Below are 144,179 nucleotides of genomic sequence, written 5' to 3'. Positions count from 1 at the left end.
AATAATTTAAAAATAAAAATGTGTGGATTAAGTTTATCTTTTAAATGTAATTCATATCATATCAAAATTTAAATTTGTATCATAGAGTTTATTTCTAGGATACATAATTTTTTTGTATTTACTTTTGCATCAATTTAATTTTTTTAGAAAGGTTTGTTTGTATAAATGAGTAAAGGGTTGCTCAATTTATCTTCTAGCTTTTTTTTTTTTTTTTTGATAGTAGAATCAAGGACAATTTTTCTTCTAATTAAGACAATAAAATTATGATGAAAAATTTGACATGTTCATTACAATTAGTAGTATGAATATTTACCCATGTGAATTAGGACATGGGATTTTATTTTTTTATTTTTTATTTTTTATTTTTTTGAGACAGACGATCTCATTCTCCAACAAAAGATATACAGAAGTCCAGTAGCTATGAATGTTCGTGACCCATGTGAAGGCAAAAATTGATTGACACCCAATTATAGGAGAGTCCATTTTGGGAATAAATTTTTTTTTGAAAAGTCATGTATGCTTTACCTCTCCTCTATATTTTATCTTTTCATATCTGTTCATATTTTTTTTGTGAGTTCTAATCCAAGTATACATAGGTGATTCGAACTGTATGGGAGAGAAATATTCGCCTCGCTCCGCACCTCTTTACTACCAAGCTCGTCTCACTCTGTTAGGACCTATCGTATACTGTGAACAAGACAAATGCGAGCTACCTGGCGGGTGAGTTTGTCGAAAAAACCCCTTCGACGGTTAAGTTAGCTTTTTGGAGAAGAGGGAAGGCAGAGCACTGTAAAGAAAGAGAGAGTTCGAAATTGCTTACCTCCAACGTATGCATGCTCCTCATTTTTAAGGCTGGCCATGCAATCTTAGGAATTGTGAACGTACTACCTCTGCTGTCTTTCCTTGGACAAGCGGCTATGCTCCCCTCTACATTTATTTTATGTGTAGAGACCAAAACCACCAAACATTGTTTGTCGCACCACCAAACGGTGTTGACGCATACCAGGAGTGGATTCCTCTCTTCTTGTTATTGGTCCACATAGAATACTTGACCGAACCATTAGTTGGCGATAAACAGTGCCAACTCCGACCTCCCTGATGCTGAGCTAAATTAGATCGACTGTTCCTTCAGCGTCAAGGCCGAATTTTGTCAAATCTGATCTCCCTTATGTCGGGTTAGATGCGGATGACTAGTAGCTTGGTCATCAAGTAGTTCCCATCCCTTTAGGTTGGTCGACTGAGGGCGTATTGTCCACCCTCCCAGTTAAGATGATCACTTCGGCCAAGCGATGAATTTGGCCCAAAAGGTATGCCGTTCTGTATTTGCTCGGCCCAACACCATTCCCTTGTCGATCCAAGCCCAATGGACGACATAATCTTTCTGTACCTAGACCGGCTCGATGCCCAGCCCCAATGCTTGGCGTAAATCCCCCTCTCACGAACCATCTGCTTTGTAGACCTCATAATAAAGGTCATTCATGTAAAAAAATTAGCTACATTGAATAACTATGAATACATAAATAAATTACATTTTATTTTATAAAATTGATAATTTAAGTTTACAATCATATTTTTCGTTTATTTTATAAAATAAAAATGTGATTTGTTCATGTATTTATATATGTCCGATGAAATTATTTTTTTGCATGAATAACCTTTATTACGGGGTCTACAACGAGTTAGACGATTCGAATAATCAGTATAGGCCCAAATTAGTGCCCACAAAAGAAATATGAAGAGGTACAAAAAGATAAAAGTATAGAAAGGAGCTCATCTCAGTTAGTTACTTTGAAAAAAAAACAGTAAAAATAAAATATATAGTGCATATTTAAATTTGGAGTGAATTTCCAATGCTAAACTTCAATTGGAAATTCTCGTTGACTTTATTGGAAATGGAATTAGATCGTGTCTGTTTAGTATTAACTTTTTTTTTATTATAATTTTTATAATTTTTTTTAGTTAATGCATTTAAGAAGTTATTAAAAAAAAATTATTTGTCATGAGAGAAAAAAAATAATGTGACATTTACCGTTTTTTAACATTTTAATGTTTTGACTTTTCTAAGAGCAGCTGACTTTTTTGAGTGTGTGCGTTGCCAAACTAGAGGATCAAACCTCTCTTGATTGGAAAAATTGAAATACATCAGAATAAATTTGACTTAAATATATTATTTTTTAGGATAATTTTTGTGCGGTAGTGCTACGTGCACCAATTAGTATACACTTGTATATCAATTATTATTATAATATCATTAATGACTCTATTTATTATATAAGTTACAAATATCAAAAACTTCTAAAATTACGCTAGTATGTAATATTAAAATGTTTTAAACTTCCATAATGGTTCTTAATTGAGTCTATTAATTAATTGCACGGTTTCATTAACCCTAAAAATAGATATATATATATATATATATATATATATATATTGAAGTCATAAAAGGTGAAGGTTGATTCTAACGTACCTCTCACTAGAGTAATGTTACGTACACAAAATTGAACACAGAAAAATTCTCAGAATATTTAATGTAAGATTGAAATTCTTGGTCACTCCATACTTATATATACATTAAAAAATAAATATACAAGCATTCATATTTATACACGTGTATACTGTTTAATTCACGTTGTTTATAATTCTGCTTCTTTTTTTTTTCTTTTTTTTTATTTATATTTTTTAAAGTATTTGAAACATGTGTGATGCCATGTTGTTGGTTTGGTTATACATGAATGATTAATGAAGGTGGATTCATACAATGAAGAAGAAGGAATCAAGAAGAATATTGGTGATCTTGTGTATATTTTTCTTCATTCTAATTTTCATATATCAGATTGAGTTCTCTTCAATCTCTCAGCTGAGTACTGCAAATTCAACAAGGAGTCATCAAGGTATATATATATTTTTTTCTCTCCATCTTTTCATGCTTGATTATACATATAATTTAAATTATATCCTCCCTTCATCCCAAATTATTTATGAATTTTCAACATTCATGCCTTTAATCGGGTTAGTAAATAATATATTTTCACAAACCAAAAAAAAAAAAAAACATTTTTTTTCTTCTACAAATTAAAATATCTCAATAAATAAAATTTTCAAAAATCATTGAGAAATTAATAAATATTAAAAAGTGTAAACGATTGTTTTAGATCTTTGAAATAGTGAAAATGGACAAATAATTTGAGACGAAAGAAGTATATATATACATATCAAGTTCATTTTGAGCAATTCACAACAAGTTTAAATTTACATCGCATATTTAGCATTACGTCTTCTTCTTTTCTTTTCTTTTCTTTTTTTGGGTGCAAATTTTATTAGTCTCTTCTTTTTGTTAAGCACTTATACACACTTGTTTTTGGTTAAATTAAAGCATGAAAATTCTCTATTAATTTATTCATAATTTTTTATTTTATTATTAGATTTGCTTCAATAACTATTAATCTATACACTTACTATGAGACCCACATTCTTCAGCAATTCACACTCCATTGCCAAGCCCAATCAAGTGCAACAGGTCCTATTCTAACTATCGTATCTGCTCACTCAGCAGCCCAACTGTGCTGGATCCAAAACTGGCCACTTTTTATGCTGTGGGCCCAACAAACTTGCTGGAAAAAGACGAGCCTTACTCTAAAAAATGGGCGAATTTCACAGTGGCCCAAATCAAAGATGTCACTCTCACATCCGGCCCACAAAGCCCACCATGCATGATCCAACACAATGCCCCAGCCCTAGCATTCAGTGCAGGTGGGTGCACCGGAAGCTTCTTCCATGAGTTCAATGATCGGTTCATCCCACTCTTCATCACCGTCAATTCAGTATTCTCTAATGATGAGGATCCTATCCTTGTAATCTCCAAATCATGCAATTGGTGGCTTCGAAAGTTTGCAAGTTTGCTTCGGAGTTTCAGCAAGCACCAGATTATAAACCTCGATAATGATACTACCACTCACTGTTTCCCTTCTGTCACGATAGGCCTCTTGTCACATGGTTTCATGACTATTGACCCAAAATTAATACCAAATCAAAAAACCTTGTTGCATTTCCATGCAATGCTAGAGAAAACCTATGGTGGCCAAAACCATCCTTTCATTTCCAACCTCTCTCTCAAATCCCGGCCGCGCCTTGTGCTGATGAGCCGTAGCGGTAGCATTGGCCGTGTGATCTTGAATAGGGTCGATGTGAAAAGGGCAGCAGAGAAGGAAGGTTTCCACGTCATCGAATTCGAACCGAAATTTGAGACTCCATTGGATGAAGTGTACACTATGATAAGTTCAAGCCATGCAATTGTAGGGGTGCATGGTGCGGCACTCACTAACTTCTTGTTTCTTCGGCCTGGGGCGGTGGTAGTGCAAGTGGTGGCGATTGGATTGGAGTGGATAGCAGAGGAATGCTTCGGGAAGTCGGCTCGGGAATTAGGGTTGGAATACATGGAGTATAAGATTGGAGTGGAGGAGAGTAGCCTAGGAGAGAAGTATGGGAAGGATGATGTGCTGATAAAGGATCCAATGTCCTTACAAAAGAAGGGTTGGTCCAGAGAAATTATGGACATTTACTTAGAGCAACAAAATGTGAAATTGGATTTGGTTAGGTTTAGGAAATATTTGAAGAAAGCATATGAAAAGGCAATTATCTCCATGGAAAAAAATGGTGAGCATGTGTCATGATGAAAGAGTCATATTACTCTACCTGTGTGTGATTGATTTTGTGTTTTAAACTCATTGGTCTGTAAATATTAATGGTGATTGAGTATCATGTTAAAATTCAAATATATTCCAATAATCCAAGATATTTAAAGCATCATTATTATATAATTTTTACCCCCATAATTTTCCACAAATCACCTTAAAGTCCAACCTAGAATAAAAAAAAATGAAACCTTCATGGCCTTAAAAACAAAATGCCTCTTGATTAAACAGAGATATAATTAAGATCATAGATTATTTGAGATAAGAACCACAAATCTAAAGCCCAAAAAATAAAAGATTTCATTTTGATTAATATTTTTTAACATATCTAATTATTTTTCTTGTAAATGAATAAACAAAGTCACAAGTGCTGTTTCATATAGATTTAGCTATTATATATGAAGTAACTTACAGTAGTAATGAATTCTGACAATTAATTTAATAAGACTCCTTAAATTTGACATATATGAGGTATGAAATCTAACAATTTTTTTCTTAAACTCAGCATTGAATGAGCATACTAAATCTTTCATCTTCAATATAAAAAAAAAAAACAAAACAAAACAAAACAAAACAAAACAAAAAACAAAAGAAAAGAAAAAGTGAACATAGATTGAAAAAAGAAAAAAAAAAAATCAAGGTGCACCAACTACAATTCAAACATTTTACCCTTGTGTGTTATTTCAAATGAGTATAGGAATACAGATAGATACAGAAAAATACATATACATTGGGACATGGATGTTTTTCAGAAGTAGGTTCTATCAATAAATCTTGTAAAATTTTAACCAGCCATGTATTTTTGGTGCTCAATTCTATTTGTAATGTATGTGTTCTTAGAATTACTAGTGTTACTTTTACAGTGTGATTGCAACATAAAAATTAAAGATTTATGACACAAACCATATGGACTAATCTATAAATACGAAATTTTATTAGTTCATAGTAATTTCAATAAAACAGAGAATTAAATGCATAGAAAAGAGAAATTGGAAAAAATACCTAAAAAGGTTAATTTGATACATTCCTCTTGAAAATTGATGGCCACATACTATTTAAATCTCAACAATTACAAACAACCTTTTTTTTTTCTTTTTTTTTTTAAAATAACTATTTCTGTCAAGTTGAATTATGAAGTGATTTAAACAAACTTTTACTCCATGCCCTGTATGGCTCAATATAATTTGGCATGAACTCTTATGGTTTATGAAAATAATCCTAAATAGCATATTTGGAAGAACATTATATAAGAAAGTCACAGGAATATGAGACCAAACAAGGGATGAACCCAACTAAACTCTACCAGACAATGTCGAGCATTACAAATTTTAAAATCTTTTAATTTTATTTATTTATTATTACTTGCTCAAGATAGAGCCCTATAATGTAAATCCCAGCTACTGACATTCACCAGCGAACCCATAATTCCTAAGGCATAAAAACAAACACACTTCAAATTGATCTTATAATCAAAACACAAAACAAACAATTGTTTGGTGTTGTAAACAAAGTAATAATAACAGCTATTTATTTTTCGGTCCAGCTTGTCTTCAGTTGGTGATCAAGACTGGACTGTCCAGTCCGGCCCTTTTTCGATAATTTGAACCGTTAAATGTGTAGAACTCGTCGAGTACTATATTCTTGTAAAAAATCACATTGATCAGATATCAATAACTATTTGATCATATCAGTATTAAACGGTTTAAATTAACGAAACGGAACAAAAACATGGACCCACGGGCCAAACTAGACGGTCCAGTCTTGATCTCCAATTAGAGACAAGCTGGACCCTTTATTTTTTAAATAGTCAATGGGATTCGAACCGAAGCATCTACTACACAATAACTATCACAGTGATGTTACATGCACCAATTAGTGTATTAATTAATATACCAACACTAGTTATGACATTATTATTGACCTCACCCATTATACAAATTACAAATACCAAAAATATCTTAAATTATGCAACATCATCAATTGGTACACTATTTAGTATATTAATTGATACATATAGCATTATTCTAACTATCATATTACCACTAAACCCAAGACACCAGTTCATAATAACCACTACTTACATATATGATGTATAATTCAAAGTAACTTGGTAATAAATCCAGGCTATTTAATGAGACTACTTAAATTTGAAGCTTGGGGAAGTAAATTTAACATAACTTAATTAAACCTAGCCATTCAATGAATTTGCTAAAACTTTCAGCATATTGAAACTGCAAAGGTCACAAAAACAAAAATTCAGTGGGCGTCAAGCATTATTGCATATCCTTGTGGGGTACTACTATTTTCAAGTAATCCATTCCGGTTAGCACTTCCCTCTTCATGTTATCTCAATACCATTCAGAGTAATTTCTATTTTCTTGGTTTTCTTTCTTTGTTGTTTTCATATGCAAAAGTAATATGGTTACTTTTTAGGTTCAAGTAATATATACGACAGTTTTAGGCTTTGTTTGAATGTTGGATTTGTAAATGGATTTATGAAGGGAAAAGAAAAAGAAATGTGAATGAATTATAAGCTAATTTCTTTTCACTTTGCTCTTTCCTTTTCCTTCACAATTTTTTCTTCACAAATCCAAGATTCAAAAACAACATTAAGGCACAACTCCTACAAGATTGCCTAGTCATCAAGAGATCAAACAACCATAATAATCTGAAGAAAAAAAGTGTTTATCAATGCAATTTTTGTAGAAATGCTTACTAAGAACAACAATTCACATGACAGACAAGTGAATTTTAGAAGTGGGGTTTTAATCAGTTGAATTAGTGTTTTAGGTTGTCATGTATATCAAAATGTAATGAGTGTACACTGCTTAATTTGTTCATATAGATTTCTTATGACATATTAATAGAAGATCTTTTTCTTTTTCTTTTTTCTTTTTTCTTTTGGTTAGATAAATCAAAAAGTATCCAAAAAGTAGGTGTTCCTTTCACTTATTACAGCCTTTATTAATTGTTAATATAGTAGCATCTCTTTTTCTTCTTTTCCTTTCTTTAAATTTGCAAAATATAGACATATACACATAGAACAAAACACTGGGAGAGTCCAGAGACCACTTGATCAAACACAAGTCATATAGCAATAGAGATATTACATCTAAATCCAATTCCTAGATTTGCTTATCAACTAAGCAAGGAAGATAAAATATGTGTCACACATACAAATACGCACATGCATACACACGCTGAGAGGAGAGATAAAGATGGGAACCAAACTTTTCCACAAAACCATTTCAACCTACGGAAGCATTTGACAAATTAGTTTCACCTAAGTTCCAATATATCTAAAATTATTTTTATCTGATGAAAACAAAAAGTCCATGCATATTCCACATGTCAAATGTATAAAATGAAAAAATATCAAATAAATCCCACCTATATTTACTGAGACTGTTTTAAACTGCATATTGGATTGTAAATTAAACTGCATTAGTAATTAATACCCTAGCCATTGAATGAGGTGGTTTAAAGTATTTTGCTTTAATGAAACCTAAATAGCCAAGAAATTGCAAGGTGCATATCTACTGCAGTCACTCTGCATTACCCACAGCTAACAGGGGAGTATGCTTATGTAAAACCAATCAGGTTGGTTTTCATATCACTGAAATTTCCATTTTCGCATCTTTTTCTATTTTGTTTGGTTCATGGGTCAACTATATTAAGAGATTCCATAGCAATATATATATATATATATATATCAATGAAAATATTGAACTGCCTTGTATGATTCCATAACCAAGCCATTATGTTGACATTGCAAGTGATTTTTGTGATTAGATGCTCTCCCTGCTTCTTTGTTATATAAGCATATTGTTTGCTGTAGTTTAGAAAATTTATGCATTAAATTGCAAATTTAGAACAACAGTGATTGCTTTCTCTAGGATTTTATAGGTATCATATCAATTTTCTCCAATCCAGTTTGGTGAATACCTATCTTGTTTGGCCAATCTAAACATAATTTATGGTTTTTTGTATCACGGGTTTTGTTGCCAAAAAAAAAAAAAAAAAAAAAACTCTACTTTTGTTGATTTTATTGCCAGGTTGGTCAATATATAACCCATTTAATGCGGAAAACTTCATAAGAACGTATTGCCTTTACACTGTTATATGAATAGCTAATGAATGTCATATATATATATATATATATGTATGATTTTAAAATAGATCATTTATTTATTTAAAGATGAATCTGATAAAATTATAAGAATATAATTATCGAAACAATCTATTTTTTACGGCCGATGATCCACAAAAGAGGTGATCACCAAAGTGGGACCCACTCCACAGATTCAACTAAACTTTCCAACCAGACCAGACTACACTTCTCTTCAACTCAGTCCCAACATAAAATCGTCTTTGATAATGTTGAGTTTTTATGATTATTTCTTCTGTTTTCTAACAGAAAAGGAATGCCTAGTGGTATGGTTGCTGAAACACTATGAGCAAGATTTGAATTGAAAGTTTGAAGTTCCACAGATTTCATCCACATAACCTTCAACAATTATGCCTGAAGCTCCACATTTGCGAGTGTCCAAGAAATCAAAAGTTTCAGCGACTGTTGCTGTGTGTTCAGCACTTGTGGTTTTTCTCTATCTCTTTGCCATCACTAACACATTGTCCAGAATAACTACAAGTTCAACAAGGATTCAAGGTATGTTTTCACATCTCCAATTCATGCCGATTTGTGGAGAAAAGGGAAAAGGAAAAACATGGGAAAAGAAAATAAAGCAAAAGAATCTAAATATTTTTCTATTGTTTGGATAGATTTTTAGGGAAAATGAGAAGAATATGTTTAATATATATAGATAAAAATAAAATAAAAATACAGTGCAAAAGGTTGTAGCATTTTTTTTCAATAAAAATACTAACCATTATCTTCTTTGTCTATGTATAGAACAGAAATGGAGTTGGGAGAGCCCAGAGTCCACACGGGCAATCAGCTGTGACCGTACTCATTTTGAATATGACATGTGCTATCTCAAGCATCCAACCATCATGGATCCAACGTCTGCAATTTTTTTCACAGAGGACCCCACTAACTCGACCCCACAATTGATGGAGAAGATCCGTCCTTTTCCTCGTAACTTTAAACACACACCGATTAATGTCGTGAGGCAGCTCACTCTCACCACAGCCCCACCCAATGTTTCTTGTGCGGTCACACACACTAGTCCAGCCCTAGTATTCAATGCAGGAGGTGACTGGACCACAAATTACTACCATAGCTTCAACGAAATCTTCATTCCGCTCTTCATCACCGTTGATACATTCTTCCCCGATCATGATTTCGTCATTGGGATCTTCAACTGTAGTCATGGGTGGGTCCACCACTACAACGACATATTATCAACCTACACCCGCCACCAGATCATCGACTTCAACCAAGAAACAGCTACCCATTGCTTCCCATCAGCAATCGTAGGACTCATATCGCACGGTGCCTCAACCGTGGACCCCACATTACAACGTAGACCCCATCCCAAGTCTCTGCTTGATTTTCGTGCCTTTTTGACAGCTAAATACTCCCAAAGCCACCATGCACCACCACCACCCTGGACCTCGAAAGGAAAACCCAGGCTTGTGTTTCTGAACCGCAATGGCACCCGCGGGATCCTCAACGTGGACAACATCAGGCGGGCTGCGGAGGACACGGGGTTCGAGGTGTTTATTTTCGAGCCCAGCAGAGAGTCCTCAATGCATGAAGCTTTTAGGGTCATCGATAGTAGCCATGCAATGATAGCAGTGCATGGCGCCGGACTAACCAACATGGTGTTCCAGCGGCCTGGTTCGGTGTTGATGCAGATGGTGCCAGCGGAGTGCTACTGGTTGGCGAGCCTATGCTACGGAAAAATGGCAGTTCGGTTTGGATTAGAGTATATAGTTTACAACATTGACCAGGATGAGACTGTATCTGAATGGGACAAAACTAGAGGTGTTGTTCCTCTGGAGAACTGGATAAATAACAAGGAAGGCTTACAATTCAAGTTAGACTTAGTTAAGGTTAAGAGGCATCTAAAGAGAGTTTATGAGAGAGCTAAGAAATTCATGCACAAAGAAAGTTTAAGTAGTAGTTATAAAATAAAGCTAAGCTGGGGACAAAAGTAAGAAGAAAATAAAGAATACAAAATAATCTATAAGTTATATTGGGGAAATTCAAAATCTTAATCCTGTTCTTTGCACTCTCTGTATGATCATGAAATGAAACCTGCCTCAGTTGTACTTTCAGTTTCTTGTACTAAGTATTTATGATATTAATGAAGTTCTTATTGGGCAAAAATAATTTAAAGTATATCTTTTCACGTCTTTATTTTAATTATTAAAATGTGTTTTCGATGAGATTTTCAATCAACTAAGCAAAACAAAGCAATGAACATTAGTATCAATTTCACAAAGCTTGGTCTCACGGCTAACATATAAGAGTTATGCTATAAAAAGTGTCAACGATTATCCATTGAGAATTGATATACTTGCCACAATACATGTCTAGTCACAAATCCTAGAGAAAATTTGTACCAAGAACAGCTTAAGTAAAACCCCCCAATCAACAGTGGGATTACACTAAACTTACTTAGAAAGTATTATCTTGGGAACTTGTATTTGAAATATTGCAAGGCCGGGGGACCCTATTGATTGTGTCACATGTATCAATTGTTTTTCTCACCTTGTTGAGAATCGGGCAATGTTCAGTTGAATCATTGAGAGAAAGAGAGGAGGAGAAAGCTATAGATTACATGATTTTTTTTGGGTAAATTATCAATATCCTCTGAGGTTTGCTTAAAATACATATTGTCCCTTGTGGTTTGAAAAATTACAAATACCCTCTTATTAGAATTTTTATTTAACAAAATTAACTAAAAAAATAAAATTCATAATTGTTCTCCTATATAATAATAAAATTACCTAAATTATTAATTGAAACATATTTTTAATATTATTAAAAACTGTTAACTGACTTGATGATTTATTAATAAAATGAATGATTTGTTATGAAATTAGAAATCTCAGAGAGGGGTGAAATATAATTTTCAAAATCACAGAGAGCGATTCGTATTTTAATCAAATTTCAAGGGATGTCTTTTTTTTTATCGACAAGATTGATTGATTTGACATTCTAAATTTCTAATCACTATATTAGTCAAATTTGATTCCTGAAACCACACAAATAAAATGTATCATCTTGATTACCATACGACATTATTATTTCTTAAAAATGTTTCGATCTTATCACCACAAATGTGTAATTGCTCTAAATTTCTTCATAGACAACACAAACTCTGCTGGATAATACATTTTTCTATTTTAAAAAAAAGATTGGAAATAAAATAAATAAATAAAAATTGATCCTAAAACTAACTTATAGAAAACAACCGACACAAAGAGGCTCTACCAGAAAACTTTAAGCATAAAAGACTACACCTAGGTGCTTTTTGAATTAAAGACCACACATCCCCACCCCAAGGGAATCCTTCCCAACATCATTAGCAAGTTTAATTTTGCTTCAAAACTAACCATACCAAACCAAACAAAGCATTGTGTCCCAATATCAAGTGCAATCCGCCATATGAATCGTTTTTCGCCATTTAACTTTATCAAGGTTATATGCTCAATTAAATTAAATTAATTTATATATTTTTTCACTACTGCATCCCAAGTCAACTTAGGTCAGCTTAGGTCTCTCCCTAGCATCTCCATTTATAGTGATCCTATTAGTTTCCCTTACTGTCGCATTCACAAATAGTGTTCTACATGACCAAATCATAACTTGTTCTGTGACGATCCCACCACGTATAATAATTAGCATTTAATTAATTAATGAGATTTGAATTTTTAATTGCCTATTATTCTCATTTAATTTGGGATTTATGAAAATTATGGAAACTGATTCGTATATAATTTTATTAAGGATTTATTTTGGAATTAGAAATTAAAAGCTTAAGTGACTCAAGAATGTGAAATTGACGAATTGAATTATTTTAATTTTGGGTATCGGACCATATGGGGGTTTAATTAAATATTCAATTCAGTTTAGTAAAATTGAGATTCGATTAATAAGGTCCAAATTGGAGTTAATTAAATTATGAGAATTGAGAATTGTAATTACTATGAATTAAATTTATTCATGCGGTGTCCAATTTAAATATATAATTTATTAACGGAAATTTGAGTCTAATTAGAAATTGAAGGAAGGCCTAAATGGTTTGGAAAATCAAAATTGATGATGACAATAAGTTTAATTTAATATTTGAAACCGAAGTCTGATTAAAAATCTGATTCAGAATGGTAAAAATTAAATATAATTAATTGGGCCTTAATTGAAGCCAAATAGACTAATTAAATTATATGGGATTTGTGATTTGACTAATCAAGATTAATTAAGATTAAATGGTGTTCAATTAAATTAAAATGTAATTGATTTATTTTTTTTATAAAATTATAATGCAAAAGGGGATGTTGGTGTGTTTTGGAAAGTACAAGGCAACAATGCTTTATGCATATATATACATCATCAAGTCATAGTTAGGGATGGCAATTTGAAACTGACTTGACGGGGACCCGATCCCCCGACCCTGATTTGAACGATTTTTTTTTCAAAAAATACCCCCGACGGGACGGAGATAGTATTAAAAAATCAATCCTCGATTAATTTCGGGTCAGGGACGGTGATAAGTGTCCCGGCCCCGGTTGTCCCCGAAGTGGTATATAGATATATATATTTTGATTCAGCAAAGAAATTTTTTATTAATGATGAAGCCATACATAACATATGGGAGTTCAAAAATACGGATGAGAAAGAAAAAAGAAGAAAAAAGGATAATCAAGCATAGTGTTGGTGAGAAACCAACACTAGCTCACAGGACCACAAACATTCCTAGCAGTGAGCAGATCAGCAGCAGAGCAGATCAGCAACCAGAAAACCACAATCCAGAACATTGACAGCAGAAGAATAGCAGATTCACCTAGAACAAAATCTGACCAAGAGCAACACTCCATACACAAGACCAATATAACAGTGACACAACACCAAAAAGGCCAGCAAAAGGCCACATAGTGACACAACAAAAGGCCAGCAGATTCACCAAAAAGGCCAACAGATTCACCTCAACAACCAGCAAAAGGCCACACAGTGACACAACACCAAAGGCACACAGCAAAGTTACCAGTTCTAGCAGATACACAACCTCCACAAAATATAACCAAAGCCAGAACATTGACAGCAGAAGAATAGCAACCACTAACACATTGGCATCAGCCTCACAAATATATCAGCAGCCTCAATGTAATGCAGATTCACCTGGAACAAAATCTAACCCAGAGGCATACAGTAGAGCTACTAGTTCTAGCAGATACACAGCATACTAGTAAACCAACAACCAGTAAAAGGAACAGTACAACCTAGATACACAGCACAACCAGTAAACCAACAACCTAGCAGACACTAAAATCCCAGATAGATACAGCACTGAGACAGATAGATACACAGTCAACAGACAGATACCCAGCCAGGATTAAAACAGGTGTTACCCAAACCAGTAATCCACCAAACCAACAGATAACAAACTGCCACCCAAAACACCACAAACAGTAACAAGCAAATTACAGACCAGCTCATAACACATAGTGGCAGACCAACAGGTGTTACCCAAACCAGCACAGCCTGGGGTGAAACAGTTGTTCACCAAACCAGCAAATCAGCAGACCAACAAAATCCAAAATTCAAAAAGCCCCCAAAACACCCAAACAGCAGCCAGCATATGACAGAACAAATCTCAGCTGCAATCCTTAATCTGTTCTAGATTGTTGATTATGTCCATGACAGAGTACATGATCCCATTTGATGAAGTTTTAACCCAAAGAGCAAATCTAACCTTAATAGTTTCACATAACTCAAACCCACTAGGCTAGACTCTATTAAATACACAATCATTTCTTACCTTCCAAATGGACCAGAGAACAATAGAAGGTAATGCCCTCCATAACCTCCTAACCAATTTCTTATGATTCCAGCCTAGCCACTGCTAGAATAAGCAATTAATAGACTTTGGCATTACCCACAAACACCCCCACTAATGCATCAAATCAGACCAAACTTTCCATGAAAATAGACAGTGTAGCAGAATATATATAGCAGATTCATTTTCACTTTTGCAAAAAGCACATAAAACAGAAGCACTACTATTAAGGGCACCAACATGTAAAAAAACCCTTGTTTTAACTCAATTCCTCCAAGCCAACCAACTAAAAAATTGAACTTTTGGAGGAATACCATTGTTCCAAATAAACTTACAAATTTTGATATGAGGGCCCAAAAGGAAATCACTGAACCTATAGATATCAGATACCTTAAAGTTACCTCCAATAGAACCATTCCAAATAGGACAGTCTTCAACATCAGGACTTAGAGAAGGGGTCTCCCTCAATGCTGCCACTAACCTATTGACCTCTGCTTTCTCTCAATCATATAACACCCTTCTGAAGGCAAAGCTCCACTCCACGAAGCTAGATTTCCTCTCTGAAAAATAAGACAGTGTGCCCTCCTTGTCATTTGACAAACTAAAGAGTCTAGGAAACTCATCTTTAAGGTACCTATTTCCAACCCACTTATCAAACCAAAACTTAATTCTATGCCCATTCCCAACCTTTATCTGATACTGCCCCAAAGAACTCCACTAGAGGTTGATTATGACCTACAATTGAAAGAACATCTCTCCAAATTCTAGATTGTCTAGATGATGAGTGCACATGTGGTATCCAACTAGCCTCCTCAATCATGTGCTTACTGCGCACCAATTTTCTCCATAGAGCATTTACTTCACTTCCAAATTTCCACCACCATTTAATAAGTAAAGTTACATTGACATCCTTAATTCTCCTAATCCCTAGTCCTCCTTGATTCATATTTTTGGATACTTCCACCCAATTCACCAGATGAACCTTCATCTTTAACCCATTCCCATCCCATAGGAAAAAAGCTTCAAGCCTTTCAATTTCTATAACCACTCCACTAGGCATTTTGAACAAAGTTAGATAATAAATAGGAAGGCTAGACAGTACAAACTTAATCAAATTTAATCTACTTACAAAGGAGAGGAGCCTTCTCTTCCACCCAGCCAACCGAGATTTTACCTTATCCAAAACTGGCTGCCAGGTTGATTTCCTCCCTGGATTAGCACCTAAGGGAAGACCCAAAAATTTGAGTGGCAGGCCATGAACCTTGCAGTTTAGAATATCAGCGAAAGAAACCAAAGGTTCCTCATCCACAACCACACCACACACTACACTCTTGTGGAAATTTAGGGGTTGTTTGGGGTGTCCTAAATAAGTGCACTTTTTGTATTTTTGAACTAAAAAGTTGAGGAAAAAAATATGAATGTTTGGGTTAACTTTTTTACTTTTTATGAAAAGATGTGTAATAAAAAATTGTATAAATAAAGTGTATAGTGGAAGAAAGGTAATGGACCGTACGACTCTCCTGCGGCTGCCCAGGATGTCTCCATAGAAATAATAGCCTCCTTCGGGGCAAATAACTTTTGGACAATGACGGTCGGTCCGTGGGGCCGCTAAGGGTTCCATTTTGATAATCTGAACCGTTCAATATGTACAACTCGTCCAGTATTATATGCTTCTAAAAAATCACTTTGATCGGATATCGATAACTATATGATCGGATTAGTTTTTTTCGATAGTTAACAATCACACCATCCATTTTGTTTATATAAAACTGATTTGATCATGTAGTTAACGATATCCGATTAGTGTGATTTTTTACAGACATATATTACTCGACGAGTTCTACACAATGAACGGTTTGGATTATCAAAAAGTAATCCTTAGTGGACCCCCAAGGGCCCAATATTACCACAAATTTTATAACTTTACCTATGGAATTATTTTTTTGCCCCAATACAAGTGCTTAATGGCCTGGTTTGACAAGGACGGCTATCACGTCCACCGTTCAATTTGTATTATAAATATATAATATAAAATATTTTTTATTTATGAATAGTAATACTTTTTTTACTTTTTATGTAACTTTTTGACTTTTTGTTTTTTTTGAAAGTTGCCAAACTTGGCCTTATTCTCATTCCAGACAATATTTCAAAACTTCTTAAGATCCTCTTTGTGTGCACTATTTGATCCATATTTGCCTCACAAAATATAATGGAATCATCAGCAAATTGGAGATGGGATATCACTACCTCTTTTACCCCCTTAGTAATGTCTTTCTCGTAAGCTCTGTTCATTGAGATATTCAGACCTTCAGCCACTATGTTGAATAGAAAAGAAGAAAGAGAATCACCTTGTTTGAGACCTTTCTGTGGAGAAAACTCCTCTGTTGGTAAGCCATTCACTAAAACAGACAACCTTGCTGTAACGCCCTCAAAAATATAACATTAAACCCATCAATATAAACATACATTTATATACAAAAGATCCACATTCTTCAATTCATCAGAGTACTTCATTACTAAAGTATTACATGTTAACAACAAAAGCAAATGCCCTACGGGCTTACAACTTTCCAAGTTAACACTTGGTTACAAAAGAGAGTACTAACTCAATTACACATTAAGCCCTTAGCTTGAATTTACATGTAATACATCAAAAGGAAATAAGACAACAAAAGTCTGTCCGTCTCTAGCCTCCCAAGCTATGTCCTTGGAGGTGGCATGCTACCTGTACCTGAAAATGATGTTCCCATATAGGGTGAGCCACAGCCCAGCAGAGATATATTAAACCAACTATGAACAATGACTAAAAGATTAGCAATTGATAGATGGCCAATACTGATACATCCACATATATCACATCACAATTTCATAACATACAAGTCTATGTCACTTTTCATTCTCTACCTTTATTTAATAGGTAAGCATATTAGCTATATCAATACATCAACAGATAAGCATATAAGCTGTATCCACACTTCACTAGACAAACATATGAGCTGTATCCACACTTCTCAAAGATAAGCCTATGAGCTGTATCTTTACTTCTCTAGATAAGCATATGAGCTGTATCTACGGAGTTCATCCCACATCTCCTCCCAACACTATCCGGTTTAGAGGTTCATCCTCCATCTTCCCCTAAACCGCGGAGTACATCCCCCATCTCCTCCTCTACACACAATGCATATAAACACAAAGGTTCTACACACAATCAATCAATACATAAAATTAATGTATTCTATCCACCGTCATACTCTATGACGCATTCAATCGATTTGTTTTAGTTTGCCTAATCATCATGCATTGTCTACAACAATCAAGACTATCCTCCACCGATAGCCCAAAGTAGTTATTTCTAAACAGAAAATAAATGCACAAAATGGATATTAAATCAACGTTTCAATTTGGTGAGCGATAAATGATCCAACTACACCCTCTAATCCCTTCCCTTTCCAATTTCCACAATCTCAATTCAACCCCTCATTTCCAACAATTAATTATACAAATTAATCAATCAATGTAATTAGGGCATTTTCCATAACTAACATTTCAACCCCCACGGTTTCATTTTCATCAATGTTTCAACATTAATTTCATTCCTTCATGCCAAACATGCATTTAGGTTTTACATAATTAAAAACCCCAACTTTTGTAAAATTACACAAAGGCCCAAACTCTCTCAAAATTACCCAACAACCCCCAACATATCAAAATGCTAAAATTTAAAGACAAAGCTCATAAAGAGGAGTAGGATATCCCTACCTCGAAGTTAGAGCTCGGATGGGGAAGAGACCAAAACCAAAGTGTTCCAAAAGCCAAGATTTTCGGATCAAAACGACGCCCTCAACGATCAACACAACTTTTACAAAGGCCGAAGAGAAGGAGGACACTCTAACTAGATCAAACCCTAGAGAGAAGGGAGTTTCTAGAGAGAGGGGCTCTCAAAATGGGTTTTAGAAAAAGTAGGAGAGAGAAAGAAAAGTGAAAAGTGATTTAAAATCACCCAGCGGATAACTCATATACGCATGACCCGCTCGAGCGTAGAATAGAGCGCTCGAGCGTAAAGCACAAACATCTGGTCCCGCTCGAGCGCATAGATAACCGCTCAAGCGCCAAGAAACAAAAGCAAAACACATCCGCTCAAGCATGAAAACCAGTCCGCTCGAGCACAGATTTTCATCTCCCAGAACTTTACAGGAAAAGGACTTCCCGCTCGAGCGCCAACAATCCCGCTCGAGCGCGACCCGCTCGAGCGCAAGAAACCCGCTCGAGCGTAGAAAACACACCTGCAGAAGTTTTGCAGGGCCACGAAATACAGGAAGTGTGTAAACCCCACTCGAGCGCAAAAAGACCCGCTCGAGCGGACAACCAAAAACCAAACTCCGCTCGAGCGCAGAAGGACCCGCTCGAGCGTAACGCCAAAAACCTGGACAACTAGATTTGAGACTAAGGTTCAACCAACCTGCACTCCACCTGCCCAAAACATCCTAAAACTCACACTGGTGGAATCAAAGGATAACAACAAGGTATACAACCACCAATTTCACGGAACCGAGTCCAGAATACAACAGAACAGTGGAGGGACAACCGGGATCGCTATAACCTCCCCCCCTTAAAGAATTTCGTCCCCGAAATTAAACACAAGTTTTTCAAAAACAGGCTTTCTCTATTCTCAACAGTATTACAACATAATATTAAACAACCCGACCCATTACCGGTCAATCCCATCTCATTTCAAGAGGCATTTCACATTACACGTAACAACCTGCATTATCAACATGCATTCCTTTGAAATCTACCAATTTCAACCTGTTTTTCACAATTTCTTAACACATGCAACATTAATATTATGCTTGCATTTCCACAGGATACTCAACATACGCAATGTTAAAACAAACTTCCATTAACCAAAACATTCACAATGTTTTACAACTTAAGACATATACATTGTCCTTAAAGTTCATTAAAATTTCACAATCTTAATATATAATTAAACATCAACAAACAAATCCGGATATTTCTCGCGGACTTCCAACTCACGTTCCCAAGTGGCTTCCTCCACTCCGTGATGTTTCCACAAAACCTTCACCAAAGGAATGGTCTTGCCACGCAGAACTTGATCCCGCCTATCCAAGACCCGAACCGGTCTCTCCTCGTACGAGGCATCCTCATCTACCTCTAAGTCAGTTCAATCTAAGACGTGGGACGGATCCGGCTCATACTTCCGAAGCATTCTCACATGAAACACGTCATGCACTCCGGACAACTGCGGCGGCAAGGCTAAACGATAGGCAACCTCGCCAGTCCTCACATGGATCTCAAAAGGACCAATAAACCGAGGGGATAACTTCCCACTCTTCCCAAACCTCATCAACCCCCGCCTAGGTGATATCTTTAGAAAGACATGATCACCTACCTCGAACACTAAAGGTCTCCTCCTACGGTCGGCATAAGATTTCTGACGACTCTGGGCTGTAACCAGCCTCCTACGGATAAGTTCAACTTTCTCCGTCGTTTCCCTCACCAATTCCGGACCCAACAAAGGTGCATCACCCACCTCGGCCCAACAAACTGGAGACCTACACGGTCAGCCGTACAAGGCCTCAAACGGTGCCATACCGATACTAGACTGAAAGCTGTTGTTGTAGGCAAACTCTACCAATGGCAAGTGCCTCTCCCACGTCCCACTGAAGTCTAGGACACAACCTCGAAGCATATCCTCAAGGATCTGAATAGTATGCTCGGACTGCCCGTCAGTCTGAGGATGATAGGCCGTATTAAAGGTCAACTTAGTTCCCAAGGCACTCTGCAAACTCTGCCACAACCTAGCAGTAAAACGAGGATCTCTATCTGAGACGATCGTCACTGGGACCCCGTTCAATCTCACTATATCCCGAATATACAAGTCGGCGAAATGATCCACCGAATCTCTCGCGCGCATAGGAATGAAGTGCGCCGACTTAGTTAACCGGTCTACGACTACCAAAATGGCATCACTACCCCGCTGAGTCCTCGGAAGACCTACAACGAAGTCCATAGTGACATGCTCCCACTTCCACTCGGCAATATGCAAGGGTTGCAACAAACCCGCTGGCCTCTGATGCTCGGCCTTCACTTGCTGGCAAGTAAGGCACTTAGACACGAAAACAGCCACATCTCTCTTCATACCCCGCCACCAAAACTGGCGACCAAAATCCAGATACATCTTAGTGCCTCCCGGATGCACCGCAAGGCGTGAATGATGGAACTCTCGGAGTACTTCCTCTCGGCAAGACTCCGGCATAAACAAACAGTCTCGGTATCTCACACTCTGGTCGGGATACGCCGTCAAACCCTTCTCAACTTTCCCACTGGAGATCTTCTCTCGGGAGGACTCTACCTCAAGGTCACCTCTCTGTGCCTCTAACACTCGAGTCACAAGTGTAGGCTGCGCAACAACAAAAAACAAGGCCGCAGCCTCAACAGATTTGCCCAGATGCAAATCAAACTCGCCAAGTGCACCTAACATCTCCCATTCCTGGATGGCAATATAGGCTACATCACCAATGGATTTCCTACTAAGGGCATCGACCACCACATTGGCCTTTCCTAGGTGATAGTGCAACTCAAAATCATAGTCCTCAATGAACTCCATCCATCTCCTCTGCCTCAAATTCAAGTCTCTCTGTGTAAACAGATACTTCAAACTCTTGTGGTCCGAGAACACCTCGAACCTCTCACCATAAAGGTAGTGCCTCCAAATTTTCAAGGCAAAGATCACTGCTGCTAACTCTAGGTCGTGTTTAGGGTAATTCTTCTCATGAATTTTCAATTGACGTGAGCTATAAGCTACCACTTTCCCCTCTTGTATCAACACACAACCCAAACCCTCTCGTGAGGCATCACAATAAACTGCGTAACCCGACCCTCTCTTCGGAATAATCAAAACCAGAGCGGTGGTCAATCTAACCTTCAACTCTTGGAACGACTTTTCACAAGTCTCACTCCATACAAACTTGACCCCTTTCTGCGTCAATCTAGTCAACGGCGAAGCTAGCCTAGAGAAATCTTTCACAAACCGACAGTAATACCCAGCTAATCCCAGAAAACTGCGGATTTCAAACACACTCTTAGGTTGTGCCCAATCTTGCACTGCCTCTACCTTGGATGTATCAACAGACACCCCTTCCCCGGATACCACATGGCCTAAGAATTTCACCTCTTCTAGCCAGAACTCACACTTCCCAAACTTGGCATACAACCTATGGGCTCTAAGCAACTCAAGTACCACTCTCAAGTGTTCCTCGTGCTCCTCCTCTGAAGGTGAGTAAATCAAGATGTCGTCCACGAAAATGACTACAAAACGGTCTAAGAATTCCCGGAAGATCAGGTTCATCAAGTCCATAAAGACTGCCAGTGCATTGGTAAGCCCGAATGGCATCACCAGAAACTCATAATGGCCATACCGCGTACGGAATGCCGTTTTCGGAATATCTTCCTCCCTGACCCTCAACTGGTGGTAACCCGATCTCAAGTCTATCTTAGAGAAACAACGGGAACCCTTCAACTGGTCAAACAGATCATCTATACGGGGCATAGGGTACTTATTCTTGACCGTAGCCCGATTCAACTTCCGGTAGTCTATACACAATCTCAAGGCACCATCTTTCTTTTTAGCAAAGAAGACCGGTGCTCCCCACGGCGAAACACTAGGGCGAACAAAACCTTTATCTAGCAATTCCTGGAGCTGAACTTTCAACTCAACCAACTCTGCTGGAGCAAAACGATAGGGTGCCATAGAAATCGGCGCCGTGCCGGGCACTAGATCAATAGAGAACTCGATCTCTCGGTGGGGTGGCAAACTAACGAGATCCTCGGGAAAGACATCCGAATACTCACAAACCACCCTCGGCAATAGAATCTGGGTCTCATCACACTCACTATTGATAAAGCTAGCAAGTAGACCACTAAGCTCTCCCCGCCCTCGCGGATCATACACCGGTGGCAACACACTACCAACCCGGTCCCCCAAGAAATGGAAACACTCCCCGCTCAAGGTACATACGGTGACCCTCTGGCGGTAGCAATCAATAACAGCTCGGTATGACGATAGCCAGTCCATACCCAAAATAACATCAAAACCCTTCATAGGCATGACAACAAAAGGAAAAGAAAGCCTATGGTTGGCGACCTCTATATCACAACCCCTAACACCTTGTTTCAAGATCAACTCACCACAAACAGGCGACACTACACATATAGGAGATGCCAATAGTGCTAACTCCAACTCCAACACAGATGCAAATGCAGCAGATATAAAAGAATGAGACGCACCCGTATCAATCAACACAGTAGCAACCGAGTTGCAAAACAGAAAAGTACCTCTCACTACTGATGGAGCCGGTACTAGATCCTGCGCGGTAACAGCATACACGCGCCCTGTAGGCCCCTGATCCAGCTGCTCACCTCTAGGAGCAAAAGACTGCTGCACAGACTGGGATGACGAAGCTCCCGGGTTGGCCCTCGGGGCCTGCGCAGACTGAGCTGGCTGAAAACTCTGTGTCTGCCTACAACCAGACGCTCCCGAAGTGGCACTCAACTGCGGGCAAAACCTCTTCAAGTGCCCGGGCTGACCACACTGATTGCAAAACAAGGACTGGCCCCTGCCCTGACTCTGGCCCTGAGGTTTAGCTGATAAAGAAGCAGCTCGCTGACCCCCTCCCTTCTGCGGGCAAACAAAAACCTTGTGACCCAGCTGGCCACACTTGTAACAGGTGAAATCCCCCTAATTACCTCTCTCGGAGCCTGTAATCGGCACTGGAAAGGTCGACCTAGCCAAACCACCCTGAGATTGCTGAGGGTTAGGACCCCTCTGTCTCCTGCCGTCACCCTAACCATCTTGGCTCCTCTTGGAGCCTCTCTGCCCCTCATCCTCCTCCTGCATCATGAGCTCCATATGAGCTGCAGCATCCACCAGACGTCTATACTCTTAGATGAAAGATCCACCAACCCTCAACTTGAGGCCTCGCCTCAACTTCCGCTCAAACTCAAAGCAACGGCGTTCCTCGGACGCCACCAGTTCAGGTGCAAACCTGGACAGACTGGTAAAAGTAGCCTCAAACTCGGCCACTGACAAGCCCTGCTGTTTAAGCTGGCAAAACTGTTCCCTCAGCTTCTCCCTTGTAGCTGAAGATAAAAACTTCTCTTGGAAAGCATTCACAAACGCCTCCCATGCACCACCAACACTGCCCTTCTCGTATTTCCACCATTGACCCGCATCTCCCTTCAGCTGGAAGGATGCCAGGGTCACCTTCAAAGTCCCGTCCTCGATGCCAAGCATCTCGAACGTCTTCTCCATCTGTTCCAACCACTCGTCAGCCTTAAGTGGCTCATTCGAATCCCCAACAAACTCGTCCGGGTTAGACCGGAAGAATTCCCTCTTCAAGAAAGAAGGCCCTGCCTCAGCAACTTGATTCTCAGCTCTGAGAATACCCAAAGCTCTCGCTATCTCTCGGGCCAAGGCACCCATAGCCTGCTGACCCGCTGGTTCGGCCACGTTGGCCTGACCAACTCCCTCCTGCACTGCCGGAACGTCATCCGGCAGAGGTACCTCCTGCCTACCATGCCTGCCACGCCTACCATGCCCTCGTCATGACATCCTAATAAAGGTAACCAAGACTATTAGCACATTCACAAATGTGCCGAAGCTATAACACTCGCGTCCTAATGCATGGACAACTGTAATTCATTCCACGTAAGCACATAAACACATAAGCACTTACGAATTTCATTTCCGGATAATGATAGTCCCGAGGCGTTACTAGAGTTCCGGTTAGAAACAGTATTGATCAAGTGCCTTTCCAACAAGACTCACAGAAACCCAAGGATCCAATCAACATCCTAGAAACTAAATCCCATACCCACATAGTCACATAAGCATGTTATCAATTAAACACATAGCATATGACACTACATCTAAGTCTCTATCAAGCGAGACAAACCCATTGTGATCCTAATCACTTCCCACGTACCCAAAGTATTCGAACCCGGTACGCTCTGATACCAAGTTGTAACACCCTCAAAAATATAACATTAAACCCATCAATATAAACATACATTTATATACAAAAGATCTACATTCTTCAATTCATCAGAGTACTTCATTACTAAAGTATTACATGTTAACAACAAAAGCAAATGCCCTACGGGCTTACAGCTTTCCAAGTTAACACTTGGTTACAAAAGAGAGTACTAACTCAATTACACATTAAGCCCTTGGCTTGAATTTACATGTAATACATTAAAAGGAAATAAGACAACAAAAGTCTGTCCGCCTCTAGCCTCCCAAGCTATGTCCTTGGAGGTGGCATGCTACTTGTACCTGAAAATGATGTTCCCATATAGGGTGAACCACAGCCTAGCAGAGATATACTAAACCAACTATGAACAATGACTAAAAGATTAGCAATTGATAGATGGCCAATACTGATACATCCACATATATCGCATCACAATTTCATAACATACAAGTCTATGTCACTTTTCATTCTCTACCTTTATTTAATAGGTAAGCATATTAGCTATATCAACACATCAACAGATAAGCATATAAGCTGTATCCACACTTCACTAGACAAGCATATGAGCTGTATCCACACTTCTCAAAGATAAGCCTATGAGTTGTATCTTCACTTCTCTAGACAAGCATATGAGCTGTATCTACGGAGTTCATCCCACATCTCCTCCCAACACTATCCGGTTTAGAGGTTCATCCCCCATCTTCCCCTAAACCGCGGAGTACATCCCCCATCTCCTCCTCTACACACAATGCATATAAACACAAAGGTTCTACACACAATCAATCAATACATAAAATTAATGTATTCTATCCACCGTCATACTCTATGACGCATTCAATCGATTAGTTTTAGTTTGCCTAATCATCATGCATTGTCTACAACAATCAAGACTATCCTCCACCGATAGCCCAAAGTAGTTATTTCTAAACAGAAAATAAATGCACAAAATGGATATTAAATCAACGTTTCAATTTGGTGAGTGATAAATGATCCAACTACACCCTCTAATCCCTTCCCTTTCCAATTTCCACAATCTCAATTCAACCCCTCATTTCCAACAATTAATTATACAAATTAATCAATCAATGTAATTAGGGCATTTTCCATAACTAACATTTCAACCCCCACGGTTTCATTTTCATCAATGTTTCAACATTAATTTCATTCCTTCATGCCAAACATGCATTTAGGTTTTACATAATTAAAAACCCCAACTTTTGTAAAATTACACAAAGGCCCAAACTCTCTCAAAATTACCCAACAACCCCCAACATATCAAAATGCTAAAATTTAAAGACAAAGCTCATAAAGAGGAGTAGGATATCCCTACCTCGAAGTTAGAGCTCGGATGGGGAAGAGACCAAAACCAAAGTGTTCCAAAAGCCAAGATTTTCGGATCAAAACGACGCCCTCAACGATCAACACAACTTTTACAAAGGCCAAAGAGAATGAGGACTCTCTAACTAGATCAAACCCTAGAGAGAAGGGAGTTTCTAGAGAGAGGGGCTCTCAAAATGGGTTTTAGAAAAAGTAGGAGAGAGAAAGAAAAGTGAAAAGTGATTTAAAATCACCCAGCGAATAACTCATATACGCATGACCCGCTCGAGCGTAGAATAGAGCGCTCGAGCGTAAAGCACAAACATCTGGTCCCGCTCGAGCGCATAGATAACCGCTCGAGCGCCAAGAAACAAAAGCAAAACACATCCGTTCAAGCGTGAAAACCAGTCTGCTCGAGCGCAGATTTTCATCTCCCAGAACTTTACAGGAAAAGGACTTCCCGCTCGAGCGCCAACAATCCCGCTCGAGCGCGACCCGCTCGAGCGTAGAAAACACACCTGCAGAAGTTTTGCAGGGCCACGAAATACATGAAGTGTGTAAACCCCGCTCGAGCGCAAAAAGACCCGCTCGAGCGGACAACCAAAAACCAAATCCGCTCGAGCGTAACACCAAAAACCTGGACAACTAGATTTAAGACTAAGGTTCAACCAACCTGCACTCCACCTGCCCAAAACATCCTAAAACTCACATTGGTGGAATCAAAGGATAACAACAAGGTATACAACCACCAATTTCACGGAACCGAGTCCGGAATACAACAGAATAGTGGAGGGACAATCGGGATCGCTATACTTGCTGTAGAAATACATTCCCACATCTAGGATATCCACTTAGTTCTAAAACCAAAATTAGATAACATAGAAAATAGGAATTCGCAATTGCTTGAATCATAAGCTTTCTCAAAGTCTAGTTTGATAATAACACATTTTCTTCTAGATTTTTTCCATTCATCAACTATTTCATTAGCAATAAACAACCCATCCAATATACTTCTCCCCTCCCAAGAAAGCAGATTGTGTTTCCCCAATAACTACAAGAAGAACTTTCTTGAGTCTATGAGCCAGAACTTTAGAGAAAATTTTGTACAAACTACCCACCAAACTAATAGGTCTGTAATCAGATAGACCACAGGGATTATCATTCTTAGGAATAAGGGTGATAAATGAACTGTTAATCCCATAGGGAAGCTTGCTAAAAGCATGAAATTCTCTCAAGAAATGCATAACCTTATGTTGAATTGACGCCCAGAATTTCTGAAAAAAGAGGAGATTAAACCCATCCGGGCTTGGAGCCTTATCACCATTACACTCTTTAACAGCTGCCCTTACTTCCTCTTCAGTGAACACTACTTCAAGATCATGAAATACAAAACTTGCTTGCACTGACTTAAACAATCCTCCTAGAATTGGTCTTCTTACCCAGCTTTCAATGAACTATCTCTTGAAATATTGTAAGACTTCATACTTTACCTTCGCTGGCTCCTCAAAGACCTCACATTCAACTATGATGGAATTAATTGAATTTTTACTCCTTCTGCTGCTAGCCATAATATAAAAAAAAACTTAGTGTTTTTATCCCCATTGATGGTCCAATTTACTCTAAACTTCTATTGTCACAGCCATTCCACCATTCTACTAAGCTTCCAAACTTCACCTCTCACTTTTCTTCTTCTAAACCTTTCAACCTCCTCTAGAGGTCTACCTTAAGCTAGAATGTCCAGTTCAACCAACTCCTTCTCTGCCTTCTTGAGTTTTGTTGATAGATTTCCAAAAACTTCACAATTCTATTTTTTTAGCTTCAACTTCAGAATTTTCAGTTTCTGAAACAAAACATACCCTGCTCTCCCAATAATTCTAGATACATGCCAAACTTTGTCCACAAATGAGGGAAAACTTGGATGAAGAGTCCAGGCATTAATGAACCTAAAAGGCATAGGTTCCTAATCCCTCTCATCATCCATTAGCAAAATAGAACAATGATAAAAAATAGCCTAGGAAGACCCCATAATTTGAAGTTAAACTTCAGCATCCACTTCGGATTAAGCATAATTCTATCTATCCTACTCCATTTCTCCCTATCTTGAGTATTGCACCATGTGAACTTCCTGCCGAACAATGGTAAATCATTTAACTCACGGCTCTTAATGAAGGAATTTAGATTCAACATCCCCTTATCTCTTCTGGAACAACCCACCCTCTCACTAATATTCCTAATCTCATTTAAGTCACCCCTCAAGCACCATGGTTTTGGGAACTCAGATTTTAACTTCAGCCAGGATTCCCAAAATTTACATCTACTACTCACCTCATTTGGTGCATACACATTCAAAATAGTACAATCAAATGTATTCAGCAAGGTACCAAAGAGGAGAATAAATCTCCTACTGCTACAACAATTGTCACGACCCAAACCCGCCCCTATGGGTTTAGCACCGTAACCGGCCAGTAATCCAAGATTACCGAAGGCCTACTTAACAGTAATACAATAAAACAGAGTACAGGGGCATGGCGGAAGCCGAAACAATAAATAAACAATGTCCAATGAGCTGTGACAGTCTGTATGCCAAAAAGACTTTTCATACACATATACATGAATAGTACAGAACAGTATGTACATATATACAATCATTCAGTTCAGGGACCTAATCCCTATTAAGCAGTATAGTAACAATCTATAATACAAGCAGATACAGAGACAGACGGGGAAATTAAAACACCCCTAAGCCATAACTTGACGGGCTCGGAACCTCGCAGTGAGGCACAGTGGTTGGCTTGACAAAACTGGAGCTTACCCTGACGCTTCTAACCATGGTCTGGTGCCTGTACACCTACATATATATATGAACAGTGAGCTAAAGCCCAGTGAATAACGTAATGCGTAAAGAGGTTAAGAATGAATGTCCTTACAGTAATGAAAACAGTTCATTAATTCAGTATATCAGTAATTCAGTCATATGTGGTACATCCATTAGCATAACAGTACAGTAAACAGTAGGTCTTAGAAGACCGAACAGTAAATGATGGCCATCAATCAATAACAGTAGTGGTTCCAACAAGGGAACCGACAGAGATCTCTGTAATAGTAACAGTAAACAGTAGTTGCTAAGGATGCCACAATACAATTCAAAATATAGGACATACATTCATTCAATTAACAGTATCAGTTCAGAAAGCAGTACAGTTCAATTGTTCAGAAGATAATCATTTTGAACATATCTTTACACAGTTGTTACTCACAGAGTTCTGGGCTACAGTTAAGCTAGAGCGCGTCCCCAGTCGCCAACCCTACACAGTTACAGATTGAACACACACTAAGCTACACAGTTGGGAAAGATAATAACTTAATCCCTAATTTGCTTCGGTGTGTTCTACATCTATATCCTCATTAAGATGTCTTAAACTAGGCCTAAGAATGCCTAGGATGGGATGAGGATGCAAAGATGCACTTCAAAAGCATTTTCAAAATTTTCAGAAAATGGGGTTCACGCTCGAGCGTAGATTACTCCGCTCAAGCGAACATGCAGACAAAGGTTTTCGTTCGAGCGTAGACTTACCCGCTCGAGCGTTCTGCAAAACAGTCAAAAGTGCTGGATAGGTGAAAATCACGCTCGATTAGGCGCTCGACACCCGCTCGAGCATGAGACACAATGTCCCGCTCGAGCGTCAATTATTCCGCTCGAGCAGACTTCAAAACAGTGCAAAGTACTGGGAGGACGAATTTCACGCTCGAGCACCAGTCACCCCGCTCGAGCGTGAGTTCAAAATCTGGAATTCCCAGATTTGAACCTCAAGCTCAACTCCAAGTTTCAAAACATAAATTTCGATCCTCTTGGGCCAATTTTCCAGAAAACATCCCAAAACTCATAGTTTAACATGATTCCAAAGCTCAATTGTAAAATCAAAGCCCAAGGGTGTTTGAAACAACTCAATTTCAAACCAATTTTCAAGAATATAATTCAAACATAACATGCATGAATTTAAACTATTTCAAAGCTTCAATTTCATGCTCTAATGAGCCAATTCTTCCAAGGACAAGATGAAATCATGGACTTAAACACAATATGAACATGCATATAACATTTTACCATGAAATCAACTCACAACTCAACAATTCAAACATGCATGCATGGAATGAGCTCCAATTCAACATTATTAGACTAAGACATGACTTGGCTCCTCAATTAGACATGAACCATGCAAGAATCAACTTAAACACAACAATGAGAGGTTGAATTTCCTTACCTAAGTCTTTAATCACAAGACTAGAAGCTTAATTAGACAATTGTCCTTCAATTCTTTAAGTTCTCTAAGCCAACTCTCAAGAACACTCACTTCTCTCCCTCTCTCCCTCTTGGTCGGCAAGTCTAAGAAAGAATGGGCTGATGAAGTGTTGTAATGTTAGCATTAGAGATCAACTAAGAGGCTCATGAAAGTCCACTAGGTGGCAAAATGGCAATTAAGTCCACCTCTTGTAATTTAACTCATTTTAATCCAATTTAATCATACCAAATCACATTTTAACTGAATATGCCATAAAATCACATTAATTCTAAGGATCACAAATCATCAATCAATTTCAGATTCGGCTGCCGATGAGGCTTTCAATTCGTAATTTAAACACAAAGGCATGAACAGATAATCAAACAGTCAACAGATAGACATACAATTAAACAGATACACTTAATCAATTAAGTTCCAGATTTCAGTCAGTCAGTTCAGTACTTCAATCAATTTAGTTACCAATCATAATCAATCTCAGTTTAGCAGTAATCAGTGGTTAATCGGTAAACAGTGACGAGGGTTGTTACAACAATCCACCAATTGAAAAAAATCTGGGTTCCATATACAAAGTAGACCCCCAGTAGTCCCATCAGAATCCATAGCCATAAAATCCATGTTTCTTTTTCCCCACAATACTCTGACATCATTCTCAAAAATTGAAACTTTCTTGGTCTTCTGAAAAAGCACAAAATCAACCTTACTTTCATATATGAGCTTTCTAATTCTTCCCCTCTTTTCTAACTTCCCCAACCCTCTAACATTCCAAGACATCAACTTCATATATAAACTGCTGTAGCACCGAAATTTCCATAAAGAGACTCAAAACTCGTATTCTTTCCTCTTCCCCTTCCTCCTTTCTCTATCAACTAATTCCAGAGCAGCTATCCTTTCGAAAGCTTCAGACTCTCTGTCTTTATAATTGGTGCCCAAGATTTTCCCCAGCTGAATATTTGTTTGTGCCTCACTAAGGATGTGACTTCTACTACAAGAGTTATATATATATATATACTTTTTGATTAGTTTTTCTCTCTCCCATTCATTTCATTTTTTCATTTCATATATTTTCTCTCTCTCCTCTCTCTACTCTCTCTCTCTCTTCCTCACTTTTGAATAAGAGGCTCTGATCTCTCTCTCTCACTTCCTCACCTCTGATCTCTTTCTTTTCCTTATCGTCTCTCATCTCTCTCTCTCTCTCTCTTTCTCTCTCTCTCTCACACACACACACACACACACACACACACACACACACCCACTCAAAGAGAAAGAGAGCGCCGAATCATATCCACCGCGATGCCACGATGCTTGAGCACCAAATCGATCTCTCTGTGCTGCAATGCCAAAGTCAATCTGAGCAGTTCTCTTTCTCTCTACTTACATCTGAGCAAATCGATCTCGCTCTCTCTCTACTCAGATCTCTCTCTCTCTATGTGATGTTGATGATGTTGTTGTTGTTGATGATGTTTTTATTTTTTTTGATCGGATGTTGATGATGTTTGTTGTTGATGATGTTGAGGATGTTGAATTTGTTGCTACTCTGTTTGGGTTTTTTTGGGGGGGGTCTAGGGAATTTTCGGGGTCGGGGAAACCCGATCCCCATTAGGGGGCGGGGACGGGGATGGTGATAGGTTCCCCGTCGGGATCAAGGCCGGGGACGGGGAAATGTTTACCATCGGGGATCAGGGACGGGAAATGTTTACTAGCCATAGTGTGCTGGGACAAAACAGAGCCGAGAGGGAGAAAAGGAGAAACAGAAAGAGAGAGAGAGAGAGCGAACTCAAACTCTTGTCATGGAGAGTTCAAGTAAAGGAAATGGAATACAAGAAGAGAAGTAATGTGAGAAAGGAGCTCAAGAATTCATCAATTGTACACCAAATTGAAGATTAAAGGTAAGGATTTCAAGCTTGAATTTTGTAGAATCCTTGTATTACACTTGAATTAAAGATGAGCTTGGGTTCAAATTCATGTAACTTGGAAGAAATTAGAAAACAAAGAGGAAGAAATTAAGGTAGGTTCATGATTATGGAAATTAATTATTTTGGGTTTGATGTTGTAATCTTGTATGAAATTAAGCCTCATTGTTACATGCATGAGTAAATTCTACAAGTTTAATACTCTAATTATACATGCATCTTGGATTTTGAAGAATTTGGACTAATTCAATCTCATATTTTGAAGAAAAAAAGGAAAAGTTTTAAAATTTAGAAATTTGTTTGATTTTGATCTTTAACCCATGCATGTAATTTAATTTAAAAGTTTCATTCAATTTAGACGCATTTTGGAATATCTATGATCATAAATTAAGTTTTGGTTACAAATTAACTTAAGTTGAAACTCTAAGAAATTGATTTTGTAATTCATTAGTTAAGTTTGATTTTTGTTATTAATAATGAAATTGGGTTCTATTTTTACGTACATCATGAAATTTTCAAGAGTTTGGAAAACTTAATTCATATTTTAAAATTTGTGGGTTTGATATAAAGGAAATAAATTAAATCTAAATTTGGACAAATTTGGACATAAATTATAATTTATATTTGAGAATCAAAATTAGTTTGATTTTGATTTAAATTTCTTACATGTAAATATTTTTGAAAGGGCTTTATAGCTTTAATTTATGTTTTATAAAGCAAAGAAAGAAGAATGTTGGAATTATTATATTCATGCAATTATTGGTTTTAATCGTAAAGATCAAAGAGATTTTTGTATTAGAAATTGGAAAATTAGTCGTGGGTTCATCTTTATTAATAAAATTACGTGTTTAAATTGGTTCATGCAAAGAAGACAAACTATAAGGGTCAAAAACCTCTCTCTCTCTAAAAAAACAGAACCTCTCTCTCTCTAAAAACCTCCACCCAAGGGCCTCACTTTTGGCCGGCCGATTGCCGCCTTTGGCTATGGCGGTTGGCTGGCCGAGCTCTCTCTTGTGTTTGTGTGCTGGCTTTTGCTTTTAATAAACTTGATTCCCACAATGTCTTCCCACTTAGTTGTGTTTTGTGTGCTGTTGATCTTAAATTTTTTGGTGTTTGTTGTCCGTTTTTTTTGGTTGATGCATTGGGGTTGTATGTTTTGTTTCAACAGGGGGTGCTTGGTATAAGGGTCAAAACAGAGTAGAAGGAGGTCGATTTTGGACCGAAATAGAGGATGTTCAGATCTGGTTTGGATCTTTATTCAAGCGTTCCTTTGCGAGTGGGAGTTTGAGGGATGAGCTTTGGTTCAGATTTATGGAGTTGCTTCGGTGCTTTGTTTGGGGGGAAACATGGGTGTTGAAGTCGATCTAGATCTATCTAAGATTTCATTCGAGCGCTCCTATACGAGTGGGAGTTTGAGGGATGAACTTCATCTAGATGTATGGAGGTGTTTCGGCGGTTGTTCGATGTTTTGGGTTGTCAACATCAGAGTTTCTGCAGTGGGTGTGTTCGAAGTTTGGATCGGAAAAAATGTGTCCGACCATGGAAGTGGAGATGGCAGTGGGTCTTGTTCGGCCGTGGTCGGGAGTTTTGATCGTCCTTGGGTGTGCTCGCTTGCAATGAGTGCTCGGAGTTTTGAATCAAAAAAGAAGTGTTCCGACCATGGAAGTGGAGCTGGGTGTGGAGTTTTTTCCATCCATGGAGCTGTTGGCTATGGAGTTTTCCGGCCATGGAACGGTCTCAGTCGGATCAGTGGAGCGTGTGTGAAGACGCCCCCGCGTGGGGCCCTCGCTACTACAGTTCGGACTCGATTTGTGTCGCGGTTCTTAATCTTGAACCAAAGAGTCCAAATCTGGCAAATCGTTTTGAGAAAACAGATTTTAGGAAAGAAGTGCCAAACATGGACTGCTTTGCTAGATACAGAGTCGCCACCTAAATATTTTTTTATGGGGGAATTTAGGAAACCTTGACTCGGTGCCGAAGGCCACATGTCCATCATCATCGGAGTTGTCTCGGCTCGGGAGCTTGGGTACGATCGGGGAAGGTCAGCTATGAGCACCCCCTTTCGCCCGGTCCGAAGACCGGCCTCTACTAACCATGATATCCGATTTTGAAAATGTTATGTGTTCTTATTCCAATTATTTAGCCTAGCGTTACTATGTTATGCGCACAGCAAACAAGTATAGACTAGATTGTCTAATTTGGAAATAAGCATTGCATATCCGTTTGTTTTGAAAAGTGCTTTGGAATTTGCTACTCGCTAGTAGGCTAAAATACTGATTTCAACGAGTTTTTCCAACTCAAACAATCCAACCTCCACCCACGGGCATTCAAACAGTTTATCTCATATAAGCACTTAGCCACATGGTAAGCATACTGTCATGATAGCATTCACACGCATGCGATGATGCTAAAGCGTAGTGTAACAAGCCCGCGGGGGACCTCGCTACAGCTCGGACTCGACTTTCGTAGTCACGGTTCTAAATCTGAACCAAAGAGTCCAAATCCGGCAAATTGTTTTAGGAAAACTGATTTTTTTTTTAAAGAAGTGCCAAACATGGACTGCTTTGCCAGATACAGAGTCGCCACCTAAATATTTTATTTTGGGAAATTTAGGAAACCCTGACTCGGTGCCAAAAGGCCACGTGTCGGTCATCGCCAAAGTTGCCTCAGCTCGGGAACTTGGGTACGATTGGGGAAGGTCACTTCGTGAGCACCCCCGCTCGCCCGGTCATAGACCGGCCTCTACTAACCATGATATCAATTTTTGAAAACATTGCGAGTTCTTATTCCGGTTATTAGCCTAGGTTACTATGTGATGCGCACAGCATACAAGTATAGACTAGATCGCCTGAATTGGAACAAAAACATTTCATGTTCGCTTTTTGAAAATGGTTTGCTACCCGCAGGTAGGCTTGAAACATTTGATGATTTATTCCAATCCAGATAACCCAACCTTCACCCACAGGCATTCAAGGCAGTTATATCAGATAAGCACATAGCCTCATGGTAAGCATGCTATTCATGGCAGCACTCACACGTATGCAAGGATGCTAAAGCATAAAAAAACTTACTGAGTACTCCAAGCCAAGATAGACACTTATTAGAAATCATGCATGAATCCTAAGTATACAGAAATGTCTAATGCAACACATGCGAAATGCAACTATAGCAGGCCCGGCTATTCTAAGATGGTATATGAAATGCTACAACTATCAGGTATTCAACTTGGAATTGAAAGTACGGTGCAGTTAGTATGGTGCGCCGAGCCCGGTGCATGCAAAACAGATGAATGATGCAAACATGCTGTCATACTGTATGCTAATTTAAACATGCCCTAATCTAACCATCATAAGCGGATAAATAAAAGGGAGAAAGACGTGGGGTTGGAAGACATACATCACACTCACGCACACTTATTACAGTTGTGCCCTCACTCGGAGGGTCCGAATAAATATACAGTCCAAATATTACAGTCCCGAATGAAAGAATATTACAGTCCAAGATATTACAAAATTCTAATTAATTAACAAATTAATTAAGAAAATAAATAAAACTGGCGTGCAAGCCAGGGACCGCCTTGCTTTTGATGGATGATGCATGTCCGGGTTGTCTTGCGCGGAAATCCACCGGAATGCCCCGATTAGCCTCTGTTTACACCTGTTCTTGAAATGCGTGCCAATCCCCAAAAGGTTGTTGATTCTTTGTTTTGCTGCAACAGAGAGCAGGAAAGGGGCATAGCAATGTATTTGCACAGATATATGCATGTCTCGACCCTCGTGCCACCAATCACGTATACCGAGGCATGATGGCCGAGGAATCGAAATGCACAACTCAATATAGGATGAATGCATATGAAACTATAGCTAAAACCTAACTCCATCATGGATGATCCGGAGTGTCGGTGACTGGGGAATTAAGACACATTCCGTCACTCGGAGTACGAAATGTACCTCGTTTCCCGTGCCCGGGCTAACTCCTATTCCGGACACGATGCAATATGCATGATATGCATGAAATACAACTAAGATATAATCCTAACATATACAATGCTATGGAATGATATGCCTCGAAGTGCGTGCACACGGGCACGCAAACCGAGAAAATGACAGAATGCAATGAAAATGAGATGTCTTGAAATGCGTGCACACGGGCACGCAAACCGAGGAGATGACAGAATGTAATGAAAATGAGATGCCTCGAAGTGCGTGCACACGGGCACGCAAACCGAGGCGATGACATAAACAATCTAAGATACAACCTAGTATGCACAATGCTATGAAAATGAGGTGCCTCGAAATGCGTGCACACGGGCACGCAAACCGAGGTGATGGCATACGCAATGCAAATGACATGAAAACATGATATGGGCTTATACCAACATGAGTGAGCCTCAGCCACACGCACATCGGATGCCGGTGGATAAAAATGTAGTGCCTCGAAATGCGTGCACACGGGCACGCAAACCGAGGCAATGGCAGAATGCGATGAAATGACATGGAAACATGATATGGACTTATACCAACATGAGTGAGCCTCAGCCACACTCACATAGGATGCCAGCGGATAAAAATGAAGTGCCTCGAAATGCGTGCACACGGGCACGCAAACCGAGGCGATGATAAAATGCGATGAAATGGCATAGAAATGACAAATGGGCTTATACCAACATGAGTGAGCCTCAGCCACACTCACATAGGATGCCGACGGATAAAAATGGGGTGCCTCGAAATGAGCGCCCACGGGCACGCAAACCGAGGCGATGATAGAATGCGATGGAATGACATGAAAATGACAAATGAGCTTATACCAACATGAGTGAGCCTCAGCCACACTCACATAGGATGTCGTTGGCAGAAAATGAGGTGCCTCGAAATGCGTGCACACGGGCACGCAAACCGAGGCAATGCATACGCAATGCAAATGACATGAAAACATGATATGGGCTTATACCAACATGAGTGAGCCTCAGCCGCACTCACATAGGATGCCGACGGATAAAAATGTAGTGCCTCGAAATGCGTGCACACGGGCACGCAAACCGAAGCGATGATAGAATGCGATGGAATGGCATGGAAATGACATGCAAGCATTCTAATGGAATTTCAGCAGTAAAATATGGGGGAAAACAGTCTCGAAATGAGTCGAAATGATATGAAATGCATGGAATTGTCCCGAAATGCGAATTTAGGCACCCGAAATGGCCTATAGCTATGCCAAACATGCACAATACGGACATGCAATACAAAGACAGAAGCTAGGCAGTCCCAAAAAAGGCACTTTCACAATTATAAACATGGCCAAACAGCAAGCATAGGTATGGAAAAAATGGCATGCAAGAATAGGGGCCAAGAGAGGGGTAATGAAGCAAGTGATATAAGTAAAATCCAAACTGAAAAATTTCCTTCTACAACACTGAAAAGGGACCAAAAATATGGATATTTACAGTATATGGAAGCCTCAAAGTCAGTATACAAACATGCAAAAAATGTGATGCAAAATGAGGCTCAAAAGGTGCTATAACATGAAGTATACAAAATAATCACCAAACAGAAAAAAAGTGTTAATGAAACATGAAGTATAGGCCAAAATAAGGCCACTTTCAGTTCGGACCAAGGTCCAAAAGCAGAAGCAAAGGGGGTTGCCAATTTATGCAAAAATGGGGCCAAATAAGGGATATAACTACAAGTGACACATGGAGGCACCAAATGGTGAGGGGCCCTTCAACAATGTTGAAGAGGGGCCCAAAATAAGCACATTCACAGATTACATCATGCTCAAAAACAGATTAATCATGGGCCAAAAATAGCATGCAAGATTATGACATATAAGAGGATCAATGAAGCAAGTGCATCATGGAGGGCTCAAACAGGGTTGAGCCCTTAATGAAAAGTGAAAATGAGCTCAAAAGAGGGCCACTTTCAGTTAGGGCCGGAGCTCAAATTAATAAGCATGTATGGCTTAGAGATGGTGCAAAAATGAGCTAGAAAAGAGGGAAATTGGACTTACCTTTGAAGACCAACACTTTTGTTGCTTCTTGGACCAGATTTGGTGACTCTAAGCTGCTGGAATTCTTTCCCTTGCTGCTGGAATGGAAGGGTGGTGGTAGAGCTTGAAGATGATGAAGAAATGGAACCCAAAACTTGAAGGAAATGGGGTGCTATGTATGTATCTCCTCCAAGCAAGCCTTGTAACCCCTTTTCTTGAGTTGGGAGGCCAGCAAAATTCAAGAGAGAGAGAGAAGAGCCTCTTCCAAAGTGGAGAGAAAAATGAGCCTTTTTCTTCTTTCAAAAGGGTCCCCGGATGTAGATATTTTTTGGGGGAAAACCAAGGCACAGCTGGAATGCACTCAACCTGAAGAAGCAGGCCGGCCAGGTACTTTTGCTGCAGGTGGCCGGCCGGCCACTTAACATAGCCGGCCGTCTAGGTCAAAGAAAAAAACGGCCGGCTGGCCAGAAAAAGTGGCCGGCCACCCCCTAGGATGAAGCCCCAGAAGTTAGCTTTCCAATGGCGCAAACCTTGCATTAAAATTCCTCCTGTAGAAAAAGTTATGCCCTTTTCCGTGAAGCCGCGCAGATTCAGTCCAAGCGGACTTCAACCAACCACATCTCTCCCCCCCGGACTTGGACTTGGGAGATTCTTGAGTGCAAAATGAAGCCCCGGAAGTAAGCTTTCCAATGGTGGTGGCCTCATATCTTAATTCCTCTTGTACAAAGAGTTACGCCCGTTTCGGTGAAGCCGCGCAGCTTTTTCTCCTTCCCGGATTCATGCTGAACTACTTTTGACCAAAAAGAAGTTGGCTTTTCGGCAAAATTACTAGCCTCCCACCAACTTTTGGTGTCCTCTCATGTGTGTAGATCACATATATGTGGTTGAAAGTTGGCAATACAGGCTCCAGGGTGTTCAACATTGCATGTGAAGAGAGGGGTAAAAAAGTAATTTTACAATTACTGGCCGGCCATGGGTTTTTAGGGGCCTCCCAGGTGTGTAGATCACAGATATGTGGTCGAAAGTTGGCGACACTAACTCCAAGGTGTTCAACATTGGCCCGGAAGATGAGGGGCAAAAATGGAAAGAAAAATTAATGGCCGGCCATAAACTTTTAGGAGCCTCCCAAGTGTGTAGATCACAGATATGTGGTCGAAAGTTGGCAACACTAACTCCAAGGTGTTCAACATTGGCCCGGAAGTTGGAAAAACGGGCGCCGGGGGGCTCCGAAGGAGAGATAACTGGTTGCTGCAACAATTACTAGCCTCCCACCCTTCAGTGACCTTCCTGGTGATAAAACAGAGGTACCTGCCAAAAATGAGCAAAAACCGATGCAAAACGAATGCTCGGGGGCCAAAACACGCAGTTCGAAGTCCCGAAAATGGGCTGTTAAGCACCGAAAATGGCAATCGGCCACGAAGTGGGTTTCTCAGACCCCAGTGTCCCTCAAAAGGGAGCAAATAAGAAGTATGCCAAAAATCAGAGCAAACGGAGGTGGTTAGGCGGTCTCGAACCGAGGCACACGGCCTGACGGCTCCGAAAACCGAGAACCGGGCTCCGAAATGGGCAAAATGGCCTACGGCCACCAAATGTAGCTCACGGCCACTGAGAGATGGTCTACGGGACCTCTCCCTCCCCTCAGGAAAAGAAACAGAGAAAACCGAGTCTGGTTCGCAAACCGAGGCAAAGCACAGAAGAGGGTTCGGAAGCCCGGAGGCAGGGCTCGTAGCCGCGACTCTAAGACTTCTGAACAAGCACAACATGCAATATCACCGAGTGCTCAACTGGTGATGTCTGAGTCTTAAGGTCGGTCAAAAATGGGGTGTCTACACGTAGATACTTACATCGTACTCCAAGCCAAAACAAAGAACTGGTTAGCAGACATGCATGATCCAAGTTCATGTTAAGTGCCTAATGCATCGCATACAACATGTTACTAGAATAGGCTCGGCTAACCTACACATGGCATGTGAAATGCAACCAATTGATGCACATATTCAATTTGGAATTGAAGTACAAATGCAGTTAGCATAATGTACCGAGCCCGGTGCATGCAATACTGATGAATGATGCACGTATGCATAGCACAAGGTATGCTAAATTAAACGTGCCCTAATCTACCATCAAAGCAGGTAAATAAAAGGGAAGAAAGAAGTGGGGATTGGAAGACATACACACACTCACCCACACTTATTACAGATTTGCCCTCGCGCGGAGGGACCAAATAAATATTACAAATTAATTAACTACGCAAGCTAATTAAATATTACAAATTGCCTAATTAATTAATAAACTAATTAAACTAGGAAAAGCAGTAAACCGCCTCGGGAGGAGGGCCAGATGCAGCGCGTGCTCGGGTCTTGCTCGGAAGTGCACCGCCATGCATAGTCTGCCTCTGTTTTCCCTGCTCTGCCTCTCTGAAGACTGCCAAAGTCTCAGGGATGTTTCTCTGGATACTGGAAGACATCACCGGCTGAGTGGGATTACCACCGGCAGTGATATATAGCTACCGGCCATTGGTGAAGCTATCGGCAGAGATAGGAGTGCCGGTCGGCATTTGGCACTGCCGGTCGGCAGAGTGTTCCTGCAGAACCTGCAACTCACAGCAGCAGAGGACAGAACTTGCATGGCAATACAATTCAAGGCATATATGCACCAATCATGTCCCTTATCATATTTGTAACTCAAAGGAGCATGTGCCTCGATTCTCGGACCACCAATTACGCATTTCCATGCATGATGGTCCAAAGGACCAAGTGTGCAACTTTCATGTCAAATGAAATGCAAACCAAACAAACAAACCAAGGCCCAATTCCTATCACCAAGTCAAGGAACAAGGCATGCATGCAAGATGCAATGCAACCTAGGCATGCAAGCTAAGGATGCAACATGGCATGGCAAGACACTTATGCAAGCATACAAGCAAACATGAGGCAATGCAAATTGATGAAAAGGTGGACTTATACATGATTTAGGCAACTCTAAATAGGCCTAAAACAATGGCCAAAATGACCAAAATAAGGGACCAAACACATACACACATGCACATGTTGAAGGGCCAATGCTTAGGCACAAATTGAACAACTCTCAAGCACACTTGAAAGAGGTATAACATGGACTAATGGCATGCAAGGTAAGCATTGAAAATCATGTTAAGATGGTGTCAAACCAAGCAACAAGATAGGCTAAACATTAGCATGCAAATGGTCCAAGTACTTGAAGCAAGTCAAAGGGGCTTAAACCATAGCTAAGCCAACCAAGCCTCACAAGGCTAAGAGGACTTAAAATAGGTTCAAGACAGACCTAGACCATGCAAAATGGACTCTTAGATGGCATCTAAGTGGCTCAAATTCAAAGGCATGTGCAATGGCCAAAACATGGAGCATACTACACAAGCTTCCAAAGCATTAAAGATGCGTCCAAGGTAAACATATAGGCATGCAAATGGGACTGAAATGACATGGTGGATGGTTCCAAATCACCAAATCAATGCAAAAATGTCATGCTATACATTCGCATACTTAAGGCCAACAAGCCGGAATGCAAAGGGGCTATACTAAGCATGCCAAATCCCACCCAAACAACCTAGGACAGACCTTAAACATGGCAAAATGAGCACAAAAACTTCACAAAACTAAGCCTAAAACATGCTCTAACGAAGGCTAACAACCTAAGGCATATTAAGGCAATAACATGGCATTACATGGTAGGTATGCTAAGCATGCATGGTGTACCAAAACCAACATACAACAAGGTCATATCATGGCATAATAAGCATGGAAAACAGCCAAGATATGATCAATACACACTCTAACATGATGCTCTCTCAAGAGGCCAAAAAGGGTCCATTTCAAGGACAACAAGGAGAGGGGGTGGCCCTCCCCTTTTGGAGGCTTCAAGGCACCATCTCCACCACTGAAATCCCTCAAGATTTCAGTGGTGAAGAGGCCCAAACACCAAAGTCTCGAAACTTGCACAAAATAGCACAAAATGGGGCCTTTCAAGGCCTAAGAGGGGTCAAACACCTCCAAACCAAAAAACACTCTTAATAAACAATCAAGAGGGCTAAAAAATAGAACTTTTTTGTATTATACACCAAGCTCAAAACGAATTTAAGACAGGTAAAAATACAATGCAAGATTGGGGAATAAAGGGGCTAGTTTCTTACCTTTGAAGACCCCTTCACAAATGGTGCTCCTACAGCTCCTTCTAGGTTGAAAACAGCTCCAAAACTTCAAAAACAGCCCCTTAGAACTTTAGTAGCCAAAGGAAGGTGAAACACTAGGTGTTTGTGTGCAATAGTATGGGCTAAAACACCTAGAACACAAAGAGAGTAAAAGAGAGATAGAGTGTGTATCTAACCCTAACCCTAAAACCAGAGCTTCTCTCTGTGTTCTCTCTCTCTAAATGTCTAAAAATGTCTAACCCTTGCAACAAGAGAGAAGACCTCTCTTTATAGAGGCTTTTTGTCTTGTAAAGCTTACAAGACAAGCTTCTAAAGAGGGAGATCCCTCCATACACGTGTATGTAGAGGAGCCAAAAGCAAGACAGCTGTCTTAAAATATCTGCAAAAGCAGATGCACAGTAGTCGGCCGGCCAAAGATGCCATTTTGGCAAAAAAGAGTGCCGACCGGCACTAAATAGTGCCGACCGGCAATATACATTGCTGGTGGCAGCAAAAACCAGCCGGTGGTGTGTGGGGATGCCTCACAAAGCATTCCCTGCCCCTCCAAGGTAAAACACAAGTGTTTGGTGCAAAACCAGACACTAAACAGTCAAGTTCGGAGATCCTGAGGCAAGGCGCACGAGCCGAGACCTCCGGGAACTCCAAACGAACACAAACATGGATGATCACCGAGTGTTCAAACGGTGACGTCCAAGTCTTGAGGACGGTCAAAAATGGGGTGTCTACAGTGTGGAATGCTTTTGATGCTATGGTTGAGTGTTGTCAGGCGTAGGTCTCGGCTTTGGTGGCGTGGGTCTTGGCTTTGGTGGGCTGTTGAAAAGATTTTAGTTTGGGTGGTATGGGCATTGGGAGTGCAGCAGCTTGGGTGAATAAAATATTCAGGTTGAATAATAATGTGTGGTTTGTTGATAAGAGGAGTGCAGTTGTTGGGTGTTGAAAAAGCAAATTTTAGTTTGTTGAAAAGAGGAATGTAGGAGCAGCTTGGGTGTTTTGGTGTTGGTTTTTGGTTTTTGGGTGTGTGGGTTGATTTTGTGGGGATTCATGTATTTTATTTTCTAGTTAAGTCCTTCTTAACTTTTTTGTTTAAAAAAAAAAAAAAATTCGTGAGGCCAAGGGGCTGGTTGTATGGGTGCGAGTAGCAGTAGTAGGGGTAACTTGTACTTTTCAAATCTCTCTCGATGCATGTCATCGTCCTGTACCTTTAATTTCATGCTGTTAATGAAATTTTTCTTTGTTGATCAAAAAAAAAAATTTGGTTCATGCAAGAGTTTAAGTTTTGAAAATGTGTTTGGAAATTATTTTGTTGGTTTTGAAAGCACAAAAAATTTGTTGGCCGCTCGAGCGGTAAAGTCACCGCTCGAGCAAACATTAAGGCCAACTAGTATTTTTACAGAGCTTTGCAGACCGCTTAAGTGATCAAAGGTGCGCTCGAGCGAAAGTCTTATTTTCAGTAATTTTTAACTAACTCTTTTAAATGCATAATTGCATCCTCATGACATTCTAAGTATTCTTAGGCACCAGTTGGACTCACATAGTCATGGAATAAGCTAGAAACACATAAAGAGAGTTGAATTAAAACGGTCTCGTTTGGCAAGTGGGTTTTTTAGCCAAAAAGTCAAAAAGTCACTAAAAAAATCAAAAAACCAACAACTCATACCAAAAAGTCAAAGATTTCATTTTCTCTCTACTTTTTGCACATCTTTTAGTATAAAGTCAAAAATTCATCCCAAATATACTATTTTTTTTTACATCACATTTTAGCCCAAAAAAGTTTGTTCCCAAACGAGGCTGGTGCTTCTATTGTGTTTTTGTTATGTAATTTGTATAGGTGCACGTCCGGGCCGTTATATCGACTTAACTCACTGTGAGTAGTAACCTTATAAAGATATGTTCAAATTATATTTATTTTCGAAATGATTACTGTTTCCGAAATTGTTATGTGTTTGATTAATTGGTTGATTAAAATGCTGCTTCCATCGATGAATGAAGTTCACTTATGAAACTGTATTGTGGCATCCATTGATTATAAGCCCTTGCCTGGGGGTAACAATACCATGGTTATTGGATTATTGGTTTGACCCTTCGTGATCCATTGGTTTGACCTTTCGTGGTCCATTGTATGACCCTTGTTGTCCATTGTTATTGAAATCTTGTTACTCTATTGGATATACCATGTGAATTGTCATTGAATGATTATTGCTATTGGGATAACATGGATCATTGAAAATTGAATTGAAATCGGAATTGTATTGAAAATGCTATCGAATAATTGTTTTTATTATTGCAAGGGATTGATATGATGGCTAATCGAATTGATTTGCCCATTGAAATGGATTGTCTCGAAAAAAGGAAATATATGTTTTGATAAGAGATTTGATATGAAAAATGTTTTGTTATAAATTTGATATAATATGGCAAATGCCTTATTTCGAAAATGATTTAAGATTCGTTTCGAAATTGTAAGACAGGTTTTTGTATTATCGTCGAACTTCATTCATTTAACCTCTTTATATTGTCATTATTCGCTGGGCTTTAGCTCACTATTTATATGTATATGTAGGTGAGCAAACTGAGCTACAAGGATAGAGAAAGTCTTGGAGTCTACCCGTGTCGGCCTTTTGAAGAGCTTCCGGAATGAAGCAAGTTAGGCTCAAATAGAGCCAAGAAATCAGTCCCTTAGCTTTGTCAGAGTTTTGTGTTTTTGTATTTTGCTGAGTCTTAAATGTATATGTATGTGAGATATATAAGATTTGTATATGTTTATAATTTATTATTGTATCATGTAGGTACAAGCTCAATAGACATTTTTATTTTTGTTTTACTTCTGCCTTAAGCCCCGATATGATATTAAATATTTTGAAATTTTGTCTTTGAGGCCAAAGGTAATCTAGGATTACTGGCCAGTCATGACTCTAAACCCATAGGGGTGGGTTTGAGTCGTGACATGTTCTCTCTCAACTTATCTTCAATAGATGGCATTCCTACCATTTTATGAATATATTCATTTCTAATTCTATCTTTTATAAGCTTATTACACATCTATCTAAACATTCTCATCTCAACTATACTCATTTTATACATGTGTTGTTTATTAGTTACCTAACACTCTATCTGTAAAGTGTCCTTATAGCTACTCTATAAAAATTTTCCTTTCCAATTTTGTTGGTATGATCAAAACTAACAAATGAAATAAATTTTTCGTTTTTAATAGTCATAAGTTGTATTTTGACAAACTAGAGATATAACGTGAAGTAACCTACTAATAAATGCTAGCCATTTAATGTGATTGATTAAATTCGACACATTAATTTTATAAGCTGAATAACTTAGTAGTTACTAAACCTGGCCATTTAATAGGGCTGTCAAAACTTTCACCTGCAATGAAATTGGAAAGGTCAAACAAAAATTTCAAGTTGCATCAACGAAAGCTAAAGCATTATTACATTTGGGGCTTGTGAATCCAGTCAGGTTAGTATCCCTCTATTTGTTCATTCAGTCTAATTCATCTTTCTATTTCAATACTTTAGTTTTCTTTATCAGCTTGTTTCCTATGTAAATGTTGCTATGTATAGTATAGGGATGGAATACAAAATACAAAAAAATAATAATAAAAAAATTGTGGCACAACACATACAGCCACTGATATCATCTATTATAAAGAGTGTTCCCAAAAACAAAAACAAAAAAAAGAAGAAGAATTTTCCAAAAACTGATATCTATTTTTTTTTTATATATATGTATATAAAAAAAACAGCATTCCTCAATGCAATTTAACAATGCGTGTTTGTAGAAATTATTAATGAAGCAGCGAACTAAATGTTTACAAGGGGACATCAAAAACTACAAAAAAAAAAAAATAATAATAATAATAATATGAGAGTGGTATGTGATATCTAGGTTGAATTAAGAATTCTCTTCATTGAAGTCTAGCACACTCTAATGAAGTGTTTAAAATATGAGAGTGGTCTGAATCGAAGTAGCGCGATTGCTCCCTCTAATGCAGCAGAATTGGATTCTAAAAGAATACTTAACAATGACAAACAATAATGACAACACACAAATATAGAGCGGGAAATCTCTACCGTGTAACTTGTATTTTTTATGAATGAAAGGAAATAATTACATGGTGGAATTTTCATAGAAAAGCTGGGATACTCGCCTGCTAAATGAACAAGTACTCGTAATTCTAGTTAACAGGGTACTTCCTGATCCTAAGAGTTCCCAACAAACTGTAATTAATAGACCTGCTGTTTTAGTGAGTATAGTAATTGAATTGTTAACTATAATGAAAGCCAACCTTTCAAGACCATTTCCAGAATTCAAAGCATCATCAACCTTTCAAGAATTTAACGCGTCATTATGGTAGAGATCTATTGTATTAGTAATTAATCCTAGCAATATATGAGGTAGTTTTGAAATTTTCAGCTTTAATGAAATTGCAAGGGTGAAGATATTGGTGGACCATAACAAAAGATTCGATAAAACATCCAAATGAAAAATTTTACTGCCTACATTTTTATTTTTTATTTTTTATTTTTTGAAAAGTTTTACTCCGCAATTTCATAAAGTGTGTTTGTAGGAGTTCTGAATAATAGTTTAATTTTCCGTAAAAGAATTAAATATTTGGCCAGGTTCTTCGTTGTTGGATCTGCTTTCCAGATTGAATAAGGATATGCTTGTTCGAGTATAAACATGTGTAGACATTGTAATGAAGAACTTAAGGTCTGAAGATAGTTATAAAGAAACATACTTAAGACATTAAAAATATTTGGTGGTGATTAGGGAGAAGCTCTCCTCTCCTCTCCTCATGTTATTGATTGTATAACAATTTAATTCATTTCGAAAGTTAAAAATTGAAGAATTTGATGCCCTTCTTATGTTATTGTTATACCCTTCAAAGCCTACACTTTTTCAACAATATTCCATAGTTATTGTACCTATGGCCAAAAAAACTAATAAATTGAAGTTCTTTTATTTATTAAAGTCTTGCTCATTTCTAACAAAAAATTAAACGATTTCATGCCCTTCTTATGTTTGTCATTGTTATACACTTTTAACGCCTAAAACAGCCTTCAATAAATATTAAACAATTTTTTGTAGTTTTCTCTTGCTTTTTAACAGACATGAAATGTTTCCAGGTATTAATCTTCAAGAGAACTCTCACGTAATTTTGGATGAGAAACTTGATGGTTAATAGCTTCACATCAACCAATCCATCAGCAACTATGCCAGGAGCTTCGCGCATGATGAATAAGAAAAAACGGCCAAAAACACTAGCCATATGCCTGGTACCGCTACTACTCTTCTTTGCTCTCGACATCATTCTCACAATGATCTTTGGATCATTTGAATCAAGTCCAACAAGAACTCAAGGTATGACATCTAACATTAAAACACAATTAACCAAAAATGATTTCTGAAGGTGTTTTACAACAATACTACATAATACATACACAGAAACCAACCACATGACGCTCATAAGCCTATGGGTCCCTATTTTGTGGTTAGTATTGTGTATAACATTTCTCAATGTTTTATCATTATTTTGGTCTTACAATCAAGCTTGATAATAAATTTCCATACTCGCTTGCTTAATCTGCGAGCTAACCTTATTTGTTTTTCACTTTCATCTATGATAAACATGTTTTGAACCTTTTTTCATGTGTGTAGATTTTGACATAGAAGAAGCAAAAGGCGCACAAAAATGGGAGAGCCCAGAGCCCACATGGTCAATCACATGTGATCATTCTCGTTTTGAGTACGATATCTGCTATATCAACCGTCCATGCGTCTTCAATCCAACAACTGCAACTTTATCTTCAGAAGACCCTACAAACTCTACCCCACCATTAGTGGAAAGGATCCGCCCCTACCCTCGCAAATGGCAACACAACGCCATGGAAAAAGTCAAGGAGGTCACCCTGACCACAGCCCCACTCTACTCTCCATGTGCTGTCACACACACTACCCCAGCCATAGTATTCAGTGCGGGTGGATTCACCTCAAATGTTTTCCATGATTTCAATGAAGGCTTCGTTCCGCTATACATCACTATTGATTCATTCTTTGTCAATCAAGATGTCATTCTCGCGATCGTGAATTGTAGCGATTGGTGGCTTCATAAGTACAGGGAGCTACTTGCACGCTTGACGAGACACCCGATCATCAACCTCGACAAAGAAACAACCACCCATTGTTTCCCATCGGCGATCGTAGGGCTAATGTCACACGGTCCGATGACAATAGACCCCACATTACAACGAGGGCCCAACCGCAAAACCATGCTCGATTTCCATGCCCTATTAGTATCTATATATGGCCATCCCCAAAGCCATGACCGTGCATTTGCATTGCCATTTGGGCACCGGCCACGGCTCGTGCTGATGAGCCGCAGCCACCACCGCGTGATTATGAACCAAGACGAGGTCATAGAAGCCGCAAAGGATGTAGGGTTTGATGTGGTTGTCTACGAGCCAACTCGGGAGACCCCCGTGCAAGAAACCTTTAGGGTTCTTCACGGTAGCCATGCAATGGTAGGAGTTCATGGTGCAGGACTAACAAATGAGTTGTTCCTTCGGCCTGGGGCAGCGTTCATGCAAATTGTGCCAATAAGAAACAGTTGGTTAGGTGACATATGTTATGGAAAGCTTGCTGTTCGTCTGGGATTAGAGTACCTAGTCTATGACGTTGCCATTGAAGAGAGCAGCTTAGCCGATAAATTGCCATCGGACCTGTTGGATCCAAATGATCAAGGAGGCATGTTAACGAGAGATTGGTCTAACTGGGATATATATATGAACCAAAATGTAACTCTAAACTTGCCTAGGTTTAGGAAATATTTAGTGAGGACTTACGGGAAGGCTATGATGTTCATGCAGAATGCAGATAACTAGACCAAAATCACAGAAGTTATAAGCATGTAATTCTAAAGATTTCAATCTGTGAAATTAACACCACCATCATTGAGATTTTGCACTGCCAAGAATGCAAATGGTTTAGCAGCATCACGAAAACAGTGGACTCTAATTGTTTATGAACTACTGCAAATAGAGGTCTTCCTAAACATCCTGCGAGTATTTGTCAATTTCTTTTATTCTTATTCACAATGAAGGTAGCAATTCAAGTCACTTGTACATATCCACACGATGTCCACAAATAATCAAATCACAGTAGGCCTCAAATAGATGTGACCAAGACCATCACATCTTATCATTTTTTCAAGTTTGCTGGAGCTATAATTGTTCCTTTACTACTTGAGTTCACCCAATACACTCCAAGGATCCTATTACCATGCAATCAATAAACTCGATCCATTATAGCGAGGAGATTATAGCCTACTACTTTCATAAGTCACCAAGAACATCTTTGAGTAACACCTAAAAACCAAAATAATCCATGTCCCTGAAAATACTAAACCTAGATAAAAAGGAATCCTGGTTATCATGAAACCTTAATTTTGTCCCCAGACTAAAAACTTATTCCCGCACCTTAATCATAAACTTGAAAACCATTTAAGTTTTACCTTAATCTATTCTATTCTAATGCCCAATAGACACTAAAACTAGCTTCTAAACCAAGAAACATAAATCCATGGCCTAGGAAATCCTAGACAAACAATATTAAAAGATGTCAGTTAATGTCATTGTTACAAATTACAATGTTCGTATCTATTATATTTTTACCCCAAAAAAAATTTTGCCATAAAATGTATGAAAGGACTTTGAACTAAATCCTAGCCATCAAATTACTATTTAAATATGACAAGTTATACATGTAAGGCAATGTTTAAACTTTCAGCTCAAATGAAACAACAAACGTTAAGGAGAATATCAAGGCGCATCACTAGAGTTTAAAGGGTTGAAGGTCAAGGAAAGAGCTAGTGATCTATCCAAATCCATGTGAAGAAGAGGGGCAAAACCATTTATTTTATACATTAAATTATCATCATTTTTGGATGTTAAGACCAGCTTCCCATCCACTCCCTATCTTCATATGATTAGGAATTCATCCCTTTAGTTTTCAAGTTGAGAAGTCTCCTATTTAAGACACTATTTTTGTTGGCATGAGTCAATAGTATTAATGGCATTCCACTAATATAGCACATGTATTTATGGTGTATATTTGATTGTAATCAAAAGACATGATATTAGGCTTGATTAGTGGTTTGACTTCCTGTAAATCCTCCATGTAATCCTCCATATAACCATCTTTGTAATTATGGTAGGAATGTGTATACATATACCACTATTGTGATCCTTATTCAATACAAGAAAATGTTAGCAATTGTGTTGTTTGATATGTTATCAGAGCCGCCTTCAATCTCCTATTCTTTACCCTAGGGATTGAAGTTTGGTCCAGTATTCACAATTGTTGTTCTACTCATATCAGTCCGCTGCGAAGTTTTTTTTAGTGTCTTACCACTATGACGAACACAAGTGGTGATGATTTCTAACAAAGAACGAGTCTACTACTATATCGGATGGGTTCCATATGCAGGAAACCTCCTCTCTCATCACTCCAGAAAGGCTTGATGACACCAATTATGTTGAGTGGTCATTGAATGCCCAGAATAAGATCCGTTGGAGAAAACATTGGGGTTTTATTTCGGGTACTAAGGCTGCTCCAAAAGATGTTCAGTTGGAGGAAGATGAAGCATGGGAGGATGAAAACTGCTTGGTCAAATCTTGGCTTCTCAATGCCATGACCAAAGAAATTCGTTCACTCTTTCTTCGTCTATCCACAGCAAAAGAAATTTGGGATGCTGTCAAACAAACTTATTCTGTAAGTCAAGATGCATCAAAAGCCTATCAGTTACATTGTGAGGCAATCTCTGTTCGCCAAAATGGAGGTTCTGTTATTTCTTTCTTTGGAAAACTACAGAAATTATGGCAAGAGTTTGATGTTATTGAGCCATGTACCATGGAATGTACCCAGGATATTGAGAGATATACTACAATGGTTAACTCCCTACAATTATATGTCTTTCTGGTTGGTCTCGATTCTCATTTGGATGGGGTTCGTGGTTGGATTTTGGCTATTGCACCTCTTCCAAATCTGCAGGCTGCTTGTGCCATTGTCTGTGCCGAGACAAATCACCAGGATGCTATGCTCAATGTAACACTAAAGTGATGGGGTTGTTATGGCTGTTCAAAAATCTTTTGCCCGTAAGTCGAAAAAGGGTGTTCGTAAGTGTACTCACTGCCATGGTGAGAATCATGTTATAGAGACCTGCTTCAAGTTACATGGGTACACTAAATGGCATCCGAAGGGTAAGACATCATCTCCAGTGGCTCCTGAACCCAAGGCTGAAGGTTCGACTTCCAGGAGCAACTTGGCCACTACTTCCGCATTCATTGCCAAGTCAGGTATATCTAATTCTACTTATAGTCTTCCCCTATTTACTGGAAATAGTGCTTGGATAATTGACTCAGGTGCTATTGATGATATGACTTGTGACCGCTATGTATTTAGTAATTTATCCTCTAGCTGTTCAAAATCAATCATCACTAATGCCAATGGTGTGTCTTCTCCTATTTGTCGATGTTGGCACTGTGTCCTTGTCACCATCTTTATCCCTAACTGACACTTTATTTGTCCCATCACTAAACTGTAATCTTATGTCTATTAGTCAGTTAACCAAGTCTCATAATTGTGCGACCACTTTTTTTCCTACTCACTGTGTTTTTCAGAACATCCATACCAAGGAGAGGATTAGCAGTGGTAAAGAGAGAGGAGGCTTGTACTATCTAGATGACGGATTACAACAATCAAAGGATGGAGCACTGGTTCATGCTATAGGTGACACCATATTGAAAAATAAGAGAGAGATTTGGTTGTGACACAGACGACTAGGTCATCCCTCATTTGGTTATCTAAGGCGATTGTTTCCTTCTTTGTTTAATGGTTGTCATCTTTTTGAGTTTGCTTGTGAAACTTGTGTAATGGCAACATGCCATCGTACTATCTTTTATCCGCATAATAATAAAGCTAAAGCTCATTTTATCCTAGTTCATTCAGATATTTGGGGTCCATCCCCTCTTTCTACACATAATGGGATGAAGTGGTTCGTTACATTTATTGATGATTGTACCAAAATGACCTGGATTTATTTAATGAGACAAAAGAGTGATGTATGTGTTGTGTTTCACTCCTTCCATCAGATGGTACTTACTCAATTTGGTGTGTCTATTAAAGTTCTCCGTTCTGACAATGGGGGTGAATATGTCAAAAGGAAATTGTCTGAGTTTATGACTTCAGTTGGTAACCTTCATCAAACATTTTGTACTAATACAACTAAACAGAATGGAGTTGCAGAGCACAAAAATCACCACCTTTTGGAGGTCGATTGATCTCTGTTACTTGGCAGTCATGTTCCCTCCCACTTGTGGGGTGAAGCCTTGAGTTATGCCGTTTACTTAATTAATAGAACACCTTCTAGTGTTCTACATTTTCGGAGACCTTTGGATGCGTTATTCGACCAGTGCACGTTTCCTTCCATTGTTCATTTGGAGCCTCGTATTTTTGGTTGTGTGGTGTATATATATCTACATACCTACCAACGCACCAAACTTGATTCAAGGGCATTGAAATGTGTCTTTGTTGGCTATGGATTTTCTCAAAAGGGCAATAAGTGTTACCATCCCCTACCAAGAAGTTTTATGTTTCCATGGGTGTCACATTCCATGAACAAAAACACTGTACTACTCAGAAGGGATAACTAATTCTTCACTTCAGGGGGAGACTATGGAAGAAGTACAGAATCGTGATGATATGGGGTTCTTTGAAATGTTTCAAATTCCTAATACATCTTCCACTGACTGTGAAAGCCTTGCACCCTTCAAGGAAAACCCAACTGACTCAATTAATAATGAAGATCCGGTCCATGATAGTACATTATCTCCCACTCCTACAACAAAACCACTAATCCAATCTTCTCCGAATGACTCCTTAGAGGTATCCCCTGAACATATCCTTGTTGATCCTAATATTCATGATTTAGTTAATATAACTAATCTTAATTCTGAACCATCTCACTATCATCTTCCACCCCGGTCTAATCGTGGTAAACCATCATCCAGATATGAACCAGATCCCAAAGCTAAAATAAGTATTCCATAAATAATCATGTATACTCCCACAGGTTGTCCAAGTCATATGTATCGTATGTACTTCAATTATCCTGTGTGTCTATTCCTAGTAAGTTGCAGGAAGCTTTGGTAGATTCTAGATGGAACAAGGCTATGGCAGAAGAGATGGCAGCATTGGAGAAGAATGCTACTTGGGGAACTTGTGCCTCTACCAAAGGGAAAGAAGCCAGTGGGATATAGATGGGTATTTGCAATCAAACACAAAGCAGATAGAAGTATCGAGAGATTCAAAGCTCGGCTGATTGTGAAAGGATATGCAGAGTCTTATAGTGAAGATTATCAAGAAACGTTTACACCAGTTGCTAAGCTTAATACTGTGAGAGTACTTCTATCATTAGCAGCTAATCAGAATTGCCCACTCCTCTAATTAGATGTAAAAAATGCCTTTTTACATGGAGACCTAGCTGAAGAAGTGTACATGAATCCTCTTCCCGGTATACCAAAATACTCAAAGACAGAAATGGTGTGCAAACTAAAAAAGGCATTATATGGACTTAAGCAATCTCCAAGGGTTTTGTTTGGTAGGTTCACCAAGTCTATTATGAAAAAGTTTGGTTACAAACAAAGTAACTCAGGCCATGCTTTGTTTTTGAAACGCAAAGGGGGTAAAATCATTGCTTTGATCATCTATGTGGATGATATGGTGATGATCATGAGGAGATTTCTAGGTTACAACAGTATTTATGTTTTGAGTTTGAGATAAAACAACTTGGAGACCTAAAATATTTTCTTGGGATTGAGGTAGCTCGATCGAAGCATGGAATTTTCTTATCCCAAAGAAAATATATCATTGATTTGTTATCTGAAACAGGTATGCTTGGATGTAAGTCAGTAGACACTCCCATTAAGCAAAACCATAAGTTATTTGAATGTTTGAGTGCCTCGCATACTAATAAAGGGAGATACCAGAGACTTGTGGGGAAACTGATTTATCTATTTCATACCAGGCCAGATATTGCACATGTAGTGAGTGTGGTGAGTCAGTTCATGCATGACCCACGAAAACCTCACATGGATGCTATAGATCGCATATTGAAGTATTTGAAGAATGCTCCAGGTAAAAGTGTAATCATGGTCACATGAAGGTTGAAGGCTATACCTATGCTGATTGGACAGGTTCAGCTGACAGTAGAAGGTCTACCTCAGGATACTTCACCTTTGTAGGTGGTAATCTTATGACTTGGAGAAGTAAGAAGCAACCAGTAGTAGCAAGGTCGAGTGCCGAAGCTGAATATAAGGGTATGGCATTTGGGGTATGTGAATTGCTCTGGTTGAAAAACTTATTGACCGAATTGGGTTTTAAACCAATAGGGGAAATGAATCTACATTGTGATAACCAGTCAATCATTGCTATTGAGCATAATCCTGCCCAGTATGATCGGACTAAGCATGTGGAGATTGATAGACATTTTATCAAAGAGAAGCTTGAAGCTACAATTATTAGTTTTCCATTTGTAAAGTCTGAAGACCAACTAGCAGATATACTCACCAAGGCAGTAGCTAGTAGGGTATTCCTTGACTCACTTGTCAAGTTGGGCATGTGTGATTTCTACGCACCAACATGAGGGGACGTGTTGGCGTGAGTCAACAATATTAATGGCATTCCACTAATATAGCACGTGTTTATGGTGTATATTTGATTGTAATCAAAAGACATGATATTAGGCTTGATTAGTGGTTTGACTTCCTGTAAATCCTCCATATAATCATCTTCGTAATTATGGTAGGAATGTGTATATATATACCACTATTGTGATCCTTATTCAATACAAGAAAGTTTTAGCAATTGTGTTTGATAATTTTTCAATAGAAAACAGCAATTGAATAATTTGAAGCACAACTCATACAAACTGCTTTGAATGGAAATTTCAGAAAATAACTCTCATTTTGTTTGCAATTCTTCATGCTCGTTTGCAAAAACTATCAATAAGAATGTTCTGTTAACATCTTTTGTATTTCGGTAATGACTCTTATTTTCTTCTCTCAACAGTCAACTCCATTCCTTGGATCCATATTAAAGTTTTGCAAATTGCATGCCTGATGCTCTCAAGCTTTCATCATTCTATCTCTAAGGTTTAAAGTCACTACCTCAAAGGGTTTCATGAACAAATGGCTTTAAAAAAGATGTTTCTTGCTCAGTTTCTGATATGCTTGGAGAACTTTATTTCATAAACAAAACTATATAGAACTCTTAGAAATAAATCCTACTTAATGAGACTGTTTGAATCAAACACGTCTCAAGTTATGAAATGAATTTATTAATGTTACCATTCCATGAGGGTGTTTTCAAATTCAATTAATGAACTGGCAAAAGTCAAAATTTCAAGATGAATCCACTACTCATGCATTTATGTGTACTCCAGTAGGTTAGTTTCCCTATACTTGTTAGCTTCCATACTAAGTTTTGTGTGCATTTGATATGTTTTTGAGTTGGTTTTCTGTCAAAAAAGTTACGATAATTAGAGATAAAAGTGTAGGCGTGAGCAGTCAAAGTATGAGCAATTTGCTGTGCATTCATGATGCTTTGTTGTCAAAACGACTAAAAAAATAAAACATTTTTAAAAGAAAAATCAATAATAGATGGGTTCTTATTGATACATAAGAAGATCCCACATTAAAAACTTTTGCACTCATCCAAGAAAATAAATTCTAAAATCTATAAACTTCTGTATATTGATAGAGTCAGTCAAGGTCGGATAAAGATTTATTCAAGGAACAGCTACCTCTTAGAGAATAAAGGAGCAAATGAAAAGATAAGTACTTGGAGAAAAGCAAGACAAGGACCATGTCAATAGCTAACAATCTGAATCTCCAGGCCTTCCTTCTACTTTGTTCACAAATGCATCTTCAATTCCAATGCTTCTCATTGAAAATTTGTGCCTCTCCCTCTCTCCCCAATTTTGCAATCTCAAGCTCTTGTAGGGAAGCAGCATGCTTCGTCCCATTAAGGTGGCCCTCTAATACAATTATACTAGAGCCTGTGGCATTACAGAGTTTACACAATAGAGGGTTGCTTAAAGCGTATCCCCCATTTTTCATCTGTAATAATTTGTCTTTGTGTGCTTGGCTTTCACAATGTTGCTTGAGATAACATAGAGTAGAGAAGGTCGCCTTGCAAACCGTGCAGACAAGGCCGGCAGGTTGTTTTTGGAAGGCTTGGTCACGAGAAATCTGCAGCGAACAAATTCCTTGAGAGTTAGTAGACGGTGCTTTTCTCTTTGTTCCTGCTAGACTTAGAAGAGGCCCCTGAAATGAGGAAATTGAAACATGAAAACATGGAAATCAATTCTTCTATTAATTATAAAAATAAAAAATACAAAATAAATAAATAAATTGAAGATGTAAAGAGACACTTTCAACAAAACACTAATTTGAGAAATCAACCTGCTGCCATATCACTAATGACTATCATATATATTATCATACTCCAAGAACCAGAGAGTTACAAGACTAAAGAAGGTTACAAATGGAAATGCAAAGGTCCCCAATCTATGCAAACCTACGTAGTAGAAGAAATGTTAATGCCTCGAAAGCTCGCAGATCCAAATATAATCATACTCTCGTATCAGTAGATGAAAATAATCTCAGGAATCCTTTGCATTTCCATTTCTATTTCTGGTAGAAACATCAACTAAGAGAAACTATCCAGAAGTCCCAAGGAAAAAAATATGTCCAGAATATCATCGATCTTAAAATCTATCTCTCAGGTTAAAATTTGCAAGAATAATTTGCAAACAAGTACTTCTGTTACAGGTACTTCTTAAGAAAACACTTGCCGATAAAATAAAATAAATAAAACACTCATGCTAGTAAATGTATGGCTTGATGCAGCTTGGTGAATCACTTTTGCAGAACACATATCACTTATGTATATTTCTGATGCATTTGGGAGACTTCAAGCGACAAAGCTAATTTTAATCATAATTCTACCATTTTTTGAAGAAGAAGTTGAAGACCTTGCAAGCATTTGGAAGAAGATTTGTTTTTTGGCTTCTTTTTAGGTTCCGATGGCTCCTCCTTTCAAAGGAGCACCATTTTTTAAAAATTCCTAGGGATTGGAGAGTTGTATGTAGATTGTGAGGCTCTTTTTAATGTCTTTTGTTTTGATTTTCTTCTTGTTTCTTTCCTTTGTAGTGGACTTCTTGTCCCCCTCCTCTCGTATTATTTTTTCCCTTTTTAAGGGATTTCTACCAATCATAAGTCTACCATTTTATACTCTAATGCTAACCAATGTGGCTTATTCTTTCAGAAACTACGGACACCTACTGAACTACAAAGAAAGTCATTCTTGCCAGACCTTTACATTAATCTCTTTATGATCCTAACTGACTTCATATGTCTGTCCATTTAACAAATGCTGCAGAGTCAGTGAAATACTCTCTCATACAGCATCAATTCACAATACTAATAATTAAATTGTAATAAATAATAGAGCCAAACTAAGAGAGAGGGAGAGAGAGCATAAGATAGTATATTTCCACAACACGCTACAATGACGTGGAATAATTCATTTTCTTGTAGAGTACTCCTCTTAGGCTCCCAAGAAAAAATGGGAATCCTTGATTCTCAAGGAACCTTTCCAGAAAACATATTATGAAGAAGGAAGAAACTTAAATTTGCTTATATTTGGCCAAAAGCATAAAATATAACATCATAATTGCACATTATAGCCTAATTTTTTAATGATTTATGCAAGGTTAAAGGTGGGTAACTGGTAGGACCAGTTCTTCATAAAACCACACCTTCAAATGTGAAGTGTCATTCATAGAATCACTTTGCTGCTGCTTTTGCAATGCCTCTACCTTCCGCCTATACTCTCGCTCCCTTTTAAGTGCAATCTCCACTGGCATAACATTGTCCAAAAAAATCATCTCCTCATCCATCTCAACTTTTGCTGTCTCTTCAAGCAACCTGCCACAGGAGCTCATTTTTAATTAAACGAAGTGTGTCTTGGAAAAATGTATGTTAACTATGAGGAAATACATGGGTGTTGCAATACCTTTGAAATGAAACCAAATGGGATCAGTCCCCAAAATGCTGCTACGCAGCAAGGTATTGGTACATGGCAGTTGCAATAACTCTGTAGATTTTCCTCCTGAAATGATTCCACTGCAATTCAAATTAGAACATGACTATTTCATTTAAAATTATAATAAGGAAAAAAATAATCTAAGCATGACTATCGCGAAACCAATTACAAGAGTAAAATAAAGTATCCATAACCATGACAACAATCTATAGAATTTCATACTTTAATTTCCAAACCAGACTAAACTAAGCATGGCGTCCCAATCAAATGTGTATGTTTTTTTATTACCGCCTTCCACATCAATTTAAGTCTTTTCCCCTCTCTATCATTTCCATTTATGGTGATCATATTACTCTTTCATCTCATTACATCAACGAATCATTATTGCCTATGGTCACACCATCTTAGCATGTTCTCTCTCAATTTATTTTTAATTGGTACTACTCCAGTCATTTCACAAATATATTCATTTATATTTATGTATTTCCTAGTTTTACCACACATATCTAAGCATCCTCATCTTAACTACTCTCATTTTTTGTACATATTGTTTCTTAATAACCCAATACTCTACCCCATAAAGCATAGTTATCTTATAGTTGTTCTATAAAAATAAAAATAAAAATAAAAATTTATTTCAATTTTGTTGGTTCTTGTTGATTAATTATTATGCCAAATGCACTCCTTCACCTAAGCCAACTTACTCTGATTCCATGAATCACATTATCTCCAACATTTTCATCATCATTAATAACATAACCTAAGTAACGAAAGTGTTCACTCTTCGTTATTTCCTAGTTTTCAATCTTCATTTTTTCTATTATTTCTACTTCTATTGTTACTAATGTTGCATTCCATATATTCAATTTTAGCTCTTCTCATTTTAAACTCTTTTGACCTGAGGGCTTCTCTCCAAATTTCTCCTTTAGTTTCATCAATTAGAACAATATCATCTACAAACAATATTCACCATGGGACATCATGACTAAGACAGTTAATTCATAATGCGTTTGGCTAATTCGTCCATGAATATGGTTGACCGTATCAATGCTGTAACCAAAAATTCTGTCAAAAGTCAAACTTCAAAGAGTTCTTTGCCACAATTTTATCTACAACCAACTGTCCAGATACCCACTTCCTAAATATCCAAAAAATGCAATTGTTCATGACAAGCTTGCATCTTTCAAGCCCACCAGATTAGGATCTTCTGTTATAATTATTTTGTGATTTATCTTCTTTTTTTCTTTCTTTCTTGGGTATGTGTGCTTTATCTTCCATTTTTCCTTTTTTAAAACACAATCTCTTATTGGTAAAAATGCATACAGAATTTCAAGGGAAAACAAAAATGAAAACAAAGCAAAAGGACATGCAGTGTAAAAAAAATAACCATAAATTAAAGAAGACGAATAATTGAATAAATAAGAAAGACAGTAGCTAAATCTAATGGGAATGTGAAAAAAATAACAAAGAGGACTGAGAATTTAATGGATTTGCATGTATATCGAAAGATTAGGGATTTGGGGCATCACCTGAAAATGTTGAACTTAAATCCGTTGAAGAATTGGTGGTTTTTCACTCTCCGATGATCAGATAAAGCAATTTCGCATACAAGAAATGGAGGTTTTGAGAAAGAAGAGAGCTAAAAGTCTGTCTTCGCACAGTGAAGAAGAAGGAAATGGGTGGTGGTCATGTGCCCTCTTCATCCTCCGCTTTGGAAATTAAAGAGATAAATTACATTTTGCCCTTTATGTATGGTTATTTTTCTACTTTGCCTGTTAAATTTGTTTTTCTCATTTTGACCCATTATGTTTCAAGTTTTTCACAATTTACTCTTAAAATTAAACTCTGTTTAAAATTAGATAGAAAAAAATACCACATTAGGGATGGGTATTGTATTGTGTTGAGTCGCATTCGTGTTGTGTCATTTCGAATTCGTGTCAAAATTATCTCAACAGTAATTCGATTTGTTTTATTATTTCATATTATCGTATCGTGTCATGTCGTTTTCAGTCCGTATCCTATTCATATTGTATTAACTTATCATGTCAACAGATTTCATTGTTAACTAAAAATACTAAATGTATGAAAAAAAAATTTAAAATTTCTTCACAAATTAAATTTAACTAAACTAACTTCTATTAAATGAAAATATTTATAAAAATATTTGATTTAAATTTTATTTTATTTTCTTAATTTATAAAATTTATATTTTATTATTATATTTTTTTACTAGATTAACTCAAATAATAGACAAAAAAATACATTAACTTCAATTAAAACCAAAAACCTATATTAAACTTAAAATCATATTTTACATACATTTTAATAAATTAAATGTAATTACGTAAGAGATTAAAAAATATCATGATACTTTTAACTGAAAATAATATTAAATGTGTAACTAATTATTCATTATACGGATTATTTGTATCAATTTCATATTATATAGATTTGACATTAACCAGACCCGTTTAATATTCACGTTATCGGGTCATATCATATACGTGTTCATGTCAATAAATAGTCAATCTTAACCTGTTAATTTCATATACGATTTGAGTCATGTTATCGTATCGAGTCGTAAATTTCCATCTTGATACCACGGTAATTGCTACGTAATATAAGAATCTTAAACAAAATTTATAAAATTCTATAATTTAAATTTATCTAACATACATGCGGGTAAAACTCCATTAGATTAAATATTTGCTCATAAATTTAAAATATTATATGTGTGAAAATTATATAATTATTTACACTTATTTTGGAAATGAGAATTAGTATACGAGACACAAATGTCAACATCACCTCAGGTAAGTATATATTATTAGTTGTCTGCGCAAGCAATACGTAGCAACTTTAATTTTTCGTAAGTCTTATTTATTATTATTATTTTATTTTATTTTTGATTTTATTAATTACGTGATTACATAAGAATTTAATGTAATATTTAATTAATTTAATGTGTTATTTAATTATATATAATTAATCTAAATATTTATATATTTATATTTGTTATATAAAAAAAGAGGTGTTATATATATATATATATATATAATCTTATATTTATATTTATATATATTATAATTATGTTGTATTATATAATATAATATATTATAATAGTTTATCATGTTAGAATATGATTTGGTAATCTATCAAAAGAAGGATTTTTCTAGGATACATGAAGATGGTTTTCATGTATCATACATAAATAATTTTGGACCATTAGATCTAAAAGTAAAATAAATCTAACCATTGATTAGTAATAATTAAAACTAGGTTAAGAAATCTAGGTAGTTTCGTAAAAAACAATGGTTTTGAAACCAAAAAGTGGTTTTTAACTTACCACAATAACTAAGTATACTTACTATTTGATGTGATCATACTTACTATTTTTAATAACTATACTTACCATTCAATTATTGATAAAATACACTTAACCTGCTATTCAGGTAACGGGTAAACTTAAAAAATTAAGTTATAATAAATTTTCAAAATCTCTAAAATAAATATAAAATTAATTTAAGAAAAAAAATATACAAAATAAATTTGAATTCTAAACATTTTATTATAATTTATTACATTTTATGAAATATGATTTTTTATTTATTTATCTACTTAATAGCAATAAATGAAACCTAATTTCCTTTTCATTTATCACACTTGAAAATAATAAATGCAATTTGAGAGGGTGATTTATGATCCGGTGTTGGGCCGAGGTATCGACCGAGCAAGTTGAGAGCCCAGCAGTGCATTGGGCCGAGATGATCGACTGTTCACCCAGAGATGGGCTACCAGAACTTGGGCCGGGCAGAGTTTGGACTGAGTGTTTGCCGCCCCGGACCGTACGGAAGCTGCTCGGCCAGGAAGTGACCGGTTAGACCAGGATGCTCGGTCCGAGGATGGTCGAAACCAGACAGACCGAGAGACCGGCGCCCGGAAAGGCGCGGTCAGCCGAGGTAGTTGATTGACCGGCGAGAGGGCCAACCAAAGGAGGAGCCCGGGCTAGGCTTTGCCGAGATGCCGCCTAGCCCGGTCCTTCATGTGTTTGTCCGGCTAGGCGCATGGGTTTGAAGCATGACATGGCCGAGGTAGAACAGCTCGGCTGCCGAGCTCCAGCTGTGAAGTCAAGCAGTTGAGGTTAGGTGGTGAATGGCATGGTTTATGCTGACAGATGGGATAGCAGAGCCACGTGTCAGGAGATGACTGGGAGTGGATATGGGGTTCAGAAGGTATAAAAGCATGCCTGCGCCCCCCATACGCGACACACGAACACATATGTAAGGATTTCTTACACTCAAACACTCTCTCCCTTCTCTCTATCCATCCTAAGGTGTGTGCTAACTTGACCGTCGGAGGGTTTTCCCGGCCACACACCGCCGGGTAGCTCACCATTACTTGCTCGCAAGTGATCGGACATCGACGGAGCTCGGAAGAAAGGAATACGGGCACGCTGAAATATTTGCTCCCCGTACAATTGGCGCCGTCTGTGGGAACTTGACAGACAAAACCTTGTCTTCCAGGTTCATCTGATCGCCATCCATGGCGAACAACGACGAGTTCCGTTGTCCGCCATCGACGGAGCCACCCTGGAGTATACCCGAAGGAGAGAGGGACCTCCTGCCGTCCATCCAATGGCTGACTTGGGGACGCCCACTGGAGGATAGTTAGGAGACGCGCGGGATAAGCGCGGAAGGAGTCATGGGCGTTCACGGAGTCCAGACGGTCACCGGCGGAGAGACTCACACGCCAGGCGACTGGAAAGCAAGTTAAAGGACCAAGACGCTGTTATCAGGCGGATGGCGGCGGAGATGGAGGATCTTAAGCGGCATGTCAAAGGGAAAGGTGTAGCTGGAGTGGGAGACCACAGTGAGCGTACCCCGTCCCGCCGGTCAGGCGATCAGAGTCAGCGACGTACTCAGTCCATTTCCATCACCAAGAGTTACCAGGTTGGTGATTCCGACGTGCATGCAGAAAAGTCTAGCGCGCAAGACAGTACCTACAAACCCTCACGTCCGGCGACGACGTCGAGGTACTCTTATTCTGCTCAGTCAGAGGACCTACGGGCAGTGTTAAGGGAGCGGGCTCGCCGGCGCGAAGCTCAGAGAATACCAGCTTTCCAGCGGCTCTCCTATGGGGCTCACGCTAGCGAGGAGGTCGGAATGCCTCCACCCCGCCAAGCAGTGCCAATATTTGAAGATACAGACCTGGCCAGGCTGAGTGCCACCCCATTTTCCCTGGAAATAGAAACAACACCGCTTCCGGCAGGCTTCCACCAGCCTAAGTTCACGCTCTACGACGGCAAAACCGATCCTTATATGCATGTGAGCCACTTCCGACAGGTCATGGCCGGACATAGGCGAAATGACGGACTTATGTGCCTAATCTTCCCGTCCAGTTTAGGTGAGCTGGGCTTAAAGTGGTTTGAGAGGTTGCCGGAAGGGAGCATACAACGGTGGCATCAGTTGGCCGAAGCGTTTGTTACGCGCTTCAAAACCAACACAAAAACACCAAAGGAAGTCGATCACTTGCTGAGTGTCAAGATGGAACCGTGCGACACACTGAAGGCATACAATTCAAGGTATTGGGAAACCTTCAACGAGATCCTGGATTGCCCGGTCAACCTTGCAATCACGCAATATAAGCGTGGTCTCCCGGTCGGACATAGACTGCGGGACTCGCTTACCATGCACCAGCCGACCTCTATGGGCCAGCTCATGCAGCGCATCAATGAGCACATCTGAGTAGAGGATGATGCATCAGCTTCCACCGTGAAGGCCACTCCGGTCGGAACAGACAAGAAGACAGCAGGCAAAGTGCACGCAGTTGGGCAAGAGTCCAGCCGCTCAAATGACCGAGCAGAGGAATCAGACCGAGGTTCAAATCGTAAAAACCGGGGAAGAGGACGTCGGAATGACCGGGATGATTACCCCCGGGATGACATTGAGGACGCAAACAGAAGAATGAAGGCGAGGATTGGCATAACCACGGTCTTCAAGATTCCAATCTATCGCATACTTAGTGAAATCCGAGACGAGGAGTATGTCCGGTTTCCTGCTAAGTTGGGCGATGGACAAAAGGGCTACAATCCGCGGTATCGATGTACGTTTCACCGGGAGAGGGGCCACCGGACTGAGGATTGTTTGCCTTTGCGACAACACTTGGAAGAACTGGTTGCGGCCGGGCATCTGGACCTTTACATTGATGGCGGCGTGAAACCGAATCAGGCTCCGGTCGATCCCAGGGGACAGGATGACCGAGATGCACCACCACAAGGAGTTATTAATGTCATCCACGGCATCGTGGAACCGGAGCGTGTCTGCGAACTCCGGGGCATGATCAAGAAGGCAGAACATATGAGGGAAGTTTTGTCAGTACAGCCCGCCATCAAAAGGGGGAAGACAGAAGAGAAAGACGTGATTAGTTTCACCACAAGGGATTTAGAGCGTATCCAGACGCCGCACAACGATGCTCTTGTAGTAACACTACGCGTCAAAGAATTTGATGTTAGACGGATCTTGATCGATCAGGGAAGCTCGGTCGAGATCATGTATTATGATGCGTTCAAATAGCTCAAACTCCGTGAGACAGACTTGGCTCCGGCCACTTCGCCACTGGTTGGATTTAACTCGCAGCCGGAGTGGCCATTGGGAAAGATTATCCTGCCGGTCAAAGCGGGATCCGTGGTCAAGCAAGTGGAGTTTTGGGTGCTACAAGTGCCTTCAACGTACAACCTTATCCTTGGAAGAGGATGGCTTCACGCCATGCAGGCCGTAGCATCGACCTACCACCAGGTGATGAGATTCCCCTCGGCTATGGGGGCAATTGAGGAGATTTGGGGTGATCAGGTCATGTCCAAGTAATGCTTCGTGGCGGTCAACGGGAGCCGGGCTGCCAAAGGATTCGTTCAAATGATCGAGGGACCGGAGGACCGAAGTGTCTTGGATGATGTTGGCACCAAAGCCGAAGACAAGGCTGTTGAAGAATTGGTTGAGGTGCGGATTGATGCCGAGCAGCCGGACAGATTCTTCTTGCTCGGTTCAAGTCTCTCGGCCATGGAGAGAACCGAGATGATTGAGTTTTTGATGGCGAATGTCGAAGTCTTTGCATGGTCGCCCTACGACATGCCTGGCCTTGACCCAAGTTTTATCTGCCATCACCTCAATGTCTTCCCTGGAGCAAAGCCAGTCATCCAGCGAACAAGGAGATCGGCGCTGCATCACGTCGAGGTAGTAGCGGAGGAGGTAAAAAACTTGCTTGAGGCACGAGCAATACAGGAAGTGCACTACCCTCGGTGGATTTCCAACACGGTAGTGGTGCCTAAGAAGAATGGAAAGTGGCGAGTCTGTGTCGACTACAAGACAGTCAACCGAGCTTGTCCAAAAGATAGCTTCCCTTTGCCGCGTATTGACCAGCTAGTGGATTTGACGGCTGGACACAATCGGCTCAGTTTCTTGGATGCATACCGTGGCTATCACCAGATTGCCATGCATGGGCCTGATCAAGAGATCACCTCTTTCACGACTCCAAGGGGACTCTTCTGCTATCGAGTTATGCCCTTTGGTTTGAAAAACGCCGGGGCAACCTTTCAGAGGATGGTGACCAAAATGTTTGCTCCTTTGCTCGGCCGGACAATGGAGGCTTACATCGATGATATGGTGGTAAAGAGCCGACATGAGGCAAACCATTTGTCCGACTTAACCGAGATGTTCGCCATTCTGAAGAAGCACAAGTTGCGCTTGAACGCCTCGAAGTGTGCCTTTGGTGTGGGATCCGGGAAATTTTTGGGATTCTTAGTCACGAACCGAGGCATCGAAGCAGACCCTACTCAGATTAGAGCCGTGCAAGAGTTGAAGCAGCCCCGTTCGGCTAAGGACGTGCAACATCTGGCCGGGATGGCCGCCGCGCTTAATCGATTTATAAGCCGGTCATCAGATCGCTGCCGCCCTTTCTTTCAAGCATTGAAGTCAAAGTTCTCATGGGATGACGAGTGTGACCGAGCTTTGGCCGAGCTCAAAGATTATTTGTCTTCTCCGCCGCTGTTGGTTACACCAGAGCCCGGTGAGGAACTCTACCTTTACCTTGCCGTCTCCCAGCACGCAGTAAGTGCGGTGTTAGTCCGGGCTGAAGGAATCAAGCACCTCCCAATTTTTTACGTAAGTAAGACCTTGCTGCCGGCTGAGACGAGGTACTTGCCGTTGGAAAAGCTTGCGTTGGCACTGATGATGGCTTCGAGGAAATTGGCACATTATTTTCACGCCCATACCATCGTCGTACTGACCGAGTTCCCCCTCAAGGCCTTGTTTGAGCGCACAGACTTTTCAGGCCGAATTTTAAAATGGGCGGTCGAGTTGGGACAGTTCGATGTGAAGTTCCAGCCGCGCACCGCAATCAAAGCCCAAACCTTGGCCGATTTTGTTGCCGAGTTCTCACCTGGCACTCATCCGGTATGCCCGGTCGACATTGCCGAGGCAGATGATGAGACGCACACAATGCCAACCGAGGAACAACCAGCTGCAGAAGGTCGCGCCGTGGAGTTAGCGCGCACTATCGAAGTTCCCTCAGTTTGCACGGTAATACCTCCCGGTGCTGCGATGACGGAGTTGTGTATCACCAACCCATCCACTCTGTCCGGTACCGCATCACCAAGGGGGGAAGGAATGGTTCCACACAGCTCAGAACTTGATGATTCGCCTACAGACTTGGGCATTCTGAACCAACTTGCTGAGTCCGGTGCCGAATCATCAAAGGGGGAGGAATGGTTCCAGACAACTCAGAACCTGCGGCCGGCTTCACACCGCAACCTGGTGATTCGCCTACGGACTTGGGCATTACGGACCAACTTGCTGAGTCCGGTGTCGAATCACCAAGGGGCACTGAATTTGAACCGGTCAACACCAAACTTGACACCGAACAGCCGAGCAGTTGTGATCCCATTGCCCTTCGCAACTCTCAGGACCCATCTAACTGCTGGAAGCTTTTTGTGGGGGACATGTGGAAGCTTTTTGTTGATGGAGCGTCCAACCGTCATGGTGCCGGCCTAGGTATTGTTCTTATATCCCCGGACGGCCTAACCATTGAGCATTCTATCACACTCGGCTTCCCAGCGTCTAACAACGAGGCTGAGTACGAGGCGCTTCTTGCTGGGCTCAAGAGCGCAATTCAAATGAAGGCTGCCGAGCTTCTGGTATATAGTGATTCCCAGCTTGTGGTTAACCAAGTTTCAGGGATTTATGAAGCGAAGGACGACAGGATGGCGAAGTACCAAGCTCTGGTCAGGGACCATATCAAGCAGTTTGAGGCAATCAGAGTCCAACGGATTGGCCGGGAAGAAAACAGCCGGGCTGATGAACTCGCCGGCCTCGCTTCCATGGTAGATAGTACGTCTCCAAACCCCCTGTTGATTGACTTTCTTCCGCGGCCGAGCATTGAAAACGCCGGGCAGACGGATGTACTCTGCGCCAAGCTAGGCCCTTCATGGATGGACCCCTTGATCTTGTTCCTCAGAGACCGGACTCTTCCAACGGACAAGAAAGAAGCACACAAAATCCGGGTGAAGTCAGAGCGGTTTTGGCTCTCTCCATCAGGCGCGTTGTATAAGAAGTCCTTCACCGGTCCTTATCTCAAGTGCGTGCACCCGAACAGTGTGGAGGCCTTCTTGTTTGAAATTCATGAAGGCATTTGTGGCAGCCACATCGGGGGCAGGTCCTTGGCCTACCGAGCTATTTCGCAGGGATACTGGTGGCCGTGCATGCAGGTCGACGCGCAAAAATATGTCCGCAAGTGCGAGAAATGCCAAAAATTCGCCCATCAGATCCACCAGCCTGCCAGGGAACTTCTTCCCCTCACCAGTACTTGGCCTTTCGCCATGTGGGGGCTAGATATAGTGGGACCATTGCCAACAGCACCGGGCAACCGGAAATTCTTCATCGCGGCCACAGATTACTTCACAAAGTGGGTTGAAGCTGAGCCCTTGGCAACCATCAAAGAGAAAGACGTGAAGCGATTTGTCTGGCAGAACGTTGTCACGCGGTTTGGCGTCCCCAAGATTTTGATCTCTGACAACGGCACCCAGTTTGACGGTCGCCTATTCAGAGGATTTTGTGAAGATCTGAAGATAGAATTCTACAACTCCACCCCGGCCTACCCGCAGTCCAATGGTCAAGCCGAAGCGTCGAACAAGACTATAATGGATGGGTTGAAGAAACGGCTGGAAAAGGCCAAGGGAAAGTGGGCTGAGGAATTGCCTAGTGTACTTTGGGCATACCGATCAACCCCGCGACGTTCAACCGGGGAAACTCCATTTGCTTTGGCTTACGGCATGGAGGCGGTCATACCCTTGGAAGTTGAAATGCCCACCCTCAGAACCGAGAGTTTTGAGCCCGAGCTAAATGCCGAGGCTATTGCCTTGGAGCTGGACTTAGCGGAAGAGCGCCGGGAGAAAGCCCTCATCCATGTGGCCGCCTACCAACAAGAGCTCTCCAAGAAGTATAACAAGACAGTGCACCCCAGACCGTTCAAAGTTGGAGATTGGGTTTTGAGGAAGATTATGGGCAACACCCTGGTGCCAGGAGAAGGCAAACTAGGGGCAAATTGGGAAGGACCCTACAAGATCACTGGTCTGGCTGGCAAGGGGGCTTACCACTTGGAGGATCTAGAGGGAAGAGCTATACCCCGACCATGGAATGCGGCCAACTTGAAATTGTATTATTTTTAAGCTTTACTTTCCTCTTTTTGTAAAGAAATTTTTTGGCTTGCAAAGCAGAATGTAATTCTTTTTGTCAAAATTATAGAAGTAATTTTGCTTTAACACATGGATTATTGTTTTAATGTTTAGAACCGAGATGGTGTACTCCGGTTGGAAGAGTTGGTGTTTTGTCCAACTTAGGATTCCCAACCGAGATGGTGTACTCCGGTTGGAAGAGTTGGTGTTTTGTCCAACTTAGAATTCCCAACCGAGAGGATGTACTCCGGTTGGAAGAGTTGGTGTTTTGTCCAACTTAGGATTCCCAACCGAGATGGTGTACTCCGGTTGGAAGAGTTGGTGTTTTGTCCAACTTAGGATTCCCAACCGAGATGGTGTACTCCGGTTGGAAGAGTTGGTGTTTTGTCCAACTTAGAATTCCCAACCGAGAGGATGTACTTCGGTTGGAAGAGTTGGTGTTTTGTCCAACTTAGGATTCCCAACCGAGATGGTGTACTCCGGTTGGAAGAGTTGGTGTTTTGTCCAACTTAGAATTCCCAATTGAGAGGATGTACTCCGGTTGGAAGAGTTGGTGTTTTGTCCAACTTAGAATTCCCAACCGAGATGGTGTACTCCGGTTGGAAGAGTTGGTGTTTTGTCCAACTTAGGATTCCCAACCGAGATGGTGTACTCCGGTTGGAAGAGTTGGTGTTTTGTCCAACTTAGGATTCCCAACCGAGATGGTGTACTCCGGTTGGAAGAGTTGGTGTTTTGTCCAACTTAGAATTCCCAACCGAGAGGATGTACTCCAGTTGGAAGAGTTGGTGTTTTGTCCAACTTAGGATTCCCAACCGAGATGATGTACTCCGGTTGGAAGAGTTGGCGTTTTGTCCAACTTTGGATTCCCAACCGAGGTGATGTACTCCGGTTGGAAGAGTTGGTGTCTTGTCCAACTTTGGATTCCCAACCGAGATGATGTACTCCGGTTGGAAGTGTTGATTTGTTCGACTTACTTACAGCCGAAGTGGCTACTTCGGTTCATGAATTTGTCTTGTTCTGCTGAAGTGCTTAGACCGTGTTATGTATTCCGGTTCGATGAGTTATACTGAGATGTTTTGCTGAAGACAGAACTGATTACAACCGTGCATACACTTGCAAAAATTTGAATTTTCATTGATAAGAAATTCATTACAAACGGAGGGGACAGAGCCCGGTTACATCAAAAGAGTTGGAAGCAAAAATACAAAAACAAGGAAAAAGAAACCTAAACTAAGGGGGAAAGATTGGTGAACGCATCCTCGGCAGCATCAGCATCAAGGTCAATAGCTTGGCTTGCTTCTTGGGCGCCGGGCTCATCGTTGCCGGGCTGCTCAGGCACCTCGGCCTCTTCTTCCTCAGAATCTGTCTCCCCGTCCCCGTCTTCAAGTCCCTCCTCGGCCTCAGCCTGTAAAGCGCTGAAAACATCGTTTGCATATGGCACAAGGTAGACCGGTAGAGAAGCTGGAGGAGGGTTGGCAAATACGTCGGTGTCAGAACTTTGGCCGAGGTGTTCGCAGGCGGACTTCCAACCGGCCTTAAAGTAGATGTCTTGGGTTGCAAAGACCTGCTTTTTGTAGCTCTCCTCGGCCTCGTTGAAGCCAGCGGTGTTTGCAGCCCGGCAAGCTTTCTTCTTCGACTTCTTCAGAGCGTCCACCTCGGCTTGGAGCTCATCTCGTTTTTTCTCGGCTGCATCCAGCTGGCCGAGCAGTCTGTTGTTATCATTGTTGGCTATCTCGAGAGAAGCTTTAGCCCGGCCGAGCTCGGCTTGAAGGCTTTCAACCTGGCTGGCAGTGTCGTTGGCTTTCTGCCTAAGCCGGTGGATGCGCTCCAAGACAAGATGTTGTTTTTGAATGGCCTGCACAAAAGCAAAGTAGATTAGAAAGGAGACCGAGCAGAAAAAGTACCGGGCAAACACTTCGTGAAATTTTCAGAAGAACGCCGACTTACCCTGGCCATGGACTTGACTGAGGATTTCACCAGCCGGGTGTCAGGGACGTGGTCGCTGCCGACCACATCGCCCGGTAGGAGAAATGCTTTGGAGAGATCGAAGGCGAGCAAATGTTCTTTGTCAGCCTTGATCGAAGCCGTCGCCGGGATGTCCTGTCCCCGGTGCTTCAGCTGAGGACGCCAAGCGGGCACGGGAGCGGGAGTTTCAGCTGGGTGTTCGGTTGTCAGCTCGGCGACGAGCTCGGCGGAGGGATCTGCCCTTGGTCTTTTTCCAGCCCGGCGCGCTTCTCTGGCAGATTGCCCGGCAGCTGGAGCTGGAGGAGCAAGGGCTACCACGGCTGCACTCGACTGATCGGCAGCCGGGGAGCGGGTGGTGACGCTCGGTATCTCGGCTGAGGTAGCGGTTAGAAGGTTTTTGATTCTGCTGCGCTTTGCCATCTCTTGTTCCTCGGTCAGGCGAATGAGTGGTACGTCTGGAAGGGTAGGATCTAGGGGTGGCGAAGGAGCCCTGAGGAAGTCAGTTACTCTGCTCCGGCGCGGAGCTGAATATCTGTAAGTCGGGGTGTAGCCGAGCAGTTCGTTGCAATCTCGGTGACGGTACCTAAGCACGGCCCGAATTGCCTCGACGTTTGGGAATTGATAGTTGGCTTGTAAGGCTTGGATTGCTGCAAAGGAGACAGGAAAACCGGTTAGATGCAGAGTAAAGAGTTAGACCAACCGAGCAAGGTGAGCGGCTTACATGAAGAACCGAAGTTTTTGTTTATGGACCAGCCCGGTACCTCGGCTGTTTCGTAGTTGCCGGACACCCAGAAAAAATCGTCGTCGTGCATGTCTTTATCCGGGGTGCCGGTTATGATCTTTTCCTTGCCCGGTCTTATTTTCAAGTAGTAAGCTAGGCCGTCACCGGTGTGGCCCATTGTGTATTGCCTCAATATCTCGGCTAGGCCTAAGTTGGTGCCTAGCCGTTGGTTCAATTCGTGAACGCCGTTGATTATTCTATAAGTGTTGGTGGACACCTGTGTGGGTGCCAGCCCGGTGCGGCGAAGGAACTCGGTTATGAGAGGGTTGAGCGGGAAACGAAGACCCCTTTCAACGATGGATAGCACGGTGAAGGGGCACTCCTCCCTACCCCAAGGTGTGGTCTCCTCTTCTGCGAGCTGCAGGTGGACATCGGCCGGGACGCCGTACTCCTCCCTGAACGTAGCCAGCGCAGCCGGAGTATCCACTAGGAAGCGAAATTTCCCCATTTTTGGCCGGCTTAGGGTATCCCGGCTGAGGGGTTTGGCTCTGTGTATTGGATGTTGCCCGGTCCTGAGAGCCTCAGGAATGACAGTGGTCCCCTTGGACTCTGCAGGAAAAGGATGGCAAGTGTTAAGTGTCAGCGCGGTCGCGCGAAAGGTGCTGGTTTTTACCTCGGTCATTAAGGGTGCCAAACCACCTCGGTTGTCTATCTAAGGAGCCCGGTCGCCCAAGCGGACCAGATGTTAGCCCGGTTGAACGATCAGGTCCTTTGTTATCTCGGTTTTCGCTGGGGTTGAAACAAACATGTTGTTTGCCCGGTTTGGTTGGTTTTTTGGATCAAAAGAAGGCCCAGAGCCCGGTTCACCCCAGTTCTTCAGCGTTCTTCAGGAAGACGAAGAACACCAAGAACAGTGGGGGGTTTGGGACAGATTCTATGGCCTTTGCCCTAAATGCTACGATTTTGTGCCCTAATGTGTGTAAAATGAAAGAAAATAGCAACTAGGGGGATCGAAAACCTTACCTTTGGAGGATGGGGGCTGTTCTTCCAAGAATGAGAAATGGCAGTCGAGATAGAGGAGAGGGCTTGAGCTCTGGATCGTCAGATAGTAGAAAGGCAGTAGGAAGAAATGGCTTGAGGAGGGTGATGTATATGTAAGGGTGAAAGGCCGCCCAAATTCAAAAATCTGACAAGAACGGCGGGTTGGCTTCTCGATGACCAATGGGAGCTCGCCACGTGTCCCCATTTATGGCTACGTCAGGATTGAAGCGACGGGATGAAGAGACGAAGAGCCAGCCGAGCTACTTTCGACGAAAAGGCTGTAAGCCGAGGAACATGACCGGGGAAGGATAGTAGATTAGCTTGGTGAAGGCTTGGCGACTTGACGACCGGAGAAATGTTATCTCGGTCGAAGTGAGTAATCCCAGTCACGCTTTCGCGGACGGGATTAAGGGGCAATTGAGAGGGTGATTTATGATCCGGTGTTGGGCCGAGGTATCGACCGAGCAAGTTGAGAGCCCAGCAGTGCATTGGGCCGAGATGATCGACTGTTCACCCAGAGATGGGCTACCAGAACTTGGGCCGGGCAGAGTTTGGACTGAGTGTGTGCCGCCCCGGACCGTACGGAAGCTGCTCGGCCAGGAAGTGACCGGTCAGACCAGGATGCTCGGTCCGAGGATGGTCGAAACCAGACAGACCGAGAGACCGGCGCCCGGAAAGGCGCGGTCAGCCGAGGTAGTTGATTGACCGGCGAGAGGGCCAACCAAAGGAGGAGCCCGGGCTAGGCTTTGCCGAGATGCCGCCTAGCCCGGTCCTTCATGTGTTTGTCCGGCTAGGCGCATGGGTTTGAAGCATGACATGGCCGAGGTAGAACAGCTCGGCTGCCGAGCTCCAGCTGTGAAGTCAAGCAGTTGAGGTTAGGTGGTGAATGGCATGGTTTATGCTGACAGATGGGATAGCAGAGCCACGTGTCAGGAGATGACTGGGAGTGGATATGGGGTTCAGAAGGTATAAAAGCATGCCTGCGCCCCCCATACGCGACACACGAACACATATGTAAGGATTTCTTACACTCAAACACTCTCTCCCTTCTCTCTATCCATCCTAAGGTGTGTGCTAACTTGACCGTCGGAGGGTTTTTCCGGCCACACACCGCCGGGTAGCTCACCATTACTTGCTCGCAGGTGATCGGACATCGACGGAGCTCGGAAGAAAGGAATACGGGCGCGCTGAAATATTTGCTCCCCGTACACAATTAATGAAGAAATATAATTAATAAAATATAGAAAATTTTATAATTTATTTGAGGATTCCATGAACAAAATTTTATGTTTATTTTTAAAAATTTTGAATATTTGAAGATTTAAAGATAAGATTGTTATTGATTTGGAACTCCTTAGATAAGAATCTATATTCTCTACCTCTTTTTTTACATTAACTTTCCATGATATTTTGAATTTATAAATTTTAATATTCTGTTGGAATAACATTTCACCTAGTTAAAAAATATATATATGAGATTTAAGTGGTAAAAAAAAAATCAAGTTTGATGAAATAGTAAGTGCGATCTTAAGTTTAGTTTAAATGAATAATTAAACGAGTCTACTAAAATTGTAAGTAGAGTTCCATTGAGTAGTAAGTATTGTTTAAATGATGAGTCAAGTTTGATAAAGTAGTAAGTAGAGTCTAATTGAGTAGTAAGTGTTGTTTAAGTGATGAGTCAAGTTTAATAAAGTAGTAAGTAGAGTCTCATTGAATAGTAAGTGTTATTTAAATGAGTAGTAAGTCAAGTCTGATAAAGTAATAAGTAGAGTCTCATTGAGTAGTAAATGTGGTTTAAATGAGTGGTAAGTAAGTCTGATAAAATAGTAAGTATGGTTTAAATGAGTGGTTTTCAATTTATTACAATAACAAAACACATTTACTACTTGATATAGTTGTAATTATTCCACATAACTACACTTACCATTCAAATATAAAATTTATAAAATAGAATGTAAACAAAATATATATATATATATATACAAAATAAATATGAAATTTATAAATTTATTATAATTTTTTACATTTTATGGAATATGGTTTTTTTATTTATGTACTTAATGGCAATGAATGGCAATAAATGAAACCTAGTATCTTTTTCATCTACCACAATAAATGCAATTAATGAGAAATATGATTAACAAAATATAGAAAATTTTCAATTTCATTTGATGATTTCATAAACAAAATTTGATGTTCATTTCTAACACTTTCGAAGAGTTTAAGATAAAATTGTTGTTGATTTGGAACTCCTTAGGTAAGTCTCTCTCTTTTTACTTTCACTTCCATTATATTTTGAATTTATAAATTTTTATGTTTTGTTGGAACAACATTTCACCTAATTAAAAGAAAAATTATGAGATTCAAGTAGTAAGAAAATAAAATAAAATCAAGTTTGATGAAATAGTAAATGTAGTCTTAAGTTTAGTTGAAATGATTGACAAGTCAAGGATGTTCATATCTAAAACTTTCAGAGATTTTAAGATAGAATTGTTGTTGATTTGGAACTCCTTAAGTAAGTCTCTCTCTTTTTACTATCACTTCCATTATATTTTGAATTTATAAATTTTTACGTTTTGTTAGAATAATATTTCACTTAATTAAAAGAAAAGGAAAATGCATTTTACCCCCAGCTGGGGGTGACACCCAGTGAGGTGTCAGCTGGGGGTTGGTCCGAAAAAAACAGTTTTTCTTTTTTTTTTTTCTTTTTTTTTCGACCAGTGGGGGCGCGCCACGTCACTGGGGGCGCCACCCCCACTGGGTGTATGAAGCAAAACCGAAAAGAAAAATTATGGGAATCAAGTGGTAAGAAAAAAAAATCAAGTTTGATGAAATAGTAAATGTAGTCTTAAATTTAGTTTAAATGATTGATAAGTCAAGTCTAATAAAGCAGCAAGTAGAGTCTCACTAAGTAAGTATTGTTTAAATGAGTGATAAGTCAAGTTTAGTAGTAAGTATAATCTCATTGAGTAGTAAGTGTGGCTTAAATGAGTAGTAAGCCAAGTCTGATAAAGTAGTAAGGATAATCTCATTGAGTAGTAAGTGTTATTCAAATGAGTAGTAAGTCAAGTCTGATGAAATAGTAAGTCCAGTCTCATTGACTAGTAAGTGTGGTTTAAATGGCTGATAAGTCAAGTTTGATAAAGTAGTAAGTAGAGTTTCATTGAGTAGTAAGTGTGGTTTAAATGAGTTAAGTCTGATAAAATAATAAGTAGAGTCTTATTAAGTAGTAAGTGTTGTTTAAATGACTGATAAGTCAAGTTTGATAAAGTAGTAAGTAGAGTCTCATTGAGTAGTAAGTGTAATTCAAATGAGTGGTAAGTCAAGTCTGATAAAGTAGTAAGTATGGTTTAAATGAGTGGTAAGTCAAGTATTGAGTAGTAGGTATGGTTTAAATGAGTGGTAAGTCAACTCTGATAAAATAGTAAGTACAGTCTCATTGACTAGTAAGTGTGCTTTAAATGGCTGATAAGTCAAGTTTGATAAAGTAATAAGTAGAGTCTCATTGAGTAGTAAGTGTAATTCTAATAAAGTAGTAAGTATAGTCTCATTGAATAGTAAGTGTGGTTTAATTGAGTTAAGGTTGATAAAATAATAAGTAGAGTCTTATTAAGTAGTAAGTATTGTTTAAATAACTGATAAGTCAAGTTTGATAAAGTAGTAAGTAGAGTCTTATTGAGTAGTAAGTGTGATTCAAATGAGTGGTAAGTCAAGTTTGATAAAGTTGTAAGTACAGTCTAATTGAGTAGTAAATATGGTTTAAATGAGTGGTAAGTCAAGTCTGATGAAATAGTAAGTATAGTCTCATTGACTAGTAAGTGCGGTTTAAATGGCTGATAAGTCAAGTTTGATAAAGTAGTAAGTACAGTCTCATTGAGTAGTAAGTGTAATTCTGATAAAGTAGTAAGTACAACCTCATTGAGTAGTAAGTGTGGTTTAAATGAGTTTAATTATCATTCAAAAACACAACACTTGCCATTCCTTCTCATTCTACTAGCAACTCTTTGTGACTCAACTTACCACTTACCATCTATTTTACCACCTAGTATTTTACTTACCATTTTCTACTTGCTTTTTCTTAATTAATTTGTTTATGCTTATTGCAGATGGAAGACAACACTGAGCAACACAAGAATAACATTATATATGAACTAGATGATGATGACGGTAATGATGGTGAGTATAATATTCATAATGAAGATGATATCGTCAATTCTAATAATATTCCAACCGAAAGAGATATTAAGCGTCTAGATGAATTAACTGAAAAGGATGTGTTTGAAATGACATTTGATTCAGAAGAAAACGGAGAAAGATTTTATAATTCGTATGCTAAGGTGAAAGGCTTTAGTATTCGAAGGGATCAATTGTATAAGGACAAGAATAATATGGTTATATCAAGGAGTTGGGTATGTTCAAAAGAAGGATGCAGACAATCCAAATGCCTTGAGGTTGAAGAACGTAAAAGAGAACCAAAACAATTAACTAGAGTTGGTTGTCGTGCTTGTTTTCGTATCAAATACAATCAGAGTACTTCGAAATATGAAGTGAATGAATTTTTCAAGGAGCACAATCATTCCATGATAGGGCCTCTTGGTGTTCAATTTCTTCGCTCACACCGGAATGTTACGAGTGCCGACAAAGCACAAGGCAATGCAATGCATCATGTTGGTATGAGGACAAGTCACATTATGGACTTTGCTGCACAACAAGCAGGTGGCTATGAGAATGTTGGGTTCATACAGAAAGACATGTACAACCATTTTGGGACTGAGCGTAGAGCGCAAGTTGTCGATGGTGACGCAGAAGGTGCTTTGGCCTACTTATGTGGTAAAGAAGAGCAAGATCCAATGTTTTATTATAAATATGATGTAGATGAAGAAAATCGATTAAATAATTTGTTTTGGACTGATGGTGGATCTCGAACAGATTATCTGTATTTTGGTGATGTGTCGATGTTTGATACTACGTATCGGACAAATGCGTACAACAAACCTTTTGTGATACTGCAAGGTGTGAGCAACCACATTCAAACAACTATTTTTGGGTGTGCACTGTTAGCTTCCGAGACAGTAGAGACATACATATGGGTGTTAGAGAAATTTTTTGATGCGATGGATCACAAGATGCCTCTGTCTGTAATCATTGACGAGGATAAGGCCATGTGTAGAGCAATCAAAACAGTTATGCCTACTGCTCGACATCGATTATGTAAATGGCATCTTAAAATGAATGCTCTTTCCAATATCCACATAGAGGGATTTCTTCATAGCTTTGAAAAATGCATGTCAATGCAATGTACACAAGAAATGTTTGAATTAGAGTGGAAGAACCTTGTAGACAAGTATGGCCTTCATAATAACAAGTGGATTGCAGATGTATATTGCAAGCGTACTCTATGGGCTGAAGCATACCTCCATGGACATTTCTTTGCTGGTGCAAAAAGCACGCAACGTTGTGAGAGTATGAATGCATTTTTGAATCGATTCCTAAAGGTGCGCCTAAGGCTCTTTGAATTTGTAAGGGCATATGATAGAACACTTGCAAGACTTCGCCATAACGAAGCTAAGGCACAATCCGAAACTGAGAATACCACTCCTATTCTTTCTACAGGTATGAAAAGGATTGAAAAACATGCAGCTGATATATTTACTCGTGCCATATTTTTCAAATTTCGCGAACAAATAAAATCCGAGCAAGTGTTATTTATGTCAGGAAAAACTGATATAGAAGATATTCACGTATACTATTTGTCTATGTATACACATCCAGAATCCACATGGAATGTACAATATCGGCCAAGTGATCATGCCATGAAATGTTCTTGTTTGTATTTTGAATCATGTGGAATACCATGTTCCCATATGGTATCAATCATGAAAATGGAGCATTTGAAAGAAATTCCCTCTAGCTGTATATTACAAAGGTGGACAAAAAATGTCAAGTCTTCCACTTTACTTGGTAGGACCCCTTTTCCAGAATGGGTTACGCAAACAACACGGTTCGGTGCATTGTCAAGTGCATGTACTGAGATGTGCTATTATGCTTCGCACTTAACCAATGGATACGAAGAAGCTAGAGATGCAGTGACAAAGTTAACATGTCGAATGAAAGATTTGTACGTCCAACATGTTGAAGAAAATGGAACAAAAGGAAAAGCCAATGTTGAAGGGACATGTTTACATTTTGGTGTTGGTGATCCTCCCTTTGTAAAGACGAAGGGGAGTCGTTCTGTTGCAAAGGATAAGTTTTCAAAGCCAAGAAAATGTGGTCATTCCAGGTATCTAACAATTTAATTTATCTAGTAAGTGTATTGAATTATAATTAAATTTATATCCTAAGTGTAATGTGTTTTGTTACAGAGGTACTGGTCATACGAGGAATAAGTGTCCAAAACTCGAAAATGAGAATATTGATTCTTTTCCTACACAAGATACTTATGTATCAGGGGCAAGCATGTTGCACCAAGAAGGTGGTTTCAATGTCGACCTTACTTTTATTAATAGTGACTACAATATAATGGGATATGGTTCCAGTGGGCACCCTACTTTTGTTGGAACTGATTACAATATAATGGGATGCGATTCCAATATATATCCTAACTTTGCGGTAATAATTTTTTATTTAACTTTTATTCACAAAATTTATGTTTCAGAATTTATTAATTATTAGTTACATTATGTAGGTACATACATGCTCAGAAACTCCTGACAACATTTATGGCCATGTCGTAGGAGGGATAATTGACTTGTCAAAGTGATTGTAACAATCTTCGAGACAATCAAAGAAATCAGCTTTATATTTTGATTTTTTGTGTGACATTACTCGTTTGTGTAAGGCTTATATTTATAAGGCATATGACTTTTTATATGTACAAGACAAATGATAGTGTAAGACTTTTAATATTCTCAAACACAATACTTACCACTATGATTTCATTCATCATATTCATAACAACATAATGGCAAGTAATGTAGTAAGTAGAGTCTATTTTAAGTGGTAGTAAGTGAGGTTTATTTGAGTGGTAAGTCAAGACTAACAAACTGGTAAGTAGAGTCTTCTTGACCAATAAAATGGTAAGCCAAGAGTAATGAAGTAGTAAGTGGAGTTTATTTGAGTGGTAGTAAGTAAAGTTTATTTGAATAGTAAGTGAAATGTAAAAAGTTGTATGACTTATATTTATAAGGCAATGCTTACTAATTGTTCTTATGCTACTTACCATTCATCAACACAATAATAGTCATATGATTTTATTCACCATGTTCGTAACAACATAATGGTTTTCCACGAACACATAAACTATTTGGCAAATAGTTTACAAAGTCATCATCACTATCATCAGAGAATTCTGAAATGTCTGGATCAGAAACTAGCAATGGATCTTCAATGATTGTTGTGATAGCATTGTCACAATCAAAATGAGATTTTTTCTTGGCATATTCAATGTAATGAAATCTATCCAATCTTCGTTGCATCTGTGTATTCTCTCTTTGTAGCCTTGATATGACTGTTGCATCATCGCATGATTTGTTTCTGCATAGTTCAGCTGAACGTGCCCTTGGAACCCGTAGCCCATGCCATCGACAATATATCTCAAGTTCACAACGTTTTTCGAAGAGGTCTTGCCATTGTAAGTTGTTTCTGTCAACATTGACCCCGTCTGGTGGATGATCATATGCATGACCAACAATTACGTGACCCACATCTGATTGCCATGGATCATGCATGAAAAGAGGTTTATTATGGAAGTGACGTTTGGTTCCATACCATGTCTTTCCTAATGGATCAGTATATGAACCTATTGTTTGAGGTGTTTGAAAATCATCATCACTACCATGACTAAATGTAGAGCTAGATGATGCAATATTTTCAGATTTTCGTTTAGGCATTTTTAGTACTTAGGCTTGTAGTGAAGTGTGATGTATACAAGTGAGGTTAAATAAGGGTGTCACATGTGATCTATTAGTATTATTTTAATCATTGTTAATAATCACATGTGAATAGTTATATGTACTAATGTCATGTCAATCATGTTCAATTATTTGAATGGTCAATAGTCATATGTACTAGTATCATGATCAATCATTTTCAGTAGTCACATGTGAATTATATGAGTCACATGTGAATAGTCAAAAAGTAATAAAGTAGTGAGTGGAATTTATTTGAGTGGTAGTAAGTGAGGCTTATTTGAGTGGTAAGTTAAGTCTAATAAACTAGTAAGTATGATTGAATAAAATGGTAAGCAAAGAGTAATAAAGTAGTAAGTGGAGTTTATTTGAGTGGTAGTAAGTGAGGCTTATTTGAGTGATAAGTTAAGTCTAGTAAACTAGTAAGTAGAGTCTTTTTAACTAGTAAGCAAGATTGAATAAACTAGTAAGCAAAGAGTAATAAAGTAGTAAGTGTAGTTTATTTGAGTGGTAGTAAGTGAGACTTATTTGAGTAGTATGTTAAGTCTAATAAACTAGTAAGTAGAGTCTTTTTAACTAGTAAGTATGATTGAATAAAATAGTAAGTAAAGAGTAATAAAGTAGTAAGTGGAGCTTATTTGAGTGGTAGTAAGTGAGGCTTATTTGAGTGATAAGTTAAGTCTAATAAACTAGTAAGTACAGAGTCTTTTTAACTAGTAAGTAAGATTGAATAAACTAGTAAGCAAAGAGTAATAAAGTAGTAAGTGGAATTTATTTGAGTGGTAGTAAGTGAGACTTATTTGAGTAGTAAGTTAAGTCTAATAAACTAGTAAGTAGAGTCTTTTTAACTAGTAAGTATGATTGAATAAAATAGTAAGCAAAGAGTAATAAAGTAGTAAGTGGAGTTTATTTGAGTGGTAGTAAATGATGCTTATTTGAGTGATAAGTTAAGTCTAATAAACTAGTAAGTAGAGAGTCTTTTTAACTAGTAAGTAAGATTGAATAAACTAGTAAGCAAAGAGTAATAAAATAGTAAGTGGAGTTTATTTGAGTGGTAGTAAGTGAGACTTATTTGAATGGTAAGTTAAGTCTAATAAACTAGTAAGTAGAGTCTTTTTAACTAGTAAGTATGGTTGAATAAAATGGTAAGTAAAGAATAATAAAATAGTAACTGGAGTCATTGAAGTAAAATAAAGTCGTAAGTCATAACTAATTCAAATCCTGCCCATGTACAATCCAAATCCAAATTACAAAAAAATGACAAAAATCATACAACTAAAATCCATTTGCTCTACATCCTCCCAAAACAAATTCAGTTGAAATTCACATAATTCAAGTATGAACATGCAACAACATCAATGATACATGACAATTATCTATCGCAAGCCAATTCTATCACTCTTGACCCAATTTTATTGTTTGCATCTCGAACTAAGCCTAGTGCTAATCTTTGTCTAGCATCCCACGAGTCAAATTGAAGCAAACAAGCTTCGGAATCAATAAATTGCACCAATTCAAAATACTTGATGACGTGCATTCCACAATCATAGCCATTACTTTGTTGTGGAAGCCATTCAAGTGTTCTAATTGGAAACTCGGTGATTTTATTTGTATATGCATTCTTGTACTGAATTCCCAATAAGTCATGTAATATTTCAACCTGTTATTTACATAACTAATTAGTAGGAAAACATGCAATACAAAATACAAATAACAACATTGTATAAGGATGTATACCACTTTTTTCACTTGAGTGGGCCGAGTTCTACTTTTTCTTGATATATACGGATCAAGGATATATACCACTTGTTGTCGCATGTATACCACACACATATACCAATGTTCACCCACATCATTAATTGGAATATACACCTATATTAAATCAATAATCAGCACTATCATATTCATTAACATATTAAACAAAAATAAAGTGAAATAATAACAAATCAATACCCTTTCACATGATTCAATTTTTCCCGTGTACCGTTTTGTTCCAAAATAAGACTTGAGCATGTTTGGCTTATGAACCTTGTGGTGCAAAATATGTTGCTACAACTCATAAAAATTAGTATAAATATCAATAACACAAGCTTAGTATAGATAAACATGATATGCTACGTAGTCAAATGTTTTCAATTATAAAATGCATAAGTAAATTACCGAAAAATATGTAGGTAGATACCACGCTGGATATTTCGCATCTGGGATACAATCCTTTTGCTTCAATGTAAATTGCAAAGCAACTAAAGTGATTATCTAAGAAACAACAACTCATCAATAAATGCAATTATCTTGTACATTATAAATTCATTTGTGCAATGGTTTACGACTTACTTGTCCATCAAGCCAACAACCACGATCTAATGTCCATATGTTTTTGCGCGTTCCATGTTGAATATCAAAGTTGATAAGAATTTCACTATCATATTAATTAAATGATACATGTCAATGTGACAATATAAACATATGAAACATAAAAGAAAATATTTCTTAAAAGAAATAGAACCTTTCCAATTTACTACGATGAAACAAATAGTCTCTTATCAATTTATCCTCAACTGAAAGCGGTGGCAAATCAAATCCTTTCATGGGAGTTGGCATATTCAACAACTCAGAAATCTGTTTTTAACCAATAATTAATAATATTTTCATAAAGTATGTAATTGAATATTCTCCTAAAAATGAGTTTCTATAAGAAAACATAAGTATACCTTTATCGAATGTTGTTCAGGAAACATAACAACTTGTTTATTTTTCATTGTAGCTTCCTGTATAACATAAATCAGTTGGTGACTAAGTTCATTTGTAATGAATTACTCTTAAAAAAATTGTTATGTGTACAAATATTATTTATTACCTTTTGTCCATATTTAGGCAACATGTCAAGTTGTTTGCTTGTTATATTATATTTCTGCATAATACAAATAAATCAATAACTACTTTCAATTCTAACAACAAAACAAAACAAATAATAATAATAATAATAATAATAATAATAATAATAATAATAATAATAATAATAATAATAATACATCTTACCTTGCCAAGTTCAACATCATAGGGTGAAAGTATATGTTTGCTTTTTTTTCGTGTGCTTTCCCTCCTAAGCTTCATATGATAAGGCAAAACTGTTGAAGATTCGGCACCATCATCTACCGGAATTGACCTTTTTAAAATCACTTTTGGTAACTTTGGTGGTAGTAGCTCATGTTCACTAAAAAAGGGGGCAAATGGAGATACGGACGATGTGAATTCATCACATAATGGAGTCTTAGGCAATCCCTCATTTTGTTGTTTGAGTTGTTTATCCATAGGAAAGTTACGATCTTGGAAAGCATAAGGTGGGGGACTCCATTTGTCATCTAAGATATCTTCATTTTTCAATTGACAATCGATATCATGGTAGTGTTTCTCCTTCTCAATAGCCCATGACCCATTAGCTACCTTTGCAATTGCTATCAAAATCTCTTCTTTGGTAGATTCTATTAATTGACTAACACCAACAACTAAGTTATTCAAGTCTCCTCTCAAATCTTTCACTTCTTTTTCAACAATACTTAATCGTGCATTCATGTTTGGCTCTACACTCACATCATTATCTTCAACAATAAAACCAACCTATTAAGAAAATAATAACAAACATGTTAAACGAATTCTTTAATTACAACACGCATATAAATTAAATTATATAACACATAAGATTACCTTCTTGTTGTTTTGGTATTGAAGTTTTTCCAACATGGAGATTCTCTTTTTAATCACCTCATCTGTCCAATATACTAAACGAGGTGCTAGTCTACTTGCACATGGACTAACAAAATCCACAGCAGGTGTCACATGCTCAACGTAGAATAACTACATGATATGGTTATGTAATGATTAGTAAGTTCAAGAATGCACTAAATAGACAATCATTTGTTTACTATGATTTAGAAACATACCATGAGAAAAAACAAGCAACCTCGAATTCCTCGTTGTCCCTTTCCTTCTCCTTTGTCCTTGTACTTTCGCACACCATCGACTAAAAAGTCTAAGACAAGTTTTGACCAATTTAACTTATGTAAAGCAGACATATCTTTCAAGGAATGGAGAAAACAACGATTTATTGACAACTCCGATGTAGGGCACAAAAGAGAACCTAGAATGTACAATACAAATCTTCCCTTAAAATCATCCCCGTCTACTTTCATATTAGACAACTCATTCCTTAAAGAACTCAATGAAATAGAACCACACTTCTTAACACCATACTTGTTCGACAACTCTTCAATATCAGTGTGGTCCCCATTTACGTTTATAATTGATCCCTCACAAGGAAGTCCTAATATGTGGCTTACATCAAATGGTGTTATAATTATTCTTTTACCATGAACGAATAAACACTGAGATGTATGATCAAAACAACCAACCAACCATTCACAGAGTTGTCGTGGCAACCTCGTGCATTTAAGCTCTAATAAACCTCCAAAGCCAATTGATTTGATAGCTTTTTTTTGTAATGGTTGAAGCAATTGTATTAACTCATAAACTGAGTTCAATGCTGTCCGAGTTGTCATGTTTAGCTAAACACAATAACAAAAAATACATTAGACCAAATTTAAATTCCAAAACATACTATGAAAATTTAATCCTATATTAAAACACTACAATTAAAACATATTATTAATATCATTAATTTTTTATAGTGTTCTTTTATTGTATTCTATAAATATTGTGTATATATAGATATATATTCTTTTAAGATTACTCACCCAAGTCCCAGTTATTCACTAATAGGACAATTAATCAAGCCTACATATCCCTCCATTCTATAAACAAAAACAATAATAGAAATGGGTCCATCATGGGCTATCTTGCTTTAAAAAAAAAAAAAGAAAAAAAAAAGAAGAAACAAAACAAAAAAATCACAAATGGGACCACATGAACTATATTGCTTTTAAAAATAAATGTAATAAAGCATATGGTCACATATACACAATCTCCAAAGTAAATTGGTAATAGATATGTGACCATCATGGACTATCTTACTTCAAAAAAATAATAGAAATAAGACTTAAAAAAAAAAAACCCACAAATGGGGCCACCATAGACTATCTTACTTTTAAAAATATAAACAACAATGCATGAGATAATACAAAAAACTCAACCATTTATTGTCTACCAAAAAGTGTCAAAGTCTCATTACCCCACCAATGGGAAAATTTGTCAACCATTCATGTCCCTCCATTCCAAAAACAAACAAAGTGTATAAATGATAAAGAAAAAAAAAAGAAAAGAAAGAAAGAAGATAAAAATTACAAATGGGACCACCATTACTTTAAAAAAATAAGTAACAAAGCATATGAGACAACACAAAATTCATACCCACAAACAAACAAACAAACAAACTCCAAAACATATGAAACAACCATATACCTAGTATTCTAGAAAGATTTGGGGATTGAGAGAAAAAAATGCTACCTCCAACCACATACTAAAAATCTAAAAAAATACCATACAAAAATAATTTAAAAACAAAAACAATCAATATATATAAAAACAAAAACAATGTCTCTCTCAGCTAAAGTAGAAAGCTATAAAGTAGTATGAGAAGCATAAAATTGACGTCAAATTAACCAGATTTCTTCATCAGCATGGAGAATTAATTATATGAAAATAAAAATTTTACTTGTAAAAACAAAGGACATCACCAGCCCATATGAAGCCTTTGCTGAGTTACTTTCATGGGTAAGACAATGAACAAGGCTGTAGCAAACTAGGCTAGCAGTAGCACTTTTAACAAACTACATGAAAAAGATTGTGAACAATACCAGATCCATGAGAACAAACTGGGAACCATCTTTATAATTTAAAAATCTTTTAATTTTCACAAATTGCTTTTTTATTTATAATTGCTTTAGTCTAAATGGAACTAAAAATAAAAAGAGAATTTTAGCAATTTTCTTTGTGTTTACTGGATTATTTATTTATTTATTTTTTTTTTTTTTTGCATTTCAAATTTGGAAGGCTTTTTGACTAAAACTTCCTAAGAGACAATAAAAATAAAAAAAATTGCACGAATATAAAAAAAAAAAATCCACTGAAAATTTCATGTTAAAAAAGGTATTATTGTATAACATTACTAAACCAATTCATTCCTATTTAGTTGGGATCAATAGGATGAATTCCTTCTTATCAAACAATGTTGTAATTTATATTACAAAAGTAACTTTGTATTATTGTCTCAAAAAAGAAGCAAAAAACAATCAATACCTCCACCATTTTCCAACACATTCTTTTCCGGAAATGTCAACCCCTCTTCCCCCAAAAAAATCCTCTTCATCAAAGTCCACACAATTTCAATTTTTTTGCTTCCATTACCAAAGAAAACAGAAACAAAAAAATGTCTCTCTCTCTCTCTCTCTCTCTCAAACCTCGCAATCTCTTTTCCTGTGTCATCCCAAAAAACCAATACCAATTCCAACCTCTTATGTCTCATAACCCCCAAATTGTTGAACTCAATGGGTAGTTTTAATAACACAGATTGAACCAAAAAAACAAATCAAAAAAAACAAAAAAAGAAACACTTTTATGATTGTGAACAAAAAATAATAAAAAAAAAAAGATAAAGAAACACTTTATGATTTTGAACCCCAAAAAAAATATAAAAAAACAAAAACTTTTCACATTATTAAAGTTGATCTTTCAATAGTTTTAACACTTTTCACAAGGAGTCAAACTTCTAGAAATATAGATCCACACTCACAAAATGCTCTCTTTCGTATGCAGAATTTTTTTTCTTTTTTTTCATATGCATATTCACTGCTCACTGTATTAGACTAGACAAACCAATCTATAAATATGCACTCCAACAGCCATGAACAAGTCTAAAGGTTAAAAAAAAAAAAAGTATAGAAGGCAAACCCTTTTCTTCTTGTTCCTATCACAGGAAGCCATTGAACAGAGCTTCGGAGGTTGCGCCGGTGGTAGTGGAACAATGGGATTGAGGCGACAATAGACCGGCGTGGTGTGAGAGAGAAGAGTTTGAAGAAAGCCTCACACAGTATAGAGAGAAAAGAGAGTATAGAGATAGTCAACAGAACAAAACTTATTCAAAAAAAAAAAAAACAGAACAGAACACCATGGGTGGGTCTCCTGTAGAGAGGGAAAGAGACACAAAACATAATAGAGACAAAGAGAGAAAGAGTCTATGTGTTAGCTGTGTGTGACTGGTTTAACCGGTTTTTTTTATATTTTTTTTCAATGGTCCAGATTAAAGATTTCCATCTAAAGGCTAAAATTCATTTTTATGTATGGTACCCAAATACCACTTTTGGGTACCATAGTCGGACCCTCAAAAGAAAAGAAAAGAAAGAGAGGTACGGCAGTAAAGAGAAAGCCACGGCGAGAGAGAGAGAGAGATTCATCCAAAACCATAGGTAGTGCATGCAGAGAAGAGAGAGACGGTTTGGAGAGAAAGTGGCGAGGAAGAAGAGAACAAAAAAAAAAAAAAAGGAAAAAGGAAGAAAGAAATATTAGGGTTTTGTTTTGGTAGTTCCATTAGTTCTTCAAATAATTCTTTAATTTTCAAAAAAATATTGTGAGTACAAAACCTACTTTCCTTGATTTATATTTAATTCGTTATTTTTGTTTATTTATTTGATGTTAAATTGATTTCATATTTGCATGTAGATGATTGATCGATTTTAATTATTTTGATTAGTTGTGTATGTAAGGTCTAGGGTTTTTAGATGATTGATTGATTTTAATTATTTTGTTTAGTTGTGTATATAAGGTTTAGAATTTTTAGATGATTAATTAATTTTAATTATTTTGATTAGTTGTGTATGCCAGGTTTAGGGTTTTTGTATGAATTTATTTTATGATTATAATCACGCTCATGGTTATATGAAATTAAAATTAATTAGGAACCCGTAGATAAATTTCTTAAACTCCACCATGACTTCATGGACTATTGTTTTATTTGAGTGATGGTGAGAATGAGTGTATAAAAAAAGTGAGGATTATGAGATTTATTTGAATGCCTTAGACTTGACATTGTTATGTTGTTCTCATGAGTGAGATGTTTTGTATATGTATATTGTTGTCTTGTTCTCATGAGTAGACGAGTGCTTTGATTTACGCGCGTACGTATATGCTAACCATCCGGAGAGTGTGAATCAAACTCGGGACGATATCCCCGCGCAAGTTTGGCTTCGGAACGGTGTTAGGTATACGAGAGACACATGGGATATATGTGTAGGCCGGAAGTGGAGGCTGAAGTGAAGTTAGGGTACAAATAATTTAATTATGAGTTTATTAGCTTACTGTGAATTGTATTGATTTGTACATCTTGAAAAATAGTAAACGATCTTGATAAATTATGAAATTTGAGTAGAGGCATGGATACGTGATTCTAGACAACTTTTTTGTTTTAACTTTTTATTAAAAAGATCGATTAAAACTTATAATCGGATGATTTTGGTTATTGTAGTTTTGATTTATTTTAGCAATGTAAATTTTAGAGGCTGTTTTAACTCACAAAACGAACTCATTTTTATTGGTTTCGCGTAAACTAAAATAAAACATTATTATGCACACTTTTTGTGTTTTGAACTTTTCTGAAAAAAATCATCGTAGGACAGTTTCTGTTCGTTTTCAATTTCAGATTTTTCGGTTGAAATCCGTCTAAGTTCTTTTATCAAGTTTTTCTCTTAACTTGTTCAGTTTCTACTAAATTCGTTCACTTTGTGTTTTAGGAAATTTGATTATGTACAGCTTTTGTTCTTTGAGTTTTGGTCAATTCGAATTATTTAGGCATGAAACGATGTATTTTTATACTTATTTAGCAAGTTGCTTATGATTAAATTATACTAACTTTATTTTTTGCAGGATGGTGGGTCTTACTAATTTTTTTTTTGCAGGGCTGACTCACCATCTTTTTATTTCTATTTTATTTATTTCATACTCAATTTATATTTCGTCTAAGTGCGGATGAAACTACTTATCTTGTCCCGTAACAATAATTAAATATATTTTTGTTTGTGTTTGGTAGACACGTGGGTGTTAAATCTTGTACTCATACCAATATACTTGTATACTGACCCGTTTTGTCTCTTGGCAACTCAGATGCGTTCTGTTTGAACGCAGCCAAGCTTCCTTTGCAGAATTAGTTGGGACTACGATGGTGACGTGGATTAACTATAGGTGTTAGACATATCTCTTGGTTTTTTTTTTTTGTTTTCTTGAGTTTAGGGCTGATATTAGTTTTTTTTTTATGACTTTAGTATTGAGATAATTTGGCATTGTTTGTAACTATACATTATTTAAGTTATTTTGACTACATATTGTTACTTTAATGTTCGAGTTATTGGTTAGTTATGAAATTATGGTGGATGGTTTGGTTGGCGTTTAGTTTTTCTTTTTCTTTTTTTACCTCTAGGATTTAGACGATGAAATATTGATTGAGGTTTAGTCATAATTTAATATTTAATTGTCTAAATTTTGGGCATGACACAATATGTATTTAATTCAAAAATACATATATATTGCCCTTGTTTGTGAAGTAGCTACTTTTTTGGCTCTTGGGTTATTTGGCTATTTTAGTTTTTATGTCTGGGAAGTTGGGCTAAATTTTTTGGTTATTATTGTATTGAAAAATGTGTGTTGAAATGATATTTGAGACTAAAATGACAAATTTTTCGCTAACCTCACTTTTTTCAAAATGGGCAAATTGTCATTTATTATTTGCGAGATAGCCTGCCACATAACAGTGGTAGGTGCACTATCAACGTGACAATATAGGCTCCCTCACTGCTAAGTTTGTTTTTTTTTTTTTTAATATAAATCACTGGTTTAGGGTACTATTCGAAGCTATTTGACTTTGTTAGTGTTTGAGGGTATTTTAGCCTCAACCTTGGGTTCCCAAACAAGACCATTATTAGAACAATAACAAAGATAAATTAACAGATAGTATGTGTTGTTCAAGTGGTAAGCGTCTTGTTTTTCAAATTTATGATCATAGTTTCAAATGTTTTTTTATGATCGGGTGTTTGGACTAGTTTACATACACTTCGACTAATATTAGGATCCACACAAAACGCCTTCTCCACATGCATCATGTAAATCTCGAGACGCCAATATTATCAGAAGATTTCACATATATAATAGTATAAATAATACATATATAAAGGCAATTAAGTAATTTCGACCAAAAAAAAAAAAAAATTGATTAAGACATTGATGATGATTTGGATTGCATGAATTGGGATGTGAAGATGATGATGATGCTATGATGCATGAATTGGTATGAGAAGATAATGTCAATGATAATGATGGGCAATTGAGAAATTTTTGCAAGGCCGAAAGTTTCGTTAAAATAGTATTCACTCTTTGTATATAAGAATGGATATTACCTAAATATTTTATTAAATTACACTTTTGACTCATAATTTTATTCAATTTTCATTTTGATCTTCAATGTTGTAAATTTAATAATTTGATTAGTGTATTTTACATATAGTTTTAATTTAGTCATTTTATTCAAATTGAAGGTTAAATTTAACGATTGTAGAACACTTGTCAATCTTTTAAGATATACACATAGAAAAAATAATAATAAAAATATAGATAAAATAATCAAATTAAAACTGAATTTAAAATATAAGAAATAAGTTGTTCAAACTGATATACACTTATTAATTTTTATAAAAAAATAATATCCTTCTCTAGTGATATCATTTACCCGTGGCCACTGGGGTTAAAGTGCAAATGAGGTGGGTAGATGAAGACATTACTGTTTTTAAAAAATAGGTCATGTTCTTTATATATGATATGATTTTATTTAAATTTCTAACAAATAAGAAGGGTTAAGTGTAACATGATAAGTTAGTTAATTGTTGAGTTTTAAAATTTAAAGGGGCAAAATACAATTAGTTCATAATTTAAGGAGTTTACCGTAATTCACACAATATAAATACAAGCCCCATCGAGTGTCACTGGTTCTTCCTCAGATTCTCACTCTCGCCATTAATGGAGGCAAAGCTCTCAGAAGCCCCCATGCGGGCCATTTTGACTCCGGGTTCCATATACTCCTCAAGACCCGACCCGCATTTTGCATTACAGAGTAACCCCAAATCCTTTCGATCCAATCTCGCAACAAAAGCAAAGTATCGCCCTCTTCAAGTTTCTTCTTCTCCCATCAGGTATATATATGTATATATATATAATCAAAATACACACTTTGTTGTTAAATTATACGCATAACCACACGCATATGTGAATTTGCTCGTATACAAATCAACACATACATTTGGGAGATAGATATACTATCACACAGATATGCACCCTTTTTTTTAATTTTTTTTTTTGTAAATTTGTTTAATATGGGTCTTTTTAGTTTTGAAAAGCTATTTGTAGTCTTTTAAATTTTAATTGTGACAAAAAAAAAAAAAAATTATTTTTTCAATATTGGTCATGTGCCTGATTGAATTATGAAGAATTGGTAACAAGGTTGATATGTTGGAGAGAGTAATTTTATTATTTATATTTGAAATATTTTTGCTCATGAGTCCCCAGCTTGGATCAAACATGTCTAAATATTATAATTACTTGGTAGACTGTTAGATTATAATGCAATTTTATTTTATTTTATTTTTTTATTCAATTGTTAATCATCGATTCATCTAAAAATTAAGGTTATAGAGAGAAGGTACTTTATTATTTATATTCTAAACCAGTTTATAATTTTGGAAAAATGGAAAATGAGGAGTAATTACAATTCAATAAAATGCAAGTGAGAAATGGGATTAGTGTAAGTAAAAATTGTGCACTTGTAAAAACTGTGCTCGGGATTTGTGGCATTTTAGTTGTTTTGGCATGCACAACACATGGCCACACTAGGAAGAGATGATTATGGATACATGTGTACAAAAATAACTTCTGATAATAAAAAAAAAAAGGAAAGAAAAAAAAAGGGTACAAAAATAACTTGAGGGCACACGTGCATACCCTGGCATGACAATTTTTTCTATTATTATTTGTTCTGTTCACCTTACTTGCAGAATTTGGGTTATAGACTAGTTTGGTTGAACAGACTGATAGTCTGTGGATGTGTTATGTGAATTGACTATTTGCTACTTGACTTAGGAACATATATGCTAGCTTGGTGCTGCTTAAAAAACACGCCTGTCAGCTTGCACTGTTGTGACAGAAATTTGAATATATATGCACACACACATGATATGCATCCTAGATGCCTTATTGCTGCTTTATCTATGTATATTTCATGTGCTTGCTATAAACTGAACATTTTCAGCTAAGCGTTTGATTACAAGGTTTGCACCCCTTTTTTTGTCGACAAGTCTTGTTACTGAGGTTCTTTACGACGAAAGGCTTGCTCAAACACATACAAATTAAATAAATAATTTGTATTTGTTGGAAGACTATCTTCTGAAACTTATATTTATTTATTTTCCTATTTCTTGTGAAGGCATACGAGGAAGAAGAGGGTGGATGAAAGTGAGAGCCTGACTCTAAAGAGTATAAGACACTCACTAATCCGACAAGAGGATAGCATAATTTTTGGCCTTTTGGAGAGGGCTCAATATTGTTACAATGAAGATACATATGATCGCAATGCATTCTCTATGGATGGGTTCCGTGGTTCTTTGGTGGAGTTCATGCTTAAAGAAACTGAAAAGCTTCATGCCCAGGTTGTTCAGTTTATACTAGAGAGAAAAGGTGTGACGTTGAAAGAACTACCAGAACTATGCTGTCACTAGTTTTTAATTGAATTTCAATTGCTAATCAGGTGGGCAGATATAAGAGCCCAGACGAGCATCCTTTCTTCCCAACTGACTTACCTGAGCCAATGCTTCCACCTTTGCTATATCCACAGGTAGCTGCTATACATAAACACATTTTATCTGTCATTGTTTTAGGGGTTAATTACACCAAGATCCCCTTAACTATTAGTGAATATCACCTTACCTCCTCATCTATGAACCCATCTCTTCAATTATAAATATGTATCGCTTTCACCTCCTCTAGACCACCTCCAAAAGGGGCATTTGTATGGTTTTTATAGTTCAAGATGAGGGGGCTAAAATGATATTTGCTAATAGTTGAGGGGGTCTTGGTGTGATTAACCCTTGTTTTAGTAATTGATGAGAACAGATCTCCATGTACCTAATCGTAAGCTGATAATGTTATATGATAATTTTTTTGAGTTTGATAGCAGGAACAGTTTCTAGATCTATTGATGATGATTTCTTTGATGAGCATGGTGGTTATTCATGCATTTCATTGGCAATATATGTATAAATTTATATATTTTTAAAATTAAATAAAATTGGCATCCTTTCCATCATCAATCAAAAGTCAAAACCTTTTGCTGAGATAGTGTGAACATAAGTTTTAACTCTAGGAAAAATCAAATGGACTCAAATGTTATGAATGAGAAAATGCTCCGTTGTGAATTCTAAGTAGAATGAAATAGAACCCTTAAAAAATTTGGATAGCTTGACACATTTATATAATACAAAAGTTAAGTAGTTACATCACTATTATCTTGAAAATGTTGATTTGGAACTTGAGCTCAGTAATGTTGTGGAGTTGTGTCATCACCTGGTCAATCTAACTTTTATATACTAAATGCTATGAAAATAGAACATGTGATATAGTAATTTGGTTTTGAAGCTCAGACCAGTTTGATCACCATTGAAAATCTCACGCTTGTTGCTTTCTTTGAATATTGAAACATTACGGTATTGCACAAATTTGATAATGTGACTTGCCTATCAAACAGAAATGTGTATTTTGATTGAATATGATGAGTTACTTTCCTCTCTCGGATGTCTTACTATAACATTTGCAGCAGTGTTGAATATGATTTATCACTTGATTAAGTGATAGCTCTTTTTTTTTTCCTTTGATAAATACTCATTAACTTAAAGCATTTTGTTGTTGGTTTGGTTCTGACATTTTAATAGGTTTTACATCCTTGTGCTTCTTCCATCAACATTAACAGCATGATTTGGAACATGTACTTTCGAGACCTTCTTCCGAGATTGGTAAAACCAGGAGATGATGGTAATAGTGGATCAACTGCTGTTTGTGACACAATTTGCTTGCAGGTATGCAAATGAACTTATTCACAGCAGGACTGTGATGTAATAAATTGGTTTTAGTTGAATTGGATTATGCAAGTAATTAAATTTTGTTGTGTGGTTTTATTCATCTCATGTAATTGTTTTCAATTTCCCCCTCTTGATTGGATTGGAAAATTATGTTATGAATCAAATGGTTGTGTTTTGTAAATTGTCTTGCTTTTCTTTCTTTCCTCTACTTTGTTCTTTAATTTCTTATCCATTTTCTCATATGGATATTAAACCAAATAATTTCCTAGTATGAAGCACGGACACGGACACAGACACGGGACATGGCAATTTCCAAAAAATGGGGACACGGACATGGCGGGAGACACAGCGAGTTTTTTTTTTATATATATATTTTTCTATAAATAAAATTTTTTTATTTAAGCAAATAATAATACCTAAAAAATAGAAAAAAATAAAAGAGGGCAAAAAAAAGGTTTTTATTCAAATATATATATTAGTATGTAATATATATATATATATCTATATATATTATTAGAAAAACAATTAATAGAATAGAACAGAGATATTTTTTCTGGGTAAGTATAGAACAGAGATATTGAGAGGGTCAAACGGTAGGAGAGAGAGAGTTGGAACACCATAGCGAGAGAGAGAGAGAACAGAGGAAGACGAACACCAATCGAAGAGAGAAGACTGTGAGAGAGAGAGAGAGAGAGAGAGAGCGACGAAGACGAAGACGAAGACGAAGACGAAGAGGACGATCGGAGACCAACCACCGACCATCGACGACTCACCAGCGAAGAGCTTCCAGGCATGCTCGACGAGCCTCTCTCTCTCTCTTTCTGTCTCTCTTCTGTTCTGAGTTAGATTCTAGGTTAGAAATGGATCTGGTTTTGTTTTTTACAAATTGACCCCACACAAGTTTCATAAGTTAAAAATGAGCTCCACCATGTCTCATGTCATGTCCCCGATATGGACACGTGTGTCCCTGCCGTGTCCCCGCCGTGTCCCCTACAAAAAAATCATTAAATTAAAGGGACACACCAGTACGTGTCCCCGGCATGTCCGCGTGTCGGACACCGCCACGACACTGATTTTGGAGTGTCCATGCTTCATACCAACCATTCAAGAAGTACCTTTTGACCATCACTTTATACGAATAAAGTTCCAGGTATTGTGTTTTATCAAACACCAAGGGAGCACTTTCAATGTGCTTGAATAGACCATTCAAGCAAACTAAATTGGTTTCATAGAGAAGATCATCAGGTAGGCTTATGTGCACAAGCTTTCTACTTGTGGACGAAAGGAGCTATTTCTGACTCTCCATGTTGAAAATTTATATGAGGTTTGAGCTTTTAGGAGGGACCTTAGTTTCTATTGGCTCTTGTATAGTCTATAGGTTGCTGCTTCCTTTTGAACTCTTAATGATACATCTTTGAAAAAAACAAAAAACCAAAGAAAACTTATCTTAGATACATTGTGTGGACTTTAGTTTATTTGTAAACCAAGCTGTCTGCATATTGCCCAATGCAATCTTTGCACAAAGTAATAAAATTCCCCATTCATTGATTAGCACAATCTTTCATAAGCTGTTTTGGTCTTGGACACAACATGCTAGACATTCCCTTGAATAGTGTGGATAGAGATGTGTGAGGTGGTTGGGGGGTGTCCTCTGGGAAGATAGTAGGCACTGAGATAGTTGGGGACCACTGTGGTGGGAGAGTGGAGAGCCAAAGGTTTTGTTCTGGCACTTGCCAAGCTCCCCCTCGGCGCGGAGGTGCGCTCAAACCAGTCTTAGAGAGAGAGGTGCTTTGACCAAGATGTGATATCTCAATGGTTGAATCACACCTAACTCTAGCAACTCTTAACACAACAAAAGGGACGTATCATACCTACCAACTGTCGACACAATATGCCTCCACGAGGCCATGCTAAGGATGCAGAGTTGGCCAGAGTTCCTTCCATTCTGCCTCCAAGGGGGTTGAGTCTCCTGGGCTCACTGAGCTGGCTCCCCTGGCTCATTGCCCTATATAAGGAGGCCTCATGCACACTAATCATCACCTAGTTCTTCCGGCATACAGAGATCACCACTCTTTCTATCTCTCCCCCTCTCTGGTTGAGTGTAGTATGTGTGGTACATGTGCTTCTTTTGGTAAGACAATGTCGTACTTCAGGTTTTTGTATTATATATGTGCTTCCTTGTGTAATTAGGACTATGTCATACTTAGGTTTTTGTATGATGTGTATTACATAAAGGAAGCATTCATGTGCTGTAGTTGTAAAGCTAGGATGTTGTTTTTGAGATTACAAAATTTTTTTTTGGTGTAATTGTTATTCACTCCATAGGACATCAATTTTATTTTATTTTATTTCTTCCCCAAAAACCCTGTACCTTTTTACGCATTGTTCATTATGGTTGCAGGCACTCTCAAAGAGAATCCATTATGGTAAATTTGTAGCAGAGGCAAAATTCCGAGAATCCCCTGCCAGCTATGAGGCTGCCATTAGAGCTCAAGTATATTTTTGCCTTGAACTCTGTACTAATTCATCTCATACACTCCTCATTTCACATATTATTATGGGGGACTTACGTGGAGGTCCTAATAAGTGGACTTATTGTTCAATAAGTCCTATGATAAATAATGACATTTTTCATTAAACACAATTAAAAAACGTCACTAATTATTAATTTTCAGCGACAATATGAAATTTTTTTCACAAAAAATGTAACTAATTATAAGTTCTAGTGACAACTTAAACAAATTGTCACAAAAAAGTGTCACTAATTCACAATTTTTAGCGACAATTTAAAAAATTCGTCACAGAAAAACGTCACTAATTGTAAGTTTTAGCTGCAATTTATAAAAATCATGACTAAAAAAAGTCACTAATTGTTAATTTGTAGCGACATGTAAAAAATTGTTACAAAAAAATTATTTTTATTGACAATTTTATCAAGATTTATTTTCAATAGAACTTGATGGAAATTAAGTCCAATTAGTAGGACCTATTGGTAATTTACCCTATTATTATTTATTTATTGCGGGTGTTGGATTTGCAGGACAGGAATCGACTAATGGAAATGTTGACATATGAAATGGTGGAAGAAGCCGTGAAGACAAGAGTAGAGATGAAAGCGAAAACGTACGGTGTAGAGGTAAGGATCAATCAAAATGAGGATGATGCTGATCCAGTGTACAAAATCAAGCCGAGTTTAGTCGCCAACCTTTATGGAGTTTGGATCATGCCGCTGACAAAGGAAGTTCAGGTCGAATACTTGCTGCGACGGTTGGATTAAAACTTCAAATGATATATAATCTTAGTTTTAACGCAATTTGGATATTGCTAATGTCAGTGATTTTCAATTTCAATTACTTTGAACATGGATAGAGTTTTTTTTGTTTTTTGTTTTTTAGGAGATCAGTGGCCTCTTATTTGCGAAGTATACTTTACTTTGAAATTTGTAATAACATGCATGCAGCACATTTATTCTGCATTTGGCCTAGTTGTAACAAGTGAAGTAAATTTAAATTAAATTAAATTGATGAAGTGATGAGAGTAATTTTCATAGCAGTCAAACAGGCCCTTAAGGTTTTGGATCCTCTGTTTGGCTTATGGCTACAATTTGCAACACTTATTTATTTATTTATTTTTATTTTTTATGTTCAACTGGGAAATGTACAATTTATAGTATTTTTTCTTACAAAGTGACGTAATATGTCTTACAATATGTCCATTTTTAAGGGTGCATACCATAAATTTCTCATTTTTTTCCTATATGCATATTTGAGAATTGATACACAACCCACTTGGGGGTGAATCCTATCACCCCTCACATACACATGGGGTCAAAGAGAGGATAAAAAGAAGAAAAAAAAAAAAATTAGACCAATCAGCATTCACTGAAGGTGGTATGAGGGTCACTCCTAGTAAGGCGTCTTAATATTTATAGGATTATTTTTCTTCAGCAATGTTTCATAGTGATCAATTATGATAATGTGATTAATAAAGAACTGTTAATTTGCATCCTAGCAAATCAAGATTTATAGAGATTTTTGATTAAATATTAAAATGGAATCTTAATTTAAAAATATATATATATATATATATATATATAAATTCTAGGTTATAATCTAAATGAAGTAATGATTGAATCACCTTTGAGTGGTATGTAAGTGAAAATGGTTATATCAGATGTTGAAATGGTTTGATTGCTACAATATAAACTTTTGAGCTGGAAAATATCATGATATTTGACCCCACCATGTGCAATATGATCATCGCATAATTGGAAAAGTGTACCTATCAAAAGCAAAGAATATATGCCCTCTAAAGTCACGTTGCCCTTTACCCTTTGCCACCCTCTATCGCCCTTTTATTTACTTCTTATTTTTGTATTTTTTTTTCCCTCTCTCATGTGAGAAGATAGAAATGCATTTTATTGACAAATGTGAGTTTCTATTCAAATATCATAAAATTTAGAAAACTTAATATCTAAAATAGTAGATACAAGTGTCAAATACATATCTCACACTATTTTTTTGTCATACCCATTCTACACTTGTATTTCAAAAAAAATAAAAAAATTTCACGTAATATAAAAGTTAAAACTGATCAAATGATGAGTTAAATAGTCAAATAAAAAATTTAAAAGAAAGAAGTTAATTATTTAATGCCAAATGCATTTCACCATTTCTTTTCATGTGTGAATAGATTGACATGCCGTTTTGCAATGTGAATTTTTGTAGAAGATTAAAAAAAAAAAAAAAAACATAAAGCAACATGCTTAGAATTTGTGTAAAAAAAAAATTATTAAAAATATATAATATGAGATCATATTCATCTCTTGCACTATTATATGGTGAAATTTTACACTTTAAAATAAACATAAATCATTCATTTTGTTTAGAACAAAGTGAAATTCCTCCCATGATATATATATATATATAGAAATTAATCTTAATTTATGCAAATTCAACTCATGCCCATTTGCTTTTGATCAGAACAAAGAAAAAATAGGAAAAAGCAAGACGAAATTAGGCTAATTTAAAACATGAAACAAATTCTAAAATTTGTTTTAAAATAACATTTTAAATTTAATCACTTATAAAATTATGTAATTTAATCGCTTCTGAAAGATACAACAAAATTTGAATTAACTCCTCTATAAATTTATGAATTTTATATGATTCAATATATAAGTAATTTATAAATTAAGTCATTTTCACAATTTATAAAAAAAAAAAAAAAGAGTCCCATAAGAATCAAGGATGTCATCACATGCCTTAAGCTTGAAATTTAACTAATAATATTAATAAAAAAAAAACTCATAATTTTACACACATATTTTAAAAAATAAGTTAAAATTTGATTTTTTAATTATTTTTTTTAAATGTATATAGAAAAAAAAAATTGATATGACTTAAAAAAAAGAGTCAAAATTCAAAAAATTCTCACATCTCAAATTTTTGCCTAAGGCCTCGTTTGGGAATAGACTAATTTAGTAACTTTTTGGTTATTTGGCTAAAAAGGTAGGTAAAAAAATTTTGTATGTTTGGGATGACTTTTTGGCTAATTACGAAAAGATATGCAAAAAATAGAGAGAAAAGAGAATCTTTGACTTTTTGGTATGAATTATTGGCTTTTTGACTAATTTAGTAACTTTTTGACTAATTAACTAAAATAGCCTCTTGCCAAACGAGGCCTAAATTACAAGAACACCCTCATCTAAAATATGCAATTCCCTCCATTGGGAAAAGTGAAAGCCCTTTTTTCAGTGGCTGCATTGCTCCATGTTTGTCCCTATTCCTCAACGCAGCAGTGCCCACAAAAGCACAAAAGTTTCTCTCCCCTCATGTATAGATATATATATATATATATATAGAGAGAGAGAGAGAGAGAGAGAGAGAAAGGAAAGGAAGGAGGAAGAGGGGAGGGAAATGGAGAAAGCTCTGGTGAAAGTTGGAAGCTTGAAAGCAGGTGGCTACTGGATCTCCAAGAAAGCCAAGGAAGAGTTCTCCAACATCAGTGAAGACTTCACTGTATAAATTCCCCACCCTTCCCTCTTTCTTTCTCCTATCATTTTGGTTCCTATTGTTTGATCTATTACCTTGTTGATTGCTTTGGTTCTTTCTGATATAATGTGGCTTGTTTGAGCTTTACCCACTTGATAATTTTTTGTGTTACTCATGTATTGGGCATATTGGTCATCAGAAATTTCATTAGATTTGTCAGATCAGTTATATAAAAATAAAAATAAAAATAAAAATAAAAAAGAAGAAGAAAAAGGAAAAAGGGTTTAATGGGTTTTGAGAAATATTTACGGTTTTTGGAGGTATGCATTTATTAAGGGTTTTTGGAGGTATGCATTTATTAGCAACCAATTTGCAAGTGATATCAAGGGTTTGTTTGGAAGTGACTTTTGTAGTGGCTTTTTACTAAAATATGTGGTGGAAGTATAAAATGAGTTTGGGAAAATGGAGAGAATGGGAAGGAATCTTGGCTCTTTGTTTGTTTGTTTGTTGCTCTTTGGCATTTTTAGTGACTTTTTGGCTAAAATATCATCTTCTCAAATGCAGCCTAGCCTTTGCTACCAAGCTAGAGTAAATTGAACATAAAGAATGACATAAATTGAAATTTAAAGACCAGAATGAGCCAATTAAATAGAAAACAAAATGGCGAAAGTTATGATGTCCAATGCTCCAAGTTTCAGGTCATTTGTCAACTTCTTAGGCAAGATAAGTAAATATTATTCAAAAAAGAAAAAAGAAAGAAAGAAAAGGGTCTAATGGGTTTTTGAGAATATAAGGGTCTTGGAGGTATGCATTAATATTAGAAACCAATTTGAACATGAAGAATGTCATAAACTGAAAATTGAAGACCAAATTAAGCCAATTAAATAAAAAACCAAATGTTGCTGGTGAAGATATCCTATGCTCTCAAGTTTCAGGTCATTTTTAAAATTTTTATGCTTGATTTTGCATTGCTGAATTAACAAATTAAATCCAGCGGCAAGTTTTGTGTCCTGTACACATTAGGAAACTATTTACTCGAAAATTATCTTATGGATGAGAAAGAATCTGAAGTTACACCATCTAGAGATCAGAGATGCCTTTGCTCAGCTATCAATGATAGATCTCTTAGGCTTACCCCAAGAGGGCTTAATCTTGTAGTTGTTAGCTTATGGCAATGGATAAATAATCTTGAGCATATGCGAAAGGCAGGTAGTCTCATTTGGATAAAGGAATACTTTTGCTCACTTTCTAAATAATTATACACGGATTGGGCGATCTTACATTGATTTCTTCTTCTCTTTTTCAGTTTTATTTTTTACTTGCAATTAGTGATCCAACATCCTTTTTACTGTAACTTTGCTTATACTTGCAGAGCTTCTCAAATACTGTTGAAGAGAAGGCAAAATGGATCTTCAACAAGCTAAAAGGTGTGGATACACAAAAATCAAATTTTGACCAAATGATAAAAACATATATGCTACAATTCGTGACCACATCCTAATCAAAATGCAAGCCTAGTTACCTTATCGCGCTGACAACAGTTTAAGCATATCCAGGGAGAGCTTGGATGTTATTTTGCTATCCTCAAGGCCCTTATGATTTTAGAAAATCATATTCTGAAATCACATAATGACTCTCCTGTCTTCCAACATTTGATGGAAGGAACCTAGGAGATCTTCGGAGCTATTGGTCATGTTAGTAATTGCCACTATTCTGAAAAAGAAATTAATAAATGAGATATTTTAGAGTCATCATCCATCAAATTAGGTTAGTTTATGACGCATTTTCTTGGACAGAACTAGTGGTCTTTATTACATATATAATATGCCAATCCACTTGAAAGGGCTTTCCTTGATTAACATTTTGAGTAGAGTTTTGGTTATTATTATTCCTTTTTCTTTATAGTTTCCATTGAAAAAATTAGCAGAAAAATCATTGAAATGAAAATGAGAATATTACAAAATTGGAATGTGAAACAGACGGAAATATTTCAACAAATAGAACATTATTTGGGAGAACCAAAACTTCTTGTGTGTCTTCTGTGGGTTATATATTGTTAATTGATTTAGAAAATGCTTAATGATCTCATACTTTAGCAAAAGTGTACTAAAGAAGCCTAAGGACATGTAAAAAGGAGAAAAATAGTGAATTGATAGCTTCAGTTGGTCATTCATCTTTTTCTGCAGCCCATAGAAGGGGAGGAGATGAAGGATACATTGTTTGAAGAATTAGAGGGTGAAGGATGAGTTAGATAAGTGAATTTTTGTGGTGAATTTCTGTTAGATTGAACATAAGAACTTTGAACTGCTACGAGGCTAACTTGCTTTTATGGCATCAAATTATAGTTTATAAGATAATTGAGAAAGGAAAATTCCATTTGACAATGAAATGTCTGATGTGCTATTGGCTAGACAAAATGAAGTAGAATGAAAACCAGGGATTACAGTTTTGAACAAGTAGAACTGAGAAGTACATTAAGAAGGCTATGGATCAATGGCTAAGATGGTTTGATAAATTACACGAAGAAATAAGGTCCACGTGAGGAGTACTTTGGTTGAAACCTTCTGGATTAAAAGGATAGACTGAGGTTGTGGAAGAATGTGATCCGTAATTTAGCATGATCTTTTGTTTCTTTTTTCTTTTTTTCCTTACAGGCCATCATTTGTGCTACTTAGGTATCATAGCTATTTGTAGCTTCAAAAGTTCTTTTCTTTTGTTGTGTGTGTAAAGCCTTTCACTTCATCCTGACCTTTTCCAATCGAACCCTATCCATCATTGGCATCATAAAATCAACAATGCTAGAGACCCACATTTTGCACCCACAATGATGTGGCAAAGGTAGTGGGTCTCATATAATTGAGTGTATAATCAATCAAAAACTGACACTTGTCAGATCGTATCATTGTGGGTTGAATTGTGAGAGTTTTTAAGTGTCTTAAACATTTTCCTAAAATCAGTAGATGCTGTCCTATACATTAGCATCATCTTAAAATAGGAATAATGACAATTTCAATCAACAAGAAACTGTGAGAGCTTGATATATTTGCTCCTAGTGTAAGCTTTTGGAACAATTGATTGTCTAATATGGTATCAGAACTGTGATTATGAGTGGGTCCACAAGTAGTAGACTCCACATGCACTTTTCACCTTGTTTCCCTCTTCCAATCTTGCACTCATAATAGTGGTTGATCCCCACCACTTGCATTGAAAACTTTCCTTTTGCATTGCTGTCCTTGTTCTATCTAGTTATCCATACTCCATTCCGTCTCTTAGTCTTTTCAGATGTGAGAGGAGGTTGAACTTGAGGGAGGGTGTGAGAGCTTGATGCAACATCGTGTAGCCTATACTGTAATAGCTTAAGCTTTTGGGGCAAGTAGTTATCTAACCTTATTGATGACATGATATTTTACTAGGAAGGTATTGTGTTTGAAGTTTGAACCTTACTGTTGCATTATATGTACGTATTTGGGTTAATAATGAGTGAGGTGAGGTCTAACCACGTGCATGTTGTAAGAATATAGAGGGGATATATAGGCGATCAAGAAGACGGTGGCAATAAAAATTTAGCTATATGTCTGAGTTCAGAATCTTATTTTATTGGATTTTTTGCTTTTATTTCTCATTTTAGTTAATACATATTGGCAAATCAAGTTAAATAAATGTATCTAATGTTTGCGTCTTCAAAATACGATCATTTTTGTAATAAGAGTCGTCGCCAATAAATTAGAAGAGCTGTTTTCTTGTACCTTAGCCTTCTCATACACATTTTTGAGAGAATGCAGAAACCAAAGTGGAAATTTGTGACATGACAGTTTTGATGAAAAGGATAATTTTTTTTTACAATCAAATCCATAGGTCTAAACTGAACGTCTCCACCAATATTGGGTAAAGAACTTATATGCTAAAAAACCTGACAATGATTAAGCACAAGGCCGTAACCTATTTCTTCTTTGTCTGTAGGGAAGCCACTGAAATCCTTGCCAGATCTGCTTCAGGAATATAACTTGCCTCCGGGTCTTTTTCCACAGAACATAACATGCTACGAATTTGATGAGCCAAAGTCCAAGCTGACTGTATACTTGCCCTCTGCCTGCGAGGTTAGTTTCAAGGACTCATCCGTTATAAGGTACGCAACACGAGTAAAAGGCATTCTTTTGAGGGGAAAACTTACAAACATAGAAGGAATGAAGACCAAGGTCTTGGTATGGGTTAAGGTCACAAATGTGGCAGTTGAGGGCTCCAAATCGGATAAGGTGTGGTTCATGGCTGGTGTGAAGAAATCGAGACCTAAGGACGCTTACGACACACCTCGTGTTGGTATCCGAGTTCAAGAATTTTGAGTTTCAGATATTAGTTTGGAAAATGATCTACAAATAGAATTATTATACCGAATCTATCACAAGAATGATGTGGCAGTGACATTCTTGAAAATAGATTGGTTTTCGATTTTAAAATGAGAGGACTAATGCTGTGACATCATTCTGGATAAAGATTCTGTATGAATTTTCTGTTTGTATAGAACTATCTATTAGGCTATATGGTATTTCAATATCATCATTGTAGTTGGGTGGATGATCTTAATAGAACAGTGTTCTAGCTTGGTAGGCTATGATATTTCATTTTTGTTAAATTCTTGATGTCAGATGAATATGAATTGTTGTTGTGGTTCTGGCTGCTTTTAGTCTTGTTGCTTTTGGTATTTTTATTGTAGTTCTGAGGAGGGCGGTAAACAAAATGAATTTGAGTTGTTAACTAGAGCTTAGCTTGTTTAAATCGCATTTTGAGTTTGGCTTGTTTGTTAAACTAACAAGTTTGAGCTAAATATTTTGGTTTGTTTAGTAATTGAGTTGAGCTCTAAGTAGACAAAGCTTGACTCGAGTAAGCTCGTGAACACAAGGATATATAAATTAGTATTTTATTATTAATAATATATTAAATATATTTTCATCAATTTCTTTTGTTTTAGTGTTTATGAAATTTATTATTATTATGAGCATTTTTTATAATCTTCAAAATTTTCCAAGTAAGTTTTGCATATTATTAATGCTCATATTATTAAATAATCTGCAAATTTTAGTTGTAAAAATCAAAAGAAAAAATGAATCTTACACAATGAATAAATTACTTATAAAAATAATAAATATTTTTTAAATTTATATTTGAATGTGGAGATGCGGTTTGGAAATATCCTTTGGCCCATGCAGACTCCCTTGATTCTCGAGTTTGTACCCGAAACAAGAATGAACAATCCAACCGGGGGTGTCGGAATTAGCATTCCGAGGGGTAAGTTAGTATTACCTCAAATTTTTCTTATATCTCAACTGCTTTTTTTTTCCACATACCTCATTTTTGGTTGATGCTCATCTTTTTTATATTACTCTCTTGGGGCCTATTTTCTTATTATGGATACCCCGCCCTCATAGTTGGGCGCTCAGTCGATTTATGGCCAATTCGGTCCGCAAGCTATGTTCTATTCAGCCACGCTCGACTTACTTCACTCGTCTTCTCGGCAATCTTATTCTGAGAGTAAAGCCATTATGAGTCAACTTATACACGGTTCGTATTTATATACGGTATCTCAAACTCGGTGACCACATTAAGTCTCCGTTTGAGAGGTGGGTTGGCTTTTTGGTTTTTTTGGCTATTTTAACCTGAGGTTAAAAAGCCTGGTTTGGGAAGGGCTTTTTGGCTTTTTGACTTTTTGGTGAGGTGTCTTTATGGTAAATTACCAAACTGCCCTTGACGTGTGTTTTACATGGCAACTCACCTTTGAATGGTCCTCCACGTCAGCGCGTCGTAATTGGACCGAAATTGTTTGAACATTTATTTTTTATTTTTTATTGAATGGTCCTCCAACGTTAGGCCTCAACCGTCTGATTTGTTGACCTGTTCGCGAGTCGTTTTCGCCGCCGCAGACGGTTACTCTGATGCCGATCACCTCTGCGAAGCTGCCTCAGATGTCGTTGCCGCTGGTTGCCAGAGATCGCCTCCTTCGCTTCTTCTGTGTCCTAGGACAGTTGTGTTGTGTGTGTGGTGAGGCGTTGGACGAAATGAATCAGAGGGATATGTTAGGGTATTTTGGTAAATTTACCCGAAGAAGAGTTCCTCTCCAACCCGTTCAAGCGTTTTTGTCGTCATGTGACTAAATAAGCCTCTTTTGCCCACATGTGACTAATTTAGCCTGAACTTTCCTTCCCAAACACACGCTTACGCCTCCCTTCTTGGATTGTCTACTTAACCAAAGTGAGACAAAAATCACATAAAAATGGAATCATCACATTTTTCTTTTTTTCACAAAAAATACTAAAATCCTGAGTTGGGAGAGCAATAGACTCATTCAATTAGTATCAAGAATTAAAAAACTCATTTTCAATTGGTTGATAAAGGGTTCACTTGGTGTGGTAAAACTAAAAATTGGATTTACATCATGCTAAAACAATAAATGACACATGTGCTGCATAGAATTTTCATTTATTAGACAAGTTGGGGGAAATAAACTAACGGTTGAGATTATGATCAATTTTCTCGCCAAATAAAGGATGAGTCACATTTTTTACAGAATTTTTAGTTACTTTTATATTTTTATTCAAATTTAATTATTATTATTATTATTATTTTAAAGTATTGGAGATGATTGTGTCACGAAAACTGGTTAAAGCAAATTTTTAGAATTTTTCAAAAAAAAAAAAAATTAATGAAAAAGAAGAAGCACAGATTAAAGTGTTTCATATCAAATTAATCTTTTTAATTAAATTTTCACTCAAATTTAATTTTAAGAGAGAGAGAGAGGGACTCTCTTTGGTAGAGGTTTCTAGAGTTAATTCTACCGCTTGGTTTGAGGTAGGTGTTTGGTTACAGTTTTTAAAAATCAATTCAACACCCATTTTTGCAAACACTTCTACCCGGATGTCCCCCCCGGATGTTCGGCCAGGTGAAGGAACAGTGTTCGGTTTTTTTTTTTTTTTTTATTTTTTTATTTTTTTTTACCTATTATTTTTATATTTTGAATAAAAAATATTTTCAGAATTTTTTAAATTTTTTTATGATCTTTTAACAGAATTTTGGATTGGTATTTGGTTATGAGTTGTAAGTTTTTAAATCAAATATCATATGTCACATCATTCATTTCAAACTCAATTCAAAACTCTTTTCAAAACTTATAACCAAATAAATTTTTCACACTCAAACTATAATTTCAAAAATTACAAACTCAAAATACAACTCTATTATCAAATCATAATTTTAAAACTCTATCAAACGCTATTGTACGAGCACAGAAATAATCTTCTCGTAATCCTGTTGATCAAGTTTGCACTCCTCCAAACATCGTCGTTTTGCCACTTGAAAACACAAACGTGAGCCAGTCGACGTGTGTGTGCCGGAAACCTCTCCGATGCCTAAGTCCGCAAATAGACAATAGACACAAAAGCTGTGTATTCTAGAGTAAGAATTGGAATATTTGTCTATAGGTCTTGTCATGAGCTTTTATAGATTCTGTCTGGCACAATCTTAGTAGGATTCCAACTCTCCTTATAAGAGTCCTCCTAGGAATCACACTCCCAGTGAAGAGTGTCTATCCTGATAACACTCTACTCACTACCAACCAAGTGAGATGCTTTGCACAATCTTAGTAGGACTCTAACTCTTCTTAGCAGAGTTTTTCTAGGAGTCTCATGCCCAAGGATAATGCTTATCCTTAGAACACCCTCATCACTGCAAGCCAAGTGAGATGAGCACTCTCTTATGCTCGGATATACATTTCTGACTGAGCTACCTTATCTCGGTCCCCTGTCGCTCGAGCCATGTGACTGAAAGTTGATTTACCGAATTGCACCTTACCGAGCTACACATAGCTCGACCCTTTCTATTGACAACATCTCGGTCTGATAAAGGACTACCTTCAGATAGCTAGGTCCAACCCCTAGCAACCCATCTCTGACCGACCTAGTGTCTTCTTAGCCTAAGACCGAGCTACATCAGCTCTTATCTCGGCCCATTGCGCAGCCTAACTTCCAAAAAAGACTTTTCCTAGCGCGGCCCAATTTGTTCACAAATTACCCTCTCAATTGCCCCTTAATTCCATCTGTGTAGCATGTTTGGATTATTTTCCTTCAACCGAGCTAAGAACGCCCAACTCTGTCGAGCTATAAAAGTTATACGGTTTCAATAAGTATTATCAGTTGCTCAGCACATCCTTCCACCAATCTAGCATGTGGTGTGCCCCAATTAGCCCCGTTCTCCAGTTACAGCCGTCATGCAAAAAATTTGAATAATCCCGCCTTTTTGCCTTCAACGTATATATCTTTCGAGTTCGCAATCATACGGCGAGTCGTTTCTGTGTAACCAGGCTATATGTCTCACCTTTTGTAATCATCTTCTAATTAATGAAAAATTTTGATCTCTTGGCGCGGTTACTGTGTTTCTTTTTCAATGTTTTGCATCATTCTAACTGCATGTATAGCCAAACTAATTAGCTTGGCCTTACCTAATCCTACCAACCTTTTTTGGCCGAGAAACGCATCTCGGCTGAAGAATTCAAAAAACTTGTTGGTCAAACCTACCAACCTACTTTGGCCGAGGTAACTATCATTCCGGCCAAAGAGTACAAAAATTTTGTGTTGGTCAAACCTACCGACCACCTTTAGCCTAGATTTTGATCTTGGCTGAAGGGTGCAAAAAAGTTTTGTTGGTCAAACCTGCCAATCGCCTTTGCCCCCCAGTTGGGCAAGAAATTTTTTTTTTGGTCAAACCCACTAACCGCCTTTAACCTAGATCCTGATATCGGCTGAAGGGTGCAAAAAAGTTTTGTTAGTCAAACCTGCCAACCGCCTTTACACCCCAGTTAGGCAAGGAGTCTAAAAAATTTTGTTGGTCAAACCTGCCAACTGCCTTTAGCTTAGATCCTGATCTCGGCTGAAGGGTGCAAAAAAGTTTTGTTGGTCAAACCTGCCAACCGTCTTTGCCCCCTAGTTGGGCAAGAAGTCTAAAAATTTTTGTTCGTTAAACCTGCCAACCGCCTTTAGCCTAGATTCTGATCTCGGCTGAAGGTTGCAAAAAAGTTTTGTTGGTTAAACCTGCCAACTGCCTTTGCCCCTCAGTTGGGCAAGGAGTCTAAAATTTTTGTTGGTCAAACCTGCCAACTGTCTTTGCCCCCAGTTGGGCAAGGAGTTTAAATTTATTTTTTTTTTTAGAAAGAGTTGGTCAAACCTACCAACCTCCTTTGCCCCCTATTGGGTACAGATTCGTTAGAAAGAGTTGGTCAAAGCTAATTCACTTTGCCCCCTATTGGGTAAAGATTTTTGCACGGTCGGTCCTTCTTGTCTACCGTTTTAACTTTTGCCGAAGGTGTTTTGTCCGACATCGCTGTTTGTATTGGACTCTGCCTTGGTGCTCATCCCATCTTCCTCTACCAAGATGTGTTGATGCACTCTCTCTATCAGGGGCTCCATAATAAGAGGCGACGTCATTGTCATTGTCATTGAATCTCTCAATTTATTGCCAACTGGCAGATCTTGTTTGTACTGTGCGATAACTAGGTTTGTGGAGCAATCTCCAATCTGATTAAAAGTCTCACAATACCGGTTATTGTAAGACTTCAATGTTTCATTCTTGCCCATGTCTATGGAGAAAAGCTGGTCAATCTCCACTGGCGTCTTGGTGTTTGTTATGAATCTGGTCACAAATGCCTCTGCTAGTTGCGCCCATGAAGCTATGCTACCTTCTAGCAACCTTTCAAATTATGTTAAACCCAGGTCGCCAAGGCTAGAAAGAAACATGATACACATTAAAGCCTTGTGTCACCGATACAGGGCCACAACCTGGCGAAAGTGACTCAAGTACATGTAGGGGTCTGACTTCCCCTCATAAATAGTGAATTTGGGCTGGTAGAAACCTGAGGGTAATGGTGCGTTCTCTATCGCTGAAACGAACAGCGAGTCTTACAACCTTGTTAACGCTTTGTCTGTCAGTTCGTAGGCAAGGCGTGGTACCGACATTCCAACCTCGACACTCCCATGTGTCCTAGGAGCCAACTGTTGTAGCGCAGAGACTCTGCGGGGGTCACGAGCCTGAGTGTCTTCTCTCCTTCGAGCCCTTTTCTCTAGCACTGTATGCAAGTCTACCAACCTAGGAAACTCCATGTGCCTAGATGTTGTTTGGTGCGAGTGCGGGGGCCAATAACTATTTCCCTCCGTACATGACCTTTCAGTTCTCATTCTCTCAGGCCTGGAGTAATGAGTCCTAGAGGTTCTTGACTGCGTGTCGCCTGTCTTGAGGCTTCTGCTTTTCGTATGAGAAAGTGTGACTTGCTTGTCACGATCTTCTAAGCGGCGAGAGTGCGCTCTGCCTTTGCCCACCTCTTCTTCTACCACCCCTTTGCCGTTTATCTAGCTCTTCATAGTCTCCATGTTTGCCGCCATTATTCTTGTTACTTCATCTTACGCGATCTTCCAAAACTTGGGGATCCATCGTCCACTTCTGTCTATCAGGGCTTTGAGACCGACGTAGACTCGAGCCTCGTCTTTCTCGTACGTCTCTCTGTGGTTTCCGTTGCTGGGGATCCAATTCTGCCATGGGCAAAACATAAGGCAAGCCCTCGCGCCTCCCTCCTCCTTCCAGGGTCTGCCCATCGATAGCAGAATATGGCAAGTCTTCGTTATGTGCCATTGACATTGATTGAAGGAACACTCAATCAAAAGGTTTGTTCTCTGTTGTATTCCTACAGATGGCGCCAATTGTACGAGCACAGAAATAATCTTCTCGTATAATCCTGTTGATCAAGTTTGCACTCCTCTAAACGTCGTCGCTTTGCTACCTGAAAACACAAACGTGAGCTAGCCGGCGGGGGGTGCCGAAAACCTCTCCGATGCCTAGGTCAGTAAATAGACAATAGACACAAAAGTTCTGTGTATTCCAGAGTAAGAATTGGGATACCTGTCCATAGGTCCTGCCATGAGTTTTTATAGATTCTGCTTGGCACAATCCTAATAGGATTCCAACTCTCCTTATAAGAGTCCTCCTAGGAATCACACTCCCAGTGAAGAGTGTCTATCCTGATAACATTCTACTCACCACCAACCAAGTGAGATGGTTTGCACAATCCTAATAGGACTCTAACTTTCCTTAGCAGAGTTCTTCTAGGAGTCTCATGCCCAAGGATAATACTTATCCTTATAACACCCTCATCACTGCAAGCCAAGTGAGATGAGCACTCTCTTATGCTCGGATATACATTCCTGACTGAGGTACTTTATCTCGTTCCCCTGCCGTTCGAGCCGTGTGACCGGAAGTTGATTTACAGAATTGCACCTGTAGCAACTCTTATCTCGGCCAGAGATGAATTGCTACATCAGCTCTTATCTCGGCCCATTGCGCAGCCTAACTTCCAAAGAAGACTTTTCCTAACTCGGCCCATTTGTTCACAAATTAACCTCTCAACTACCTAAGATTTTGGAAACAAGCTTATAAATCACTTTATTGACTTATTTAATTGTATAGCTTATAAATCAGTTTATTAACTTATTTAATTATAACATTTTATTATTTTTTTATACATTTTTTTCATAAAAAATCAGTTTATAAGTCCCCTCTCCCAACAGGCCGAATGGAAGATGCTTTCATTACATGAAAAATGTATTTTTCTTAGAATTTAACATTTTTTGATAAGTCCTATTTATAACTGTTTTGTTCCATAAAACCCAAACTGTTTCTGAATATTCCATTAGGTCCATTAATTGTTAAAGGACAAAATAACCCTCTCCCGCGTGAAACCGATTCTGCAAAAACCCATTCCTATTCGAAATATTCAATCCACAAAATTTCCAAAACAAAAACTCAATCGACGAAACGATACTGATATTGCCTCCAGTAACCCTAGATTCCTCTTCGTCTCACCACTGCGAAGCTTCACATCGGAAGGAGGGTGCTTCGTCGTTCGAAGATTCTTGTCGCCCCATTGAGTTTATTTTATCCACTGAGTGTGATCCATACCCACCAACCATGACGAACAAAAGTAAGGAATACCATTCCTCCTTCTGTTTCTCAATCATAATGTCATCAAACATAGATGTTTTCGGAATTAATTTTGTAAAAATATATGTAAACACTCACATTGGCCTCTAACTGTTGTAGTTTTCGGGATTTGTTTTTGCACACATGAATGATGTGAACATTCACATTACTATTGATTACTGGGTAAATTTAGAGTAGTACACACTGATGTAAACACATTAATGTCAGAACACCCAAACTTCACTCAACACTGTGCTGAAGTATGATTTAAACATTGACATTGTGACATCAATGCCCAAGTTGTTTGTGTTATTGGGTGTAGTTTGGCGCTGTTGGTTCCCCCCTTTGATTTTTAGAAAATTATAACATAATGTGATCACCCATGTAAGCATTCACATTGGCCAGTAAATGTTGTCGTGTTCGAAATTTATTTCTCAAACATGGATGATGTGAACATTCACATTACTATTGATTACTGGGTAAATTTAGAGTAGTGCACACTGATGTGAACATTCACATCATGTGAATGTTCACATTAATGTCAGAAACCCCAAACTTCACTCAATACTGTGATGGAGTATGATGTAAACATTCACATTGTGACACCAATGCCCAAGTTGTTTGTGTTATTGGGTGTAGTTTGGCACTGTTGGTTCCCCCCTTTGATTTTTAGAAAATTATAACATAATGTGACCACCCATGTAAGCATTCACATTGGCCAGTAAATGTTGTCGTGTTCGAAATTTATTTCTCAAACATGGATGATGTGAACATTCACATTACTATTGATTACTGGGTAAATTTAGAGTAGTGCACACTGATGTGAACATTCACATGATGTGAATGTGAACATTCACATCATGTGAATGTTCACATTAATGTCAGAAACCCCAAACTTCACTCAATACTGTGATGGAGTATGATGTAAACATTCACATTGTGACATCAATGCCCAAGTTGTTTGTGTTATTGCGTGTAGTTTGGCACTGTTGGTTCCCCCCTTTGATTTTTAGAACATTATAACATAATGTGATCACCCATGTAAGCATTCACATTGCCCAGTAACTGTTGTCGTGTTCGAAATTTATTTCTCAAACATGGATGATGTAAACATTCACATTACTATTGAGTACTAGGTAAGTTTAGAGTAGTACATAGAACCCCCAAACTTCACTCAATACTGTGATGGCGTATGATGTAAACATTCACATTGTGACATCAATGCCCAAGTTGTTTGTGTTATTGGGTGTAGTTTGGCGTTGTTGGTTCCCCCCTTTGATTTTTAGCAAATTATAACATAATGTGATCACCCATGTAAACATTCACATTGCCCAATAACTGTTGTCGTTTTCCGAATTTATTTTTCCAACATGGATGATGTGAACATTCACATTACTATTGAGTACTAGGTAAATTTAGAGTATTACACACTGATGTGAACATTCACATCATTTGAATGTTCACATTAATGTCAGAACCCCCAAACTTCACTCAATACTGTGATGGCGTATGATGTAAACATTCACATTGTGACATCAATGCCAAAGTTGTTTGTGTTATTGGGTGTAGTTTGGCGTTGTTGGTTCCCCCCTTTGATTTTTAGCAAATTATAACATAATGTGATCACCCATGTAAACATTCACATTGCCCAATAACTGTTGTCGTTTTCCGAATTTATTTTTCCAACATGGATGATGTGAACATTCACATTAGTATTGATTACTGTGTAAACTTACAGTAATAAACACTGATGTGAACATTCACATCACTGTATAATGATGTGAATGTTCCAATTACTGTCAATGCTGGTTGTTGAATGTTGTTTGGTGCTTCGGGTTCCATCCTCTGTGTTTCAACCAATTACATGTGCTCATTTGAACACACAGGTCTTCCCCATAAAGTTGATGGCAAGCGAAAGCGAGGGGAATCCCGTTTCAAAACCAAGCCTGATCAAACAGCTGTTCCTGAAGAAGTGAACATGAAAAAAGTGAACTACCGGTCAAATATAACTGGATTGGTCAAACTGTTAAAGGATACGAAATTTACAAGTGGCCAATTGAAGTGCCTTAGAAAAACACCGTTCTGGCCATTATTTGATAGCTTGATCAGTAACGAAATCGACCTCAACCACTGCATGAAATATGATGATGTCATTGTGCGTATAGTACAAACATTCAAGCAATCTAGTGGAAGGTTTTACATTGGGGATAAGAACATCCAGATTTTTAGAAGCGACATATCACTGATTTTTGGGGTGGACTGCGGCACCAAGTCGATGGACCTCTCTTATGGTGTAAAACCAACAACCGGCATCATACACCGAATGTGCAAGGATGTTAGTCGGTTAAGTGCTGCCAAAATACGAGAAATTCTGAGGGAAGCATTGAAGGGCACAAAAAAACATGACAATGAGGAGGTCGCAAGATTAGTTTGCATGTATGCATGCGTCAAGCTATTCTTTTCTACATCCGGAGAAACAATTGGATGGGTTTTCTACTCATACATGGACCCATTACACAAGATGATCGAGTATGATTGGGCTGAGAGCATCCGGGCAACCTTGATGGGTTCATTGGGCCAAAACTGTGGAAAACCAGGACGAGTCACCGGATGTGTGATGTTGTTAATGGTAAATCAAATCTCATACAACTTATTCTATGTTTAATATGAACATATACGGGCTCTGAACACTCTGATGTGAATGTTCACATTTCTCAGCTTTGGTGTGGAAGTTGACAACATTGATGAAAACATTCGCATTATTGTTTCAGTAATGTACAAACACACATTAGTAGATGCTGGTGTAAACATTCACATTAACAGATGTGAACATTCACATCAGTTGTACCACTCACATTACCAGATGTGAATATTCACATCAGTAACATCACTCACCATTAGCAAAATGTGAGCATTCACATAGTAATAACACTGACATGAACAGATGTGAACATTCACATCAGTATCATCCCCCACCATTAGCAAATGTGAACATTCACATCAGTAATAGCACTGACACTAACAGTTGGGAACATTCAGGTCAGTAATATCACTCACATTAACAGTTGTGAACACTCACATCAGTAGTATCACTCGACATTAGGAAATGTGAACATTCACATCAGTAACATTACTCCACATTAGCAGATGTGAACATTCACATCAACGGATGTGAACATTCACATCAGTTTTAAGTGATGTAAACATTCACATTACTGGCCTAGTGGTGCACTGTGAACATTCACATTACTGCACCAGTGGTGTAAACATTTACATCAATGTTAATTCATATCCACATTCAAATTACTGATATTTGTTATTTGTTTCAGTATTGGCTGTGTGAGCATACAACAATCTTACAACCCCGCAACCCCAATGCCATTCCACGATGCGTAAAATAGGACCTCACAACCTTACATAGCAACATGAAGTCCATAACTCTGGCTAAGCTAGGTTTAAATGAGGTAGAAGTATAACCAAATATATTGTGCTTATTCACATAGTGAGACGAGGAACTATCTAATTAACATACTGTCTCGAAATGCAGGTATATGGCGGCGAGCTAATGGCATCACCAACTGAAGCGAAGATGTATCGTCATACAAAATTGAATGTGGAGCCAAAACCTGAGATTTTGTCAAGTGCAGTAGCAAAGAAAGATGAAAGCAATGAGGATCAAAGCAAAGACAGTCAATGCAGTGATGACAGGGATGCATTTTCTGTCGATGCAGTGGACCTGAATGATGTTGGACATTATATTAACCCCAGCTGTAGCACCCCCAATGCTGAGAAAGGAATCATCATAGCACAACCAACTGAGCCCGACATTGTGGAAGTACTCATGAAAGAAAACCAATAAGCTTGGGCTCTTGTACGGCAATGGGAAGCGAAATACAAACAGTTGGAAGAATCATGGGAGTTGAGGGCAAGGGTGATTGCTGCCCTTGAAGCCAAACTATTTGACCAATCGGGCTCATCCAATGTGGACATGGACATGAAGACTTGCATGGAATGGAAAGATACAGAAATTCAGCGGCTGACAAAGTTGGTCATCAACTTGGAATGTGAAAAAACAATACTTCAAGACCTTTTTGATGATCAGTCCGTACACATCATCACTCAAGTTGAAGCACAAAAGGCTCATGACAGCCTTAACAACAATCCCACTGCAGCATTGGAACACATTATCAGCCCCCCATCAAGGGTAAAGCGCATAAAGCAGAAGGTAAGGAAAGAACACAGGTTGGACGAGTTTGAATACCCCAACCTGCCTGGTCAGAAGAAAGGGAAAGAAGGAGCCCAACAGAAATCACATGCAGTCCAAATTGCACAAGATTTAGACAAACAACCACCAAAAAAGCAGCCAACAAAGTCCAAGAAGTTATCCTTGAACAACAAACTAAAGGTCTGGGCTAACATGAACAAACTCAACAAGCAAAAAGTCCAATATTTGCACAAGAACGGCGGTGATGAGTAAGTGATCTTACATATCCCCAACTGTTTTTTTTTTCCATCATGTTCAGTTCACATACATACTTAATGAATTAGACCATTTCATAAATGTGCAATGTTGACATTAATATTTCCTGTAATCACAATGCACAGGTTGCTAGTGTGGCGAGGGGACTCAAAGACTAAACATGTGTATTTTGATGACATCATACACCTCATCAAGGAAGAATCAATAACCAATAACGTATGGCAACTGTAAATGTGTACAAAACACACACACACACACACACACACACACACACACACACACACACACACATGCACATAGAGTAAAGACACTGTAAATAATGTACTGCCACCCCTCCGGTTCTGCAGGTGATAGATGCTTATGGTGAAATTCTACTTGAACTACAAGGGCTAGTCAACCCAAGTTTGGAAGATTCATCATTCATCTTTACAAGCACATGTTTGGTAACCACTAGACTTTAATTTTGATTATGTTTCAATACATGTGGATGTTATTCTCAGCATTACATGCTTACATTGTTAATTTAAATAATAGGCAGATGTGAATGTTAACAAAAACATAAAATGACCTTTGAGAAGATTCACATTGACAGATGTGAACATTCACATCATTCGCATTGAATATTATATGCTTATTATGTTGATAAACTTAAATGATACACACATGTGAACATTCACATCAGTAATATAACTCATAGTAACAGATGTGAACATTCACATCAGCAGTATTACTCACATTAACAGATGTGAACATTCACATCAGCAGTATTTACTCACATTAATAGATGTGAACATTCACATCAGTAACATCACCCACCATTAGCAAATGGGAACATTCACATCAGTAATAGCACTGACATTAACAGATGTGAACATTCACATCAGTAGCATTACTCACACTAACAGATGTGAACATTCACATCAGTAACATCACCCAGCATTAGCAAATGGGAACATTCACACCAGTAATATCCCTGACATTAACAGATGTGAACATTCACATCAGTAGTTTCACTCACCATTAGGAAATGTGAACATTCACATCAGTAACATAACTCCCCATTAGCAGATGAACATTCAAATCATTAACACCAAACATCGATATAAATACTTGGCACATCATTGTATGCCCTTTGTGTGCAGAAAATCATTGAACAGTACCCCCCCACAAGAGGAATAAACTAATTGATGTACACATCAAGGAGTATCAAGGCCAGAGATTCTTAATCTTCCCAATACACGACAACTTTCACTGGACAATTGTTGTGTACGACGTGAAAGAGAATGTATGGAGGCATTATAACTCACTGCGCCCAAGAGAAGGCATACATGACCCACATATTGACAAAGCACAAATACTGGTAAGTGGCTGACAAAAACAATACTTGTCGTGATGTGTAATATTTGAACTTGGACGTATGCCCTATGTTGGTTGGTGCCTAATATGAAATTTCATTGTTGGCAGAGGGACTACATCACAGCTTTGGTGCACAACATTGGACCGTCATCACCATTATGGACCAATTTATCAAGCCAAAATACTTCGAAAACAATCATATCAGTGGACATCTGTCCTCAGCAAGCATCAAATTCGTAAGCCTAAAATCGATTTCTACACATGTTCCACAACCTTTACCCACCTAAATTTCAAAATCTAACAAGAAGTTTGCATTTTCAGGGTGGATTGTGGGCCTGCAGTTTGTTACATCATGAGGGCGCATGTATATCGTGAAGACATTGTTGCCAGCCTAGATCGCTTTGAATGGTGTCAAATAAGAGACTCATTAGTACACCTTTTCCTGAACCATAGAAAGACAGTGCAATGTGAAAACCTATAGGTGGGGGGTGTCCACCTATCACTGTTACCCAAATCTGTTATCCACATTTAAGACAATTTAGTTTCACTTGCTTAATTGTAAATGAAGTCTATATCACTGCTTGTACAGATACTTTTCAGTCAATATATGTATATGCATTTTCAGGCCTATTTTGCGTTGGTCATGCATATTGAGATTGTATTTTTTTTTTTTTTTTTGGATACACATGACATGATGTCAATGTTCACATCACAGAATGATCGTACACTTTCTTCTATTTTAAACCATACTACATGGATGTGAATATTGCTTAAAGTGTTCATGTAACACAATATGACAGGTGTGATTATGATATTTCTTAACACAAGTCAATATTCACATCTAACAATTTGATGATGTGAATATTCACATCATAACTTCTGATTATGCGAATGGCAACAGTGATGTCATGAATATTCACATCTTATGAGTTGATGATGCGAATGGTTACATTAATGTAAACATTGCTGTTAACAGTAACAACAATGTGAACATTCCCACCACAGAAATGTTTGAAAGTTGAACAATGTGAACATTCACATAATGTGAATGTTAACAGCATGCATTCATCCAAAACACAACCAACATAAATGTTAGATTGGTACCTTAAAAAAGTAAAAATAAAACACAAATCAAACACTAATGCATTATTATGTTTGCTAACGCAACGTAATCTTATTGTAACCCAATGTTTCCCAACATAACACAATCTTATTTGAAAAATGAATATAAGAATCCAATGTAAAATACAATGTTGAAATGAAAAAAGGTACATCTTATATCGGCTCCGTGCATGATTTTCGATTATGGCTCCCCAACTTATCACATCTCCCGCACCTTATTTGCTTCAGTTTCTCACCCCTTGATGGGATCCTATTCTTCTTCAGCCTTCCGGGTGGTCTTTTCACGGTAGGCGAGTATATAGTAAAGTCCGTGGGATCAAAAGGCGGCTTCTCCACCGATGGTATAGGGAATATGGCTCCCGAATAGGCTGCACGATATGTCTCTACATGAAAGTAATGTTCTACACAATCATTGAGATTGTAGCGGCTCTTCTGAATGGCAATAACAGCATGGTCACACGGGAATCCGTTAATTTGCCATTTGAAGCATGAACATGTACGCCTCGCAACATCAACTGTAACCGATGGTATCGAATGAACTTCAAACACATCCTCGTTGGCTTTGCTAACTTGCCAAGACTTGCTGTCATTGAACGAATCCATAAGCCTTGTTTCGAATGTCGGACAAATAATCTCATTCCATTTGTTTGCTTGGTCACGCCGTGCAGACATTTGCCGCATCAACTGAGTACGAATTTTGTCCACCATTTGAGTGATAGGAAGATTACGTGCTTCTTTAATCCAGTTATTAAATGACTCCGCCGCATTGGATGTCATCTCCCCATAACGCATGCCCCTGCACAGTATATCACAAACATTGTACAATACGGAATTTAACAGGCCTGACCATTAATGTTGACAGATGTGAACGTTCACAGTACTGCCATTAGTATACACTGATGTGAACATTCACATCAGGGTATAATAATGTGAATGTTCACATCTGCTACCAGGTTTTAATAATGTGAATGTTCACATTACATGGTTATTACATTGTCAACTTAAATGATAGACAGATGTGAATGTTAACAACAACAACAAAATATGACACGTGTCAACATTCAAATCTGTAATACATTGCATGACTATTTGACAAATTAACAGATGTGAACATGACATCAGTCATCATTAGCATATGTGAACATTCACATCATTTACATTGAAGATGAAACACAATTCGAAGATTGTCACCATTATAAACTGAAAATTCACATCACTACCATTCTAAACTTCAAAAATGGAACACCTTAGGAGCTATTATTACCTGAAGTATGAATTTGCCCAGTGCTCAGGTGCTAAGTCCTTAAAAAAATTATGAGCTCGTTGTTTACCCTCCTCTTTTAATTTTGCAAGTTTTTCATGGAACCCTACCACAGTTGGCTCGTAGGCACAGTCACCCAAACTCCTTACTAGGTGATCCCTGAATCCATTATCAATTCCTTTCATCCGGTCTCTTAAATTGCTCTTCAAGTGTTGTAAGCAATAACCGTGATGAGCCGATGGGAACACCTTTGGCATAGCTTCTAACAGACCAAGATTACGATACGAAATAAAAGTAATATGGCGCTTCCCATCAACAACCTTCCCAAGTTCATGCAAGAACCACGACCAATTAGCCGTGGTCTCTGAATCAACAATTGCAAATACAACAGGAAACAGACCTACAACACAACACCAATACACAACTGTTCACAATATTCCAAAGTGAATAGAAAAATAGTATAAACGAAACAGGTCATGTGAATGTTCATATGTACATTGCCCTCTTTACTATTGCTGTTTTTGGATTTAGGTTCGTAAACATCAACGATGTGAACATTCACATTAACGACCATTAATAATTCATTGTTGCTTGTTGAGTCACTGAAAATGTTAACATTCGCAGTACTATTCATTAATAGATCAACTAACATTAGTATACACTGATGTCAACATTCACATAAGTCTGTAATAAGTCTGATGTGAACATTCACATCAGTCTGATGTTAACATTTCTGTCATTAGCATACAAAGGTGTGAACATTTACATCAGTGCATACTAATGTCACTGATGTGAATGTTCACATTACTTATAATTTAGCAATCACTCTTTCGTCCAGACTATGCTGCTCAGAGCGAATATTGACATGAATAGACAGGTAAAAAAAACTTCTAACCATTGTTCCCGTCTTTCGCCGTTGCCGCAAGTAGCTGACCTTTGTACTTTCCTTTGAGGAATGTTCCATCCAGGAATAATAAAGGCCGACAAGCATTGAACCCAGAAATACACGCAGCGAATGACACAAAGAAGCGACAAAACTGTTGACTACTCGCATCATAGTCAATATTGACATAACTCCCCGAATTGTACCGCATCACAGCATCCGAATACCACCGCAACTGGTCAAACGATAACGAGTGATCTCCATGGATACCAGCCTTTGCTTTCTCCACACCCAACCATACGACATGGTAACTCACATCTAGCCCATAATCCATCTTCAAAATAGTCACCACTTCACACGGCCGAGTCAACGGCTTGTCCCTCACAATTTCAGATATGGTACTCGACACCAAATCCGAACTAACTCGCGGATTCTTCGATGTTCGAACATCCGTACCACAAGTATGCACATCAGTAAACCTCTTGATGTAGAAAAAATCATTTGCTCATTGTGCTCTACAATGTATAGCCCACAAACACCCCCTCTCCTCCCGCATCGCACACACAGCTGTAACTCTTGTTGTCTCGTTCTTCACGTATGTGAACTTAAACCCACATTGGATGGCATACTTACATAAAACGTCACGAAATTCTTGTGCACCTCCAACAAACCGTTGTCCTACATGCGTAATACCATTTGCCCAAGGGGCTGACAACAACACCTTCTCCTTATGATGGCAAAATCTCCGTAGTGCATCAATTTCATCCTCAACCCCCACACGCAGCAATCCTAAACTACTTGACTGACCAATATCACCCTTCAACTCAACCACAACTTCTACATGTTGTACCCCCATTGATTTAGCAAGCAGTACCATGTTCTGAAATTCTTCCTCATTGTCCAAATGACACTTATTAATCCCAGGTAGTTTATAGAACAATGAAATAGAACCAGCAGACAACTCATCCCATTTCTCACACAAACACTCCACCAAACGAGAATAACACATTGCGCGGGCAACATTTATTACAGTTGTACTACAACCATATGTACACACCAATAGCATAAAGGTATCCATCTCCTGTAAAAACACAAAAACACAACAATGAACAGTAATGAAAATCGATATGAAAATTCACATTGTCCAAAAAATAGATGACAACGTGTACATTTCAACTGCTAAATCCATAATTCACAATATGAAGATGTGGACATTCACATTACTATTAACAAGATGTCAACATTAAGCAAACATCAAAGTCCAATGACAACATCAACAATCTTCACATAATATAATGATGTGAACATTCACATCAGTGTATGATGATGTAAACATTCACATCAGTGTATAATGATGTGAACATTCACATCAGTTTATGATGATGTAAACATTCACATTGATATTAACAAGATGTTAACATTAAGCAAGTATCAAAGTAAAATGAGAACATTAACAATCTTCACATAATTATTAACAATCATCACAGAGCCTCATTAAGCAAACATCAATTTAAAATGAGAACATCCACATTCTTCACATATTCCACATTCACAAAATGTGCAGATTGACATTGATATATATACTGATAATCAAATCATCTACACAGAGCCTCATTACGCATGCATCGAAGTCAAATGAGAACTACACAATCTTCACATAATACGAATGAACTCCCCTCCACATAACCACGTAAAATGCATATAATTGAAAAAACAGAGCATTCAATCCATATAAATCCAAAAACAGAGCATCTGATCCATTATACGAATGAAACCATAAACTGAACATGTATTCATAACCAAATTGATACTAACCTTGATCATGCAATCCTACAATCGTACAGAAAGTTGAAAAAAACTGATTTGAAGTAGTTATAATTCGGCAAATGTAACAACCGAACACCCTCCTCTTCATCGTCTTCACTCGCAAACCACAGAACCAGACTCCAACAGCAAGGATGAAACCCTGGCACAACCAATCATTGCAACGAGCATGCAAAACATAAAAGTAACTCTCGGAATTGGATTGATGATGAAAAGCGTAAAATAGAAACTGCCAAACTGCATGAACGAAGAAACAGGCACCTATTACGTATTAACACTGTACATATATATATACAGGGGCAAAATAGTCCAAAAAATTATATTAAATTAGAAAAATGGACTTTATGGAATATCCAGAAAAGTTTATGGGACTAATTAGGTTATAATATACTTTAGTGGACCTAATGGGTTATAACAACTCTAGAATGGATTTATCAATAAAAATCTCATTTTTTATTAACGTCTACAATTTGGGAGTGAGATGAATTTTGAAAACGACATCGTTGCAAGAGCGAGAGTTCATCATCGAACCAAAGCTTCAGTCTTGCTGCTGAACACCTGAACGAAATCCCCTGGAACAAACCCTAACGCAGTGTAGAAGAGTATAGCAAGTGAGAGAGAGAGAGAGAGAGAGAGAGAGAGAGAGAACGAAAATGGCGATTTCTGGAGATCTGAGGGTCTCTGCAACATTGGGATCTTATCCTACACACCCCCTTCGAAGCTCTTTGCCTCCTTCAAAGGTCTAAAACTCTCTTCCCCATATTTGTTTAAATATATACTTCACTTTGTTTGTTCTTACTCGCTTAATTTATGTCAATTTAACACATGAATTTGACTTAATGGGTTTCGGGCTTTGTGACAAAGCTTGAGTTTCTAATATTGCATTTCTGTTTTTGATGTTTCCATTTTTTCACACTCAATTTTGCATAATTCTGGTTTTTGAACCTCTTGTCGGTTCGTGAACGGGTCTGCGCATATCGCAATCGAAGGAAAAAGGCAACATTTGGTTGGTAGTAGATCAGTTTTTCTTTTAATCATATCTTTGAACTGCTGATTTAGGGATAATGGACTTTACTTTGTAGTCATTTTGTGTGCTTGATGAAGCCTTCCATTGCTGAGTATTAGAATGCCAATTGGGTTTTGAGTGACATTCGAAGGATAAGCGTAACTACACTGATTGGTATTAATGTTACATCACAAAATAAACCCACTTCTCTAGAGTTCAATACGAGTCAGAGGTTTTCAAGACACCCTTTGAGTACAAATACGGCTATGTGAAATAGAAACATGTTGAACGTTAGCTAGAATAGGCTAGCAATGTTTATTATTGTAGTAAAATGTACAATATTTGTTGTCCGTTTGGGAAATTAGGACTTTGGAAGGAAAAGAAAGCAAAAGAAGTGAAACAACGATGGTATCATTTCCTTTTGCTTGGGTAACTAAGGAGAGGAGAGAAAAGAAAAGAAAGTAGTGTTTATCCTTCCCTCTTGTTTGGAAGAGATAGAGGAGAGAAAAGCAAAGAAAATGAAGTTTTGTTGTGTGAGTAGCAGGGGCAGAAAAGAAAATCTCTTGTCATAAAAACAAGGGATTATGTTTTGTAATTACAACCCTTTCTCTTTCTCTTCACTTTTGGAGAGATTTTAAAAGTGTGTAACAAGGGATTATGTTTTTCCTCTGTCTCTTCCTATTTCTCTCCTCTTACGCTACCCAAATATGTGATTAGGGAATCTCTTTTCTTTTCTTTTCTCTCCAAATCATCCAATCAAATTAGACTTTTTTGTTCTGAACGATTTGCAATTATTTGTCCTAAAACTAGATACATTGCCGAAATGATATTTTATTGTTAGAAGTAGTAATAGTAGCAACATCTAAACAAACACTCTACCTATTTTAATGAATGCTACTCTGGAAAGACGAACGACGATGCATACATTCTTGTATAGTTTGTCAGTGAAGACATTCTTCATTTTCTTTTCCTCCAAGATTTTAATATTTCGGTTGGTAGAATCAAGTGAAAATTGGCACTTGGGTCTTCTTGTACCCCTTTGTAATTACCCAAACATACCAGTCAATTGGTACTTGACTTTGGAACTGATAGCCCTGGAATTTTAATTTAAGAATCAAAGGGAAGGAATGAGAACTCTGTGGTTCCACTGGTTCTAGCAATCGATGCTGGTTATAAAATCTGGGTGGTTCAAATGTAGCGTGATTCTTCTCTTGTGCATGTGTTACAAAAAGTTTTTTAAATTATTTTTTTCACATTTAAATAGTAAGAGATATGTGTCTATGAGCTAAGGTCTCTCATGGAAATTCTTAGTACTGGTGTAATTTTCAGAACTCCAAGAAAACATCAAGAAATGATAATTCAAATAATTCTCTTTTGCATAGATTGAATGCATTTCCTTTGTTAGGAATCACAAACAGATTTATTAATATCCTCTGTGGAAACAAAATATAGAGATTTAAAGTTCCATTTGATGGTCACATTTGCACTACATTCCATGTAATTCTTAAGAAAAGATTTTGTGCTTCGTTACAGGTAGATTTTTCTGGTTTTCTTGGTGGAGCATCCTGTGTCTCTGATATCACACCCAAATGGTCCCGTGTGGTAATTGATAACCATAGCATGTGCTGTCATTCTAAACGACCTTTTGGTATCACTAGCGAATATAAGCTGTCCCCCAATTCCTTTAGCCAAGAAACAGAGAGTTTTATTCATAATGTCATAAACATGAGCTTCTTTGAACGTCTGACTTTAGCTTGGCAGATAATGTTCCCAACACCAACGTCTAGAAGGAACTCTAATGCAAATATTGCCAAGCAACGCTTGAAGATGATCCTCTTCTCTGACCGGTGTGTAGTTAGCGATGAAGCAAAACAGAAGATAGTGAGCAATGTTGTGAATGCTCTATCAGATTTCGTAGAGATAGAATCAGAAGATAAAGTTCAGCTAAGTGTCTCTACGGATCCAGACCTTGGGACTATTTACTCTGTCACGGTGCCCGTCCGGCGGGTGAAACCAGAATATCAAGATGAAGATGAGGTTGGAACAATAACGAATATTGAGTACAAAGATACTGGTGAAAGGTCTGGTTCGGTTGATGTCAGGTTCGATTTCTATGTTCCGAATGAAAATTGAATGGTTTGGGGGTGTGAAATATGGTGATGCCTGATCCTCAGCGAGAAGGGAGGGGAAAAAAAGAGAATAATATGTATTTGTAACAGATCGATATTCAGGTTTTTAGCCATTTGAATGGACTTTTAGGTTTGTATATATTTTTTCTGTTCATGAACTTGCTAGAAGTGAAATTTTCACTTGAAATGATGATTCTGGTGAGATTACATTATGCATGTATATGACATGTATTGAGGATTGGTTTTAATCACTACTACAAAATGGATTCATACATACGTGCATACTAATGGCTTTTGAGTTAGTTTTCAGAACTTACCATATGATTTTCTATTTTTTAGGTGGAAATAATTTTGAAAATTTAAAAATATCTTTCCATGTGTTCATTTTTACCAAACTAGTTTCTAGTTTTCTATTTTTTTTAGGCAGAAATAATTTTAAAAATTTTAAAATATCTTTTCATGTGTTCATTTTTACCAAACTAATTTATCCTTTTTTTTTTTTTTAAATAAAAAAAAGTTCTGAAAACTAACTCAACCAAACATTAGTATGCACGTATGTATGAATCTATTTTGTAGTAGTGATTAAAACAAATCCTCAATATGTTTATGGGCTACTTATATGGCTAACATTGGTTCATTTATCTTCCACCAATCTAGAGTCTTTAAAGGGTAATGGTTTATGAAATTTATGTATGAAAATGATGTGATGTTTTGTTGGGTTTTCATTCATAATAAAAATATCTATTATTATCTTTACATTTTTTTTTATAAGTGTTACTATAACATCATTTAGTTATAAATTTTGTATAAAAATTCTTTTCATCTTATATTCTTCTTCACTATCATAACCTAAAGGTTGATCTTTCATTAGGTGTTTCATCTTTGGGCGGTGATATATTTAGTTAACACTGGCCTAATTTGTTTGCTCTTGGGCCTGATATATCATTAATTATGTGGCTAGTGTGTGTTTTACTGGCTTAGCTTTAGCTTAGCTTGGGACTTATCTAAATTTACATAAACCTGCATACGTTGCATAGCTCTCTAACATTGCACCGCCTCGGTTTCTTCTCTCTTCTCTCTGTGGTGAAGAAGGCATGTCGCCGATGTTGGAGAAGGACTTTGCGAGTCGAAGGCCGATGCACAACAAGCTGGTATACCGTCCGCAAAAATTCTTACGTTCTCATCCAAAATTGGCCTTGCAAGGTTCCTCAATTTCCTCTCTCTCTAAACTCAATTATACTTTTTTTTTTATGATTTGGAGAGCGCATTAAAGCATTCACTATCAGCTTTCAACAACTTAACTTTTTCACTTAATATGATAACAAACAAATCTTGAAAATACTGTTCCATTCCATCGATTTCAACAAACTAAATTTATAATTGTTTATGATATTTTTTTTTGGATGACAATCATTGAAAGTTTCTATTTTCGCATGCCAAATCTTCTTTTTATCTCAAGACACACCTTTAAAGTTTCAAACTTAGTACATATTTATTCAGGTCAATAATACCCTTAACTTCTTCACCCTTTTGAATACACACTCAATTGATAATCTTGTAGAAATTAAATAGCAATTGATAATCAATTAAGTGTGTATCAATTGACCTGAATAAACTATTGAACGAGTATGTACTGAGGTTATCAAAGTGTGTATCAATTGGCTACTGAATATCCCTACTACCAAATCATTGTTGTAGAAATTTTTATTTGCAAATTATTTTCCTTATGCTAAATATTTATTTACCTTTGATATATTGGTTTTGGAGGTCTCAACTTCCAAAACTGCGAAGCATGGTCATGCCTATGTCACTTTGTTGGAATTGACATCTTCAATGGAAAAAAGCTTGATGTTATTGAAACATCTTCCCACAACTGTCATGTATACGTGCTTTCGTTCTTCTTTGTAAGCTTCATATTTATGTTATTTATTTTTTTGCTTAATTTCTCATAGAGTTCTCGAAATATGTATTTTATTAACTTTAATCTCAATTTTTATTTTTATTTTTTATATATAATTTTATTGATTTCATCCCCAAATGTGAGTCTCGATAGTTCTTAGCCCTCACGCCATTTAAATTGATCAACGAGAACTGAAATAATTTCAAAATTTTATATGAAGGCTCGACAAACAAAATTGAAAGAACCAAATACATACATGATGATGGTTTTCAAAGTATGCACTTTGTAACACTTTGGTCCCTAATTTTTTGATCTTGTTGTTGGAACAATCTTCTGTGTAAAATAAATAATTTGAAACTAATCAAACTTATTCAACCGAATAAAACTTTAAAAGATCAAGCCGAGTGTGTGACACTCTATCCGTAAGACAGATTCGCTCCGCTATGGTGCTTACGGATAAAAGACGTCTATCTCCCAAGACACAACGATCTTCACAAATTGTAGTAGCACTCCAAACAATTTATACGACGAACAAAACCTGTGTTCTATACTCTCTAAATTTTTCCTAAAATTATATGAAGAATATGTATGCAACAGAGCAAAATCTGAACAATAAGAAAATGAATTTTTCAGACTATTTCTGGATCCAAAAGACTGCTGAAAATGGTTGGAATTTATAGGAAAACAGTGGCTATCCGAACCGGTGTTATTTGAATTAAACAGATCTTATTTCAAATTGAACAAGTACAGAACCAGTTTGCAACAGATCTGTTAACTGCAGCAATTATAAAACTGTCTAGAATTGCTGGGCAATTTTTTCGATTTATTAGAATATTTTGAACCTGTTGAACCTCAGTTTGAATCTGTTCAAATCTGCTTGGGCAGATTTAAATCTGTTTGGAAATAACAAAATCTGTCCGGTAGTTTCGAGCAGTTTATCTGTTGGAATTTCGGACTGAAAGAGGCACAATTATGGACAGAAAATTTGAATTCAAATTTGGTGCAAATTTGAATTAATTTCCCGTAAGACTTTTTTTAAAAAAATCAAATAAATTTTGTTCAAAAAATTAACATTAGAACTGACCCGACCCATAACCCATGGCCGAGCACAACCCACACCCGGCCTAGCACGGCTGGATAGGCGGCGGCGTGTGTGTGTGGTGGTTTGAGCCGAAGTTCACCTCCCTTATACAAACTTGGAGAGTGTTACCACCTAGAATTTATATACACACGTAAGTTATCTTAAGTTTTCAATGTGGGATAACCATTTTAAGGAAACCCACATTTTACTTCTTCAATTTCTTATTTCACAAACCCAAAAACGACGTCAACTTCCCATTCACTTATAAATGGTTTTGACGAACCGTCTTCACCGTGTGACTTGCCATGCAGCAAAGAACACGTCACCTCTTTGGACCCACCCCAAAAGACCTTTGGGACTCACACAAATTTGGGTTCAAAGTTTGTCTAAAATAAGCTTATAAAAAACCAAAATTTCCAACACTTGTTATATGTATATATATTTTGTAAATTTCCAAAAACATCCTAGCTCTAGTTAATCAAATTGAGAGCTGAAGACCATCTAAAATCACATTTTGTAATTTGGAGATCAAATTGACAAAATTAAAGATGGGTGAAGTACAACAAAAAAACTTATTTATTTATTTTAAGTTAACTTTCAGACCATGAAGATGTGTCTTCTTGAATTTCAGATTCCTCATGTCATTCGTACTGATTACCAGTTGATTGATAAATCCGAGCAGCTTTGTATGTACATGAATGACTTTCTTGTTTGATTGTGTTGGGTTACTTTTGATGAACATTCCATTTATTCATTAATATATTCTTCCAATATGTTTTAGGTGAGCTTGTTGACTGAGAAAGGTAATACTAAAGATGATCTAAGGCTTCCAAATGACGAAAATCTTCTTGCTCAGGTTAGTTGATTTCATTTTCCTCTTCATCGTTGTGGATACCTTTTACTTTCATCTTCGAGTATTGTTGAAGACTCTTAAATTTACTTACAGTGATACGACAGAGAATTAATTCTTAGCAGATTGATTTTTAAACAAATCAACAATTAACATGTAACAGTCCATACTATTAGGAGTAAAGTTAGGACTGCTGTTTTTTGGGGTCTAAGGCATATTTCATTTCTTTTCAATAACTTGCATGTTTCATTTGATTATATATGTTTCTAAATTTGTGCCAAAACCCTCTTTTGCCTTGCGCAATTTTAAGAATTTATAAAAGAAATAGTATTTTATTTTTCCCTTCCGAACTTCACAAAATCTCAATAGCCCCATGTAATTTTGAGTATTTTATAGAAGAAATTATCATTCTAACCCCTAAACATCTATGTGAATTTGTTTTACTCCTTCAAAATCTAAGTAATTTTATCTCTGTCACCTTTTGTTTAGTGAGAAGAATAAATTCTGTGGGGAGGAAAATTTGTTTAATATCTCATAATTGACTGATTATTTTGAAGTTCAAAACGGTACTATGAAAATGAAAGGGTTTGTTAGAGGTTTGGTTGGTTGGTTGGTTGACTACATGTAAATGCACAAAAGTAGGTTTCCCCAAAGTACAGTTTTTTTAGTTGCCATGTTTTTAGATTAGAATTTTTGGGACCTGCATTCTTGACTTGTGAGATACTACAATTGACATCCAAATTTTGTTATTTATCATGAATTCAATTTACTTGTATAATGTGGTCAGTAGTTGGTTGTGAAGTGGTTGATTGAAGCTAGACTTGAGAATTAATTTTTCCCCAAATTCCCCTTTTCTCCTTCCACCTTTTTGCAAACAAGTACATTATTGTTAAACCTTCTCAAGGTTGCGTACATATGGCCTTTTCTAGACCCATTGGTGGCACTGACAAAAATCTCGTGTACTGAGTTGTTGATTTTACCCTTTTGCAAACAGTCACATTGTTGAACTTCCTCAAAGTTATAATTTGAGCCGCGAGCTTGATTTCGGTGAATGAAATATTGCTTATGCTATCTTAGAATTTGAAGCTCAAAACAGATAAATGAAATAGAATCTAATTTCAAAAAAAAAACCCCTTTCGGTTTCCTCCCCTCCACAAATCCATTTTCAAATTCAAAATCCTAACACAACCTTACAGTTATGATGCGAAACATTAAAAATTAGAAAGCTGAAAACTTATAGATGGATCTAGAGATGCTTATAAATTTTATGCTTAGACTGTCTTTTGAAAATTTTACTTTTTGATTTTGATATTATAACCTCCATTTATGCATTACTTCTCATCTTTCAGTAACATTGGCACAAGAACTTGGTTGCATATGCTTCATCGAATTTGTTTTTGTAAACATTTTTGTTTGTGAATTGTCCACGATGAATTATTTGCACCGCTAATTGTTACCCATGGAATATTATAGATTGAGAATGGATTTGCCGAGGGGGAATATCTCGTTGTGTCTGTCATGTTTGCGTAGCTTATCTGCGCTCTCAATCCCCATTTGTTTTGGCAATAGAGAGAGATTGGGATTGAAATAGAGGTGCGACTTATTAATATTGTGTTTATTTTGGGAGATGGATAAGCGATTTATAATTACCTTCAAATTAGGATGGGCCTTGGGAAAATGATTAGGATGGAGGCTTGGGAGTTGGTAGAAATAATCTATTGGACTATTTTTTTAATTTATTTTTTTATGTTTTGCATGTTGGGCATTTTTTTTTTAAACATTAATGTTTAATTTTTTGTATTTTTTCTTAAGTAAAAATCATAGTCTTTTTTTTTTTTTTTTAACATGTTGGATATTTTTTTTTGAACATTAATGTTTAATGTTTTTATATTTTTTTATTTGTTTTATTATTTTATATTTATTTTCTATAAAAATAATTTAACAATCCATACACCAATAATTATTATCAAAATAAACACAATTTTATTTAATATCCTCTCTATTAATTCCCTCATTACTAATTTTCTCTATTCTACTAAACAAATAGCCGCAAGGGGAAAGCACAGCAGTGACTGTGGTGTCTCCATTTGAGGTGTATTATGACTTTATTTTTATAATCTAAACCGTCATTTTGTACAATTTGTTGAATATTTCATGCCTACAAAAAAATTATATTAGTCGGATATCAATAACCATATAATCGAATTACATATTTTTTATGTTATTTCTCAAAAGAAAAACTTATTATTTATTTATTTAATTATAGATCATATATCTGTTAATATTCGATTAATATGATTTTTAGTAAGTATAAAATATTCAACAAACTTTATAAAATTATGATTTAAATTATAAAAATAAAATTATAATACACTCCAAATAGAAACACCACAGCATTGACCCATTTCCGCCTCAAAGGACATTGGTCCCAAGTAACTTCCTAAAGTTTTAGGGTTGGTTTGGGATGTTCTAAAAAAGTACACTTTTTGACTTATTGGCTTATATGGGTTGGGTTTGGGTTGAGTTTGATGTGATGTGTTAGAGAGGTGATGTGATTTAAATAAGATGATATGACTTAAATAGAATAGTGACTTTTTGACTTTTTGTATTATTTAGTTTATGCCAAACTAACCCTTAGAGAAAAGCTCGGTCTACAAAATTCAAAGTGCAAAAGTCAACAATACTATTAACATATAAATAAATTACAAAACGAAACATTTATGGTGTATTTGGTTAGAGATTTGGGAAGTGATTCGGAAAGGTAAAAGAAAAAGGTGTGTAAAACTATGTGAAATAAATACATATTTTATTCATATTTTATTTATTTTTTTCATTTTTCTTCTCAAATCCCTTTCTAAATTCTTCAACCAAATACAACATTAAGGCATATATAATATTCTCTTTTCTATGATTTATTTGTCTCAATAACATTTTTGTAGACATATAATACTAGTAGGTTATGAAGTGGTTTTCATGTGATTTGACCACTAAGGCCATTTTGAGAAATTCTCAATTACTTGATTATTAGGATTTCTTTTATATTTTTTGTATAGGACATATTTTTATTATTACTAGGATTTTTTTTCCTGTAATTTTTTTTGTTATTTTGTTTTAGGTTACAACAATCTGTAATTCAAATATCTTAACCAAGTAAAAAGAAAACAAAATAATTTTTTTTGGATTAATATAATGCATAGGTCTTTAAAAAGGAACAGACTGGGAATATTTTTTTTGAAAGATTAGTTTTTGTTTGTATTTGGATGAATAAGAATTTTAAACTGCGAATAAGGACAAAGTCCAATCCCTCATGGGGTCATGGCATGAAGTGACATCGCCACACAGATGCGGCGAGCTACGTTTTAAGGGCATTTTTGTAATTTTATTCAGTATGTTTGGTTTAAATTTTTTAAATTAAGTTTTTTAAAAATTAACTTCTTTGATTTTCGTATTTTTTTATTTTTAGTGAATGTTTTTTAAAGTTTAAATATTTTTTTTACTTTTTTAGATGCACTTTACTTAGATGTATTTAAAAAGTAAAAAAATTTTGAAAAAATATTTTAAAAAATTAATAAATACATAAAAATATAAAAAATATACTGAATTCTTGTATTTTTTTGGTGTTTAGTGAATTTTTAAAAGATTTTTTTTACTTTTTAAGTGTATTTATGTTAGGCGTGTTTAAAAAATAAAAAAATTGCTTAAAATATTAAAAAAATTCAGTAAAAATAAAAAACAAGAAAAATATGAAAGTAGAATTTTCTGAAAAATATTTTTTGAAAAATAAAAACAAGCAAGGTGATTAATATTTTTATTTTCAAATCATTTAAAAATAGGAACTGCAAATATATTACAAAAATTATTATCAAAAAAGGGTCATGATTTGACCCTTCTAAAATAAAATTTTAATTTTATCCATATAAATTTTAATATTTTGATTTATTTTTAATTTAAATCATCCGTCTATTTTCATTATGAAAAATATAAAAAAAAAAATTAGTCATTAAACTAAACAAAATATATTTTTTAGATATTTTATATGCATTTACATTGAATTTAATGACAAAAACATTCTTTTCTTGTGTTTAGATTGAAATTTTTAAAAAACAAAATTAAGATTTAAATTGATAAAATTTAAAATTTAGAATTTATTTTGTTACAAAAGTTAAACTTACGCTGTGTTTGGTTGAGAGATTTAGAAAGAGATTTGGAAAGCGAAAAGAAAAAGATAGGTGAAATGTAAATAAAATATGCCTATATTTTATCTAATTTCACACATATTTTCTCTTTCGTTTTTCAAATCCCTTCCCAAATTCCCTAACCAAATGCATCATAATGATTTTTTTTTTTTTTTTTTTTTGTAATTTCTTCAAATATGTTTGGACACTATTTTCATTTTTTTAAAAAAAAAAAGCAACAATTAATTGATTTGACAAATGCCTAAAGCTTTTGGGTTTCTTGAATGAAAGTTGTGATTAAAAAAATTAAAGTGTTTGACAAACAAATAAAAAGTTTATTTTAATAGGTTTTTATGCGGAAAAAAGCTTGACATTTTGCTTTTTGTATCCAAACACTCTTTGTTTTTATTTGTTTTAACTTAAAAAAGAAAAAACAAAATAAAAAAATTGTAAAACTAGGTTCTAATGTGTGATAAAATATAGATTTTAATTGGTTCAAAATAATAAGATTTACAATTTTAAGTAGAATCAATACATTTTGAAATATTGGCCACACAATTTTAGACCAGTTAAATTTTATGTTATCTTCACACACTTTTAAAATGTATAAATAAATTCAAATTCTACATTTAGACTGTAAATTTAGATAGAAATTTAGAAAGGAAAACAAAAAAATTAAGTAAATGTAACTATATTTCATTTACATTTCACTCATATATTTTCTTTTTTATTTTTAAATCTTTATTCAAATTCATAATCTAAACACTATCTCAGAGATCTTCTAAAGAGATCTTCTATCACTTCCTAAACATAAGTAATTCCTTTATTTTCTTTTTTTTCCCTCACGATCTTTTTATTTTAGGTAGTGGAGATTTATAAATTGTTTAAAAATATATAAAAATAATATTTAAGTAAAACAGAGCGACAGTAGAATTTTTTTTTTTTTTGGATAAACTAGTTCAAAGTGTTCAAAATAAATATATACTTTATACTTATAATATGAAGAAGAATAAGAACAAAAAAAGAGGGAATATTGTTAAAAATTGTTGTTACGTGGCGGGGGCACATGCGTGTGCACAGTCATGATTTAAGGGGTCGTTTGGCATTGTTGACTTTTTAGTTTTTATTTTTATTTTTTTAGTCTGAAATTTTTTTGTTTGTTTGATTTTCTTGTTTAGTTTTATTGACTTTTTTTTACATTAGAATGACAAAATTGCCCTCAACTTAAAAATGATGTTTTTTTGACTTTTTGTTTGTATATTGGTTAGTTTGGTAATTTTACATCTTAAATCAAGTGTTTTGTCATTTTAGGCTCCGTTTGACAAGAGTTTTTTTTGGCTATTTTAGCCATAAAAGATAAAATAGGTTATTTTAATCACAACAAACAAAACATCACATCCAACCTATAATCATTATACAATTCTCTCACAAAAAAAGCCAAAGAAGTTAAAAAGTCAAAAAGCCTTTCCCAAACCAAACTTTTTAGTCCAGGCTAAAATAACTAAAAAAGTCAAAAAGCCAACCCACTTCCCAAACAAAGACTTTGTGATTTTGTGGCTTTTTTTTTTGTCTTTATGTACTTATTTAGTCCCAACATAAAAACCAAACCAAAGCTTAGTTGTCGTTTTAGGGTTTCTTTTTTTGAAAAATATCAAATTAGTGGCATTTAAAAAAAAAATTATAAATTGTAGTATATAAATTTTATAAATATTAATAATTAAAATTTTAATTTTTGTATGAATATGTAATTATTTTTTAAAAATTTTACGAAATTGTAAATTTTCAGTTCTTTTTTGGATTTGGCTTTTTTCAATGTAAAATTTGAATTTGACTGTCATGTTTGGATTTGTGAAGTTTACCATGGGTTATGTGTTGATAATTCATACCGTTTATTTTGTATGGTCCTTTGTATATATTATTTATGATAAAATAAAAATGTTATAATTATCGAATTGACTTCTTTTTTTTTGTCACTGATGACATATAAAGAATGTCTTATAAAATGAACTATTCAAATTATATAAACAAGACCCGTAATGGGTCCTATGAGTTCAGACATGATTTTCAAGTTCAATTGACAATAAAAGGGTGATTCTCTTACGCCGTGTTTGGTTGAAAGATTTGTGAAGGGATTTAGAAAAAGAAATAAAAAATGTGAGTGAAATTAAGTGAAATGTAAATATATTTTATTCACATTTTACCAATTTTTTCTATTTCTTTTTCTAAATCACTTACTAAATTTCCGAACCAAACATAACATTAATATTATCAACGCAATTCGAGATCCAGGCGATCCTTTATCTCAGTTTGGTCATATTGCTTTAGCTACTCATGGGTTGTTGAATATGTATACATCTTCGTCGATCAGTCATGTATTCCGGAAAGGAAATTTGATAGCTCATTGTTTGAACAGATTAACATTTGATTGTGTTGACATATGGACATAGATGAAGGATGTTCCGCCATCGATTATTCCATTGATTGTGACTGATGCCACTACTCCTATATAATATTATTCACCTTCTAGAAAAAAATTTGACAATAAAAAAGCTCAAAATTTGCTATTTTACGGTTTTTTTTTTTACTTTTTTTTTTAAATTAAAAAAATGTTAATATGTTTTGAAAGTTGATAAAATATTATATTTTTAAGTGAAAAAATTGATGAAATATTTAATTTTTTAACTAATGATTAATGAGAGGGTAATTTTTGGGAAAAATTGGGCCGAGCTGCAAGTTGGGCTTTGAGGCCCAAAACGCGAAGGACTAAGTAAAAAGGCCGTAAAGGATACTCCGGCCCAGAGAGCAATGTTACTCCGGTTGGGAGAAGTAAATGTTACTTCGGCTCATGGATGTAAAACTACTCCGGTCTGGAGGCAACTCATAGTTAGGCCGATCTCAGAGTTAGTCCGGTCGTGACTTACAATGGTTAGGTCGGTCAGAACTTGTTACTTGGAAGTTTGATCTAAGCGCATCAAGATTGAACAGGGCAGCCGAAGTAAAGAGTTGGAGGAGAGGACCGAGCTAAGGATAGTTCGGCCCTCTGTGGCTCGGTGTAGCCAAGGTTTATTTCGGTCAAAAGGAAGTTCGGCCGTAAAGAAAACCATCCCACTTGGTTTAAGCAGTGGGGGAGGGTGTAAAAGGATAAGCATTATCCTTAAGAGATTGAATCCTAGGAGGACTCTGTATGGAGAAATACAAGTCCTACTAGGATTGTGCCATATGAAACTTATAAAAGCTCACAAGCATCACCTTGGAGGAGGTAATTGAACACAATCTTTCTGAGAACTTAGAGCTTTGTCTATTTGTCAAGTTTTCTGACTTAGGCATCGGAGAGGTTTCCGGCACACACCCGCCGGCTAGCTCACGTTTGTGTTTTCAGGTGACAAAGCGACGTCGTACGGAGGAGCGTGGACTTGGTCAACAGGATTATACGAGGAGAATTATTTCCTCCCCGTACAATTGGCGCCGTCTGTGGGAAGAACAGACAAGAACAAAAACCTCTTGACTAAGCTTCTCCTTTTCTCATTCAATGGCACACATTGAAGACTTGCCGCAGTCCGCCGTCGACGGACTAACTCCAGAAGGGGGCGCAAGGCGTGAGGGATTACCTGCTGTCCCTCCCATGGCGGACTTGGAGCCCCAACAACATAATTCCAGGAGGAGTGGCAGGGGAAGGCGGAATGGCAGCCCTCGTCACTCTCAAAGTCCCGACAGGCAAAGGAGGAGGATTGATCCTCAAGCCCTGGAAGATCGCGTAAAGGAACAGGATGAACTAATTCGAAGGATGGCGGCGGACATGGAGACTTTAAAACGCCAGATAAAGACCAAAGATGTGGCGACAGGAGAGGGGCGCAAGCATAAAACGCCCCCTCGCCACTCAGAGAATCGTAGTAGGAATACTACGCCCTCCCAAGGAGAGAGCAGAAGCCTCAGGACAGGCGACACTCACTCCTTATCTTCAAGAACTCGTCACTCCAGGTCTGAGAGGACGAGATCCGAAAGATCATATACTGAAGGAAGTACGTATTGGCCTTCACATTCACACCAAACCAGATCCAGACAAACCGAGCTACCCAGGTCATCCGACTTACGAACCGTGCTAGAAGAAAAAGCACGATGCAAGGAGGATGCCAGGGCAAGGGATCCACACCGAATTTCGGCCCTACAACGGTTGGCTCCTCGAACGCATGGAAGCGTCGAGGTTGGAATGCCAATACCGCAACCGGCCTACGAACCAGCGGACAAAGCATTGGCAAGGCTACAGACTTCGCCGTTTGTCCCAGCGATCGAAAACGCTCCCCTACCATCAGGCTTCCTTCAGCCGAAGTTCAATACATATGAAGGAAAGACGGACCCGTATTCACACTTGAGCCACTTTCGCCAAGTCATGGCCGTGTACAGGCGAAACGAGGCCTTAATGTGCATACTTTTCCCATCAAGTCTGGGCGACCTGGGCTTGACTTGGTTCGAAAAGCTCCCAGAAGGTAGCATAGCCTCCTGGGCCCAATTGGCAGAAGCATTCGTAACAAGGTTTCGGACAAATACTAAAACACCGGTGGAGATAGACCAGCTACTCTCCATCGACATGGGTGAGAAAGAAACTCTCAGATCTTACAACAGTCGCTACTGGGAGACATTCAACCAGATTGGAGACTGCCCCACCAATCTAGCCATTGCGCAATATAAAAGAGGCCTACCAATAGGGAACCGACTAAGGGATTCAATTACCATGACGCCACCCCTCACCATGGAAGCCCTGATGGAGAGAGTGCATCAGCACATCAGGGTAGAAGAAGATGGCGCACGTTCCAAAGCCAAAACAAGTACGGCCACGGTACCAGAAAAGAAAACCTCAGCAAAGGTTAATACGGTGGACCGAAGTAACAAAAATGGACGTGGCAGACGAGATAACGGAGAAGACCCAGACAAAAGATGGCTAAGAATACGCACTGCCATAACCACGGTGTTCAAAAAACCAATATATTGGATTCTGAGCGAAATCAAGGATGAGCCTTTTGTCAAGTGGCCAGCCAAGCTTGGAGAAGCTCAGAAGAATTACGACGACAGATCACGGTGCACCTTCCACAAAGAAAAGGGGCACCGAACTGAGAATTGCACGCCCCTAAGACAGCATTTAGAAGAATTGGTGGCAGCAGGCCACTTGGACGAATACATTGAAGGAGGAGCGCAACCGGCCCCCCAAGATCATGACCAACCCAACAGAATGCCAAACGACGCACCACCACAAGGCATTATCAATGTAATTCATGGAATTTTTGAACCTGAGCGCGTATGCGAGCTTAGAGGTTCAATCAAGAAGGCTGAACACTTTAGGGAAGTATTAAGTTCCCAACCCGCCATCAAGAAGGGGAGGACAGAGGCAACAAACGTCATGTCCTTTTCGGATAAGGACTTGGAACGAATTTACTGCCCCCATAATGATGCCCTGGTTGTCACTCTCCGAGTCAAGGATTTTGACGTCAAGCGGATTCTGATTGACCAGGGTAGTTCATGTGAGATCATGTATTACGACACATTCAAACAACTAAAGTTGCAAGACAAAGACTTGGCACCTGCAGTTTCTCCCCTGATTGGATTCAACTCCATGCCAGAGTGGCCTGTCGGCAAAATAATCCTTCCAGTCAGAGCTGGAAGTGTATCAAAACAGGTGGAGTTCTGGGTATTGAAGGTCCCCTCCACCTACAACATCATCCTGGGCAGAACATGGCTGCATGCCATGCGTTCGGTGGCGTCGTCTTACCATCAGGTAATGCGGTTCCCCAGTGACGCCGGTATAATTGAAGAAGTCTATGGCGATCAGATCATGTCAAAACAGTGCTTCGCCACAGCAAATGGAAGCCGAGCCGCCAAAGGATACGTTCATTCGGTGGAAGAACCAGAGAGTAATGAACTATTCGCTGACGTCGGCAAAGAAGCTAATCAGAAAGCGGTGGAAGACTTGGTGGAGGTAAAAATAGATGAGAAGAACCCGGATAAGTTCTTCTTGCTTGGCTCATCTTTGTCCAGCGCTGAGAGATTAGAGGTCATGGAATTCTTGACTTCTAATATCGAAGTGTTTGCCTGGACACCTTACGACATGCCATGCATTGATCCAAACTTCATCAGTCACCAACTCAATGTCCACCCATCCGCCAGACCTGTCATTCAACGCACGCGCAGATCGGCACTCCACCACGCCGAAATAGTGGCAGAAGAGGTAGGCAACCTGCTGGAGGCAGGAGCGATAAGAGAGGTGCACTATCCAAAATGGATCTCCAACACCGTCGTAGTGCCAAAAAAGAATGGTAAATGGCGTGTCTGCGTCGACTACAAAACAGTCAACAAAGCATGCCCAAAAGATAGCTTCCCTCTACCAAGGATAGATCAACTGGTGGACTTAACAGCAGGACATAACCGACTTAGCTTTTTAGATGCATACAGAGGCTACCACCAGATCGCCATGCATGAACCAGACCAGGAGGTCACTTCCTTCACAACACCAAGGGGGTTATATTGCTACAAGGTCATGCCCTTTGGCCTAAAGAACGCGGGGGCGACATTCCAAAGGATGGTCACCAAGATGTTTGAACCATTGTTAGGCAGAACAATGGAGGCGTACATCGACGACATGGTGGTCAAAAGCAAGGATGAGAATGACCATCTGAAAGACTTAGGCGAGATATTCCAGATCCTGAAGAAACACAAGCTACGCCTCAATGCGTCCAAATGCGCATTCGGAGTTGGATCTGGCAAATTCTTGGGCTTCCTGGTGACCAACCGAGGTATAGAAGCCGACCCCTCTCAGATCAAAGCGATCCAGGAGTTGGAGAGACCAAACTCAGTTAAAGAAGTACAGCATCTTACTGGTATGGCGGCTGCACTCAACCGGTTCATAAGCAGATCGTCGGACAGGCTACGACCGTTCTTCCAAGCTTTAAAGGCCAAGTTTGAGTGGGATGAAGAATGCGACCGAGCTCTGGAAAGCTTAAAGGAATACATGTCTTCCCCACCACTACTTGTTACTCCAGTACCTGGTGAAGAACTCTTTTTGTACCTAGCAGTCTCTCGACACGCAGTCAGCGCAGTTTTGGTTCGTGCAGAAGGAATACAACACTTGCCCATCTTTTATGTCAGCAAGACATTGTTGGGAGCCGAAACAAGGTACTTACCATTGGAGAAACTAGCATTAGCATTAATGATGGCATCCAGGAAATTGGCGCACTACTTTCATGCCCACACCATTGTCGTCCTTACGGCCTTTCCATTAAAAGCTCTGTTTGAAAGGGCGAACTTCAGTGGGCGAATTTTGAAATGGGCAGTAGAGTTGGGACAATTCGATATCAAGTTCCAACCAAAGACCGCAATAAAAGCTCAATCTTTGGCAGACTTCGTCGCAGAGTTTACTCCTGGAAGTCATCATATCTGTCCAGTCGACCTGACTAACTCAACCGAACTAGGGACGGGAGTTGACGCCGGAATAACGCAACCCCTAGTGAAAGGTAGTCCATCGACCGAACTAGAGACGGAAGTTGACGCCGGAATAGCGCAACCCCTAGTAAAAAGTAGTCCATCAAGCACAAAGGCAGACCACATTAAAGACGACAAGGAGGAGCCAAACAAAGGCTCACCAGCAGTTCAAACAGAGGACGAAGGGCAGATAGCCAATAGGGACTTTGAAGAAAACACCATCCTTGACCCCACGGCATCATCTGACCCTTCCACATGCTGGAAACTATTTGTTGGAGAGATGTGGAAGCTCTTTGTGGATGGAGCATCCAACCGACATGGTGCAGGGCTTGGCATAGTCCTCATCTCTCCAGACGGCCTGGTTATAGAGCAAGCAATCAACCTTGGCTTCCCAGCATCCAACAATGAAGCAGAGTATGAGGCGCTTATCGCAGGACTGAAGTCAGCACACTTCATGAAAGCAGCCGAACTAATGGTATACAGTGACTCTCTGCTGGTAGTAAACCAAATTTCGGGCGAATACGAAGCAAAGGACGACAGAATGGCCAAGTACCAAGAGTTAGTCAGAACAGAGATCAAGAAGTTTGATGTGGTAAGGATAGAACAAATTGGCAGGGAGGAAAACAGCCGAGCGGACGAGCTAGCAGGCCTGGCCTCAATGGCAGATACATCGATCCCTCATCCATTACTCATCGACTTCTTACCAAGACCAAGTATAGAAGACCCCGAAGCAGAAGAAGTATATTGCACTGAATTAGGCCCTTCATGGATGGATCCCATCATCCTGTTCCTAAAAGACGGCATCCTACCAGCAGAGAAAAAAGAAGCCAACAAAATAAGGGCAAAGTCGCAGCGATTTTGGCTATCTCCATCTTTGGCATTATACAAGAAGTCATTCTCTGGGCCTTACCTCAAGTGCGTTCATCCCAGCAAAGTAGAAGCCTTCCTATTCGAAATACATGAAGGGGTATGTGGAAGTCATCAAGGGGGAAGGTCGCTCGCCTACAGGGCTATTTCGCAAGGATATTGGTGGCCGTATATGCAAGCAGACTCAGAAAAATATGTGAAGAAGTGTGAAAAATGCCAGAAATTCGCACACCAAATACATCAACCAGCAAGAGAACTCCTACCTTTAACTAGCCCATGGCCTTTCGCAATGTGGGGCTTAGACATCGTAGGACCACTTCCAACAGCACCCGGAGGCAGAAAATTCTTTCTCGCAGCAACAGACTACTTCACAAAATGGGTGGAAGCAGAAGCACTGGCGTCAATCAAAGAGAAGGATGTGAAGAAGTTTGTTTGGCAGAATATTATCACTCGGTTTGGCATACCAAAAGCACTGATCTCAGACAATGGAACTCAGTTCGACGGCAGGATTTTTAGAAGCTTTTGTGAAGAGTACAAGATAGAGTTCTACAATTCCACACCGGCATATCCCCAAGCAAACGGGCAAGCAGAAGCATCAAATAAAGTCGTCTTGGATGGACTTAAGAAAAGGCTAGAGAAGGCAAAAGGCAAGTGGGCAGATGAACTTCCTCATGTTTTATGGGCCTACCGCACCACACCTCGACGATCAACAGGAG

At 37.7% G+C, this 144,179-nt stretch overlaps 10 protein-coding genes, 2 long non-coding RNA genes and 1 pseudogene across 15 annotated transcripts; 10 read left to right on the top strand and 3 right to left on the bottom strand.

Annotated features, from left to right (window-relative positions):
* Positions 1-2,758: 2,758 nt before the first annotated feature.
* On the top strand, positions 2,759-4,670 carry LOC114309483 (xylan glycosyltransferase MUCI21-like). Its single transcript, XM_028255219.2, has 2 exons — positions 2,759-2,891; positions 3,478-4,670. Exons 1-2 carry the CDS (start codon positions 2,759-2,761, stop codon positions 4,668-4,670), a joined length of 1,326 nt encoding a protein of 441 aa, XP_028111020.1.
* Positions 4,671-9,209: 4,539 nt separating this feature from the next.
* LOC114309484 (xylan glycosyltransferase MUCI21-like) lies at positions 9,210-10,811 on the top strand. The gene is made up of 2 exons (XM_028255220.2): positions 9,210-9,357; positions 9,601-10,811. The coding sequence occupies exons 1-2, from the start codon at positions 9,210-9,212 to the stop codon at positions 10,809-10,811; spliced, it is 1,359 nt and encodes a 452-aa protein (XP_028111021.1).
* Positions 10,812-46,929: 36,118 nt separating this feature from the next.
* Positions 46,930-50,735, top strand: LOC114309546 (xylan glycosyltransferase MUCI21-like). The gene has a single exon (XM_028255303.2). It carries the CDS (start codon positions 48,071-48,073, stop codon positions 49,301-49,303), a length of 1,233 nt encoding a protein of 410 aa, XP_028111104.1. The 5' UTR covers positions 46,930-48,070; the 3' UTR covers positions 49,304-50,735.
* A 165-nt stretch (positions 50,736-50,900) lies between these two features.
* Positions 50,901-51,539, top strand: LOC145792008 (uncharacterized). Its single transcript, XM_082872484.1, has one exon. It carries the CDS (start codon positions 50,901-50,903, stop codon positions 51,537-51,539), a length of 639 nt encoding a protein of 212 aa, XP_082728610.1.
* A 4,665-nt stretch (positions 51,540-56,204) lies between these two features.
* LOC114309547 (uncharacterized) lies at positions 56,205-60,337 on the bottom strand. 2 transcript variants are annotated; one of them, XR_014330837.1, is made up of 4 exons: positions 60,116-60,337; positions 58,557-58,652; positions 58,300-58,468; positions 56,205-56,803 (listed from the first exon to the last, which is right to left on the bottom strand). It is a non-coding gene; the product is annotated as an uncharacterized LOC114309547 (long non-coding RNA). The 2 variants fall into 2 exon arrangements; XR_014330838.1 differs by having other exon boundaries at positions 58,557-58,666; positions 60,116-60,311.
* Positions 60,338-77,142: 16,805 nt separating this feature from the next.
* LOC114309485 (protein FAR1-RELATED SEQUENCE 5-like) lies at positions 77,143-79,796 on the top strand. Its single transcript, XM_082872483.1, has 3 exons — positions 77,143-79,316; positions 79,399-79,645; positions 79,722-79,796. Exons 1-3 carry the CDS (start codon positions 77,143-77,145, stop codon positions 79,794-79,796), a joined length of 2,496 nt encoding a protein of 831 aa, XP_082728609.1.
* A 2,336-nt stretch (positions 79,797-82,132) lies between these two features.
* On the bottom strand, positions 82,133-83,644 carry LOC145790329 (ubiquitin-like-specific protease 1A). 2 transcript variants are annotated; one of them, XM_082868071.1, is made up of 6 exons: positions 83,450-83,644; positions 83,278-83,362; positions 83,104-83,163; positions 82,897-82,992; positions 82,681-82,815; positions 82,133-82,603 (listed from the first exon to the last, which is right to left on the bottom strand). In XM_082868071.1, the coding sequence occupies exons 1-6, from the start codon at positions 83,542-83,544 to the stop codon at positions 82,316-82,318; spliced, it is 759 nt and encodes a 252-aa protein (XP_082724197.1). In that variant the 5' UTR covers positions 83,545-83,644; the 3' UTR covers positions 82,133-82,315. The 2 variants fall into 2 exon arrangements, with proteins under 2 accessions (XP_082724197.1, XP_082724196.1); XM_082868070.1 differs by having other exon boundaries at positions 83,104-83,199; positions 83,450-83,642.
* Positions 83,645-91,920: 8,276 nt separating this feature from the next.
* CM3 (chorismate mutase 3) lies at positions 91,921-98,588 on the top strand. Its single transcript, XM_028255306.2, has 6 exons — positions 91,921-92,126; positions 93,413-93,635; positions 93,734-93,820; positions 94,914-95,057; positions 97,462-97,554; positions 98,101-98,588. The coding sequence occupies exons 1-6, from the start codon at positions 91,954-91,956 to the stop codon at positions 98,335-98,337; spliced, it is 957 nt and encodes a 318-aa protein (XP_028111107.2). The 5' UTR covers positions 91,921-91,953; the 3' UTR covers positions 98,338-98,588.
* Positions 98,589-100,775: 2,187 nt separating this feature from the next.
* LOC114309549 (uncharacterized protein At5g01610) lies at positions 100,776-105,722 on the top strand. Its single transcript, XM_028255307.2, has 3 exons — positions 100,776-101,080; positions 102,426-102,480; positions 105,014-105,722. Exons 1-3 carry the CDS (start codon positions 100,832-100,834, stop codon positions 105,391-105,393), a joined length of 684 nt encoding a protein of 227 aa, XP_028111108.2. The 5' UTR covers positions 100,776-100,831; the 3' UTR covers positions 105,394-105,722.
* Positions 105,723-117,863: 12,141 nt separating this feature from the next.
* LOC145790328 (uncharacterized) lies at positions 117,864-119,437 on the top strand. Its single transcript, XR_014329012.1, has 4 exons — positions 117,864-117,985; positions 118,685-118,902; positions 119,007-119,134; positions 119,220-119,437. It is a non-coding gene; the product is annotated as an uncharacterized LOC145790328 (long non-coding RNA).
* A 626-nt stretch (positions 119,438-120,063) lies between these two features.
* LOC145792007 (uncharacterized) lies at positions 120,064-123,041 on the bottom strand. Its single transcript, XM_082872482.1, has 4 exons — positions 122,798-123,041; positions 121,792-121,926; positions 121,285-121,681; positions 120,064-120,816 (listed from the first exon to the last, which is right to left on the bottom strand). Exons 1-4 carry the CDS (start codon positions 123,039-123,041, stop codon positions 120,174-120,176), a joined length of 1,419 nt encoding a protein of 472 aa, XP_082728608.1. The 3' UTR covers positions 120,064-120,173.
* Positions 123,042-124,477: 1,436 nt separating this feature from the next.
* MINE1 (homolog of bacterial MinE 1) lies at positions 124,478-127,330 on the top strand. Of its 2 annotated transcripts, XM_028255309.2 has the most exons (3): positions 124,494-124,728; positions 124,944-124,994; positions 126,528-127,330. In XM_028255309.2, exons 1-3 carry the CDS (start codon positions 124,642-124,644, stop codon positions 127,125-127,127), a joined length of 738 nt encoding a protein of 245 aa, XP_028111110.2. In that variant the 5' UTR covers positions 124,494-124,641; the 3' UTR covers positions 127,128-127,330. The 2 variants fall into 2 exon arrangements, with proteins under 2 accessions (XP_028111111.2, XP_028111110.2); XM_028255310.2 differs by lacking the exon at positions 124,944-124,994 and having other exon boundaries at positions 124,478-124,728.
* A 412-nt stretch (positions 127,331-127,742) lies between these two features.
* LOC145792006 (eukaryotic translation initiation factor 5A-like) lies at positions 127,743-132,484 on the top strand (annotated as a pseudogene).
* Positions 132,485-144,179: the final 11,695 nt, after the last annotated feature.

The sequence above is a fragment of the Camellia sinensis genome, chromosome 5 (genome assembly GCF_055761805.1).
Source record: "Camellia sinensis isolate YWXY chromosome 5, ASM5576180v1, whole genome shotgun sequence".
Lineage (NCBI taxonomy): Eukaryota > Viridiplantae > Streptophyta > Magnoliopsida > Ericales > Theaceae > Camellia > Camellia sinensis.
Note: the sequence above shows the minus strand (reverse complement) of the source record. Positions and strands in the feature narration are given on the sequence as shown.

Bases quoted from the DNA above. Each gene is read 5' to 3' on its own strand.
- LOC114309483 (XM_028255219.2), top strand. From the start codon at position 2,759: ATGAAGAAGAAGGAATCAAGAAGAATATTGGTGATCTTGTGTATATTT. The intron at 2,892-3,477 runs GTATATATATAT...CACATTCTTCAG, and splicing joins TTCAACAAGGAGTCATCAAG to CAATTCACACTCCATTGCCA.
- LOC114309484 (XM_028255220.2), top strand. From the start codon at position 9,210: ATGCCTGAAGCTCCACATTTGCGAGTGTCCAAGAAATCAAAAGTTTCA. The intron at 9,358-9,600 runs GTATGTTTTCAC...GTCTATGTATAG, and splicing joins AAGTTCAACAAGGATTCAAG to AACAGAAATGGAGTTGGGAG.
- LOC114309546 (XM_028255303.2), top strand. From the start codon at position 48,071: ATGTGTGTAGATTTTGACATAGAAGAAGCAAAAGGCGCACAAAAATGG.
- LOC145792008 (XM_082872484.1), top strand. From the start codon at position 50,901: ATGCAGGAAACCTCCTCTCTCATCACTCCAGAAAGGCTTGATGACACC.
- LOC114309485 (XM_082872483.1), top strand. From the start codon at position 77,143: ATGGAAGACAACACTGAGCAACACAAGAATAACATTATATATGAACTA. The intron at 79,317-79,398 runs GTATCTAACAAT...GTTTTGTTACAG, and splicing joins AGAAAATGTGGTCATTCCAG to AGGTACTGGTCATACGAGGA. The intron at 79,646-79,721 runs GTAATAATTTTT...TACATTATGTAG, and splicing joins ATATATATCCTAACTTTGCG to GTACATACATGCTCAGAAAC.
- LOC145790329 (XM_082868070.1), bottom strand. From the start codon at position 83,544: ATGCCAACTCCCATGAAAGGATTTGATTTGCCACCGCTTTCAGTTGAG. The intron at 83,200-83,277 runs GTAAGTCGTAAA...GTTGTTTCTTAG, and splicing joins GTTGTTGGCTTGATGGACAA to ATAATCACTTTAGTTGCTTT. The intron at 82,604-82,680 runs GTATACATCCTT...TGTAAATAACAG, and splicing joins CCACTCAAGTGAAAAAAGTG to GTTGAAATATTACATGACTT.
- CM3 (XM_028255306.2), top strand. From the start codon at position 91,954: ATGGAGGCAAAGCTCTCAGAAGCCCCCATGCGGGCCATTTTGACTCCG. The intron at 93,821-94,913 runs GTAGCTGCTATA...ACATTTTAATAG, and splicing joins CACCTTTGCTATATCCACAG to GTTTTACATCCTTGTGCTTC. The intron at 95,058-97,461 runs GTATGCAAATGA...TTATGGTTGCAG, and splicing joins GTGACACAATTTGCTTGCAG to GCACTCTCAAAGAGAATCCA.
- LOC114309549 (XM_028255307.2), top strand. From the start codon at position 100,832: ATGTTTGTCCCTATTCCTCAACGCAGCAGTGCCCACAAAAGCACAAAA. The intron at 101,081-102,425 runs GTATAAATTCCC...TTATACTTGCAG, and splicing joins ACATCAGTGAAGACTTCACT to AGCTTCTCAAATACTGTTGA. The intron at 102,481-105,013 runs GTGTGGATACAC...CTTTGTCTGTAG, and splicing joins GATCTTCAACAAGCTAAAAG to GGAAGCCACTGAAATCCTTG.
- LOC145792007 (XM_082872482.1), bottom strand. From the start codon at position 123,041: ATGGTACTGCTTGCTAAATCAATGGGGGTACAACATGTAGAAGTTGTG. The intron at 121,927-122,797 runs GTAAGTATGCCA...TACTAATGTTAG, and splicing joins AGAATTTCGTGACGTTTTAT to TTGATCTATTAATGAATAGT. The intron at 121,682-121,791 runs GTAAAGAGGGCA...GTTGTGTTGTAG, and splicing joins TAAATCCAAAAACAGCAATA to GTCTGTTTCCTGTTGTATTT.
- MINE1 (XM_028255309.2), top strand. From the start codon at position 124,642: ATGGCGATTTCTGGAGATCTGAGGGTCTCTGCAACATTGGGATCTTAT. The intron at 124,729-124,943 runs GTCTAAAACTCT...ACCTCTTGTCGG, and splicing joins GCTCTTTGCCTCCTTCAAAG to TTCGTGAACGGGTCTGCGCA. The intron at 124,995-126,527 runs GTTGGTAGTAGA...GCTTCGTTACAG, and splicing joins AAGGAAAAAGGCAACATTTG to GTAGATTTTTCTGGTTTTCT.